This window comes from Mirounga leonina, unplaced genomic scaffold, assembly GCF_011800145.1.
Source record: "Mirounga leonina isolate KUSES-001 unplaced genomic scaffold, KU_Mleo_1.0 Mir_173, whole genome shotgun sequence".
NCBI classification, from domain to species: domain Eukaryota; kingdom Metazoa; phylum Chordata; class Mammalia; order Carnivora; family Phocidae; genus Mirounga; species Mirounga leonina.
In genome coordinates this window covers 75,973,190-76,115,349 of record NW_023270447.1, presented here as the reverse complement: position 1 = coordinate 76,115,349, position 142,160 = coordinate 75,973,190, and the positions used below count along the sequence as shown (strand labels likewise).

The following is a 142,160-nucleotide window of genomic DNA, read 5'->3' as shown; positions in this document are numbered from 1 at the left end:
GAGGCTGGGGGCGTGTGTGGATGAGGCTGTGTGTTGGCACCACACCCGGCTGCGGACATGGAGATAGAGAGTAGCAGCTGATTTTACCTGTTCAAAATTTTAACAGCTATTCTGAACAGCACTTTAAACGAAAGGATCAGCCCCCAACATATTGCAACTCTTGACCATTTTTAAGCAGTAGCAAATTAGGAGATTTGTCTGATTCCTGGCTCCCTCCAGCACTGTTCATTTCCCGGACTCCATGTAGCATGGCCCCCCCAAAACTAAAGCTATAGTCCCTCGAGTGCAGTACCATTTCTATGAACTCAAAAATAGTCTCACAATTTTAATAATCTAATGTGGGTATTTGGTAATGGTATAATAGCTTCCAGCTAATCTATTGATCAAAGGTGGTTATTCCACATAGGTGAAATTTTTGGCACGAGAAGAGATCTGAAATCTAGAATAATTCATAGAGAATCATTTTTCTCCAGTCGTTTTTTTCTTTAGCTTTGGGGAGGAAAAGCCAAATTCACTTTGACCATTGGACTCAAGTGGCACAAATCTGTGTGCATGTTACTCTCTTCCCTGTTACTCTTGCTTGAAAGAGGAAAGTGCCGTTCGGACCACTGTCCCTGATGCGTCGTCCCTCCCAGAGAACTGCTACTTTGGAAGCGGGACATGCCACCCAAGTTTGACTGATTATGACCTCAGGGGGCCATGGCGGTCTGCCGTCTGTGACCGTGTGCTAAGCCCGTGGCATCCCCAACTGTCCTCAGCCACCGGTTGGGTTTTTTAATGTTATACATCCGTGTGTCATTCAGAGACTGCAAATTAGAAAAGGTAATGATAAGATTTTCAGAAGACCATTTTTTTAAATTGTCTCTTTAAACATTTTCCAGTTTGCTCTGAAAGAAAAGGCACGCATATTCTTTTTCTATGAATCAGGGAAAGATGGGGGACATCAAGATCATTCCATTCGTCAGACTTTGTTTTTGGTGCAATATTTTACCCTGGCTGACAGTTGGCATTTTCCCCTAAAACAGAACTGTTTCTTACTGGTGTTTCAGGAGTGGATAGTTGAAGCTCCTAAAGCAGAAACAAGCATCTTTTTACCTTTCTGTGGCCTGCTCAGACTTGGCAGTCCCTTTATAGAAAAGTCTCGTAACGAAGAAAACTTTGCTTTGGTCACCGTCCTGTCTTCTCTGTATGTCACGTGTTTGGAGCTCCGTGGTATGTGTGCAAAGGGGCTGCACACAGGAGTTTGGACTGATAAACCAATGCGGCTGCCACTACCCAGAAGGAAGAATACAGAAATTCATGCCATGGTGTCCGCATATTTTTGGTAGCATGTTTCGTGGTTTAGAGGTTCTTATTATGGTAGGTTTTATTTCTGAGGACTTAAACCATGTTGCCAAAAAAAAGTTTTATATTTTTTCTTGCCCTCAAATACTCTGAGATGATAAGCTGTCCTATTTATATATGTCTACCCGGGCTCATTCTCAATATAAATTCAGTTGAGATTTGTGATTCCATAAGCAGTTTATTAAATTCAGATCATCATTTGGCAGTTTAACTGACAGCCACTTAATAAATTTACTTTGCACTCCAAATTCACCATTTTGCCAGTGTTTGATCTTCTCTGGCTGCAGTAACTTATCATTTGCAGAATGGACCTTGTTAAGTCAGGAAATGTATGTATTTTCAACAGTTGAGAATTTTAAAATTTCCTTTTAGGTAATATTTATTAACTAATTATCTAAGTGATCAAAATCCATAATGTTTTGTTATTTGGCTTGGCTTTCATGGTCTTCTTTCCAATTAAAGAATAGTCTATTCCTAACTTACATAACCTGTTTTTAAAGTCAAGCAGTGCAAATATTTCTTTTCTCTGTATTTATTTTTTTGAGAGTATTGAATAAGTTGAAGAAAAACTTAAACCAAAATAAATATATATTAAATACAAAATATACATTATTTAATATGTACACATATTAAAGTTTTCTGAATGGAGAACATTAATATTTTCATTCTTTCCATAAGGTGAACTCTAAAAGAAAAATGCCCATTAACTTTTAAATATGGTGAAATCAACCAGTATCTCAACAAGTATTAGGGTCTCTGTCCTTTCTTGGCTATTTTATATCCAGCTCATGTAACCATCTTGTAAGAGATGAGTCTCATGTACTTTTTTAAAGTTCCTTTTAATAAGTTCAGCTACATTTTCTTTTTGGAAATTGAGTTATTACTTAGATTTAACTCTGATAGTATAGTAGCCTTGCTCTCTTTAGAAATCGTAGCTTCATCTCAGGAATCAAATTCATTAAAGCATCGTGAGGAAAGAAGATGATGCTTTGTGTTAGGAAAAAAGCATTTGTGAAGGATAAGAAAATCCTAACACTTTATAATAAGGATAGTCAACAGAACCTGCAGTGCAGTGGTGCATTGGCTCCTATGTTCTAGGCTCTTTCGACATACCCGCCTGACGCAACTGGAAATAAACCCATTTAAAAAGTGCGCTCGTGTGAGCATCAACTAGTTGAAGGTGCTAAGAGACAGAATCAGTAAAAACAGTTCCATTGCCTTGGGGCGCTGAACATCAGGAGGAGAGCACACTCATCTTACATTTTGCTTCTTCATACTTTATACACTAAACCTAGCCACAGAATTGAGAGCCCAGGAAGTTTTACATTCACCATAAAGGCTTAAATAGAACATGGTGTGTTCGAATCAGAGCTGCCAGGAGACAGGGCAGGATCAGCACCGTCCTTCTTCTAGAATACGGGCCTTTTGTTTCCCCACTCACAGCCACTCTATCTCTTCAGAACGTTGTGACAGAAAGCGAAGACCTTAGATTTCCTCAGAGTCTCAGTCATAGTGCCGAAGGCGACTTTGGGAATGACGTAGTCTACTCCTCATGTGACACAGATGAGAAAACAGAGATGACACGTCTTATTTCGAAGGCCACGGGGACTAGATTGGCATTCCCAACTCCCGCGCCGGGCGTTTTCTCCTTTATAGACAGACAAAAAAGGGGAAAAGAATTAGAGACATCTGGTGAAGGCAGTGACTCAGTCTTGTGAATGAAACCGATGTTCCACGTTTTGTGTTTTTGTTAGCGTTTTACTGTTGGGATTGGAATCTACTTAAATAATGTTATTTTGGTAGCCAGCGGTTGTGTTGACATTTTATGTGGGCTTTCATAGGTTTTAGTAGTAATGAGATCAAATTACAAACAGTCTCAGATGTGATTCTAATGAAGCAGCATGAGATGTGATTCTAGTGAAGCAGCATGAGATCTCCCTGGATTTGGAAATAGCTTGCAGTGGAACGACACCGTCACTCAGTGCTTGTAAAATGGAGCTCTGGTAAAGACTGAAGACTGACTTATATAGGCTCTTTTACAGACCATAGCTTTATTCTTAAAGGGGAAGATCTCAGACATAATTAAGCAGTGGAAAATGTATGAAATTCTTTGGTGCATCAGAGTTCCCTGTCTGTGGGTAGCTCTCTTTGCTCTGGAGTCCTAGGCTTTGGTCAGCCTTCCTTTGCCCACTCACTGTGCTCCTTTTCTACACACGTGCATTTACATCCTCCTGTACAAAAGCAAATTATTTATAAATGTGACAGAATAATGGAACAAAAGATGAGGGAATTAGTTGCCTCCTAGCTGGGGAGGGAAGTCCATTGTTAAAGAAGCTCACTTTTTAAAAAGTAAACGTAAAGAATAAGGTTTATGAACCCTGTTCAGCAACTTAGTAAATACTCATTTATTTTATAACCTCCCCTTGGGGAATGGGTCCGCCAGATGCCATTGTTGTCTCTACCCAGGAATCAGGGGAAAATGTTAGTAACTTGAAGGGCGTTGTTATTAATACCAAATACACAAGCAACAAAGCAACAGAAGATTGTAATAACTGCTAGGTTTTACTGGCCAAAAAGATTATAAAAATGGTCATTTTCAAAATAGACGTTTCCAGCCAAGGTTAAGAAGAACTGATGTGGGGCTGAGTCGAAGTGTCTCTGTTCATTTAAGTAAAAGCGTAAGGACCTTTTACTAAATTAGGCATGCGTGGTCTATCTTGTGAACTGTGTTTCCTTTTGAAGCAAAACCATGTCCCGCAGACTCCTGGGAGTTCCTGCATAGCTTTGGCTGAATGTTCATTCTCGTCATGTGGAAAATCTCTATCTATGCAGAGAATACATGTTTCTCCGTACTGTTTTCTATGTAGTCCCCAGTCTTCCTAACCCACACTAGGGACTGAGGAGAGTCAAGGTGGCTAATGCTGTTGCTACCATCCTCTTCCCGCTCCTTCTCCCCTGAGGTGGGGGCCCCAGAGGGGAGCCATCTACGTTTCTGCTGTATCGTGCATGTCCTCCAACTTGAAGAAAAGTTTTTCACTCATTTCACTTCTCTCTTCATTGAACTCCAGGAGGTGAATTTATAATTTTATCTGAACATGTTTGTGATCTTGTGTTATATTCTGGGGAACATTACTTTTCTAGTACTATAAATTGTAGTGAATATTCATTGTACTTTGAAAACCTGGTCAGTAATTTATATATATATATGTATTCTGTATTTTAGTGTGCCTGATGTGACAATCCATAGTTTGTAGTAGTTTGTTATTTGTCAACTTTGGCTCTCCTGTATTTTTAGGACATTTAAATGCTCCTTGTCCTCTCAAAGTGACAAAAGCAGAATGTAATGTTTTTTGGAATCCTTGTGATTACTTGTAACAAGTTTTGTTTTTAAAGCTAATAAAAATAAAATTAGGGGTTTTTAAAAAATCAATCCGTTGAATTGAGTTCTTTGTAGTATTTTTGATAAATATCATTTACATTTAGGTAATAGCACAAAAAAGACAGAAAAGTGAACTGCGATGTTTGTTCCTTTAGCTAGAGTCCAGTTGAGCGTTAATACGGACCGGCGTCAGAGCTGGAGGTGGTGACTCACTGCCGACTCTGGAAATAGCCACAATGGTTTGAGTTTTTTATCAAGAAAAGTCTCTACCCTGGTTTATCCTCAGTTAAAAATGATTCATTCCAGGGGCGCCTGGGTGGCTCAGTCGGTTAAGCGGCTGCCTTCGGCTCAGGTCATGATCCCAGGGTCCTGGGATCAAGCCCTGCATCAGGCTTCCTGCTCAGCGGAGAGCCTGCTTCTCCCTCTCCCTCTGCCTGCGGCTCTGCCTACTTGTGCTCTCTCTCTCTGTGTCAAATAAATAAATAAAATCTTAAAAAAAAAAAAAAAAGATTCATTCCAGGTAAAGGCTTATGTTCTCTCTTGGTTTAAAAAAAATCTCCAAATCCAAATATCAAAGCTAAAAATGACTGTAAAGTTTATCTAGTGTAGTGATTTTTTTAAAATATATACCTATTTTCAAGCCATAGAATTCTATTCTTTGTTCAGTGAAATCTTACATAAAGTTTAATGTACTTTACCAACAAGAAGGTAAGCAGCTGTTCCCTTTGAAGGGGGTAAGGGAACAGTGGGGACCCAGAGGGTATCCTCCAACCCCCAGCCCCTGTGAGAGCTCAGCACAGTTCCAAGCACCCTCCACATCCCCACACGCGGCTTTACAAGTAAATGGTCCAGGAGGCATTGTGAAATTCACACATCTGGATGGTAGCTAACCAGGGACTAGAAACATAGTTTCCCGCCTCCATCCCAGGTGGACCCTGCTCCACTACTCTGTTAAACTTTAATTTTTCAGGAGAAAAGTAGTAGGATTCAAAGGTTCTTAGAATCGCCAGTGTTTTGTTTGTTTCAGTAACACTAAAGCAGAGCAACTGGGGACATTTCTCCTTTAACAGATGCTTTTCCAAGATGTGTTCCTTGGCGCTCCCTCCAGGGGGAGCTGGGCTCCCAGTCACTGGGGCCTTGCGCCCCGCGTCAAGCCCAGTTGCATTCCTGGTGCAGAATGGTCTTGGCATGAGATTGCACTTCAGCAGAGGATTCCTGGGCTGAAACAGCAAGTTGTAGAACCACTGCACATAACCTGAGGATAAAGTGATTTTTTAAATGAAGAATAGAAAATACAAGAATAAAGGCTTAAGTAATTTGCCTGATTAAAATAGGCTGACTTAAACGTTAAATTCAACAGTGTATGTGTCAGAGGCCAATTATCACCAAGACACATGTTGAACTGGATAGCAGGACTGAGCAGAAATTCCCTCTGCCTTCTCTGAACACATCACAGTATGGTTCGAATCTAGAAGGAGAAAGGATTAAAATTCTTATACACATGGGCAACATCTCAAATCTTGCCAAACTTCCCCCAGTCTTCGGAGACATAGAAGGTGTAAATATAAGTAATTTGTAGGGTAGGTATTTTGATAGTAATGTTATTTGGGAAAAGCTTGTGGTCGAAATGTTTGGAAAAGTTGAACAGTTTCTGTATTGCAGTGCTCCTAGGACCTTCTTAATTTGTGCATTCTGCGTCTCCAAAAGGATATACTGTGTTTATCAAATCTAATTAGCTATGGAGCCCTTTTGTCCAGAAGCATTTTATTGTACTGCTCCTCGAGGAATTTAGAGAAACATTCTACTAAAATCTTGGGGCCTGATCAAAGGATAGGTCTGTGAATTAAAATTTCTTTATTTCTCTAACCAAGAGAACTGTAAGATTGGGCATCAGAAGGAGCCTTCCTGATTTAATGAATGGGAAAACCAAGTTGATAAAACTATTAGAATCTATAAAAGCTCAGCAACATTGCCAAACACAAGAATAACTTAGAAAAATCAGTAGCATTTCCTTATACCATCAATGACCAAAATACAAGAAGCAATAAGCTAACACTCATAATTGCAACAAAACATCAGCATAAACAAACTTTCAAATTCTAATAAGGACTTGGATAATTTAAGTACACACTTTTAAAGGGGATAACTTCATATTTTAGGAATGTCAAAGTTTTTCCAAATTATAAATGCATTGGAATCTGTCAATATTCCGGCTATATTTTTATAATACACTCATTAAACTTATTCTAAAACTTGGATGGAAGAATAAAGAAATAAGTCGTTAAGAAACCTTAGAAAGAAAAAAGATGGAGGACTTGTCCTGCCAAATACTAAGACAACCTACAAACTTACATGAGTTTAATGCAAGAAAAATCAAATTTTTTAAAAAAAGAGTAGAGACCCCTGTGTCTACACGAGAAAGTTAATGTACAATAAAGAGCCATCATAAATAAATAGAGAAAGCCTACACTGTCTAGCCGATGGTGTTGGGAAAATGGGCTTAGTATATGTAAGTCAAAGAAACTTGGTTCCCCATCAAACACTGCATACAGAGATGGATTCCAAGATGGGTTAAAGACTGGAATATGAAATGTAAAACTATAGAGTTAATAGAATGGTTTGTAGGAGAATACCTTTGTGACCTAGAGGAAGAGAAAGATTTGATAAACCTTTAAAAAGCATAGACTATATGGTAATAATTTGATTACATCAAAATGAACAATTTAGAGTCAATAAAGACTGCCATGGACAATGTTGACAAACAACAGGGAGAAGATATTTTGCAATCTTAATATGGGATAAAAAACTATAATATGGGGCGCCTGGGGGGCTCAGTCATTAAGCATCTGCCTTCGCCTCAGGTCATGATCCCAGCGTCCTGGGATCGAGCCCCCACTGGGCTCCCTGCTCCGCAGGAAGCCTGCTTCTCCCTCTCCCACTCCCCCTGCTTGTGTTCCCTCTCTCTGTCTCTCTCTCTGTCAAATAAATAAAAATTTTTAAATCTTTAAAAAAAATAAATAAATAACCTATAATATATGAGGTAGTTTGGCAAATCCAAAGGAAAAGCAGCCCAATAGGAAAATGGGTTTAAGGATATGAACAGCAATTGACAGAAAAGTAAAGTTAGCCTGCGAGAGACATTCAAGCCCAGTAATCTGATTAGTGTAATTAATGCAACAAGATGCCACTTATACCTATTAGACTCTCAAAAATGGAAAAAGCAAATAATGCCCAGTATAGCCAAAAGGTGGGGATAAAGGACACCTGATGTAACACAGTGGGAATGTAGACTGGTTTAGTTACTATCCGGCAGTACTTAATCATATCAGTAAGAACGAAATCTCTGACTCAGCAGCTCTGCTCCTGGAGTGTGTATATATATATCCCAAGGATATCCCAAAGGTATTCTCAGACAGGTCCATCAGGAGACATGATGAGAATGTTTATTGCACCATTATTTAAGGAAGCAAGCTGGTGTCCCCTCCTGGGAAACTGACAGTATGGAGAACTATGCAACAGAGTAGCCATATACCCAGCTACATGGATGGATCTTAAAAATAGACCCAAGTGACAAAAGTAATCAGTGAGATGTGTGTAACACTTGCATTACATAAAATACATAGCAGTGCATTGTGCAAGAATATACAAATAAAAAGATATGCATTACACACATATATACATACATAAGAGGCATCTTATATGGATGAGTGCTGTGATGATGATGGTGTGCTGTGAACTGAGAAGTCTGATTTACTATTAGACTTTATATAACCTTTCTATAGTCATTAAAAAACTATCAATACCAGCCAAGCTGAGAACCGGGGAGATGGCCGAGACTGACCCCAAGACCGCTCAGGATCTCGCCTCGGTGGTGCAGCCACTCCAACAGATGCAAGAAAAATTTCGGACCATGTCCGACCGGATCATTGGAAGAATTGATGACATGAGCAGTCGCATTGACGACCTGGAGAAAAACATTGCCGACCTCATGACACAGAGCTGGAGGGTGAAAACAAGATCCCTGCCACACCAAAGGGTTGAAGCAGGCGGCTAATTCCCCCCGAAAGTCCAGAACACCATTTTTACAAGCTGAGAGAAGACCGAATGGCTTTCTGAAACAACTGCTGTGTGTAGACGGGTTTTCTACCCTAAAGTGTGGGTTCTTCTCACCACGTACTATACAGTTAGTCTGTAGAGTGATTCTCCCCACCAGTTTCTTGAACATGGTAAATCCACATCTTGGACCTTGGTCAGTCGTGCTGTTAAATATTAAACACTAAAACTTTGGCAATTCCTGCATAAAATTGTCACATTAAAAAAAAAAAAACTATCGGTATCTCATTCTCTTTCCTCCCCTGATTCTACATTAAGTTTAGTTTATTTTTTTTTAAGATTTATTTATTTATTTATTTGACAGAGACAAAGCGAGAGAAGGAACACAAGCAGGGGGAGTGGGAGAGGGAGAAGTAGGCTTCCCGTTGAGCAGGGAGCCCGATCCGATGCAGGGCTCGATCCCAGGACCCCGGGATCATGACCTGAGCCGAAGACAGACGCTTAACCATCTGAGCCACCCAGGCGCCCTTAAATTTAGTTTAAAATTGTGTGTTATTTCTCTCTCTTATTGCTCTAGAAGAAAATATTTTGCTGTGACTTATTTAGGTGAAATCCAGATTTTATTGGAGATGTTTATGCCTTTTCGGATAAATATTTCAGAAAAATACCAGGTGCCACCTGTTCTGTTGCTAGATGTGTATATATAAGTGGTTTCTCCAACTAAGTTATGTAGATTCTTTATTAAATGTACTCCCATGTGGAGGGGAAAAATACACCTATCACTCTTCTCTGAGCTACAAATTAATAAGCATTGCATGTGGTTCGACGCTAGATTCACCATTTCCTTTTGTTTCAAAGAAGTAATCAAGTTCATTCTTGGCCTGGTGCTATCTTTCTTCAATGTGTTTTCAAATAATTGAGATCTTTAATGGGAAATCATACAGTCTTCTGTCCTAGAAGATTTTACCAGGCCGCTTGGCCCCAAATGAGGTAATCAGACCAAAAATGATTTTTTGGAAGTTGCCTGAGTGAATCCTGTGAATAAAAGGCCTTTTAGGGGCAAATTTACTCATTTTCTATCACTTATTTCCTTGATACCTTTGGTCACTTCCTAGACTATTCATTAGAAATTTCTGGTAACTGTTGGAAAGTCTGGAATGGAGATTTCTTCTCCTTTACAAATGAGAAGCAGCCCCTGGGCGTTGATTTAGCTGTTCCACCTTCTCCCAATGTCAAAGACTTGGCTGCTTTTTGTTCTGAGATTTACTTATCAGGCACCCAGAGGATTAGGTGGAAATGACCCGGTCACCCAAGGGTGTTGAGGTCACAGAACTGTAGTTGGAGACTGCTCCCAGGATGGGCAGGTTAGAGGATTGTGTGGGTGAGCATCTTATCCTTCTCTCTATCCCTCTCTACAGGGTGAACTGAATTCATCACAGAGCAGAGGGAACCCTGCCTGTGGCAGCCTGCGTGGTTCAAGTCATATTCTCTGCTTCTGTGGCATTTATACAGCTCCCGGGGCTCACTGACTCCATTATGGTGAAAGCCTGGGACGCGGAGGGTCGAGCCAAGTTTGGGCATCTTTACGCTGACCAGCCACGCTTGCCAAGTGCTTCCTTACTTCTTGTGTCATTTCTTCTTCTTTTTTTTTTTTTTTTGTAATTTTTCCCCCAGTTTTATTGAGAAATAACTGACATGGGTCATTTTTTCTGAACAGTCAACCTGTGAGGCCGGTCCTGTCCTCAGCTGGTGCCAGGAAAGCCACATCTGTAGAGTCAGCCTCCAGTGAAAGTTCTTTTAGTTGATTGGTTTGTATCTTTTACTTCTTGACTCCTTTTTTGTTTTGTTTTGTTTTGTTTTATAGCCAAAATATAATCAGGAAATATGTAATGATGAAATATCTTGCTTTCCCTGAAACAAGACTCAAATTGGGGAGATTATCTTTCATCCTGTTTAGATTCCATAAATCCCTGCATTTTCCTGGTTGCTCCAGGGAGTCCGCCACCTAGGAAATACCCGCTGATGGAGTCAGGCTGATACTAAAGCTGCAAAGAACAACAGGGTGTCGATGTTTGGAGGACATTCTTATCCAGGAAAAAAAGACATTTGTACTTTGGTCCTGGTTATGGGTAACTTAAGATAATTCTGGTTTGCTTATAGCTCAGGCCCTTCTACAGGATGGCAAACCTTTAAAAAAATTTTTTTCTTAAGAGATTAGGATTCCAATAATAAAGAGAAAAACATGAAAAGTACAATAAAGCTAGCTTTAGATGACAAAATAGGTATCAGAGTATTTCACTTATTAAAAAACAAGCCATGTTTGCATACATAGGAAAGATTGGAGGGCTATATGTTGAAATTTTTTTTTTAGATTTATTTATTTATTTTTAGAGGGAGAGAGAGCGAGCGAGCAAGTTGGGGTGGGGAGGGGCAGAGGGAAAGAGAATCTCAAGCAGACTCTGCCCTGAGCATGGAGCCCCACACGGGGCTCGATCTCATGGCCCTGAGATCACCACCTGAGCCAAAACCAAGAGTCGGATGCCTAACTGCACCACCCAGGTGCCCCACATTGAAATATTTTTAATAGTTCTGTCTGAATAAGGGAATTATGGGTAATCTTTATCTTCTTTTGGTTTATATCTGTTTTTTAGAGTGGACAAGTAGGTAATAAGATTTTTAAAAGGCGTTTATAGGGGAAGCAGGAAGTGGTAAGGGGATATATGGAAACGATACTTTCTACTCATTTTTCTGTAAACCTAAAACTACTCCAAAAAACCATAGTCTGTTATTTTTTCGAAGGCTGTTCAGTGCTGAATTTGATGCATTAGTTTTAGTAAAGGAACCTAGGAAAGGGAAAGTAATTGTTTTATTCTGTTTAGGGTGTTGTTGTTTTTTTTTTTAAGATTTTATTTATTTATTTGACACAGAGAGACACAGCGAGAGAGGGAACACAAGCAGGGGGAGTGGGAGAGGGAGAAGCAGGCTTCCCGCCGAGCAGGGAGCCCGATGAGGGGCTCGATCCCAGGACCCCGGGATCATGACCTGAGCCGAAGGAAGACGCTCAACGACTGAGCCACCCAGGTGCCCCTGTTATGTGCATTTTGAAAAGGTACTTTTTTTTTTTAAGATTTTATTTGCGAGAGAGAGAATGAGAGACAGAGAGCATGAGAGGGAGGAGGGTCAGAGGGAGAAGCAGACTCCCCTCTAAGCCGGGAGCCCGATGTGGGGCTCGATCCCAGGACCCTGGGATCAAGACCTGAGCTGAAGGCAGCGGCCCAACCGACTGAGCCACCCAGGCACCCTGTTTAGGGTGTTTTAACAAAATGCTATAGACTGGGTGCTTATCGACAGCAGACATTGATTTCTCATGGTTCTGGAGGCTGGAAATCCAAGATCAAGGTCCTGGCACAACTGGTGTCTGGTGAGGACTAGCTTCCTAGTTCATGACGTTCGGCCATCTTTCTGCTATCGGCTCACAAGTGGAAGGGACTAGATAGCTCCACGGGGCCTCTTCTGTAAAGACACTAATCCAATTCTTGAGGCCGTTACTCTCATGACCTAATCACCCCAAAGACCCCACCTCCTAATACCATCATGTTGGGCAGTAGGATTTCCACAGATGAATTGGGATGGAGGGGATCACAAATAACCTATAGAAGTAACTAATTCTGTGAGTGATGGTAAAATATCCATTTATAGGTCAGGTTTCCCCCACAGAATACATGCTCAAGGGCAGAGTGGATGCTTTTGTCATCTTTTGAGAAGACACACAATAGATGCTTGTTGTATAAATGAATGAACGGATGAGTGCCAAGAACAGAGTAAGGCATTTACTCAAAGACACTCGGCCACATGCATCCTCTCTTCTCCCTTATGTTTCCTTACAAGTTGTGTGACTTTTCCTAACAAATATGTGTTTATAGTCATTGCAAGGAAAAATAAATACATAAAATCATTCCAAGAATAGGAGAACAAGTTGGGGGGGGAGGGGAATAAACATAAAGAAAAATGCACATATGCAGTCCTTTTAAAACCAAAATACAAAAATTTGTTTTTGAAGTTAGTGATATAAATCAGACTCTTGTTAAAAAACATAACTGTAAGGAAGGAATTAAGTCACATGCATTATGCTCTGACTCTAAGTTGAAGTCGTGAATAAAAAGACAAATAATCCAATTTAAAAATGGGCAAAGGAGCTGGTGATAGCTTCCTAGGGTGGATAGAACAAATTACCGCAAAGTAGGTGGCTTAAAACAATAGAAATGTATTCTTTCACACTTCTAGAGGCCAGAAGTCTGAAATCAAGGTGTCAGCAGGGTTTGTTCCTACTAGGGGCTCCGAGGGAGAACCTGTTCCATGCCCCTCTCCCAGCTTCTGGTGGTTGCTGGCAATCCTTGGCACTCCTTGGCTTATAGGACATCATTGCAATCTGTCTGTGTAGCATTCTCTGTGTGTTTGCGTGCAAATTTTCCTCTTCTTAGAAAGACACAGATTGGATTCAGGGTCCCCCCTAATTACATCTGCAAAGACCCTATTTCACATACAGGCCACATACAGAGGTTCCAAGTAGACATGAATTCTGGGGGGACATTATTCAACCCATCAAAGAGCTGAACAGACATTTCTCCAGAAAAAGATAAACAAATAGCCTATCAGTGCATGAAAAGATGCTCACCATCATTAGTCATCAAGGAAAGGTAAATCACAACCACAATGAGATAATATTCCATACCCACTAAAATGGCTAAAATAAAAAAAGATAATGACCGTTTGTGAACTCCTGGTATGAATGTAGAATGGTGTAGCTGCTTTAGAAAACTGTGGGCAGTTCCTCAAAAAGTTACACATAGAGTTTTCACATGCCCTAACAATTCTGCTCCTGGGTATATGTATCCAAGAGAATTGAAAACATATGCCCACACAAACACCTGCACATTATGTTCATGGCAGCATTATAGATAATAACCAAAAAGTGGGAACATCCCCATCCATCAGTTGTGAATGAATAAACAAAATGTGGTATAGTCATACAATGGAGTATTTTCAGCCACAAACAGGAATGAAGAATTCATGGATGAACCCTGAGAACATGTTAAGTAAGAAGCCAGACACAAAAGGCCACATGTTGTATGATTCCATTTGTAAGAAATGTCCAGAATAGGCAAGCCTGTAAGACAGAAAGTAGATTAGTGGTTGTCAAAGTCTGGGGGGTAAGGGTGGGGAGAGTGGGGAGTGACTACTTATGAGTACAGGGTTTTTTTTAGAAGTGACTAAAAAGTTCTGGAATTTGATACTGATGATGGTTTTGCAATCTTGTGAATAAAAATTTACATTAAGAAAAAGGAATGGAAGGATAAAGTACGAGAGTAAAATTTTCTGAAGTCAGAAAATCTAAAGAAAAGTAAGTTGTGATATTATTTCCTTCTCTGGATCTTTAAGTATCTAAATAAATGCAATACCAGGAAACCATAATAGCTTACCTTATCAAAAATTTACGGGAGTGATAAAATAATGTTCTTTATAGATTCTGACTGTATGCCATGTGTCTCTGAGTGTGACAAAGAAGACTCTGATGCTGGTGTTATCTGTCACTCAGCATCAAGATCATAAAGAAGTTCTGTGATAAATGTGGAAGATCTGTGTCAGAAATGTCTATTACCACCAGTGATTTGGGTATATTTGTAAGACACACTTAAAATTTACTCCTCGTATCTCACCTTAAATCAAAGTTGGATGGTGAAAAATGAAGACCAAATTTTTAAAAAATGCTTATTTACTAGTTTGCTAAAATCTGACCAATTCACCAATTAGTAAAATGCTCTCACTTTTTGAGCTTTATAAAGTTCATCAATACCTTGAAGTACCCTGTGTTTTTGTCTGCCCCTCTCCCAATTCTCTTATCTGAGGTAACAAAACTTGCCCACCTGACCATGGGGATGGGCATGTGACCCAAGCTGGCCAATCAGAATCTTCTAGAATGGAACTCTAGAAAGAAGCTGTCTTTCCACCTGAGCTGTTGGCTACCATGTTCTCTACTCTGAGGGGAAGGCCTGTTTGCAGTAAGGGGGGAATGGGGTAGACACTCAAAGAGACATAGAGATAAGGAGAACTAGAGATGGAGAGTTCTAATTCTATATCCCTCTGGCCGCTTCTCCCTGTCCTGCCCACAGCTGGAAAGAAGGGCAGAGGGAACTATAAGGCCAATGAGTTCATCTGGCAAACCAAACATATTTAAAAAATCTATTTAACATGAGTACTCTGGGAAATATAAAGTCCTCGGCCCTGCCAGAGCCTACACAGAACAGGAGGGATGGATCTGCATATAGCCAGCTGTAGGATAAGATGGAATCAAGGCTATGGTTCAGCTGCAGACCCAGGACTAGGGCACCCCAACAAGCGGAACATGACTTTGACTTGGGGGGGGATCAGATGGGGCTTCATGGGAGGATGTGGGATCTTGACAGAAGGCCATTCCTGGAGAGAAGGGGCAGGAGAGCACAGGGTGCATTTCTCTGGGAGGAATAGCCCAACTCTGACACAGACATGGGAGAGTACGGGGCAGCTTTGAGGAGCAGAAGTTGTCCCCAAGGCTGGGGTGGTGGGTGTGGGAAGGAGGAATCCAGATAAGGTTGGGAAGGATGGCAGAGCCAGAGAATGATGTCTGTGGTTTGGGAAACCAAATGGTCAGGTGATGAGTGTTAGTGAAATTGAGAAGATGAATGGCATGTGTCCCCTAAAGTCCAGTGCCATCTGGATCTCCAGACTAGAAAGCCTCTTTCTGGTTCAAACCCTACCATAATGCTAACCCATAGTGGATACTCCTGAAACCCTGGGACCAGACTATCTGGGTGACCTTGGGCAAATGATATGTCCTGTCCAAGCCTCAGTTTCTTTATCTGTAAAATGCAGTAAATACTAGTATCTACCTTATAGAATTGTCTAGACAATAAAGTAACTTATGCATGTAATGCATGCCCCCTAAACGTGACCTAAAATTTCAATTTTTATTATTCGCCCTTCTCTGGTGATCCAGGAAACCATGGCCAAAGGCTGTGTTTCATCAATTCATTCATGACTGTTCCCTGGACATCTATTAGGTTTAGGTAATTATGCTTGGTGCTATGGAGAACACAGAGATGAACAGGTCATGAGAAGCTCACAGTCTGTCAGGAGAAGAAAAATGACATCAGCTGTATCTATAATATAAGGAAGGGTAAGGTAAGTCCTTTGGCAGGTAAGAGTACTCTGGGAATTTGAGCTTAGTCTTGAAACGTGAAGGGTGCATAAGGTTCACTGACTACAAGGGAATCAAATCAAGTTGTCTCCTCCTTCCAGTGCCAAACGGGACTGGAGGTCCTGTGATGTGACAATGACAAGGCTGTATTAGTCTGCCAGGGCTGTCAAAATGAAGTACCACATTGGTTGGCTTAAACAACAGAAATTTATTTCCTCACCCTTCTGAAGTTTAGAAGTCCAAAATCAGGGTTGGTTTCTTCTGAGAGCCTCCCTCCTGGGCTTGTGGATGGCCATCTTCATAGGGTCTTCTCTCTGTGTCTGTGTCCTAATCTCCCCTTCTTATAAGGACATCAATCAGATCAGATTAGGGCCCACCCATCGTGACCTCATTTTACTTTAATTACCTCTTGAAAGGCCCTATCTCCAAAAACAGTTACATGAGGTACTGGGGTTTAGGACTTCAACCTATGAATTTGAGGGGACACAATTCAGCCCATAACAAAGGTTGAATTTGGAATGATCAGCAGCCTGGTCATCACAGAGAACAAGTGTCACATTGTTTTGTAGCCCTCAGGTAAGAGAGACACTCACCCAGTCTGCAGGAAGGTGGGGGAAGGGGCCGGATGCCATGACATCCCTGAGGGGGCTCCCAGCGCTGAGGGGAATGAGGTGCTGAGTAGCAGCAGAGACATTGTGCCTGGAAGAGGAAAGAGTTCCGGCCTAGATGACAGCTTGTGGGCAAGTTGCTCTCTCTCTGTGGCCTCATGGACACACCTAGGCAGCTGGGGGAAAAAAGTGAATATCTAGCCCCGCCCCCAGAACTCTGGTTCAATGGGGTGACCTTGACATCAGCAGTTTTTCAAAGCACCCAGGTGATTCTAAGGGGCAGCCAGGGCTGAGACCCCTGGGCAAGAGGATCTTCACATTCCCTTCCAGCCGCAGACCATGATTCAACCCTAGACTTGGGATCTGGACCCCGGGATCACCACATTCTCTGGCCCTTGGAATCTCTGTAAATGCTTTCATTTAATAAAATGTCCATTTGCAATATTATAATTACTCTTTAAATTTGCATAGCCCATTACCGTTTGATGAAGTAATTGTATGGGCATTAACTCATTCATTTTTTTTAAATTTTTTATTATTATTTTATGTTAATCACCATACCTTACATCATTAGTTTTTGATTGGCATTAATTCACTCAATCTTCATCACAACCCATGGGTGGGCAGTGGGCAGCTATCACCATCCCCCCTCCCCTTTATTTCTCTCCAGAGCACTCACCACCCTCCAGCATGCCAGATCATTGGCTTATTTATTTTCGTCTTCCCCACATAAGAATGTCAGCTTCATTGGGGCAGGGATTACGGTCTTTCATTTGCTGCAGGCACTCAGTAAATACTGGTTGAATGAATTAATGAATTATAGAAGAATAAACTAAAGCCCAGAGAGGTTAGAAGATCTGCCCCAGATCACACAGCAAGTAACTGGAGTAGCTATTGAACTGCCTCTTCTCTCTGTGTTCTTTCTGCTCTGTCTACCCTTGCTCTGGACTTCCTAGGGTAACTCTGGTGTTGGAATGGACCCAGGAGGTACCAGGGGACAAGGAATTCAGAAGTTGAGATAGTTGCAGATAAGCTAGCTGCCACCAGGAAGAGTTCTTAGAACCCTCGAGATAAAGCATAGATTCCTTGCCAAGGTGAGGGAGAGCAGCTTCTGCTGATGGCCAAAAGCTTAACTTAATGTACAGCCTCTCATTTTCATTCCGGGAACAGAAGTTTTCCCTTGTAATTACCTGCAAATGGTTTGTGCTAATGCACTGAATCATGGGGCTTCCTAAAAACAGAGCATCAAAATGAGGAAGCTGCCTGGTAATCACCAGGGCTGGATGTCTAAAGAGACAATCAAGATAATCAAACTTACCACAGAAGAGGCCTCAGAGACCAAACAGTCCAACCTGCCATTTTACAGATGAAAAAGAGGCCCAGAGAGATCAAGTGGCTTACGGGGCTTACAGACGCCTGTAACTCCCTTCTTCCCTTGCTCTCCATCACCCAGATGCTTCCAGAGATGAAATGGGAATTAACCAGAATGCAGGACAACAGCTCATGGGAAGGGATGCCTGCCTCTCCCGGATCTTGTTAACCTTAAAAATAATACTATCAGTTATTTTGCCAGCAAAATAGGCTTATTCAGGAATAGCCGATGAATTGCAACCCAGGACACACAAACTATGACAGAACTATAGGCAAGTCAGGAGAACAGAGGAGAAGAACCTTCTTTTATAGAGGAAGGGAGGAGGGGTGTTGAGAGGGGCGGTTATACACAAGCCCACTGGAGGAAACTGGGAGTTCAAATTATAATGGCTTTTCATTGGCTGGGCTGTTGCCAGGCCAAGAGAAAATCTTCCTTTCTCACTCTGGGGTAGTGAAGTAGACTGTTTCCTGTTGGTTCTGCAACTGAGGACTCTGGTAGGAGGTAAGAGCTACCCCTTCTGGCCTCCCCTCTCCATTTCATATGAGCTTTCCTTTACTCAGTTTCACAGTGACATCCCTGGGTACTACCCAGTCCACTTTTACCTGGGGAACAGCTACGTGAAAAATCACATTGTGTGCCCTGTAGATCATTAAGAACTATGATTTCTGAGTCTTTTGGACTTTGCTACTCTCTCCACCTCTTGATTGAGAGACAAGGAATTGATTTCAAAATCAATTGGCTTAGGTCTGTTTGCTTCCTTTTTTTTTTTTTTTTTTTTACTGGATTAATTGTGTGGGTTTGGATTTCTCTGGATTCACGATTCGCTTCTTGGTCTCCCCCCTGAAATTGCATTCTAATCCTTCATGACATTTGTCTGGTTTCCCCAGCAACCATCTCAAAAGCCATCAACAGCAGATTAAGGCTTGAAGGGAGAAGTGAGAGCTGCACAGTTCTGGACAGGAGGTAAAAATCTTAGCTGCTCAGGAGGATGGTTTGTAGCAATAACAAAGAAAGGATGACTCTGTGCATTTGAGTATTTTCCATGTGGAAAGGGCAGCTTTTTGTTATTTTAAAATCTCCAAGCACCTAAGATACCAACTGAGCCAGCCAGGTACTCCTCTCTTCAAATCTTAATCAGTTTATGGACATACCTTTTATATAGTTGTCAGAGTTGGCTATTTTCATTCTCTACTTATGGATTCTCTCATGGATGAAGACACTCTTGTGTCTCCTCTACTCTCAATAAACTGCTTTACTTCTGACACTTCTGGTTACCAAATGTGTGTGTGGGGGGGTCCCCACATCAAGCAATTCTGTAACACCCGCTAGGTGTCCTATAATTTAACTCAATTCTGACACTATCTACTGGGAGTTAGCATCAGATCCCACAGGTTAAGGACTCAGTCCCCCAAAACTATCTCCCTCTCCCCACAGTTGCCAATCATAAGTCCGGATTGTTACCTCTGCTTCCAACCAACTCGTATAAATCAGAGGTTCCCACGGTCCCTCCCCAGGTTCAATTAATTTGCTAAAGCAGCTCACAGAATTCAGGCAGTTTACTTACTAGGTTACCTATTTATTACAAAGGATATTAAAGGATACAAATGAATAGCTAGGTGAAGAAATACGTAGGGTGAAGTCTAGAAGGGTCCTGAGCACAGAAGCTTCTGTTCCCGTGAAGTTTAGGGTGTGACACCTTCCTTGCACGGGCACATACTTTTGTTCACCAACCTGGCAGTTCCCCAAACTCTATTCTTTTGGATTTTAATGGAGGCTTCATTACACAGGCATGGTTGATTAAATCACTGGCCGTTGGTGACTGATTCAACCTCCAGCCTCTCTTCCCTCCCTGGATGGAGAGGGGCAATAAAGTTCCAACTCTCTAACTTGGCTGGTTTCGGCAACCAGCTTCCAGCCTCAGGTGAACTAGAGACTTTCCAAAAATCATTGCATTAGCATACACTCAGGTGTGGTTGAAAGGGGCTTGTTATTAATAACAGAAGACACCCATTTCACCCCTATTACTCTGAAGCTATTTCAAGAACCGAGGACAAAAGCCAACTATTATAACAAAAGATGCCACTATTGCTCTAATCAGGAAATTATAAGGGTTTGGGGAGCTGCGAGCCAGGAACCACGGACGAAAACCAAAATATATATTTATTATAAATCACAATATCACATCCACACATCTCCATAAGTTGCAAAAGCCTGATTATTTGTACACCTTAGATGCCCTGTTCCTAGTGTTAACCTTACAAATAAAACTGTCAGTTATTTTACCAGCAAAATAGGTTTATTCAGGAATAGCAGAGAATTGCAACTTAGGACACTCAAGCTATGGCAAAACTATAGGCAAGTCCAGAGAACAAAGAAGAACCTTTTATAGAGGCAGGGAGTTGGGAAGGGCGGTTATAAACAAAAATTCCACTGGAGGAAACTGGGAGTTCTAAGTATAGTGGCTTTTCATCGGCTGAGCTGTGACAGTCTCTCGTTGGGTAGGCTGTTGCCAGGCAAGGAGAAAATCTTCCTTCCTCATGCCTCAGCAGTCACCCCATGGCCTTTGAATCTTCCTCCCGCTCAGCAATTCCTTTCTGCCCGTCTTCCAGAATATATCCCAAATCTGACCACTTCTCTCCACTCCCACTGCCACTCCATTATTCCACACCACCCTCCCACCTGGGCTCCCTTGATCTGTTCTTCTCAGCAAGCCAGAGAGGTCTATTAAAAACATAGGTCAGATCAGGTCATTGCCTGTCTTCAAACCCTTCCTTGGCTTTCTATGGTCCATGAAATGAAGTCTGTACTCCTCACAGTGACCTATGAGACCTCACAAGATCTGATCTCTGCCTGCCTCTGACCTCATCCTGTCCACTCTGCCTTCAGCCCCCACTCTGGGGTCAACCACATTGGCCTTATGGGCTTTCCCTCCTCCAGGTATTCTCCAGCTCCAGCGCTCCCTGAACCTCCTTGCTTGTCCTGGTTTTAAAAAATTAAAAATAAAAATTCAATGGAGTAAATTTAAAGCTCTAATTGGCTTTATTAATGATTCATGAGTCAGGCAGCATCCCCTAGCAAGTAGAGGGGAGCTCTGAGTCGTCACATAAAACAGGTTTCTATAGGCAGGAGGGTAGGGACAGGAAGTTATTAGCAAAAGAAAAAAAGTATTGTTTCAGGCACGGTCATTTTCCTTGTGGGGGTGGGGAAGAACAGGGAGTTTTATCATGCACATTATCTCATCCCCCTTTGGGGGATAGAGAGGGCCCATGTGACAGATTTCCTCACTTTCTCTGGTGCTGACCAGAAAATTCCTGACTGACCAGTGAAGACTTCATTTCTGGGGGCGGTTGAAACTGCAATTAGGTTAGGTCTAAGCCTGAGTTCGGTGACATGGCCTAGCATAAGTGACTCCATCTTGGGCCTGTGGTTTTCTTAACATCCTTCAGGCCCAGCTCACCTGTCTTCTCCTAGCAGTTGGTCCTTACCCTCCCTCCCTTTCTGAAGGAACCCCTGTCTCCCACTTACAGTGATCAATGACAGCATGGTATTATTTCCTTCAAAGGACTTTTCACAGATTGTCTTTCTCTTGTGTTGCCATCTTTTGTGCTAGAGTATCAGCTGTTTCCCGGGGCAGGACCTCCACTGACTCTGCCCCACCTTGCAGAGTGCAGAACGCATTCAGTAGGACTTAATGAATGCATACCTGGAAAGATAAAGGTTGCCTTGAGCCTTTCAGACTCCTGCGTCGCTGGGCTTGGCTCAGATGACCAACCGTAGTCAACTCTTTATGGGGGAGGCTAGTGATGCTTCTGTTCCTAAATCCCTCACAGTAGGTGTGGGCAAAGGCAGTCTGACGTGGTGGGTGACCTATGGCCTGGGTTAACAGAGAAAGCAGAAGGTGGGGCGAGCCATGGAGGGCAGAAGGCTGAAGACCATCAAATCCCATGATGCCACCCAGAGATGCCAAGGTCCCCTTTGTGTCAGCACATCCCCTCCCTAGCCCCTATCACTTAGCATGATAATTCTCCCATTTATCCAGTATTTTACAAACATTATCTTTTTTTTAAATTTTTTTTTTTTAAAGATTTTATTTATTTGATAGAGAGAGACACAGTGAGAGAGGGAACACAAGCAGGGGGAGTGAGAGAGGGAGAAGCAGGCTTCCCGCTGAGCAGGGAGCCCGATGCGGGGCTCGATCCCAGGACTCCGGGATCATGACCTGAGCCCAAGGCAGACGCTTAACGACTGAGCCACCCCGGCGCCCCAAACATTACCTTTTTTAATCCTCATCACAACTATACTGAGGTAAGTATATTATCTTCATCTAACCAAAAGAAACGGAGTCTCAGAGAGGTTTAAAAAATGATCCTGTCTTGCAGTGCAGTCAGGATTGGAACCTGAGACCACCGGACTGCTGAGCCCTTGACCCCAGGCACATCCCAGCAAGAGCTTCTAGTCGCATCTGGAAGTGGCCCCAGAGATCTCAGATCTCAGGGCCTGAGCAGTCTCTCCCTGGGCTCCCTTCCCTTCTTCATGGCTCCTGCTTTGTGGACAGGTCTGCCTCTCCACATGGAAAGGTGTTTGAAGCCAAGGATTGTCTCATGTCTCTGGTGAGGAAGTAGAACCTTCTTAATCTTTGTTAATAAATACTACCATGGAGTTTCCTGTGAAAACACAGTGGACTCTTCGTTCTCAGCCAACTGGAGAGGACGTTGTCAAGGCCTGGACAGCATCCCAGAGGGAGCCCATGGCAACACAGTGGCCCAGAACCCTGGTTTTCTGGAAATCATTAAAAAGCAGAACGTACTCCTGGTTCTGTCACTAACCTGCGTGACTCTGGGCAACTCACCTCTGCTTCCCAGGCCTCAGTTTCCCCATTTATAAAAGGAGAGTGTTCGGGATTCTTCTCTCTAAGACCCCTTCCCTCTTTCTGTACATATGGGTTGTGGTGTGGCCGGCTTGCAGGGGCGGGGGGCGGGGGGCGCTGGGGGAATGGAGGGGCTGGGAGGGGGGGCATATATACAGCAATGAACCACACAGACTGATAGAGAAGAGGGGCCTTGATTCTACAGGGCAGAGTTTTTGACCCTTGCCAGCTATCAAACCTGGTGTAACACCAACCTGCCCCCAAACCTTTCAATCAGGTTAACGCAGTCCCACTTTAAAGACACCTACTTGGGGCGCCTGGGTGGCTCAGTTGGTTAAGCGACTGCCTTCGGCTCAGGTCTTGATCCTGGAGTCCCGGGATCGAGTCCCGCATCGGGCTCCCTGCTCGGCAGGGAGTCTGCTTCTCCCTCTGACCCTCCCCCCTCTCATGTGCTCTCTCTCTCTCTCATTCTCTCTGTCTCAAATAAATAAATAAAATCTTTATAAAAAAAAAGACACCTACCTGCATCTGTCCCGGGGTATCTTGAAGGTCCCTTATCCCTTTCGGCCCTTGGAGACGTGTGGCCTGCTGGACTGAGCGTCCCCGAGGTGCCAGACCCGGAATCCCAACGAGGACCCAGGCCCGGGAGAGGCGCGAGGACACCACGGGGAGGCGCCGCCACTCCAGTGTCCCGACCCTGGCGCCCCCGGGGCGGTCCCCGCAGCGCCGGGACCGAGGGGCGAGCGCGGCCTCTCCCCGGGATCACCTGCGCCGGGCGGGGCGGGGCCGGGGGCGGGATCCCGGGCGGGTAGAGCCGGGGCGGCCGCGGTGGCGCCGGCGGGCGGGCGAGCGGGCGGCGGCGCAGGGCTGGCGGCTCGCGGGCGCAGGTAAGAGGCCCCGGGACGCGCGGACGCGGGGGGCTGCGGGGGGCTGCGGGGAGCGCGGGCGGCCCGGCTCAGGCGCGGCGGCTCGCGGTCCACCTGCCCGCCGCGCTCGGCGAAGGAGAGCCCCGGCGTGGGGGCCGAGGGGTTCCCGGTGTCGCCGCACTGTCGCTGGAGGCAGGGCCTGCGGGGTGCGCGCGAGGGCAGCGGTCAGGGCCGGGGGGAGGGAAGTTGATCATCTCGCGTGGGTTTGGAGGTGGCATGGGGCGTGCGTCAAGGTGCCCAGAGTGCCCAACACGCGCGGCGGAGCGCCGAGAAGCGCCCTGGGAACCAACCTGCATTTGGGGGCTGATATTCCGGGTATCCAGTAGGTAGGTCAATCCCTTTCCCGCCCCCCCCCCCCCCCCGCCACCGCTCACCAAGCCTCTTTGTGAGATCCTGAGACTGCCCGGAAGAAAGGGGAGCTGACCTGGCCAGCCAGGAGGTAGAAGGGACTCGGAACCATTCGAGACCTGGGTTTGCTTCATCTGTGAAATGGGCATCTTGATGGGTCTGCCCTATGCGGAGACCTCTCTGGGAGGAAGATCTGTGATTCTAGGAGGAATAGAACAGGGGGAGGAACCCAGGGTTCTGGTTCAGATCAGCAAATTCAGTAGACACGTGGGAGCAGCTGCTGGGTGGCTCACTGGACAAGCTGCTGCAGAGGAAAGACGCAGGGGCAGCTACTATTCTATGGTCTGGGTCCCCTGGTGGGAGGAGGAGCTGGGTGTGTCAAATACTAGGGCTCCTTTAGAGGGTCCAAGGAAGTCCTCTAGTCTGGGAGGGGGATCCAGAAGGCTTCTTGGAGGAGATGGGGTTGAGTGGAGCAGGGAAAGAAAGCACAGTGCTTAAGGGCTAGTGCTTTGGCATTAGTCAACCTGGGCGTTGGAATCCTTGCCCCTTAGCCAGTGGCTAACTTAGCCTGGGGCAAAACCTTCCTTCCTCAATGGTCCCGTTTGATGTACTCCTTAAAAGAAGCAGTTTTTCTGAAACATTAAGTCAGATAATCCATGTAAAGTACTTCGTACAGAGTCTGTATGTAGTAGGCACTCAACAAACATAAACTATTAATTTCCACTAGACTATAGCTCCTTGGGGGCAGGGACAATGTCTATTTGGTTCTATATTCCCGGCACTAGTGTGGTGCCTGGCATATAGTTGGTCTCACTATATATTTGTTGATTGAATGAACGATGAATGGGTATGTAGTCAACAAATAGCGAATTTAGAGATGGCCAGATGCTAACGGATGAGTATGGATAGAGCAGATGGTGGTCCAGGGGGGTGAAACAGTGTAAACAGAAGCCCAAAGTAACAGATCGGGAGTACCTCCCTCGTATGGGGCAGAAGGTAACGTGATGAGCATATCCAGAGCATAGAGGTCGGGAAGGGCCCTCAAACTCCTGGGATCCTGAATCCCAGCAGCCACACAGGGGTAGGGGAAGGAGCTGGTGGTATAGCTAGGTCGGATAGCCTTCTCACATCCTCTAAGTGTCCATCTCAAAGTCATATGGGTAAGGGGAGGAAGGGGTGCTGGGTACCTGATGGGAGCAGAAGATGACAAGGGAAAGGAGTCCCTGGCCCCCTTCATGGGGTGGGGCATTCCTCGCCTTGTCCCTGCTGGTCTCTATGCAGGCTCATGGTGAGATGGTAGAAAGGGGCCGCATGGTGCCAAGGAAGCCAGCCACTGGGTGTGTGTGATGAGCGAGGCACACAATGAACCAGGTTAGAGGAATGTGCTCCATCTTTCGGGGAATCTGCTGTAATAGTTTTATATCAAGAGCAAATCCTGGGGGCCTGAGTGGCTCAGTCGGTTAAGCGTCTGCCTTCGGCTCAGGTCATGATCCTAGGGTCCTGGGATCGAGCCCCGCATCGGGCTCCCTGCTCTGCGGGAAGCCTGCTTCTCCCTCTCTCACTCCCCCTGCTTGTGTTCCCTCTCTCGCTGTGTCTCTCTCTGTCAAAAAAATAAGTAAAATCTTTAAAAACATAAATAAATAAATACAAATAAAAAAATAAAGAGCAAATCCTCGTGGCTGGCTCCCAAGCTCCCTGTCGCACTATGGACTGTGGCCAGCCTCAGGCCAGGAGGGAGCTGTGTCTTTGGGAGTAGAACCATCCTCTAAGCAAAGTGAGGGGACTTTTGCTTTTCTAAAGGCCTGGAAAGGCAGCGTGTTGGGTTTCTCTCTCCCCGGGGTGACCAGGAAGGCGTGAGAAGCGAAGGTCTGAGGTGGAGGCAAGGGGTTGGGGGAACGTATCCACAGGAGACAGGAGGCACTGTACCCGTCAAAAGAGCCAGGTTCAAAGCTTCTCCTCGTAGCACTTTCCATAGTTGCTCATAATCTAATTTGCCATTTGCCCCGATACATCAGTGCCCCAGAGACCCGCGGGGCTCCGAAGAGCTAAGCGACGTGCACGCTGATCCCCATCCTACTGCCCCTGGGACACAGGGTCATAGTGTGCAAGGGCTACAAGGACCCTGGACAGTAAAGGAGGGCACCCTCCGTTTGAAGGTGCGGAAGCAGGAGCTGTGCTCAGCCATGGAGCATGGGGGGGACCCCGAGTCTCCTGATTCCATGTGCTCCGTCACTACAGCGGGCTCCGAAACTCTGGGAATTGAAGATGCTGCCACACTTGCCTTCATTTTCTGATCTTCCAATAAAATGGAATGAAAAGTTAGAAAAAGAAAGGTGGATTTTAAGTGGCCCAATGAAATCTTGTAGTTAAAAAAGACACCCTCACGTCTGATGACAAGAAAAACGGAAAGTGCCATATGTTCACTTTGTCTTTTTTAAAGATGTGTTTGATCTTGAAGAGAAATCATCAAAACAGGGACCTCTCCTCTAGCCTAGGCTGAACTCTTGCTGTCAGAAGTGCCTGTGTGGAGATGCACGCTCTGCAGGCCTCCACAGAAGGGCCTCTGAAGGCCGCCCGGAGGCAGCAGCGTGTTTATTTGTCCTGGACAGCCGCCAGGCCCCGCTCAGCCTGCCCCCATCGCCTTCCGCACCTGCATCCAGCCTGCTCATGGTCGTCGGTCTCTTGGCTTCTGGCAGCCCACTCTTTGCTTTGGGATCTGGCAGGATGGCTGCCTCTTTGTTTTCTCTCAAACAAATGCCTCATCGGAATTCTAGATCCTAGGCAGGCAGGAGGAGGCAGGAAGAAAGGAGGGGGACCGAGCCAAGGTGAGAGAAAAAGAGAGAGAGAGGCTGTGGATTCCTGAGCAGGGCTGGGGCGTAGGTAAAGCTGGGGAGTGTGGCAGCGGGTCTGGAACTTCTCATGTGGTTTGAACCTCCCCGGGCTTGGTGGCTGCAGTTTGGCCTAAGGAAGGAAAAGAGGGTGTGCCAGTCTCTAAGACAGAGAGGCCTGTTCTTCAGCCAGCTTGAAGGCCCGTCTGAGGGGCCTCCTGCCAGGCCTGGCCACTCCTGAGCCGCAGGGGCCCTCGGTGGCGCTGCCAGGTCCCGTGGGAGCTGCTGGGGGCCTCGAGGAGGTGGAGCAGGTGGTGCGAGAGGTCTGGCATCTGGAGGGCCGTGCCAACCCTGGAGGACCAGCGTGCCCTGCTCCAGGGCGGCATCGGGCCGAAGTCAGCAGCAAGCCTAGGCAAGGAGCAAGGACTTGGGCCTCTGCTTTGGAGTTGTGGGATCTTGTTCCAGCCACGGCACCTCTCTGGGCCTCAGTTTCCTAATTTATTGGAGAGGATACTCGCCCCAGCAATCACTTAATGGGTATCAGTTTCCTTTCCCCTTTAGGGAAGCTTGTGTCTTGGGAACTGTTGAGCCAACCTTTCAGGCAAACAGCCTCAGAATTTTTAAAAATTCCGCCACATGGGCGCCTGGGTGGCTCAGTTGGTTAAGCGACTGCCTTCGGCTCAGGTCGTGATCCTGGAGTCCCTGGATCGAGTCCCGCATTGGGCTCCCTGCTCGGCAGGGAGTCTGCTTCTCCCTCTGACCCTCCTCCCTCTCATGCTGTCTCTCATTCTCTCTGTCTCAAATAAATAAATAAAAATTCCTCCACAGTTCACACTCCATTCATTCATTCACTCCTTCCCTCATTCCGCTCGGGGCTAACACCTGCCCCTGGCCTGTGCTGGCGATTCAGACTTCGCTCTGTCTGCTGCTGGGCGCCCGGCTCCATGCAGCCCCCCAGCACTGCGCAGTGGCCTGGCTTTGAAGCTTCCATTGTGGCGGCCCCTGGAGTTCTCCCTTCAGTCTGTTGTGCAATAAAAAGCAATCGTGTAACCTGTTTCCCCAGTGCAGTACCGCATCCCATTATCCTCCCCCCGATTTCCTAGGGTTTCAGGCTGCAGGTCCCGGAGGGAGACAAAGGTTCACTCCCGTTTGCCGAGCGCTTAGCAGGTGCACCCACGGTGCTAAATGCTCCTCTCGCCGCGCGGCTGTAACACCACAGCGCCCCGGGAGGCCGGCAGTGGTGTGCCCCAGTTCCGTACCAGGGTTCAGAGGCAACCAGGGATGCATTCTGACTTCCCCGGGCCCAAGGCAATTTTGCCTTCAAGGGCCCCTTCCTCCATAAAGAATACTAAAAAGTTGTATTTATGACTGCGTGGGTATATTAAAACATTTCCTTTGGGGCGCCTGAGTAGCGAGGTCGCTTGAGCATCTGACTCTTGGTTTCGGTTCAGGTCATGATCTCGGGGTCATGAGACTGAGCGGTTTGCCAGCACAGGGTCTGCTCGGGATTCTCCCTCGCTCTCTGCCCCTCCCCCGCTTGCACTCACACACTCTCTCTCAAATAAATAAATTTAAAAAAAAATTTCTTCAACCTAAAAGTTCCTCTTTTCTTCTGATTTTGAAAGAAATGAAGACATTTTTGTGGTCCCTGAGCACTTTGTCTCCCGCGGCCGATGGCAGCGTGGGCCCCAGACCTGACAGGGCTGGGATTCCAGCAGAAGCTCATCGCTGGGGGGGTGGGGGGGGGTCCTAGCCTCCTCATTGCACTGCTCTTTAGCAGGTAAAAAAAAAAAAAAGACGACCGACCGGTTATCTGAAATCTTAGCACCTGGAGCAGCGTTAATAGTTCTCTCTGGAAAAGGGAACTTGATTTGTTTTTCCTCCCACTCCCTGCCTTGCAGTTTTTTGACCTAAACTTTTTAGGGGTCAAGCCCACTGAATCCTCCTTCTCCAAAGCTCTACATGCCCCACGTGGGCCTTCTCTCCAATCACAGACCCTTAGGAGAACCGGTTTGCCCAGAGGACAAAGAGGATCCATTTATCTTTTAGAAATAGCTCCAGGTTCCTACCTAGTCCCCAGTATCAGTATCGTTGGTCGTAATAATAATAACAATAATTAACACGTTTGCGTCCTCTCCGTGTGCGGGTCACTGTGCTAATCCCTCGGCATGCATTGTCAGTAACCCTATGAATAGACACTGTGATCATCTCCATTTTGCAGATAAAGAAACTGAGGCTTAGGAAGACTACGTGAGTTCCCCAGCTGGCAGTGCCAGGATTGGGACTGGGGTCTGCTAGTTGGTTGTCAGAGCATAACATCCATGAAGGCAGGGACTGTTTCCCACCGTCTCCCCATCACCTGGCACAGTGCCTTGGTATGTACGAGCCTTCAGTGCGGAATGAATGAATGTTTGAGCCCAGAGCCTGACCTCTTAACCTCTGCTCTGGCCTGCTCCCTAGGGAAGCTTACCAGCTTCCGGTCCCGCTCCTGTGCAGTGGTCTGGGATAGCTCAAAGCTGGGGTTAGGAACGGAATAGAACAGGTGAAGGCCCAGGCATTCACTGTCCCACCAACACCCCCCTACCACCCTCACCTCTAGCCTGGGGAATCCCACTCGGAGAGTCCACCTCCGCCCAGGCTGCTGTCCCGCTAGGAAGTCGGAGGTGCAGCCTGAGAGTCACACGGGCAGAATGCCAGCCAGAGTGACCAAGGGTGTCTGTGTGGCTCTCTGCCCTGCGGCTCATCCTTTTTCCTCTCCTGTTGTGCCTTTGGCCCTTCCCCAGGGTGCATTGCCAGAGAGATAGCTGGTATCCCCAAGGGAACTTGAACTCACCTGACAAAGTAATTAGACACCTAAAAAATACAGCTACTGGGGTGCCTGGGTGGCTCAGTCATTAAGCGTCTGCCTTCGGCTCAGGTCGTGAACCCAGGGTCCTCAGATGGAGTCCCCCTTTAGGCTCCCTGCTCGGCGGGAAGCCCGCTTCTCCCTTTCCCACTCCCCCCGCTGTGTTCCCTCTCTCGCTATGTCTCTCTCTGTCAAATAAATAAATAAAAATCTTTTTTTTAAAGGAAACACAGTAATTTTATTTTTTTTTAAAGATTTTATTTATTTATTTGAGAGAGAATGAGAGAGAGAGAGAGCACATGAAAGGGGGGAGGGTCAGAGGGAGAAGCAGCCTCCCTGCCGAGCAGGGAGCCCGATGTGGGACTCAATCCAGGGACTCCAGGATCATGACCTGAGCCGAAGGCAGTCACTTAACCAACTGAGCCACCCAGGCACCCAATAAATAAAAATCTTTAAAAAAAAATCAGTTTATTTGAAACAGAAATTTTCTGTCACTTCTGAAAATAGAAAAAACAGTATCAGTTGCCATGGACAAAAGATAAACAAAACAACTTACCTGAAGGAGATGAGTGTCATTAAATTCTAGCTAGACAGCTACCTCCCCATGCCTGAGCCCAAGGCTGGCCCTCTCTTGGTTGAAGAGATGAGCAAGGGTGTTGCTAACACCAGAGCCAGACTCTGAGTTCTAGGATCTGCACGGGACAGCCGATCAGCTTCCAGATCCTGATCGTACAGTTCTGGCCACTGTGTCCTTAAATTCGACAGTTTGGGGCAGCATTGGGATTCTCCCATTTTCCTGATTATGGTGGGTGCTCTCCACAGCTCCCCAGTCTGGCCAGGTCTGCAGTGTTGTGGAATTCTTCAGCCTTTCCAATACATTTAAAGAATCAGGTGTATAAACCCCTTCCTACCTCAAATGCCGAGTACTCTTTCCGAGGCTTGCCCTGAGCCTTGCCTGAATCGTGCACTTCCCTTAGTTCTTGCAGAGTCTCCTGGGTTTCTTTCTTTTATTATCTAAGTATTTCCTCCAAGAGGAGTTTCAGTGTGGGCCTGTGTCTTCGACCTTCTGCAGCTTTATTTGCCTGAGAATATTTTTATTATGACCTCATGTTTGAATGACACTTCGGCTGGCTTTAAGATGCTGGATTGAAAGGGTTTTCTTTTCAATTCTTAGTAACATTGTGACTTCCTTTTGTTACTGAGGGGTAGAATGGCAGTCTGCTTCTTGTTCCTTTGTAAGGGATGTTACTATGTTATTTCTCTCTCTCCCTGCTCTTCCTCTTTGTCTTTCATTGTCTCAATGTCACCCCATATCAGTGTGGATTTTTCCTTATTTCTACTGTTGGCTGCTCTAGGAGCCTTTTCAATCTGAGTCCATCCAGGTTTATTTAATTCTGGAACATTTAATCTCCATCGTTTCGTTCCTTATTTCCTCTCTCCAGTTTTATTTTCCTTTCCTTTTGGGACCCCTACTTTCCATCTCTCTCAGCTTTTCTTTTTCCTTTGTTACCTCTTTATCTTTTCCTGTCTCTCTGGGACAATTCTCAATCTGATTTTGCTCTTGACTAGTGAATGCTTCAACTGTATGCATCTTGATATTTACACCATCTATTGTGCCCTTTATTTTAAATGTTGTATTTTACATAGCTCACATTTTGACTTGGTTCTCACCTATGACTCCTTGTTCTTGCATTGTTTTACACATGTCTGCTCTTATCTTAGTATAATTACCATGTTTTACTTTAAAATCTTGGTCCCCCTGCTTTAATAATTCCGCTTCAGATGGAATATGTAGCTTGGTTTATTGTCTTTCTTTTATAGTAGCTGCATTTCTTTTTTTTTTTTAAGATTTATTTATTTGAGAGAGAGAGAGAGAAGGAGCAGGGGGAGGGGCAGAGGGAGAGGGAGAAGCAAACTCCCCACTGAGCAGGAAGTCTGATACGGGGCTCAATCCCAGGACCCTAGATCATGACCTGAGCCGAAGGCTGAGCTTAACTGGCTGAGTCACCCAGGTGCCCTAATATTTCATTTTTTTTAAAGATTTATTTATGTATTTGAGAGAGAGTGAGGGGGAGAACGAGAGACAGTCTTGAGCAGGCTCTGCGCTGAGCATGGAGCCCGATGTGGGGCTCAATCTCATGACCCCGAGATCACGACCTGAGCCGAAACCAAGAGTCGGGGCCTAACCAATTGCACAACCCAGGCGCCCCTAAACTGTTAAATATTTTAAAGGAAAAGTAGGTCCAGAAATCTTAATACAAAGTCATCATGATTGGTGCAAACAATTATTAAAAGTGGTCAGAGGTGGCAAAGGTGACCTGGGGAGGAGGGGTGAGTTAGGTCTCAAGATCGAGGCAGGTTTAGCTTGGTCAAGGCGGGAACACAGTCCTGGAGTCATGGGCTGGTTCTGTGTTGCTGGGGAGCCAACCTTTCCAACACTAAGGTGCTTCAAACAACCGTTTATTATTTTTTGTCTCATGGCTCTGTAGGTGGACCAGGTTTAGCTGGGAGGTTCTCACTTGGGGTCTCTCCCCTGGTTTCGATCAGATATTCAGGCATCTCGGCTGGCCTGGGTGTCCGAGGTGGCTCCCTCCCACGGCCGCCCGTTGAGACTGGCTGACAGCTGGGAGCACGACTGGGGCTGTCCACTAGAACATCTACCTGTGGCCTCCCCATGGGCCTAGGGGCTTCTCACGGCCTGACAGCTGGGTTCCCAGAGGGAGGTTTCCAGGAGCAAGCACTCGGGAAGCAGAAGCTGCCACTTAAGGGCTGTCCACCATATTCTGGTGAGCCTAGCGGTCACAGGGCCCGCCTAGATTCAAGCAAGTGGAGAAAAGTAGACCCTGCCTCGTGGGGGGCGGAGTGGCCGGGACACACTGCTGAGGATCACGTGGGATGGAAGATTCTGTGCAGCCCCTTCCCAGGAATGGGAAGCACTGAGTTTGGGAGAAAGGAAGTGGCTCCCTTTGCCTGGGATGCGAGGGAGGGAGAAGACAAATGTTGGTGGAGAAGGCCGAGAAAAGTTCACGAAAGATGCTGGTTGCCAAGACCAAGTCAGAAGTGACTGATGGGATTGGAGTGGCGGAGAGACACCATGCAGAAAACGAAGGGCTTGGCAGCTCTATACTTTGAATTCCTTTTGCAACAAGTGAGTCCCCAGGGAAGAGGCTGGTGGCTTCTGTTCCTTCAGCCCCACGATGGAGTAAAAAACACTCTGTCCCCAATCCACTGGGCAGTAGTTGGACAGTTACTGTATGCTGGGTGCGTGGCCAGGCCAGGTACTATGCAAATAAGTCTACGACTCATAAGCCACTGGACTATCCTAGAAATTCCAGTATTTCTACCTTCTGATGCTGGCAGGCCAAGTCCGGGGACCCAGAGGAGGTCCCACAGGACCAGCCAAGAGGGAGGGCCTTGGCTTCACAAAGGATAGAAATTAAACTCCAGCCAGTAGGAGATGAAAACAGAGTTTCTGGAAGATAGAGAGAGCAGATACAGACAGTCTGGGAGACTCCGAAAAGAAAGGAGGGGATCTCGTCTTTGTTCGGGGCCTGGCGGGTTTTATTGAGGGCAGTGGTCTGGTGTACGTGTCCTCTCAGGCACCCGGACCTGTTGGAACAAAGACAAGGGCCCAGGGATTAACTCCTTGGAGCCAAGGGGTCTTGGCGTCCAGATGTCTTCCAGCGCCAGGGTCTGGAATACCGATGATAGCTTTGTCTGGTCATTCTCACCTGGTCCTTCCTTAGGTGTCATCTCTTCTAGAAGAATCCTTAACTCCTTGTCCCTTACAAGGAGGATGTATGCTATTTGCATCACAAAGCATATTAAAGGGGGGTGGGGGTACAGGTCCTAGCAAGAAAAGAAGCAGATTTTTAGGGAGTCCTTCAGTTTCTCTGTCTCCATGCCATTGCTCCCAGATCCCGTCTTGGACTCTTCATGGCCCCCAAATCCTTTGCGAGGCCAAGTATCCTGGTTTTTTTACTAGAAAAATAGGGTCCAAGTCTAAGCAGTGGAGGAAGTCTGCGTGGAGCTGAGTGGGGAGCTCCGATGGCCATTGCTAGAGCTCAGGGAGCCAGAGTTTGGAGAGCTCAGTGCACGTTCAGAGCTGACCCTTCCTTAGCATTTGCTTAAGCCCATCTCTCCCATGAAGCCTCTCTGTGTGAGTGCATTCATTCATTGATTCACTCAGGCGTCTTCTTAAATGGCAGCACCCCCCTCCCCCAAGTGCTGAGTGCTCACAATATGGCTCTAAGGCAGGCTTTGTCCCCCAGGGAGCTCCTAGAGTAGAAGGGAAGGCACACCTGTTTACTAATTACACTTTCGTGTGCTGAGTGCTCTAACCCAGGTCCCTATGACATGCTGTGAAGATTCTCAGAAGAGACCGACCTACTTGAGATTGATGGGGAGGCTTTGGGCAGGCCTTCGAGGACAAGGAGGCCAACGTTTCTGGTGCCCACCAAGCAGGCGCTCTGCTAGGGTTTGGCCTGCTTTGCTAAATGACTTTTATATGCAAAACGCTTCCACATTCCTGGTTTATACAGCGAGGCTAAGTGATTGGCATTTACTATTAACAATTCTTATCTCATTTGACTGTTGCAACCAGGAATTGGACAGGAAACACCAAGCACAGTTTGCATATGAGGACACAGGCTCAAAAGAGGTCACAAGGCCAAGGTGACTCCATTAAGCTGGAATCCAAGGCCAGGGTAACTCTAAAAGGTGGACGTAGGTTGACTCCAGCACACTGCCAGTTCACAGGGGGCAGAGTACCTTCCAAGAGAGGGGACAAACCCTGAGGGGAGGAAAGCTCAATATTCCTAAAGGGTCACAGTACGGAATGTGTGGATGCCATGCTGGGATGGGAGAGGAGGCAGCAGAAGGTGTGAAGGGCCTCGAATGCCAGGCCAGGGGAGGGGAGGGGGCTTTCTTCCATCTCTGAGGACAACTGACCGATGGTTTTGTGGGGCCCCCCCGCCCCCCGCTGGAATCTTTCCTCCCAGGTCACTCTGCCATGAAAGCTCATCCCCTAACATCCACATCCTCTGAGGCAGAACTGGGCCCGGAACACCAGTCTCCTGACTCCCAGCCCAGAACTCACTCCTTGCCGGGCTTCCTCCCTGTCACGGCCTCCGCGGGTGTGATGCAGGCTGTGGTGTTTGCTCAGAACCCGAACCCGGGGGCAGAGAGCACAGGAATATTTATTTATGTCCCGGCCAGCCCTGCCTCCTGGAGGCCCCTAACGGGAACCTCACAGAGAGCTTCAGTTATATAACCCCTAGTTGACATAGCAGGAAGGAGAAGGAACTACATTATAATTACTCTTTTTTTCTCAGACACATTTTGAAGCTGGATAGCTTGACCTTTTCCTCTCTTCTTCTTCCTCCTTCATCTTATTGACCTGGGATCTCCAGGGATCTGGGTGGTTCTAGATCATTCGTTGATTTTAGCCTTGGTTCTGGTGAGACTGGGGGTTTGGGGAGATCTTCTTGGAGGTGGGGGAGGGGAGAGAAGTGAATATATTCAAGGGCTGCTTCCGGCCAAACACTACGCCAGAGGCTTTATAGTCATGATCTCTCTCTCTCGCTCTCTTTTTTAATTTAAATTTTAGTTACTATACAGTGCAATATTAGTTTCTGGAGTAGAATTCAGTGATTCATCGCTTACATACAACACCCAGTGCTCATCATAACAAGTGCCCCCCTTAATGCCCATCCCCCACCTAGTCCACCCCCTTCCCATCTCTCCATCAACCCTCAAGCCTGTTCTCTGTCATTAAGAGTCTCTTATGGCTTGTTTCCTTCTCTCCTTTTTTTCTTTTCTCCCTTCCCCGTATGTTCATCTGTTTTCTTTCTTAAATTCCACATAGGAGTGAGATCATATAGTATTTGTCTTTCTCTGATTGACTTATTTCACTTGGCATAATACACTCTAGCCTCATCCACGTCATTGCAAATGGCAAGATTTCATTCTTTTTGATGGCCGAGTAATACTCCATCACACACACACACACACACATCTTTATCCATTCATCAGTCGATGGACATTTGGGCTCTTTACCCAAACAGCAACCCTATGGGGGAGATCGCATTTATTACTTTGATTTTACAGAAAGGAATGGAGGTGCAGAGAGGTTAAGTAACTTTCCCAAGGGCACCCAGCAGAGCCAGGTCAGTCTGGCTTGGATGCTTCAAGTTTTCAGACCCCTCACTTGGATCTTTAACAGGGATTCCTGAGAGAGCAGGAGTGTTGGCTTCTCCCTGTGGAGGAGGGTCCTCCAAGCTTAATCCCAGCACTTCCCTCACATCTGATGTCCACTCTGGCCTTCCCTAGGTACTCAGCTCCACTGCACCGGGACCCTCACTGTCCTACCCCCTCACCAAATTATACACTTCCCTTCCTGAATGTGCTCACCCCCACCCCTACCCCCTTGCTGTTCTTCCCAGCTAGAATGTCACTCCTCCCTCTCCACCTTGCAAAATCCCAGGAAAATACAATAACAACAATAATGACAGTGCTCATTCGTTGAGCAGGAACAGTGAAGTGTGGTGGTTGACAGCATGAACTCTGGGGTGTTTTGCCTGGGCTCCACCCAGTTCCACCACTTCTGTTGGCTATGTGATCTCAGGCAAGTTACCTAACCCCTGTGGACCTCAGTTTCTTCACCGGTAAGATAGAGATGATGATATCCACATCAGTAGGGTTGTTATGGGATGAAAGGAGTTACAAAAATAAAAACTATATGGGGCGCCTGGGTGGCTCAGTCCTTAAGCATCTGCCTTCAGCTCAGGTCCTGATCCCAGGGTCCTGGATCAAGCCCCACATCAGGCTCCTTGCTCAGCAGGGGAATCTGCTGCTTCCTCTGCCCCTCCCCCTGCTTGTGCTCTCTCTCTCTCTCTCAAATAAATAAATAAAATCTTAAAAAAAATAATTAAAAACTATACAAATAAACACTTGTAAAGTTTTAAGAAAAATGCTTGGCCCATAGGAATTACTCATTAAATGCTTATTAACATCAAACCCTCAAAATGTGGGGCAGACTCTAAGTCAGATTGCCTGGGTACATCCCATCTCAATTGGTGACCTTGGCCAACCTATTTACCTTCCTTGGGCTTCAGTTTCTATATATAAAAAATTTAAATGCTAATATGCTTTCCATTTCAGGTGGATGAGACATTCAAATAAACATAAAGTACTTAGTAGATAGCCTAGCACTTAGAACCAATATAAGCTATTATTATATTCCTGGGATTCAGATCCAGGTCACTCTGCCCCCCAGCCCAAGAATTCAATGACCACATGGTGCCACTCAAACTCCACCCCCCACCCCCGGCAGCCTGCCCACCCCACCCCCAGCATGCCCCTCAGCACTGGCTCCCTGAGCTACATGGTATTGACTGCCTGTCTTGTGTCTTTTTTTTTTTTAAGATTATTATTTATTTATTTATTTATTTATTTATTTATTTATTTATTTATTTATTTATTTAACAGAGAGAGAGAGCGTAAGTAGGCAGAGCAGCAGACAGAGGGAGAGGGAGAAGCAGGCTCTCCGCCGAGCAGGGAGCCTGATGTGGGACTCGATCCCAGGACCCTGGGAGCATGACCCAAGCCTAAGGCAGTCGTTTAACCGACTGAGCCACCCAGGCGCCCCTTGTGTCTTCGTGTCTTGTCTGCATCACCGTGGCAGCCCCATGTGGTGGGAAAGCATGAGCCAGATGATCTTTCAGCCAGCAATTACTGAACACCCGGGGCTCATTCACTTAGCTGGTTTATTTCATTCAGCAGCTATGTGTTCATACCTACAGTGTGCCAAGCAGTTTTCAAGGCATTCAAAAGGTGAATACAAACAGACACAGCCCCTGAACTCATGGACCTGAGTCTGGTATGGGACACGACCATCCATTGAAGGGAAGATGCTCACTAACCAGTGGGGAGAGAGGGACATGGAGCTGTGAGAGTGCACAGCACAGGGATTTGAAGTGATCTTGGGGTAAAGTATCAGACATGTCAGTAGGTGAAGAGAGCGTGCTCGGCCCATGCAAAGGCCCTGTGGCAGGGATGGGAGACTAATAGGGCTGAGCTCAGACAGAGAGGAGAGTGGAGCAGTCTACAGGATCCGGATACTGTACAGAAGACTTGTTGACCTCTGTAAGTTCTAGTTTGGAGTAGACTTGAAGTTTTTTGCGATTACTGTGACTGCATCATGAAGGATTGCAGGGGCCCAGGGAGGCAAGCTGGGCCTGTTGGGAAGTTACGACAGCATCCAGGGAAGAGAACACAAGCCTGGGCCTGAGCGGGCATGGGGAGGAGGAGGGAGACGAGAAAGAAAATTTGTAAGAAATGAAGCTCAATCTGAAAGGCCTGGGTGATGAAAGTGGTGGATGGGTGACAAGCAGCAACTCTTTAAGTTTCTGGCTTTGGAAGCTTCGGGGGTGCTGGCATCATTTCCTGTGATAGGGAACCCTGGAAGAGACCAGCTTCTGTGACCAAGAGACTGCCTGGGCCCTCACGAGGCCAGTAGCCTCGCTGGGGTTAGCTGCTCGAGCAAGGGCATGGAGCCTGCAGAGCTAATCGAGCACAGGATTTGAACCCTGGTCGTCCAGTGCCAGAGCCTCTGTGGTAGCATCCTGCACCACCGCCCACATGCCATCATCTTCGTCTCTAAGTGCTCCCCAGGTGCCAAGAACGGTGCCAGCCCGGCACGGGGAGTCAGCTCTGCATGAAAGACAGGTGCCCTGTTCTCACAGAGCTTTGGGTCTGGGGAGATGGATGGGTCACAAACAAGACAGTTTGAGCCGGTGAAGAGCATTAACGAGGGTAAGTGAGACAATTCCTGGGGCTGGGGGAAAGGGAAAACCTTAGACAGATCGGTGACATTTAAACTGACACAAGAATGAAGTTGCATAATCACATAGTAGTTTAGAACTCCAGCGGGGCATAGGGGCCGGAGTGGGACAAGCTTCATGAAGTAGCAATGTGGGGGTTTTGGGGGAAACGTTTGACATAAGTTTCTGATGTATTAGAAGGTTTGGTTTTGAAGTATAAGTAGGAGTTCACCAGGCAGACAGGGTCAGGAAGTCAGCCCAGAGAGAAGCACGAGGACGGGATGTGCGTGCGCAGCACAGAGTGCTTGGCATTTCGGGAGTGTAGTCCGTAAGCTCCATGTGGGCTCCGGTGCCGGGCCTATATTGTTTCCTTTTTGTCTCCACTGTCTAACACCATCTCCAGCACACAGCATACGATGAGTGAGTATTTCCCGAATGAACGAAGGCACAAACACACGAATGAGTTAGTGGTGGTAGGAGCGGCCGCGAAGAGAGGACAGAGTGTAAATCAGTGTTGTCCAATGTAATGTTAGGTGAGCCACTCATGTCATTTTGAAAGTTCTAGGAGCCACTTTTTAAAAAGTGCTTGGGTGGCTCAGTCGGTTAAGCATCAGACTCTTGGTTTTGGCTCGGGTCACGATTTCAGGGTCATGAGATTGAGCCCTGCGTCAGGCTCTGCGCTGGGCATGGAGCCTGCTTAAGATTCTCTCTCTCTCAGGGCACCTGGGTGGCTCAGTCGTTAAGCATCTGCCTTCGGCTCGGGTCGTGGTCCCAGGGTCCTGGGCTCGAGCCCTACGTCGGGCTCCCTGCTCCGCGGGAAGCCTGCTTCTCCCTCTCCCACTCCCCCTGCTTGTGTTCCCTCTCTTGCTGTGTGTCTCTCTCTCTGTCAAATAAATAAATCTTTTTAAAAATTTTTTAAAAAGAATTAAAAAAAAAAGATTCTCTCTCTCTCTCTTGCCCTCTCTAAAACAAAATTAAATAAATAAAAGTAAAAAGAAAAAGAAACGGGTTAAATACACTTTGAGAATATATTTTATTGAACCCAATATATCCCCAATATTCTCAAACAGGTAATCAGTGTTAAAACATTACTAACAAGATACTTTCAGTTCCTTTATTTTGTATTCAGTCTTCGAGATCCCATGGGTATTTTACGGGCACAGCACATCTCAGGTCACAGCAGCTCCGTTTCTGGGACTCAGCAGGTACAGTGATCCGTGGCCACCATACTGGAAAGCACATGTCTAAAGGCTGCCGGGCAGTGAACCTGCTAGGGAGTTTGGACTTGATTCCTCTTGGCTGATGAGAGGCTGCTGAAGGGCCAGGCAGAGGAGAGCAGGGTCAGGTTTGTTGCTCCCAAGCTCTCTCAGGTGGCCGTGCAGCTGATGGCCTGTGAGAGTGGAGAGGCCCGTTCCGTCCACTCCTCTGCGAGTGGAGAGTCACACTCAGGGCATGTCTCCCTCCACCTGGCTGTGGGATGACTGGGGTGGAGATGGGGCGCTCTCCCCAACTAGGAGTCACCCTGTTGGTGAACTCCAGAGCCTGAGGCCCCCACCCCCAAATAGCCGCTCCTTCTGTGACTCTGCGCCCCTCCTTCCTGAGGCCGTCAGTGGTCTCTGAACCAGGCAGGCTTTGGCTGAGCGTGACATCTGCTGTAATTCGTGGGTAAACAGGTGGGGCTCTGGGCAGCTGGGCAAGGAAATGAAGCACCTCTTAGCGTGTTTAGCAACAGCCCCACCTGGCCTAGCTCCCTCGGGGCCGCCCGGGGACACACTGGCCCATGGAGGCCCACGCTCACACACTCGCTCTCTGCCCCATGCCGCTCAGCACCCCAGGAGTATGCGGGGGGCCCCTGCACACCCCTTCCACCCTTCCTGCTCATTTTTCTATTTCTTTGGACCCCGGACTCACACTGCCTTGCACATTCTGCACACCCTAAAAGTCTTTTCCTTTTTGTCTCCACGTTCCCTCCAACTCTGGGGCTGGAGTGCTGGATGCTAGGAGGCTCCTGGGGGCTGGGAGGCCGCTGGTTTGGGAAGCAGAACACCAAGTCCCACCCCTGCTTCGGTAGCTCTGTGACTTTGGGTGGGTTACTGGATCTCTCTGAGCCTCAGTTTCCTTGGGCATAAAGAAGAAAGTGTGCAATGAGGATTAGAGGAGGTTGTGAACACAAAGGCCCAAGCACAGTGGTAGGCACAGAGGAGGAACGGGAACATAATGACCGCCTGCTAAGTGTCCACTGTCCCCCACCCCAGCTCCTTGGGAGCCAGGCCCAGCTCACACACCCAGGGCCCTGGATTCTCCCAGGCTGTCAGTCTCAGGACAGGGCTCACCTAGCACTGAAGCCAGGGGGTCTGGCAAAGACAGGGGCGGGGTGGTGTCGGTGTTCTAGGACTCTGAGTTCCATGGGCAATTCTTCAGAGATGACACTGGGGGCCCTCAGGCCTTTGAGGTGGCGCCCGAGACAGGCCAACCGTGAGAGAATCCGGAAGCAGGACCAGGGCTGGCTTCCCCACTGGACACGGCAGACACGGGCTCACGAAACTCTTAAGGGCCCCCAAAATAGTTTAACTTCTTTGAAATTGGGGGGGGAGGGGAGGAAGAAAATCAACTTCTAGAGAGGAAGAAAATGTTTTCCATTTTTTTCTTACATCACATCATATTTCTTCACATTTTTTCTTACAATTTTTTTCACATCAGGAAAAAAATAAAATATTTAGAGCCCATGAAAATTTACTGGGGCGTGGGGCACAAAAGCCACGATGAGGCCCTGACCAATTCTTCATTCACTCAGATGCTTTTGCTGGGCAGGGCACTTTCTGTCAGTTCTTGTTCAAGCGTTACAATCTGATCCGCTGCCCACATACCTTGGCTTCCTCAGATGGGGAAAACAAGACTCAAGGAGGGTAAATAAGTCGCCCACGACTGTGAGTTTAGAGGTGACTGAGATGGGATTTGAGCTGGGGTCCATCTGAGTCCAAATGCTTTCCTTTATTACAACACACAATTTGCAAATTCCTCCTTTTATTTAATTTGGTCCTCACGGCGGCGTTGAAGGTGGGACAATCATTACCTTTTTAAAGCTGAGGGAACTGAGGCCTGGAGCGGAGAAGGAAGTGGTTTGTTCTCCGTGGCTTGTCTAGTCAGTGAGGGAGTCAGGGACTAGCCCTCTCCTCCTAAATGCTCCCTACGGCCCCCTGCGACCACTCACCTCGGCCCCCCTGCCGACGTGTATGGCTCTCCTGCCCTTCTCGCCTCCTTTCTTCTAACCATTTTCCCAGCCTGCAGAGGGGGACGCTTAGGCCCACCTCCTAACAAAGGTAGGGGCTGGTCCTGCCACCTCAGAGGGTGGGGAGCAAAGAGAGGCAGAGGCAGAGGGAAGGTTTAAAAGGAACCATGGGTCCCCCAGACAAATGCCCCTCTGTAGCTCCAGGCCTATTGTGACTGGCCCCGGGCCAGCTCTCACCGCGGGCGGCTTGAACGGCTGGGGTGGTTTCCCCACCTCCTGTCCTCTCTGCAGGCCAGTGCCTGCCAGGCCCAGGGTTGGGCAGGAAAGGGCAGGGGTGTTCCCTCTGGAATGGAGGGTGTGGGAGGCCAGCAAGAGATGGGGAGGACAAGGGGCCATGTCCTGAACCAAACTGGGTGGCTGGGCGAGTCACAAGATGGAAGGCGCGTGAGAAGGAGGTCACTGGATCCCAGTTGTGCATTTTGCAGGAGAACAAGCCAAAGTCCAGACAGAACAAACGACTTGCCCAAGGTCACACAGCAAGTAAGTAGCAGAAGTACTCCTAACTTCCAGCCCAGGGTTCTTACCTGCTACTCAGGCCTCCCTGTCAGAGCCCTGGTCGTGTCTCTGTTAAATAGCCAAGATGGGGAAATCCGCAGACCAGGCAAGAAAGTCACATGTTAAAAGTACAGAGTAAGTATTAGGTTTCTTAGAATTTCCTGTGCAAGTGCAGACACCACATCATAAACTCATTCATTACACTCTTAGGTCAGCCGAGTGCTTGGAGAAGGCAGAGGGAGAGGCAGAGAATCAAAAGCAAGACCACTGAAAGGTTGGTATTAGGGACAGAACCCGATTACAGGACCAAACACTGATTACCGGAGTCTGTAAGAGGATGCTGGCCTTGGTTCTTCCAGACAATGATGAGCCTCCCAAGAGCACTGGGGGGCAGAGCACCTGGTTCCAGGGAGATTGCTGGTGCCCATTTAGGTTTGGTTTTTGCCCTGCACTCCCACCCCCACTTTTTTTCCCCAGAAGTTTACAGTTGCCTTGTCCATGGGGTACAAAACTCAGTTTCATCTACGTGTTCGTGCCCTAATGGACGGCTGTTAGAAGCAGCTCAGGAACCCGGGTCTGTGCAGCACCAGGTGGCTGAGAGCGGAGCTGAGGGCAGTGTGAGGACTGGGTGGGGTCTCCCCCATAGCCCACCAGCCCAGTTCCTCTAGCTTTGGTTTGGCTCTTATTATTGTTGTCGTGGATCTTGTTTCAAATGCACAACAAGGAGTTCTCGAAAATGTACCAAATTAACTACCAATGAACCTTCTTCTCTCCATGCCCCCAGGGGGCCTCGCTGGCCCTCAGTTTCCCCATGTGTAAGGAGAGGGCTGTGGACTCAGTAGTTTTCAGACTGGCTTCCACAGAGTCCTGTGACCACAAGGAGTTGCCTCCCAGGACCACCACAGGGGCTGAGGAGGGGGGAATGAGAAATTGAGGGGGGTGGGTAAAGGGAGGCATTTGGTTCCTTAAGCCCTTTGGGGAAGCTTACTATTCTATCATAAATTCATTCCCAAACTCTTCCAGGGAAGAGTAGATCTCCTTTCAGTTTGGACCAACGCATCAGAAAAGCTGCCAATTTCCCTTTTTCTGGCTGGCAGAATCTCCCTGCACCTCTGTCCTCCCCCGAGTCAGACTGTGACCCCCAGCTGCTGCAGGGCTCCCGCCTCCCCGGGGTTCCCCCCGGGGCCCCAGATCCCCTAGTCCTTCCATGCCTAGTCTGTTTTTCCACCTTAGGCGGGCCTGTCCTCCACGAGCTTCCCAGGGAAAGGTGTCTGGGATGCGGGGGACTTTTGTTTTGAAGCTTCACATGTCAGAAAACGTTCTTCTACCTCTCCACTCAGTATTTAGCTCGGCTTGCTGTACGCTTCTAGGCTGGAAATTATTTTCCCTCAGAACTTTGGAGAGTTGTCTCAGAGCTCCTAGTCCTGCTGCTGTCAGATTCTCATTTCATCTGATTGTGGGTCCTGTTATTTGTATTTGACCTTATTAAAAAAAAAAAAAAATACGGGCGCCTGGGTGGCTCAGATGGTTAAGCGTCTGCCTTCGACTCAGGTCATGATCCCAGGGTCCTGGGATCGAGTCCCGCATCGGGCTCCCTGCTCCTTGGGAGCCTGCTTCTCCCTCCGCTTCTCTCTCTCTCTCTCTGTCTCTGAAAAATAAATAAATAAAATCTTAAAAAAAAAAAAAAATTAAAAAAAAAAAAATCCACGGACATGTATGAGATATTTTCTTTATGCCCTGTGTTCTGAAAAGGCATAACGGTGAGCCCTATTGTGGGTCTTCTTTACTCATTGTTCTGGGGACTCAGAGGGTCCTCTCATTCTGCAAACTCGTGGGAAATTTTCAGGAATTCTTTGATAATTCCCTTCTCTCGATTTTCTCTTTTTAATCATTTCTGGAATTCTTATTAATAGGATGTTGGACCTCCTGGAGCAATCTGTTCTGACCTACTTTATCTTTTTTGTTCCACTTTATGAGAGATTTTCTCATCTTCCAATGCTTCTATTGAAGTTTTTATTTTGTCGGGCTTTTTTTTTTTTTTTTTAATTTCTTGGCACCCTTTCCCGTTTTCAGAATATTCTTTTCTTATAGCACCCTGTTCTTGTTTTATAGATGCAGTGTCTTATCTCTTTGAGAACAAGGATATTTTCTTCTGCCCTTCGTATTGTCCGTTTGTTTTAAACGCCTCCAGCTGTTCATTTGTTTTGTTTGTTGTCTGTTCGTCATGTTTGAGGCCCTTGGAATATTGACCCTGGGCCATCTTTTTGCTTAAGAGTAAGGCGCTAAAAAGCTCATTTACTTTTTTTAAAGATTTTATGTATTTGAGAGAGAGAGCGAGAGCACGTGCGTGAGTCGGTGGGGAGGGACAGAGAGAGAGGGAGAAGCAGGGTCCCCGCTGAGCAAGGAGCTGGATGTGGGGCTCAATCCCAGGACCCCAAGATCATGACCTGAGCTGAAGGCAGAAGCCTAACTGACTGAGCCACCCTGGCACTGCTAAAAAGCTTATTTTAAAATAAAAATTTTCCTGAGGAGCTCTGGGTGTGGGGGTGGGCTTGTCAACTAGTAACCTCACTGGCTGATTGGCAGGAACCTGGTCATTCCATGGAGGATCCTGTAACTTCCATCATTATCTGTAGTCTATTCTCTTTGGCTGGTCAGTCTCCCCAGCCCCTCTCTAATTTCTTGCTTGGAGGTTAAGCCTGCCTATCTGAGTTCTGGCCCAAGGAGCTAAGGGGACTGGGTGAGCCCCACACTTCATGATTTAAACTTTCCCTCAGCCCCCTTCTCAGCCAGGAATTAACGCCCACCAGTGCTAGGTTTCTCTCAGAGCTCTGAGTCCCTAAGTCCGATGTGCACTGAATCACCTAGGGATCTTGTACAAGGCTGATTCATGTGCAGATTCTTGTTTCGTATTCCTGATGTGGCCCGAGATTCTGCATTCCTAACAAGGTCCTCAGAGCTGCCAGCGCTGCTGACCCAAGGGCCACATTTTGGTTGGCCAGGGTCTAGAGCAGTGCTCCCGCATATAACTCTATGCTGGACACATTCTAGACCTGCGCTGACCGATACGGGGCCACGAGGCACAGTGAATAGTCAGCATTTGAAATGTGGCTGGTGGGACTAAGGCACTGAACTGTAATTTTTTTAAATTTAGTTTTCCTTTCAATGTAGGTGGCTGCATGTGGCTATCATGTTGGGCAGTGCAGGTAAACCTCCTGATTCACTCTCTGTAGGGGCGGACTTACCAGATCATGCAGGACAGAGGAGGCCTATTGCAGGGAGGACAAGGTGGGGGGCTGGCGGGGCTGCAGCTGAGCTGCTCCTCTTATGAACTTGCATCTTCCTTTTTTCAGCCCCACGTGGCACCTGACTTTTGGGGGCATCTGTTGCCACCTATTCATGAGCTTTCCTGAGCTTCCTCAGCGAGATCCACTTTTATGGGTTTCCCCCCAGTCTGCAGGTTTGGGCATCAGCCTTTTCCAGGCTGCAAAGTTACACAAAACCATCAGCGTGTCCAGCTTTCAAACCTGGATTGGCCTCTCTCCAGTGTGGTTTCTTCTCTCCTTTCCCTTTGGCCGTGAGGATTTATACACCTTGATTCCTTTACTGTCATCCGCGGGGATTTGGGGAAGATGCAGAAATGAATGCTTGTTGTCCCTCCATCTGCTGTGTGTAACCCAAAGCCCCTCTGAAGTTTTGGTTTTAAAGATTTTATTTTTTTAAGTAATCTCTACACCCAGTGTGGGACTCGAACTCACTACCCCAACATCAAGAGTTGCAGGGCCCACCGAAGGAGTCAGCCAGGTGCCCCCCCAACTGCAGCTTTTAAAACATAAAAATAGTTCTGGGGGTGCCTAGGTGGCTCAGTCAGTTGAGCACCCCACTCTTGATTTCAGCTCAGGTCATGATCTCAGGGTCATGAGATCAAGCCCCACATCGGCTCAGCATGAAATCAACTTGAGATTCTTTCCCTCTCCCTCTGCCCCTCCTCCTGCTCATGCCCACAATCTCTCTCTCTCTAAAATAAATAAATTAATTAAAAAAATAGTTCCCAAACTTTGTTTCTCCCGGGATGATGCAAAGCTGAATTTGTCCTTTTACCTGTTGTTTTCCTATGGGTCAGGAGATTTGTCATGCCCAGGAACCTGGAGAAACCATCCCTAGGTCACTGCTGAGCCTGAGATCTGGTGGAAGAAGTCAAAGGCTCTGCCTGTCTGGGAAGAGAGAGACTTGCTAACGCACTCAGTGTGGTTTCTCTATTCTGTGAAGGGACTGGGGGGCCTAGGAGGGGCCGGACAGCTGAGAGCATCCTCACACAGCAGAGCAGGGCAGGGCCAGCATTCTTTTTTTTTTTTTTTTTTTAAGATTTATTTATTTAGAGAGGGAGAGAGCTAGAGAGAGAGAGAGAGAGCAGAAATGGGGGGAGGGACAAATGGAGAGGGAGAAGCAGACTCCCTGCTGAGCAGGGAACTCGATGTGGGGCTCGATCCCAGGGTCCCAGGATCATGACCTGAGCCAAAGGCGGATGCCCAACTGAGCCACCCAGGCGCCCCGGGAAGAGCATTTATAAGACTGAAGACTTTCTAAGCCCCTGGCAGGGAGGAGATTTGGAAAGGGAAAATTGAGAGTTAACTAATAAATCACACAGATGGGCGGGGGCTGGGCTGGGGTGGCCCTTCGGGACAGATGGACTGCAGACGGATGTATTTGAAGCTTCGGTTGGTGGTAGGTGCTGAGGCTTACAGGAAATCAGCTTGTGCGGCAGTGGGGGGAGTCAGGCCCGCCCCCAAGCCCACACCCACACCTGTGCCCCAGCTAGCTGGCCCAGGGTCTCCGGGACTCTTTCTCTGCTCCTCTCACAGCACTTCTCCCATGCCCCCTCCCGATGCGTGCTGGTGCTCACCGCTCCCTGGGTATGTGATCCACCTCTGCGTCCCCCACGGTGCAGGATGTGTCTCTTCAGGCACGGTGGGGGAGACAGAAGTGGATTGAGTACAAACCTTGGGGTCAGAGAGATGAGGATCTAAATCCTATGTGTGAGGCTGATGGCCCCCAGCGGTATCCACATCCTAATCCCCAAAACCTGGGACCCTGTTCCCTTACATGGCAAAGAGGAGTTTGCAGGTGTGATTAAATTAAGGGTTATGAGATGGGGAGATGATCCTGGATTACCCGGGTACAGCCAGTGTAATCACAAAATCCTTAGAAGAGGGAGGCAAGAGAGCCAGAGAGAAGGAGGCGTCATGATGGAAGCAGAGGTCAGAGACAGAGATACAGGAAGATGCTACACAGTGAGCTTGAAGGTCAAGGTAGAAGATGGGGCCACCGGCCAAGGAATGCCGGTGACCTGCCCGAGCTAGAACGGACAAGGAAACAGATTCTCTTCTAGAGGCTGAAAAAGGAACACGGCCCTGCCAACACCTCCATTTTAGCCCAGTGAGACTGATTTTAGACTTCTGACCTCTGAACTATGAGAAAATTAATTCGTGTTGTTTTAAGGCACTCTGTGTGCTAATTCATTACAGCAGCCCTAGGAAATGAACTCCTCCTAGCTCTGCCATATATGAACACTGAGACCACGGGCCAGTTACCTAACCTCCCTGAGCCTCACTTCCCTCCTCGGGAAAATAGAGTAACATACGTGAGGAAACACACACGAAGGACTCAGCATGGTAGCAGGGTACTCAGCAAGCATGGGATGGGTGGGCCGTGGTCATGTTTGTGGTCACTGTCACCGTCCCTGCTGATCTTCTGTCCACAGAGGTAAGTACAGACTGGACATTTTCTTTGTTGTCCAGACTTTCTGGGATAGAAAGGATAGGGAACTGTCGAGGGACAGGCCTCTAGCTCTCCTCCAGTGGTTCTCAGCCTGGGGCGATTTGCCTCCCAGAGGACACGTGGCAAGTCTAGAGACATTTTTGGTTATCACAGCGTGGGGGTGCGCTGGCAGCTCGTGGGTAGAGGCCAGGGGTCCTGCAAGGCACAGGGTGGCCCCCACAACACAGAATTATCAAATGTGAACGGAGCCATTGCTGAGGAACACTGCCACCCCCTGGAGGCTTGTCGTACCTCTTGGGCTCACAATACCAACAAGGAGAAAGGAGGGTGAGCACAGTCCTGGCCCAGCAGGGCCGCTGACCCTTGAGAGTGTCCCCAGGAATATTCTTTACCCCCTGGGAGGCTTGGCAGCCACGGGCAGTTCCAAGGTAGAAGGTCTGAGTTTGAGACTCAGCTCCTGCACTCCCTTGCTGTGAGACTTTGGGCAAATCACTTGACCTCTCTGAGCCTGTTTCCTGTTGGCAAAGTGGATATAAAAAGACCTGCCTTGTTGTGTTGATTAAATGAGGAAACGTGTAGAAGCCCAGTGCCTGGCGCTTTGTCAGCATCTCCTTAAATAGTCGTTCGCTCCCTGCCCCGACTAGCATGTCAAGGGGGGCATTATTTCCCTCTGGCCTATTCCCTTAGGGGCATCAACTTTTTAACCTTTTAAGCCTTCTCCCCTTTGAGGCCAGTGGGACACGTGGAGGCTTACATGAGGGCTCGGGTAGAGTCTGAGGACTCTTGGGAACTGGCCGTTGGCTTGCACCCCAAGACCCAGGGTGGATGGAAGCCGCGGGTCACATTCCAGCTCGCGGTCGGTCCCTGCCACAACGCCCACAGGTCTCCCTCCTGCTGACCCCTGGCACAGCCTGTGCGGCCCTTTTGGTACTAGGTACAAATCTGCCTTGTGACCACTTTCATATGGGATTTCTATTTATAACTCTTAGTACATGGAACTTATCAGACTTGCAGGTCTTGTTTGGAAGCTCTTTGGGGGCAGCTTTCTTGAGAGTGTGGGCCACAAAAATCAGAAATAAAGGATGTTCAAGCCAGAATTTGACAGGGTGGGTCAATAAGACTTGATGTGGTGGGTCTGAAACCTGGGCTTCCAGATCCAAAGGCCACTGTTTTTTCCGTAGGACTTCAGTATGATAATGATCAGGCCCCTCAGTGATTAGGGCTGGGCTAGGCATGGGGGGCTGTGATCCCCACTCAGTATTGACTGGAGGAAAGATTCTTTTTTTTTTTTTTTTTAAGATTTTATTTATTTATTTGAGAGAGAGAGAATGAGAGAGAGCACATGAGAGGGGGGAGGGTCAGAGGGAGAAGCAGACTCCCCGCCAAGCAGGGAGCCTGATGCGGGACTCGATCCAGGGACTCCAGGATCATGACCTGAGCCGAAGGCAGTCGCTTAACCAACTGAGCCACCCAGGCGCCCTGGAGAAAAGATTCTTAAAGCAAACAATTCCAGGGGTGCCTGGGTGGCTCAGTCGATTCAGCGTCTGCCTTCAGCTCAGGTCATGATCCCAGGGTCCTGGGATTGAGCCCCACATCGGGCTCCCTGCTTTAGCGGGGAGTCTGCTTCTCCCTCTCCCCCTTCCCCCACGCATGTTCGCTCTCACTCTCTCTCCCAAATAAATAAATAAAATCTTGTTAAAAAAGGAAACAATTCCATTCTCATCCTCAGTGTCTGAGCTCTAGGGACGTGGTCCCCATGGTCTCTGAATCCTCTTAGTGCTGTGCACATGGTGGGCTCTGGTTGAGTGACAGGGAAAATGGACAGAAGAACAGAAGGATGGATGTGCGTACAGTAGATGGGTGGGTGGGTACAGGAATGGATGGGAGGATAAAAGAATGGACAAATACATGAAACAAGAAATGTACTTCCTGATTTCCAGGAACCAACCATAAGGAATACGTATTCAGTGTGTAATTGTGTATGGCCCCAAGTTCAGGGGAGCATTAAGCCAATTCAGACTCCACCTTTGGGAGCGTGACACACAGTGGGACAAAGTCATGCAGACGGGGCAGATGGGGTTGGGGAGATCATGTGAAACCCAACAGGAATGGAGAGTATAGGTGGTGGCCATTTAGGATTCAGGCCAACTCGGGTCACTACGTAGCCAACAGAATGTTTGAAGGTTAGTTCCTAAGAGTCCCATATAATGTTGCTGCCAAGTCAAATCCCCTTTGTGGAGTTCTCCCTGGTTTGGTCCAGCCCCAGCTGCCTTTGAGGAAGGATTCCTGCCTTCCAGTCTAAACTGCACATGCTGTCTTCCCTCTCCTAATGTCCCCAGAGTCAGTATCTGCAAGGAAGGATGAGCTTTTGGAAAACACTGATTCTTAAGTTAAGCCATGAATGAGTGCAGTGCAATAGAACTACAGATTTGAAAGCCCCTTAGTGATCAGTCCCAAACTGGACCATTTTATAGACAGGAAAACCAAGGTCCAGAGAAGGGAGAGGACTTTCCAAAGTCACATGGCCAGTCAGTGGCAATGGGAACCCTGGTCTCCTGGATCTCACCCCCAGTCAGGAATCTGTGGCATGCTCTTCCTCTCTCCATCCAGCAACCCCCCCATGCTCTATACCAGTCCTGCCTTCCTGGCAGAGGTTTTACTATTCCTCAGTGGAAATGGAAGAGAAGGTCGAACCCTCCAGAAGTTCTAGGGAATCCCTCTTCAAATCCCCTCCTTGGGACATAGCTTCATGGTCTAATTCTCTGACCTCCCTGTTCATACTTGAGTTTGACCAAATGCAGCAACACTTGACCAGGTGGAAAACTGGGAGCTCAAGGTCAAGGAGAGCAGGGAGAGCACAGACTGAGGACAGAAGAGAAAGGAGAAAAGAGGTCAGGAACTGACCTTTACCGCTCACCCACCATCCACCAGGCACCGTGCCAGGTAATTGTATCTCCCTGTTTGTCACAACCTTACAAGATAGTGGACATTATCTCTGCCTTACAAACAAAAACACTGAAGCCGGAAAAGTGCCTTGGCTCATAGAACTGGTCAGAGAGGAGGCTGAGATCAAAACCCGGGTCTCCCTGACCCCAAAGCCCTCGCTGGGTCATGAACTCATAGACAGTGTGCTCTGTCACAACACCCCCAGGAGTTCTCAGGAGTCACCCAGGAGGAGCTAGACTTTCGGTGCTGAGGGCCCACACCACCAAGGTCAAGGCTAACAGGGGCCAATGCAAAGTCTTGCACTTAAGTTCAAAATGACATTTGCACAAGAGCGTAATGGAGACCTGGTTACTGGGCAGCAGCTGATCCTGATACTGTCCCGTCATAATGTGGTTACATTGCTTTGTATTTCCAAAGCACTTTGCAGTTTAGGAAGCCCTTCCACTTACCGACCTCCGAGCTTTGATTGACCATAAACAAGCATAAGTCTGGAAAAGGTTTGGGAGTATATCAATAGGGTGTGTAGGCTAGACTGCCTGTAAGGGTAATGAGCTGTTTGTTTGCATTAATCCAGTATAATATCAATAGACTTCGCGCTCAGCCACTGGGCTAAATATACATGTTTTATCTCCTAATTCTTTTTTTTTTTTTTTTAAGATTTATTTATTTATTTGAGAGAGCAAGAATGAGAGACAGAGAGCATGAGAGGGGGGAAGGTCAGAGGGAGAAGCAGGCTCCTCGCTGAGCAGGGAACCCGATGCGGGACTCGATCCTGGGGCTCCAGGACCATGACCTAAGCAGAAGGCAGTTGCTTAACCAACTGAGCCACCCAGGCGCCCTCTCCTAATTCTCACAACAACCCTCTGGAGCTCGTAACTCCTGTTTCACAGATCAGAAACCACGAGGTGAAGAAAGTCGACCAAGGTCACAGAGCTAGAATTCAGGCTTAGGTCTGATAAGTATCAAGACAAATGTCATCCTGGACATTTCAGGCCCCCTCTGGAGTTATGCGTCCAGTTTGGGGTGCTGTATTTAAGGGGGACATTGACACACAGAGAAATGAGGAACCCATGAAGGACACTATCATTGTAAAGATCGTTTGAAGGAGCTTGGAATATTTGTCTTGGGAAAAAAATAATCAGAGGACATATCATTGCTGTTCTCAAGGGCATAAAACTCCTTAACAGGTTGGTTCACAGGACTTTTATCAACCGTTTGTTGGTTGGGTTAAACGGGATAAACTGTAGCCAGCTGCTGGCGCCACCTACTGGTGAGAGGTAAAATTGATGTGCTGATGGCTGCCGCCCAGTCCGTGTTCCATCCCTGAAGTTCGGTTTCGCCTTTCTTAACGTAGAAGTGCTTTTAAACCTGGCAGATTGTCATGTATAAGAAGTAGCACATTTACCTTTGTGGCAAGAGAATTAGGACCACTGGATGAAAATTATAAGGAAGGATATTTTGGTTTCAACATGAAGGTTAATTTTCTGAAAAAACATCCCCAAAACTCAAGGGGCTGCTTGGGAGTAGTGAGGTTCATGTCTGTGGAAGAAACCAAGTCATGCTGAATCTCCCATGTTTCGGTGGTGGGCAGAAATCAATCCCAGTGTTTTGGTGGGTCTAGGGCATTCATGGGTTACCTACTCTGAGTTATATTTGGCCAGTTGAGTAGCGGTTACCTACTCTGAGTTACATTTGGCCAGTTGAGTAGTGGTTACCTACTCAGAGTTACATTTGGCCAGAGTAGCGGTCGGCCAGTGTTGGTGGCATCTATTGTCTTATCCAGGGAGGAACTTTTAGGCCAGGCCAGAGGGAAAGAGGCTACCACGGGGGCAGAGAAGGGGGGTAGATATTCGGGACAGGTGGGATCTGGCAATGTTTATCTTCCAGATACGGCTCTAACACTTGACCAAGGGATAGGCAGAGAGGAGTGACTCAGAGAGTAAATGGTCCTGACCTTCCATCACGTCCCAGACTGACCTCCCACACAGGACCATTTGTAAACAACCCGAGGGAACAACAGTTCCTTGTAGATTCTGTAAATGCAATTAAGGCTGTGCTAAAGACAGAGAGGTTCACAGTGTGGCCGAGGGCGGGGAGCAGTCAGATAGGACCGGTCGGGGAGCTGGGGCAGGGGCTGAGCCCCAGCCTGTGTGGGTTTTCTCATCAAAGCCTGTCGTTGATTCAGGGCCTGGGTGCCGGGCCGTGTGTGCCTTGCACATTCTCCGGGAGGCAGTCCAGTGAGGATACGCGGAGAAGGGGCCACAGGATAGGACAGACCCTGGCTCGAATCCTGGTATGGCTCCCTGTTAGCCTTGTGAGTTTAAGTTGATTGCTTCTCTACTGTGAGCCTCAGTTTCTTCATCCGTAGAAGGGGCAGTGATTGTACCTTCCTTATCCTGGGGGGTATGAGGATTGAATGAGACCGCCTTCATAAATAAAGCACTGAGCACCGTATTTTATTTAATTTATTATTATTATTACTTTATTTTATTAATTTATTATTATAATTTATTTTATTATAATTATAGATTTATTTTAATTTATTATTTATCTATTTTTATTACTATATTTTTATTATTAAATTAACCTCTGTTAGTGAAAACCATTCTTCCCCTCCCTGCACCCTCCTTGCTTTCCTATGGCCACAGACCTGGTCCCAGACACATTTGATACTGAAGTGCCCCTGCTGGGCCTCACTTGGTTAACAAGAACCGCTGGGTCCCACACATGAAAACACCCACAGCCTTGGCCGTCAATGTCCCGCCACCCTCCCTCCCACCTTCTCTGATGGGGCAGGAACAGAGATGTGATTGAGAGCCTTGGATCCTGACATAAGGCAAGATACACTCTGAGATGACTCACTGTTCCCTCAGAAGGACTAGCCGGGCCATCCGAAAGGAGGTCTGCACCCAGAACTGGGCACCCACGAGGTCTCCTTGAAGGGTCTGCGGAGGAATCTGTGTCCCGGTGGCCTCGGGCAGCTGCATTACTGGTCAGTGTGTGCGTGTGTGTGCGTATGTGTGTATGTTTGCACGCACACATGCAGGTTTCCGTAGTAACCTGTCAGGAGCCCGCGTGGGGATCCTGCGGGCTTTGAAGTTGGCAGGGCCCGGTACATAGACCGGCTCTGCATCTTCCAGACCGTGTAAGCAGGGAGAGACAGCTTTAGAGCCCCAAGCCTTGGGGTCCTCATCTGATCCAGGGGAGAGGAAAACCTATTTTACATGGCATTTGCTAATTAAATCAAAGCATGGGTTAAAAAAGAAAATGCCTGGCCAAAGGTCTTGGCACTTAGCGGGCCCTTGGGTAGAGGCATCTGTCATTTTTGTGCATGTTGGTCCAACGGAGGATGTGTCCACAGGCAGGGTTTAGCTTATCCAGTAATTATGCCATGCGTCTCTCACTAAGTGATCCTGGATCAATGGCTACCTATTTGTCTCTCTTTTCTGTTTTTAAAATGAATTTTAAGAAAACATAATTGGTGAGTCTTCTCAGCTTGACATCGGTGGGGATAGAAGCAGGTTTAGGCAAATGCATCATAAAACTCTTTATGATGGGGTAGGGAATGGTGGGCGGTGGGGGACAGGTGCCTGTCCTTGGGAGTAGCAGTGAGGGGCAGGGGCTGGGCGGAGACTTCCATTCCGTATTCTCATATGGGTCCAAATTTATTTTTATAGAAAGAATTTTTTCTTGTTTTGAGCTCCAGAGCCACCTGTCTCCGAGTTCAGCAAATATTTGCTAATACCCACGAAAATACTAAGAGCTATCATTTATCGAGCACTGAGAGCACTTTCCATACTTAACCTCAAACCCTCAGCTCCCTTGGGAAAAGCTACCTCATTTTACAAATGAGCAAACCAAGCTGGGAGAAGTTCAGTCATTTGCTTCAGCACTTCCACTGGCAAAGGTGAGAAAAAGCAGACAATTTATATCTGGGAGAAGTAGAAGAGGATATGAAAAAGACCCCAAACAGCCTCTACCCTCAAGGACCCGACAATGGACATGGAAGGTTGACTGCTTCCGAGACACGTGTTCTGGTGATGCTTCTTTGCAGAGTGCAGCCGGGGGAGCAGAGGACCGATGGCTAACTCTGGCTAGGGCAGTGGGGAGCCTTCCCAGGGGCGGCTGGGCCCAATCCTGAAGGATGTGTTCATTTTGGAGGGGCAGCTGGCAGGGGAACATGGCCAGTGGGCCTGTTCAGCGAGGTCAGGAAGGAAGAAAGGTTGACCGGTATGAGGAGGTCAGGCCGAGCCACACACGGCTCCTTGGGAGTCCCGAGGATCTGGGCTTCGGGAGGAAGGGACAGACAAGAACTATGGGTTTTTAGGCAGGGCCCCATGGCTTAAAGGAGAGCAGAGAAAGTGAAGGCAAAGAGGGCCATTCTGAGGCCGAGGCCCCCATGGGGTGGGGCAGGCCGCAGCAACCAGAGCCCCCAGCCTGGGTGCAGATGACCTGCCCCCCGTGGAGGTGCCCTGACCCATTTCCATCAGGAGCTGGGCGGTGGAGGGCTGTGGCCCGAGGTGGGACGTCTCAGGAGACGCCCGCTGTGGGGACCTGGGCAGCCTGGCCACTGGCAGCAAAGACCGGGAATGACGGGGCCGGGTGGGGGGGGAGGGGGCGGAGTGGTCTGTTGTCACAGCAGCTTGGCAGGGGTTCGCGTGAGGAGCAGAGGGGCTGGCAAGAGAGGCTGGAAACAGTGGAGGGTTTTCCCTGCCAGCAGTTCAAATGTGGGCACTGGGAGGTGATTGTTTTTTTGAGCCCGAGAATGCTGTGATCAAACCTACAGTCTCTGTCTCTCTCTCACTAGAATGTGAGCTTCTGGAGGCAAGGAGTCTGTCTTGCATTTCACTAGTATGTTCCCAGCATCTAGCCCAGCGTCAGTCACTTAGTAGGTGCTCAATTAGTATTTGGCTAGTAAATATCTAGAACCATGATCTTCCAGTGTTTATGGGTATATACAGATGTGGTAAACCTTTTAAAACTTCGATGAAAAGAATACACACTAACGGCCAAGGTAGTGGTTACTTCGGGGGATGGAGGAAATGAGGTAGAAGTAGAGTAGAAAAAGGATTTCAACTGACTCTTGCTTTTCTTCCTTAATAAAGAAGAACTGAAGAGAATACGATCATGAACATTTGTTCAGTCTGAGTGCTGAGTATATGGGCTCTTATTACATCATTATTTGTAATTTAAAAATACTTATTTTAAAAAGAAAACAAATTGGGTGCCTGGGTGGCTCAGTCAGTTGAGCACCTGCCTTAGGTTCGGGTTATAATCTCAGGGTCCTGGGATCGAGCCCCACATCGGGCTTCCTGCTCAGTGGGGAGTCTGCTTCTCCCTCTCTCTCTACCCCTCCCCCTGCTTGTGCATGCTCTCTCTCTCTCTCAAATAAATATATAAATTTTTTTTTTTTTAATTGTGTACAAATATTGTGTTAGGTGTATAGGACATCTCTTCTCCGGAAGATGGAGTCACCACCATGAAGCCTATGTCTTCTTAGCATTACAAATAGGCCTGGATAATTCTTTTCCTGGCGGCGATCCTTCACAGGCCTATAAACTGTAATAAAAGTACTGTTCTGAAGTAGAGAAACCTCGTTGGTGTCCCTCCTTTTCTTGATGCCTGTCGTTCAGAGCAAGGGTGGATGCTACCATACGCTCAGAATATACTTCTTGGGGGAGGGTCTTGATACTTGTTCCTGGTGGCGTGACATCGTATTAACCGGGAACCCCCTGGCTCACTCCTCAAGTGTAAGATTGCAGGCTTGTGAATTTGGATTCCTGCCCCCGTCAGGGAAAGAAGCTATACTGGGCACTCAGAGCCTGTGTTTGGGTCCGAGCTCTATGTGTTCCTTGCTGTGTGACTTTTGTCCCTTCACTCAGCCTCTCTGAGCCTCAGTTTGCTCAGCAGTAAAATGTGATGACTGAGAAGATTAACGGGTGAGCTGATACGATGTGTGTAGGTGCCTATGACAGAGCCTGGTGCCTGGCGGATGCTCAGCACGCAGGGTCTGTCGTCCCACTGAGGGCTTTGTGCAGCCTGGCCTTTGTTCTCTGTCCTGCCATCCCAAACCATGTCCAACCCTCAAGGCCCATGCAAATTTAGCTTTTCCTTGAAACCGTTCTTCACAGCCCAGGGATGGCTTATGTCCCTGACTGCTTCATAGCATAAATTTTCCATCTGCTTGCTTATTTATTTATTTACGTTTGCCTCGTTGGATTGTAAAGCTTCTGAAAGCAGAAGCATCATTTCAGGCATCGTTGTGAGATGCTGACAGTCCCACCAGCACGGGAGATGGATGTCCTGGGTTAAATTCAAACTCGGGGCTCCATGAGGCGTTAGGGACTTCAGTTTCATCAGTAAAACGACCATCATAGCCTCCCTCACACAGTTTCTAGGAGATCAGTTTAGACATTCTGGGTGAAACCTAGTTAGGAAAAACTTAATAAATATCGCTGAATTAATTTATACTGCTGTGAACAAGGAAGTTTTGTTTTTTTTAAGATTTTATTTATTTATTTGAGAGAGAGAGAATGAGCGACAGAGAGCATGAGAGGGAGGAGGGTCAGAGGGAGAAGCAGACTCCCTGCCGAGCAGGGAGCCCGATGCGGGACTCGATCCCGGGACTCCAGGATCATGACCTGAGCCGAAGGCAGTCGCTTAACCAACTGAGCCACCCAGGTGCCCAACAAGGAAGTTCTTTACAAACGTCAGACATTATTTTTAATTCTCCACAGTAGATAGCAAAAGGCCCTGTATTTACTTGCCGTGAAGAAAAGCCGCCTGCTTGACTCTTCTCTAGTCATCCAAGTAAAGACCAAAAGAGGCATCATACAGACATTGTAAAGCTCACTCTGGTGTTACATGAAATTTCGTCTTTGTTCTTGCCAGGATCGAGATGACCACAGCCACCCCTTTGCGGGGTACTACCTTCTTCTCCTTGAACGTGACCACCAGAGAAGAAGACTTCCTGTACAAGAGTAAGGCCAACTTGGGTCGGCGGCCAGGGGAGGGATGGCGGAACGAGGACTGTGGTCAGCTCCTGGTGTAGAGGTCAAGAGCGTGGCTTCTAGAGATAAGACTGCCTGGGTCCCAGTTTCACTGCTACCATATGCCCACTGTGACCGTGAGCACATCACCTCACTGCTTCGTGTCTGTTTCCTCATCTGTAAGCTGGGGATATGAATGAAACTATTAACATCACACACTTTAATGGTGTGAGGACTAAACCAGATGATCCATGTAAGGAGCTTAGAATAGCCTCGATGCACACAAACTACCTAATGAGTATTATTATGATCATTACTGGTATGACTACTGTTATCATCAGGGAGTTTTGGGTTCTAGAGGGCAACAGACAGTTGAATCTCCTGTAAGATGTCCCTAAACGAATCACCTTAAAATGTAACTACTTTCATACGATTCGTACGATTTTTGCAAGGCAAAAACATCCCATCAGTTCACAAAGGAGTAAATGAGTGTAGGTGGGAGTAGTCCTGGGGAGACATTTGCCAGGAGCAAGGGGTCCCGGAAGGAAAAACTTAACAACCACTCTTCAGAAAACCAATTAATCGTGTTAGGGGAAGTTGGGCCCATTTCCGTCATTTCTGTTGGTCTGGCACATACCCATGCACGTGGAATAGGCTTCCTGACACGGAGTGTTTCCCCAGTGATAACAGCTCCAGACCGCGGTCCTGGCAGGAAGCCGACTACTGACAAGACGTGTGTCTTCGTGGAGACCCAGAAAGGGTCACTCTTGGGACAGAGACCCGTGTGTCAGCCTGCTCCTTGCCAGGTTGAGAGACCTCCAGAGGCCTGCTGACGTAGCTCGGAACAGTGCTGAAGGGAAATGCAGGGTAGATCGAATCTCCGTCAGCAGGATGGGAATAATTCTACTTTTACTTAACTAAAAGTAGTGGTTCTCAACCAGACGATTCTGCCCCCTAGAGAAGACGGCCAGATTTTGAAAATAAAATATAGAACACCTGGTTAAATTTGAATTTAAGGGAAGTAGTGTTTGTTTAGTATAAGGACATGCCATGCAATAGTTGAGACATCCCAAAAATTATTCATTATTTGTCAGAAATTCTAATTTAAATAGGTAGCCGGTACCTTGTCTGGCCACTTTACTATCAGGGGACATATGACAGCGTTTGGACCCTGTTGCTTGTCACACCTGGTGGGGAGGAAGAAGCAGTATGAATGATATCTAGTGAGTGGAGGCCAGAGACGCTGCTAAACGTTGTACAGGCACAGGAGAGTCCCCACAGCAAAGGGTTATCCAGACAAGGTTACAAAACCATGGATTAAAGCATCATCACAGGACTCCCCAGGAAGGAGACAAAAAACAAGTTATTCCATAATGGATTCCCCACCCCACCCCCTTTTTCTTTCCTTCCAGTCTTTCTTCCTGTGACTATTTGGACATAGTTTTGTTCTTGTTTTTATTTAGTCAACCTTTTTGTGAGAGCATTACATACATTCAAAAAAATGCACAAATCATAGTGCACAGCTGGATGAATTTTCACTAAATGAACATAGTTGGGTAACCAGCCTGCAGATCAAGAAGCAGACCACCTCTAGGATCCCAGGCGTCCCAGCACCCCTTGCCACACTATCCCCACCTGGTCAAGGGAACCCGCTGTTCTGACTTCTCTCAGACATTAGTTCTACCTGGTTTTGAGCTTTATAGAAATGGAAACATACCGTACATGCCCTTTTATATCTGGCTTCTTTTATTCAACATTATGTTTGTATGCACATACTTTAACGGTTGCAACATACTGCGTATATGTGGGTGTGTACATAATATCATATTCTCTTTTCCACAAATCATTCAAACTATAGGGTAATATTTCATGAGGTAGGCATGCCATACCTTATTGAACCATTCCTGTGTTTAGAATATAAATAACATTGTAATTAACATTTTCATTCATACAGCTTTTTCGGTATTTAGGATTATTCCCTAAGATAGACACCCCAGAATCAAATAGATTGGCTTAAAGTATGACCCGCCCCATATGGTTTTTTTCTATTTTCAATTTCAATTCCCACAAGGATGTTGATTTTGAACGTGGAATTAGAGGTGGCCAAGGAGATTGAGTGCTGATACTGAAATTAGAACCTGAGATACTAAGCCACAAAGACATTCATTATAGCCTTGTTTTTCATAGTATAAAATTGAAAACAACATACATATCCTCAATATGGAATTGGTAAACAAGTTATGTCACATCCAAACAATGGGGGACTACATAGCCATCAAAGTCATGAAAAACAATGTAATGACATGGGAAGATGATTGGGATATGGTTGTAAAACTGCATGTTCCATTTTTATCAAGTGCATATTTTCCCACTTTTATGACTGTTTCCTTAAGGTGGATTTTCAGACATAGGATTAATAAATTACTCAAAAAATGTGGAGTAGATAGGTATTTAATACGCATACATGCGTATACATGATGACATTGGTGAAAGTACGTATGTGTAGATGATCAGTGGTTCCTGGGGCAATGAGTTCCTTTTTTTTTTTTTTTTGTATTTTATTTTCAAAATCAACTACAAAATTACATATTACTTTGTATCATCACAAAGAGGCAAGGGCTTTTTGCTTGCCTGTTTCACAAAGGAAGTTGGATGCTGTGTTAGGACTGATAACAACAGGATGGCCTGAGACAGGATTTGGGCAGGTGATGTGCTGAGGACACCGCCCTCCAAGACCCACTGTGGGGAGGGGTGCCCCGCCACTCTGGATATGTCTCTGTCCTGGGGTCAGCAGGCAGGGTGCCAGGACAGCACATCCTCTCCTCGCCCAAGTCAGTGAGGATGGGAGGTGCCAGGTGGAGGTCCCCCTCCCAGTCTCTGGATGCTTCCCTTCATTTCAGTTTATACGTTTGCCATTCCCACCCCTCTCCTCGTAGGTTCTGGAGCCATTGTTGCGGCCATTGTGGTAGTTGTCATCATCATCTTCACCGTGGTTCTGATCCTGCTGAAGATATACAACAGGTACGGGATGCCCTGGGATCTGAGGCTCTTGTCCCTTCGGTGATGTCAGAATGAACGCGAACTAACTCTTTGGGGGTGCCAGCCGCGTGCCCCGCAGGACCCATGAGGCCGTCGTCCAATGCTCGAACCCTTTGTGGGTCCTTTTTTGACATCTGTTCTCCTGTAGGAACTTCATGGTAACCAAATATTTTTGTACCTGCAGAGATAGTTGTTAAATATAACAATCATCATGACAGTGCTAATGACCTTGAGCACTGCGGTAAGGTGACGTACGGTCATAGAGGAATATGTTCCAGTCCTTTAATCTCGGGGAGCCCTCTGCTAGGCTGTGTTGAGCAGACCACGTGAGTATTTGAGGTGACAAATACTGGGATGCCTGTACCCCCAGCTCTGTTTTCTGGAACCAAATAGGAGGAAATAATACCATGTGATTGCATAAAGAATAAATGTTGTGTTACCACCTCTAAGTCACAACTTCTTCCCAGGCAAGAAATCAAAATAGACTATAAATACAACCACATCATAGAAGACTTGGAAGCCATTAAAAAAAAAAAAGATATTGCAGAAGTGTGTTTATTGATGAGGAAAGCTGTTTACAATGTATCGGCAAAGTTTACAAAGAGCATATGTACATTATAGTTATACACGTGGTTACACACACACACAACCAAGGAAGATTCAAATGCTACATGGCAAGGTGTTAACAACCAGTGTGTCTGCATGATGGAATTGCTAGTTGCTTGGTTGGTTTTTACAGGGGGACCCCTGTATGTCTTTATTTTGAGGAGGTGCAAACATGCATTGTTTTTATAATAATGTTAATGTTATTTGTAAAACATGTATGTTTCATATTATATATGTATCTAAAATGTATATATAATGTACACATATATTATATACATATATTGATCTCTTACCATGTGCCAGGCATGATTCTAAGCTCCTTGTATGTATTAACTCATTTAATCCTCACTACAACCCCACCAGTTGGGTAATTCTATATCCCCCAATTTTGTAGGAGTGAAACACGCACTGGGAAATAAGCCAACAAGCCCAAGTTTACTCAGCCTCGGTGGCAGAGTTGGGATTTAAACCCAGTACACATGGTTTCAAAGAAAATACTCCCACCACTATGTGTAATAATAACAACAACACTTAATAAGTTATTTTTACAATTTTGAGGGTATTACAATTTGGATCCGTCCCAGACCAGGAAGTGGCATCCAACCATAGTGTCTGCCCTTCATCCCTGTCCATCATTGCTGGAGCTCTGAGCCCCTTTCCTAGGTTGTAATTTGGATGGAGACTACCCACCCCACCCTGTTTACAATGATGCCTGGGCTGCAACTGAGAGACCAGAGCTCGGTCTTTTGTCTCTCAAAGGCAGGCAAGTCATTTTAACCTCTCTGTGCCTCCATTTTGTCATCTTTAAAATGGAAGGCTCTCCAAGTGGGACAACTGAGTGATGGTTGCATGGAGAATACCCTTGTTTTGAGGAGTATTTAGGGGTGAAGTGGCATGACGTCTGCAACTGACTGAGATAGTTCAGGATTTAAAAAAACACTCTGTGTATATGTATGTGTGTAGATGTACACATGTGTAAATGAAGAGAGAGAGAAAGAGGCAAATGTGGCAGACTGCTGGTAATCAGTGAATTGTTCCATGAGGGGTACTCAGGTACTAATTGTACTATTTGTGCAACTTTTCTGAGCATTTGAAATGAAAAAAAAAAAAAAAAAGCATTATGTTAGGTCAACAAGATGAAATTTCATGTAGATGTTAGAATTAATGATTGGTATAGTCATTGAATTTTCTGGCATATGAAATGAAAGATTGGATATACATTTTAAGTCCATTCTCTTCTCAACTATGCAAAAAGTTCTTAAATATTTCTAACAATCAACTTGGCAAGCATAATGAAACTGCAAAATTTAACTCACACTACAACTTTGAACAGAAAAAAAAAATCATAGTATCTTCATTTCGTCTTTAATATAGTCACCTGACACTTTACTCATTCATTAACAGGAAAAAATAAAATAAAATTAAATATCTAACCTAAGTTACACAAAAAAATGGAAGGGTCAGGCTAGCTGATGTCTAAGGTTCCTTCCAGTTGTAAAATTCTGTGGGTGGCAATCAAGCAACGTGATTTAATGATGATCTACGTTAATCTCCTTGCCAGAGCCAAAATCATAGGGTATAGAAGGTGGAAGACTCAAGCATGCATGCGTATCTCATTCCAGGAAAATGAGGACCAGGCGGGAGCTGGAGCCCAAGGGGCCCAAGCCAGCCTCCCCTTCTGCCTTGGGCCCGAACAACAACAGCAGTCAACACCCTGCAACCGTGACCTTCAGCCCCGTTGACGTCCACGTGGAGACTCGGTGACCCCCCCCCACCTTGGTGCTATCTTGGCCACCATCCAAAGAGCCTTCTCCAGTCAAGACCCAGAAGCACATATCTCCTCTGGCAGCTTCACTATGAGTTCCTTCCGGTTGGGTCGACAAGGGGCATCTCATGCAAGTCTGGATGCTTCAGGCAACCCCCAACCCTGCCCTGCCCCGCCCCACCCTAGCTGTGTCCATGTCCCTGCTGCCACCCTTCCAAAAAGCTGTGGGACATTGTTTGTGCTCTGATGAGGTAGAGCTATGCCGGCAATCCACTGAAGTGGGTGTGGCTCTCTTGCCCAAACACAATTGCTAGACAGACAGCCCAGGAATCTTCTGGGCAGGAGTCAGGGGTCAGAGCATGCTCCCAAGAGTATCACCGCAGAGTCTGCCACTGCGGTCCTATAGGAATCAGTGCTGTAGCCACAGCTTTGCAGAGCAAAATACTCAATGCTGTTCATCGGGCACAGGGGAACTAACTTGAGCTAACTAAGCAAAAAACCAACCTGTTAATTTATAACTTGTTCCTGTACTAGATGACTGCTAGCTAGCTCATGACAACCAGTCAGCAGATTTCTCCGTCTTTAAGAAAGGTAATGGGGGGCGCCTGGGTGGCTCAGTCGTTAAGCGTCTGCCTTCGGCTCAGGTCATGATCCCAGGGTCCTGGGATCGAGTCCCACATCGGGCTCCCTGCTCAACAGGAAGCCTGCTTCTCCCTCTCCCACTCCCCCTGCTTGTGTTCCTGCTCTCGCTATCTCTCTCTCTGTCAAAAAAAAAAAAAAATTTTAATAAAAAAAAAAAGAAAGGTAATGGGAAAGACAATTCTTCTCGAAAGGTTTCTACTTCATTAGCAAAGAGTCAGAGGACAAGGAATAGGGTGACCTTGAGGATTGATGGCCTCTAGGGCAAAAGCTTATTGCGGTGTCCTCGGGCCTTGAATGAGCCAGGAGCGGGTCAGAGCCCGTCCTCTCCCTTTGGGGCTGGATTAAGCCTAACTCAGTCTCATTTCTTGGCTTCCCTCTGTTTGGATTCTGAGCAGTCCCCTCTCTCCAGGACACATCTTACCTCCAAGGACGAGTATTAGAGACGGATAAGATTACAACCCTGTTTATGTTACCTGTGTCCTTCCCGGTGACCTTGCAGAGATCCAGGGCACATGTAAAGCACCACGTTTGCAAACCATTTCTCTGTACGGAGCTGATCTCTTTGACTCCTTAGCCCAGAGAACAATCTATTGAGAGGGAAAGGATTTTGAAATTAAGAAGGCTTGCCTTCCAAGCCCTATCTCCTGGTCGTGTGGCCTTGGAAGAGTCACGTGAGCGCTCCATATTGGGTTTGCTAACCATAAGACTCACAGACTTGACTTTAATTAGTCAAGGACTTGGTAGGTAGAGCCGCTCGGGTGGTACCTGGCACTCAGCAAATGCTTAATTCATGAGAGCCAGCATTATTGTTACAGAATTTCTTCAATTGCAGGACTTATTTGTTCACATGTTAAATGATTCTGAAATCAGAATTTGTCTTAAAATTGATGGGTCCATTAATGTAGTATTTTTTTCCTCTCTCCAAAAGCTGTCATGTACCTTACAGTTGAAGGCATCTTGGAAACAAGGCAATAAATCTTTACTCTGTTACAGAAAGTGACACACTCTGACCTTTAACCTCAAATTCTAGGGGTCTCTTCCTCTTGGAGGCAGAAATCTCTTCTGAGGGGAAACTGAGGGTCAGGAAGGTAAGAAGGCTGACCCAGGGTCACAGAGCCATGTCATCCCACTATAAAAATGCTCGCTTGGATATGTCTGGAAAAATACTGGTAAATTCTTCCTGCCCAAACATCTTTTCTCCCTACTGTGTTTAAATATCCACCATGTACCAGGTACTTGGCAAGATGCTTTCACATAAATAAGCTCATCAGATATTTTTCCCAATAACCTTGGGAGGAATTATTTGTTCTGTTTGCAGGTGAGAATTGCAAATTCCAAGAGAAAGGTACTTGTCCACAGTCACACAGCTAGTTAAGTTGCAAAGATAAGACGCAAACCCACATTTTTGACTCCAAAGTCCCACTCTCCGTTGTACCACATTCTTCCCTAACATCCTGGCTCAAAGAACATGGATTCTTTCATGGGCCGAACAGGAGGAAGACCGGCTTGTCCATGTGTCTGAGCAGAGGTCAGGAGTCTGGCTTCCAAACTGACAGTAGGGGCAAAGCCACTTTGGTAGCCTCCTTTGGGCTCCCATGATCGAAGCCGAAGGACCCCTCTCTGAGCCCATCAAAGCTCTAAGGATTCCTGTTTCATTTCCCATAACCCTTATGCCCAAGGAGCAAGGGATAGAGTGCCATCCAACCAGGGAAAGCTATTTCCTGACGGACTCAAACCCCAAATAGATATGTTTCCCAAAAGTGTTCTGCTTTAAAAAATATATATGTATATATATATTTTTTGTTTGTTTGTTTGGAATGTTCCAGCCCAAAAACCAAACTCTTCTGCCCATACTGGAATCTTCCTGGAATTACTAGAGGAATTATCCCTTGTTATGTGTTCTTTTGCTCAATGAAAGCTTGGAAGTGGAGGAGGGGGGAGAGGCAGAGAGGTAAGGGGAGCCCAAGAAAGGGGTTTTAGTGTTTCGTTTTTTAGCTAAAGAAGATAACTCAATAAGCATCCTTTAAGGGCTCCTGTGTGCAAGTTGAAGTGCTACTAAACATATTGTCACGGTCCCCACTCTCAAGGAATCTGCCACCGGTCTCCTGGGACAGGGATCTTGCAACACAGTGGAGTACTTCATTTCTGACAGGTGCCTTTCCTAACTGAGCAGATGCCACCTTATTTGGCCACTGATTCGACAAAAGACATTAAACATCTAAAGAAAAATGTCCAGGGGCGCCTGGGTGGCTCAGTCGTTAAGCGTCTGCCTTAGGCTCAGGTCGTGATCCCAGGGTCCTGGGATCGAGTCCCACATCGGGCTCCCTGCTCCTTGGGAGCCTGCTTCTCCCTCTGCCTCTCTCTCTCTCTCATGAATAAATAAAATCTTAAAAAAAAAAAAAAAAAGAATAAATCCCTCAGGGAGAGACAGAATGAAATTAATAAAATAAAATGTGTGTCAGGGCGCCTGGGTGGCTCAGTCGTTAAGCGTCTGCCTTCGGCTCAGGTCGTGATCCCAGGGTCCTGGGATCGAGCCCCGCATCGGGCTCCCTGCTTGGCGGGAAGCCTGCTTCTCCCTCTCCCATTCTCCCTGCTTGTGTTCCCTCTCTCGCTGTCTCTCTCTCTGTCAAATAAATAAATAAAATCTTTAAAAAAAAAAAGTACAATCCAGGGTACCTGGGTGGCTCAGTCGTTAAGCGTCTGCCTTCCGCTCAGGTCGTGATCCCAGGGTCCTGGGATCGAGCCCCACATCGGGCTCCCTGCTCTGCGGGGAGCCTGCTTCTCCCTCTCCCACTCCCCCCTGCTTGTGTTCCCTCTCTCGCTGTGTCTCTCTCTGTCAAATAAATAAATACAATCTTAAAAAAAAAGAAAAATGTCTAAAAATAAAGAGACTTAAACATTCATTGAGTTGACTTCAGTTTAAGTTAGAGTTAACGAATACCTTTTCTAAGAATTTCCTTTCCCTAACAATGTAAATAGGGTCCTCCGGAGAAGCCTGAGGTGTTGCAAACACTGTATTCTCACTGCTAACGGGTGATGGGAAAGGTGGGCTGCCGGCAATGGGCCTTTCCATGAGTGAGAAAACCTGTCACCTTGATGAACTATCACAAAAGGAATCCCATTTCAGAGCCGGTCGTTAAACACCAGACGCGCTGATATGTCGAGGTTTGGGGACCTCTGGGAGTGAAGGAGACATTAGAATGCAACCCAAGTCACCAATAATGAAGTTTACCGTAACTGAGCTCCTCGTATGTTCTAGGTGTATGATGGGTCTTTGCTACCCACCAGCTCCTCAAACCGTTACAACCCCCACGTGTAGGAGCCATCGCTATTTCTACTTTGGGAATGAGGAAACAGGCACGGGGAGGTAACACGTCATTGGGTAATGCAGTGGACAGGTGGCATTCTTGGGGTGGCCATTCTTGTGTTTGGGGAGTCTGCTACTTAAGAAGCAAGACCACCTCTTGCTATCAAAGCTGAAAAGGACAGACACTCATCTTCCTGGAGTCCCTTGCTGCTAGGGCGAGGGCAGAGGACCGAGGCCCTGCCGATCAGGCACCCCTACTGGGGACTCTGAAGCCAGAAGTTGGTAACATCAGGGGATAGGAACGGTGCAGAATACGCTCGGGTGGCAGAAAGGTGGCTCACTGCCTTTCGAGAGGCAGCCACAGCAGGGTCTCCAGCAGCACGGCAGGCCCATTCCTGAGTCCAGCCCTGGATCCGCGGAGTTGGCTATGCGAGCTCAGTTTGACGGCAACAGCCGTGGGGTCTGGACCCAACTGGCTCTTTAGTGTGGTTTTAGGCACCATATATGACAGCAAAACACTGAGCCTTCTGGAAATTCCAGCAACTACCTCGTTCCATTTTCTGCTTCAATCAGCAGTCACTTCCTGCTGCCAGTACCTAGGGGCTATGTGCCTGTGGGGGCCTTGCTCATGGCCGCCCACCTCGGAAGTGGCTGGCACGGGAACCCGGGTCTCCAAAGCTCTCGCTCCGTCCTCACACATGCTGCTGGCTGACGCTAAGTGATCAAGGGATCCACAAAGTGCTATGGAATCAGACAGAAGCTGGAGTGGCCTCCAATGACGTGTATCTCAGAGACTTTGTGAATGTTAATGAGGAAGTATTTTAAAAGGACCTGGAAGAATGGGGAGGATTTTTTTTAAGTAAAGTCTTCTTTTTTTTTTTTTAAAGATTTTATTTATTTATTTGACAGAGAGAGTATGAGAGACAGAGAGCACGAGAGGGGGGAGGGTCAGAGGGAGAAGCAGACTCCCTGCCGAGCAGGGAGCCCGATGCGGGACTCGATCCTGGGACTCCAGGATCATGACCTGAGCCGAAGGCAGTCGCTTAACCGACTGAGCCACCCAGGCGCCCCTAAGTAAAGTCTTCTATTGGAGTACAACACACACACAAATATGTGTGCAGTTTGCAAAATGTTCACAAACCGAGCTCACTTGTGTAACCAGTATGAAGGTGAAGAAAGGGCATTACCAGCATCCTAAAAGCTCCTTTCCTCCCCCTTCCCTCCTCATGTCCCACAAAAGGTAACCAGCGTCCTGACTTCTACCTCCCTAGAACACTTTTATCTGGAAGTAGAATCGTGTGTGAACTCTTTTGCTTCTGGTTTCTGTCGCACAACATGGCATTTGTAATATTTGTTCATATTGTCACATGTAGTAGAAGATCATTCACGCTCATTGTGGTCATCTTCGTCACGTGATGCATTTTGTTTATCCACTCTACTGTTTGATGCACATAAAAGTTGTTCCCAGTTTGGGTCTGTAACAGGTAGGACTGCTAAGTACAGTTCGGTGGCTCAGTTGGTTGGACGACTGCCTTCGGCTCGGGTCATGATCCTGGAGTCCCGGGATCGAGTCCTGCGTCGGGCTCCCCGCTCAGTGGGGAGTCTGCTTCTCCCTCTGACCTTCCCCCATCTCATGCTCTCTCTCTTTCAAATAAATAGATAAAAATCTTTAAAAAAAAAAAAAAAAAGAACAGTTTGGTGGTCATGTACGTATTTCTGTGGGGAACATTACCAGTTGAGGAATATACAGAGTATATGGATATAGGCCTTCGTCAGCAGGGCCAAATGGAGTGGCACCAACTTGCATCCGCCGCCCCCCCAGTAGCATAAGGGAGTTCATCTTGCTCTACATTCTTCACTGACACTAGGGTATTTTCAGAATCTTGAATTTCAGTCATTCTGATGTGCCCACAGTGGTCTCTCACGATGGTTTTAATTGAATTCCCTGATGATTAGTGGAACTGGTCCCTTTCTCGTATGTTTTTTTCTTTTGTTTTTAAAGATTTTATTTATTTATTTGAGAGAGGGAACATGAGCGGGAGGGGGAGGGGCAGAGGGAAAGGGAGAAGCAGACTCCCCGCTGAGCAGGGAGCCCTACACGGGGCTCGATTCCAGGACCCTGAGATCATGAGCTGAGCCAAAGGCAGACACTTAACCGACTGAGCCACCCAGGTGCCCCTCCCTTTTTGTATGTTTATTGGCCCTTTAATCTTATCTTTTGTAAAGTTACTTTTCCATTTGTCCCTTTTTTTGGTTTTGGTTGTCTTCCTTTTTCATTTTTGACTTGTAGGAGTTTTATATACATTCTGGATATGTCTTTTGTCTTTGTTATCCTGTGGCTTATCTTTATTTTAATAACAGCTTTATTGAGATATAATTTACATGACATCAGGTTTACCCTTTAAAAATATACAAGTCAGTGGTTGTTAGTACACGCATGGAGCTGTGCATCCATCACCACTAATCAAATTCCAGAATATTTTCATCACCCCCAAAAGAAACTCCATACCCATTAGCAGATACTTCCCATAGCCATCCCCCTCCCCAGACCCTGACAACCACTAATTTACGTTTTGCCTATGGATTTTCCTATTCTGGACATTTCATATTAATGGAGTCAGACAATATGTGGCCTTTTATGACTGGTCCCTTTCACTTAGCGTAATGTTTTCAAGGTTCATCTATGTTGTAGCCTGAAATAATACTCCCTTCCTTCTTGTGGATGAATATCCTGCCATTATATGGCTATACCACAGTTTATCTAGCTGATGGACATTTGGATTGTTTCTACTTTTTTGCTATTATGAATAATGCTGTGGTGAACATTCATGTACAAGTTTGGTGTAGACATAAGTTTCAGTTCTCTTGGGCATGTACCTTAGTAATGGAATCACTGCATTATATGAGAACTCTGTGTAATCTGTTTTTTTTTTTTTTTAATTTAATTTGTCAGAGAGAGAGAGCACAAGCAGGGGAAGCTGCAGGCAGAGGGAGAAGTAGGCTCCCCAGGACCCCAGGATCATGACCTGAGCCAAAGGCAGACACTTAACCCACTGAGCCACCCAGGCATCCCTAACTCTGTGTAATCTTTTGAGAAAATGCCAAACGGTTTTCTGAAGTGGGGGGACCATTTTACATTTCCACTAGCAATATATGAGGGTTCCAACAGCTCCACATCCTTGCTAACATTTTATTGTCCATCTTTTTTATCACAGCCATATTTGTGGTTATATAATGGTATCTCATTATGATTTCTATTTGAATTTGCCTAGTGACTAATGATGTTGACTATCTTTGTATATGCAGATTGGCCATTTTATATCGCTTTTGAGGAAATGCCAATTCAAATCCTTTGCCCATTTTTAAAAAATTGGGTTATTTAGGTTCTTTTAAATTGTTATTATTGTTGACTTGTAAGAATTCTTTATATATTCTGGTTACAAGTCCCTTATCAGATATATGATCTGCAAATGTTTTCTCCCACTCTGTGGTTTGCCTTTTTACTTTCATTCACTTTCACATTTGCAGCACAAAGTTTTTCATTTTGTTGAAATTCAGTGTATCTATTTTTTTTCTTTTGTCACTTGTGCTTTTGGTATCATATTTAAGAAACCATTGCCTAATCCAAGATCATGAATGTTTACTCATATGTTTTCTTGTAAGAGTTTTATAGTTTTAGCTCTTACATTTACATATATGACCCAATTTGAAGTAATTTTTGTATATGGTGTGCGATAGGGATCCAATTTCATCTTTTGCATGTGGATATCCTATTGTCCCAGCATCATTTGTTGAAAAGACTATTTTAAATTGTCTTGGTACCCTTATCAAAAATTAATTGATCATAAATACAAGGATTTATTTCCAGACTCTGAATTCTAGTTCATTGATCTATATTTCTATTCTTATGCCACACTGTCTTGATATGTAGCAAGTTTCGGAATCTGGACATGTGAGTCCTCCAACTTTGTCCAGTCTTCTTTTTTTTTTTTTCTTGCTCAAAATATTTTGGCTATTCTGGGTCCCTTACATCTCTACATGAATTTTAGTACAAGCTTGTCACTTTTTCAAAAATGGCAGCTGAGATTTTGATAGGTACTACATTGTACTTACAGATCATTTTGGGGAATATTGCTATCTTAATAATAAGTTTTCTGATCCATGAACATGGAATGCCCTTCCATTTATTTTGGTCTTCTTTAATTTTTTTCAGTGAAATTTTGTAGTTTTCATTGTTTAAGTCTTACACTCTTTTTTAAAAATTTATTCCCAAGTGTTTTATTCTTTTTGATGCTATTATAAATAAAATTGTTTTCTTAATTTCCTTTTTAGGTTATAAATTCCTAGTGTGATTTTTGTGTGTTGACTGCATATCCCGCAACTTTGCTGAATTTGTTTATTAGCTCTGATAGTTTTTGTGTAAGATCTTTAGGGTTTCTACATATAAAATCATGTCATGTGACTAAGAGACCATTTCACCTCTTCCTTTACAATTTGGATGCTTTTTATCTCTTGTTCTTGCCTAACCGCTCTGGTTAGAACTTCCAGTACTATTTTGAATATAAATGTTAGGAGCAGACATCTTTGTCTTCTTCCTGATCTCAGGGGGAAAATAACCAGCCTTTCACCATTAAGTATGATGTTAGCCGTGTTGATAGCTGGCCTTTGTTACGTTGAGGAAATTTAGCTGTATTCCTAGTTTAAGTGTTCTTATCAAGAAAGGGCGTTGAATTTTGTCAAATGATTTTCTGCATCTATAAGATGATCATATTGTTTTTGTACTTTATTAATATGGTGTATATATATAGTATATACCATGTAGTATATATACTACATTGATAGATTTTCATTTGTTAAACCAACCTCCCCTCCATTGCTGGAATGAATTTCAGTCCTAGTATAAGATCCTTTTTATATGTTGCTAGATTTGTTTTGCAGTATTTTATTGAGGATTTTTGCACCTATCCTCTAAAAGATATTGGTCTATAATTTTCTTGTGATGTCTTTGTCTGTTTTGGTATCAGAGTAATACTGACCTCATAGAATGAGTTGGCAAGTTTCCTCTTTTTTTTTGAAAGGGTTGGTGTTAATTCTTTAAACATTTGGTAGAGGCTGACTCCCTTAGAGGAAGGCCCTGTGGCTGGGGCAGCCTTGATTGCCCGGCCAGGGATCCGAGCCGAACTGTCATCGTCAGAATGTCGGGCAAAGACCGAATTGAAATCTTTCCCTCGAGCATGGCACAGACCATCATGAAGCCTCGATTAAAAGCACAGACAGGTCAAAACCTCCTGAAGAAAAAATCTGATGCTATAACTCTTCGATTTCGACAGATCCTAAAGAAGATAATAGAGACTAAAATGTTGATGGGTGAAGTGATGAGAAGAGCTGCCTTTTCACTTGTTGAGGCCACGTTCACAGCAGGGGATTTCAGGACCACAGTTATCCAAAATGTAAATAAAGCCCAAGTGAAGATCCGAGCTAAGAAAGATAAACGTAGCAGGTGTTACTTTGCCAGTGTTTGAACATTATCATGAAGGAACTGACAGTCATGAACTGACTGGTTCAGCCCGAGGTGGGGAGCAGTTGGCGAAATTAAAGAGGAACTACGCCAAAGCAGTGGAGTTACTGGTGGAACTAGCTTCGCTTCAGACTTCCTTTGTTACTTTGGATGAAGCCATTGAGATAACCAACAGGGGTGGTTATCCCTTGCTCGTATCTTCACAGAGCTGGATGAGAGAGAGCAAGAAGAGTTCTATAGAATAAAGAAAATACAGGAGAAGAAAAAGATTCTCAAGGAAAAATCTGAGAAGGACTTGGAACAACGGGGGCAGCTGGTGAGGTGATGGAGCCTGCTAATCTTTTGGCTGAAGAGAAGGACGAGGATCTTCTGTTTGAATAATCTTTCCTGCTCTGGTTCTTTCATAAGCCCTAACATGGCACCATTTTAATTCACGGTGTGTAGGTTTGGTACGTGTGGCTATTTATTTTTTGGCCTAAGATTTCACTGGTGGTAAAATTTCCCTGGATGTGGGCGCCTGGGTGGCTCAGTTGGTTAAGCGACTGCCTTCGGCTCAGGTCATGATCCTGGAGTCCCGGGATCGAGTCCCACATCAGGCTCCCTGCTCAGCAGGGAGTCTGCTTCTCCCTCTGACCCTCCTCCCTCTCATGCTCTCTGTCTCATTCTCTCTCTCGCAAATAAATAAAAAAAAATTAAAAAAAAAATTTTCCCTGGATGTTGGTTATGGGACTACCTTTGCAAAATCCTAATTCAGCAACCATTTAGTGCCTGAGATTTGTAGCCCCTGCCCAGGAACCTGTAGAATTTATTCAGCAGAAGCAGTACCCTGCTCCATGTACATCTGTTCAAGTGATCTGCTTACCAAGCATATTAGGAAATCCCCCTTAGGAAACAGCAGTGGCCTCAGGTCAGCTATGGCCGTGGCCGCCTGTGTTCCCACCTGCTCCGACATCGTGGCCCTGTTGTCTGGGATCTCTGCGGCCATCCTGTGGAACCCTGGTACTTCTCCCCAGCTTTATGAAACCTTCACTATTTGCCTTGCATGACAGGTCTCTGTCCTGTCTGTCATGGGAGTTCTGCCAATTTGAATGTGATTATGGTATAAACAGTAAAATGATTTAAAAATGAAAAAAAATAAAAATAAAAATAAAAAAATAAACATTTGGTAGAATTTACCAGTGAAACCATCTGATTATTTGGGTCTGGGCTTTTCTATGTTGAAAGATTTTTTTTTTTTTTAAGATTTTATTTATTTATTTGAGAGAGAGAGAATGAGAAACAGAGAGCATGAGAGGGAGGAAGGTCAGAGGGAGAAGCAGACTCCCCGCCAAGCAGGGAGCCCGATGCGGGACTCGATCCCGGGACTCCAGGATGATGACCTGAGCCGAAGGCAGTTGCTTAACCAACTGAGCCACCCAGGCGCCCTGTTGAAAGATTTTTTTTTAATTGCTATTACTAATTCAGTCACCTTACTTGTTGTAGATCTATTCAGATTTTATATTTCTTCTTCAGTCAGTTTTGGTAATTTGTGGCTTTTTAGGAATTTGTCCATTCCATGTAGGTTAGCTAGTTTGTTGGCATACAATTTTTTGTAGTATTTTAATTCTTTTTATTTCTGAAAGATCAATAATGATGTTTCCTCTTTCATTTCTGATTTAGTAATTTGAGTATTTCTCTCTTTTTTTCTTGATCAGTTCAGTTAAAGGTTTGTTATTTTTATTAATTGTTACAAAGAACCAACTTTTGGTTTCATTGATTTTCTCTATTATTTCTCTATTGTGTCTGCCTTTCTAAATCTCTTAATGGTGTGTTTTAATGAAAATAACTTTTTAACCTGAATGGTAATTTACCAGTGTTCTCCTTTATAATTAGTGCTTTTTGTATCCTGTTTAAGAAATCTTTGCCTACCTAAAGGTTTTGAAGATTTTTCTCATATGTTTTCTTCCAAAAGTCTCATTATTTTACTTTTCATATTTAAATATACAATCCATCTGAAATTGATTTTGGTGTGTGTGCAAGGTGGGGTCAAGATTCCTTTCTTCCATATAGCCATCCTATTGATCCGGAACCATTTTTTGAAAAGATCATTCTTTCCTGCAGTGTCAACTTTCTTATGAATCCAGTGACTGAATATGGGTGGTTTGGGTAGAAATTTTATAGACCAAGAATGGTGGCAAAAACAGGTCAGGTCGGGGAAAGAAAAGCAAGAATAAAACTTGGGAGTCAAGGCAGACTGTTCAGTTCACTTGCTCTTTCTTGCTTGCTTACATTCATGAGTGCATCCCAGGCCCTGGAGACACAGTACTGAGAGAGATGGATATGATCCCTGACCTCACAGAACTTATTGTGTAGCAGGGAAGACAAACAAGTCAATGACTACAATTTACATTATTATTTTTTACGTTATTATTTGCCAATGACTACAATTTAGAGCAATTATATTTGTGATAGGAGGAACTTCAGGGTTTTATATAAGCCTCTTACTGGAGGGCCTAGTTCAGTCCAGAGGTTGGTAGGTAGGAAAAAAAGCTCCCCAGAAGAAATAACAAGTAAACTAAGAGTGAAAGATTGAATTGGAGTAAATCAGGGGAAGAGTAAGAGGATAGGAAAAGAGATAGGAAGAGAATCATCCAAGGCAGCCGTGGGAGATAGGGGGCAGGGGGAGGGAAGAGAAGAGAGGCTCTAGTATGAAGGATCTTTAAATGCTTGGTTATTTTAAAGGCAGCGGGGAGCCTTTGAGGGTGCTTGAGCATCGAAGTGACAAGATCAGATCTGTGCTTTCAGGAGACTAATCCTGCTACAGTGTGCAGAATGGATTGGCGTGGGAGAGACTGGAGGCTGGGAGAACAATTTAGAGTCCATTGCAAGAAGTTAACAGGAGCATCTGTTATCTGTTAGTTTTTAAATGCCTTTTCTAAATAGCCCTCTAATTGTAAAGTTTTGTTCTTTTCCCTTTTTAAAGTAGCTATTTGTGGGTGTGCAGTAACCCAACAAAAATGTCTCCAGGAATTGCCCCAGGCCCACTGGGTGGGAGCGCACAGCAGGCGCATTGTGTCAGCTCTGTAGCCTTTTGTCCTATGACACCCATTCCCTGCACAGAACATTTCCTGGCAAAGAAGCAAACGGCTGCAGTTCATCAGATACTACAGTCCCGGACTCTGACCGTCAGCCCTCCATTTGGGAGAAGCAGGTAGAAACAAGACTGACCTTCAGGTCTCTAGTGAAGTGAAACCCTCTGTCTGCTGACAGCCCAAGGTCCCTTCCCTGCTCAAAACCTCCTCTTGAATGAATTTTGCCGGGGCCCCTGGTGCTCTTAGAAAAGTGCTGTGATGCCTTAATTGATCTCAAAGAAATGTAACAGCCCATTTATTCATTCTCTCCAGCTTTCCAGTTCTTGCCTTGGGAGGCACATGGGAGTAAAAGAGATGAAAAAAATATTAATGTATGGGTATTCACAACTTTGTGTGGGTTTGGTTTTGTTTTGGTTTTTTAAAGATTTTATTTTTAAGGAATCTCTATACCCAGCACGAGGCTCGAACTCACAACCCGGAGATCAAGAGCCGCATGCTCCACCGACTGAGCCAGCCAGATGCCCCAAGTATTCTTGACTTTGAATCAAGCAGTTTGCTCTTCATAGTAAAGATCAGAGGGGAGAAGAGGGTGATGTTTGTTTTGTTCTGTTTGTCTACTTCTCCCCTCTGGCTGGCCCCCAGCAGAAATCATCCTACCAGTCTCTTTAATTCATAGCACGCTCTCATCTTTGACCACATAGAGCCCACTCTTATTTCATCTTTTCCACTTCACCCTGAATCCCCACTGCCACTCTTCTTCTCTGCCATAGACACTTAATTTATTTAATTTGTCTCATATTAAAGTCAAACAAAGGTAAGCTTTCCGTGGACCACATAGGCCCCTTCAGGCACTGTGCCACCTCTCTGTTTTCCTCAACAGCAAAGCTCTTCCAAAGTGCTGTCTCGGGAACAGCCTTGGGAACACTGTGGCTGGGGACAGAATGGAATGGAGGAGCAGCCCATAGAAGTGGACAGGGGGCATGAGTGGAGAGAAGCAGATCCCACAGAGGTATAGAGCCAAGTGTCAGATGGAGTCACTGTTTCTGTCCCTCTGGTCAGCTGGATGGCCAGAGGTCTGGGGGCCCCGACTGGGTGGCTGTGGGACTGCTGACTTGGGTGGTCTCGGGGCTGCTGGTGACCAGACACAGGGGTCATGGTGACCTGCACGAACACTTCCATGGCCACCGTCATGGGCACTCTTGATGGATTTCCACCAAGAACACAGCCATGCCCATGGCCATGGCCACACTCATGACATACCCATAGCTGCAACCATGGACCTTCACATGAGGATTTGCACCGCAGCCATAGCCATGACCACTCCTATCATAGCCCTACCACAGAAGATGTGAACATGACCCTGAGCACAGCCATAGAACCCATGGGGAGTCTACCACTCCAGGCATCAAGCAGGATCTGGACACTGTGGCTCTCTGGACCTGTGCCCTGGGGTCACAGTGCCCATGTCCACAACTCCTCTTCCTTCTCCCTGAAGAGTCCACATCCCTGGGTCCACACTCCCCTCCAGATCTAGTTCAGTTTTGCCTAGGGTGGATTCCTGGAAGATGCCTTCTTGCACCTTGTCCCTCCTGCCCTGGAACTTGGTTTTCACCTTATTCTCTCTGGAGCACCATGGGAGGGCCCCGCTCTGTTGTGGAACTGTGGTCGCTCGGAGGAACTGTCACCTCTCTTGTGGTAGAGAAATTCGTGAGATAGGTAGCAGGAGGATATGCACACATTCGGGGTTACACATGGAAGTCGCAGGTTGGAAGACAGGAGCATCCTTCGAAGGAGAAGCAAAGTGCAGAGGAAAAAGAAAAAAGGAAGTGGGATGGGGGGAGGAGGAGAGAGGGAGAGGGGGTATCACCATTGCGTTCACTTCTGGAAGTGCTGGGACTGCTGGATCAAGTTGTCATGATGGTGCCCCAAACCTCCAGCCTCTGACTCCTCCAGGTAAGGAGCGTGTCCAGGTTGTGGAGGGACATCTGCCCAAAGAAGGAGTTGTATACTAGGGAAGGGGGTACTTCGGCATGAGGACCATCCATGTTGGGCAGTCTTACAGGTGCTGTACCAGTGAGAATGAGGGGTCAGAGGGACTGTGTTGTTGTGTTTGGGGGGCAAGGGACCATGAAGAGGTTTGGAGAGAGAAGGGTGATGGAAGCGTACCCCATGTCCCCACCCCGCCATCGCCCCCCCCGCCCCCCGTTCTCAGAGGACCAAGCTGCCACTCACAGGCTTCTCCGAGGTCTGCCCCCTGTCCCACTGGTTGGTGGCAGCTTCTGGGGAGACCGGAGCCCTGGATAGAGGGGGGAGCAGGAGGAGGGAGGATAAACATCAATTAAACATCAACCACGCGTCCTGATTTGGGAGTGACAGGGAGGAGGGGAGTTAGTTGCTAATCTCACGGCCTGATTTTGTTGTTGTTGTTTCTGTTTTAGATCTCTCCTTGAATCAAGGGAGTGGCTAGTAGAAATCAGATCCACAGATCTTCTGTCCACAAAACATTTAAACAAAACAAAAAAGTCCTGTCTCTACTTGTTCTCCCACTTCTCTTACCTGGTCTCTCTAGAGCCTTCTCCAGGGAGGCCTTCAACACATCACTGCACGAAATTATCCTTTCCAGATCAGCTCCATCCTCCTTGCACATCTCTTCCACATGCAGCAGAACTGGGCATGGCCTACCACTCCTTCCTGCTGGCCCCCAGGACACCGCCCCCCCCCGCCCCGGTTCTCTTCTGACTTCAGTGACCATTCCTTCTCGGTCTCTTTTGCTGGCTCCTCATCACCTTCCCTACTTTTAAATAACAAGCACCTCAGGGCTTGGTCTCAGACTTCTTTGCCATCAGTGCTCACTCTCTTGGTGACTTCATCTAATCCCATGATTTAAGTACTACCGTATGCTGCAATTCCCAAATGAGTATCATCCGACCTCTCCCCAAATTGTAGACCTAAATGGCCAACAGACCATGTGACAGCTCCACTTGGGTGTCTAACGGGCATCTCAAACAGCCCACAGCACACTCTTGCTTTTTCCACCTAAAGCTACTCCTCCCCAGTCTTTCCACCCAGTGACAAGCAACTCCGTTCTCCCAGTTGTTCAGGCCCAAATCCTCAGCCATCTTTGATTCTTCTATTTCCCTCATACCCACCCATTAGTAAATTGTCTGCTCTATTTTTTTTTAAAGATTTTATTTATTTATTAGAGAGAGCACAAGTGGGGGGAGTGGCAGGCAGAGGGTGAGGAAGAAGCAGGCCCCCCGGCTGAGCAGGGAGCCCCATGCAGGGCTCGTTTCCAGGACCCTGGGATCATGACCTGAGCCAAAAGCAGATGATTAACCGACCCAGGCGCCCCAGTCTGCTCTATTTTTAAATTGTGTATCTTTTCCCACTTTGCAGCTTGTCTTTTTCCTCCCTTTGTGGTATCTTTTGATGAACAAACTGTAGTCAAATTTATCTTGAGTTAGCACTTTAAAAAATATCTTGTTTAAAGAAGTATTCCCTATCCCTAGTCCTTAAAGATAATCTCCTAAAGCTTTTGTTTCGTTTTGTTTTGTTTTCCTCTTTTAGCCTTTGATATCTTTTCCACAACATTATTCTACACCACCATCACCTCTGTCCTGGATACCTCTAACAGCCTTCTCCCTGCTCTCCCAGCTTCTAGTCTTGCCTCTGCACAGTAACCAGGGCGATCCTTTAAAAATAAGCTGGATCATTTCACTCCCCTGCTAAAAAGCCTCTAATGGATTCTCATTTCATTCCAAGCAGAATCTCGGCCATCATCGCCTCTCTCACTTCCTGCAACTCTCTCTCTCACTCCACTCTAGCCACATATTGATCTCCTTAATGTTTCTAAGACATGCCAAACACACGCCCACCTCAGGACCTTTGCACCTACTGTTCTCTTTGCCTGGAATTCTCTTCCTCCACATAGCCACAGTCTTGCTCCTCCTCCTAAAGTAGGCTCAAAGGTCACCTTATCAGAGAGGACATCCATGGCCACCCTTTGTAAAACAGCACATCTTGCTCATCAACAATCTCCATCTCGCATTCTTCATTTACATTTAATTATCTATCTTCTTCTAAGAGAATATAAGTTCCACAAAGACCAGAATTCTGTTTTGTTTGCTGCTGTATTCCCAATGTCGAGTGGTGACTTGCATAATAAATAATGAAAGAATACTTAATGGATACATGATTGAATGAATGAATGTGTCTTGAAAAATACACAATCATCTTTTAAGGATAAATGTTTTGAATTTACATAAGTTTTACATAAATGTGATATATTCTGTTTCTTACTTTTATCACTAATTGTATTTTTTTAAAGATCTAGCCATATTGGGGCACCTGAGTGGCTCAGCTGTTAAGCGTCTGCCTTGGGCTCAGGTCATGATCCCAGGGTCCTGGGATCGAGCCCCGCATCGGGCTCCCTGCTCCGCAGGAAGCCTGCTTCTCCCTCTCCCACTCCCCTGCTTGTGTTCCCTCTCTTGCTGTGTCTCTCTCTGTCAAATAAATAAAATCTTTTAAATAAATAAATAAATAAATAAATAAATAAATAAATAAATAAAGATCTAGCCATATTACTGAATATAAATCCAGTTTATTATTTCTGACCACTGCATAGTGTTCATCATGTGCCATATTTTTCTCACCCATGTCCTTAATGGCAGATAGAGTTTGCCTCCAGCTCCAACTACATATATAAAATGAAAGAGACTCTCAAGGGATGTTTGGGTGGCTCAGTGGGTTTAACGGCTGCCTTTGGCTTAGGTCATGATCCTAGGGTCCTGGGATCAAGTCCTGCATCAGGCTCCTTGCTCAGCGGGGAGCCTGCTTCTCCCTCTGCCTGCAGCTCCCCCTGCTTAGGCTCACTCCCTCTCTGATTAAAAAAGAAAGAAAGAAACTCTTAAATATATACCCTTGCTGATCTGTATGTGAGGGCTTTTTGGTATTTGGGTGGGGGTGAGGAGGAAGTTTTATACGCCCTGGAGTAGAATTGCTGAGTCATAGGACATAGATACAGCTAATTTGACTAAGTATAGCCTAGAGGACTTCCTGGGGAAAAAGCACACATAATTCATACCTCTATCAGCAATTAGTGGAAAATCCTGTTTCCTCCATACCCTTACTGACCCTGTGAATTACCTTGAGTTTCTAATTTTTGGCAATATTATGGATATAAAATATTTTCTAACTGTTGCTTGAGTTTGGATTTCTCTGATTGCCATGAAGGAACACTTAGAGTTTTAGTATTAGAATCTGTAACATTTCAGGGTTTTTTTTGGGGGGGTAAGATCACAATTTTTTAGACACCAATAAAATTTATTAAGTCGTTTATTCACCTTTACCCTCCATATTTCATTGCTTTCTTTTTTTTTTTTTTAATTTATTATTTATTTGACAGAGAGAGAGACAGCGAGAGAGGGAACACAAGCAGGGGGATTGGGAGAGGGAGAAGCAGGCTTCCCGCGGAGCAGGGAGCCCGATGCGGGGCTCGATCCCAGGACTCCGGGATCATGACCTGAGCCGAAGGCAGACGCTTAATGACTAAGCCACCCAGGCGCCCCTCATTGCTTTCTTCTGGATTCAATTCTCTTCCTTAGGAGTGATTTCAAAGAAGGCCTTTATGTGGCAATATTTCTGAGGCTTTGAATAAACATTTACTTCACTCTAGTATTTAAATGACAGTATAACTAGAGATAAAATTCTGGTTTCAAAGTTCTTTTCCTCCAACACTTTGGATTGTCTTTTTGCATACCTGCCGCTAAGAAGTTCTTTTGTCTACAATTTAACCATATTGCCAGGAGTTTTTCTTTCCCCCCATTCTTTGTTATATTTGTAAAATACCAAATAAGGTATGTCACATTTTTAAAAAATGGCTCTACACACACTCTACAACTCAAGAGTTGGAGCATTACCAATCCTGTTTAATAATTTACCTCTGTGCTCTCTCCGTATCTCAACCTCCATTCTGATCCCCAGGGGGAACCACTTTCCTGAATGTTCCTCCCTCAAAAATAATTTGGTCATTAGTGCATGCTTCCCTAAAATAATACATTGTTGAATTTTACTAGTTTTTTTTTTCCAGTTTTTTATAAATGAGCTCATACTGTGCATAGTCTCCTGCAACTTGTTTTTCCCCTCGATTTTAAAGTTTTATCTGTTTTATGGCATGCAGCTATACTCGATTCTTTTTCCTTTAAAATTCCATTTTTAAAATTATTTATTTCTTAAGATTTTACTTATTTATTTATTTGAGAGAGAGAGCGAGCAAGGGAGGAGCAGAGGGAGAGAGACAAGCAGACTCCACATTGAACATGGAGCCCCACTAGGGGCCGATCCCATGCCCCCAAGATCATGACCCAAGCTGAAATCAAGAGTCAGATGCTCAACCGACTGAGCCACTTAGGTGCCCCTAAAATTCCATTTTAGAAACATTTTGCAATCTATTTATCCATGATTCAGGTGACAGACATTTAGATTATGTCCAGTTTTTCTTAGGAAGAAGAATACTGCTATGAACATTTTATACATGGCTCTTGGCACACATATGCATTGTTTGGAGTGGAAATGCTGGGTCATAAGGTTTTCACATCTTTCATTTTATTTGATAATGACAAATTGTTTTTCCAAGGTGTTGGCACCAATTTACTCTCTTGCCAGTAGACTATGAGAGTTCTGGTTAACCTACATCTTCAGTAACACTTTGAATTACCAGACTTCCTACTTTGGAATAGTCTAGTAGATACAAATTGGTATCTTGTGACCTTAATTTGAATTTCCCAGATCGCTGAAGAGGTTGATAGGTTCTTGTGTGGAATGCTGGCTCAAGACTTTGCCCATCTGTCCATTGGGTTGTCTGTTTTATTACTTATATGTGATAGTTTTGAAAGAGTATGTTCTATATACTAATCTTTTCTCAGTTATAGCAACATTGTCGCAAATATCTTCTCCCAGTTTGCAAGTTGTCTTTTTTACTCTCTCTGTGGTATTTTTTGATGAGCAAACGCTTTGTTTAACGAAGTCAAATTAACAATTTTTTTCTTTGATGGTTAGCACTTTATATCTTGTCTAAGGAAGTCTTCCTATCCCTAGGCCTTAAAGATACTCTCTTGAAGCTTTCTTTCTTTCTTTCTCTTTTGAAGTTTTGCCTTTCACTTTAAGTGTTTCATCATTGGAAATTGACTTTTGTGTGTAGAGTGAGGTATGGCTTCATTTTTTCCCACATGCGTAACCAGTTGTCTCAGTGCCACTCCCCAGGATCCACAATGTCGCTTCTGTCTTATACCAAGTTTTTGTATACATGTGGGTCTTTTTCTATGGTGCTGTACTTCTTTGGTGAGTTTGTCAATCCCTGCACAGATACTACATTTTCTTAATTCATACAGTGGGGCGAGGCTTCCGATCTTAAATTTCTCCTCAGCAGTGTCTTGGCTATTCTTGGACATTTGTCTTTATAAAAATTACGGCATCAGCCTGCAAGTTCCTCAAAAATTCCATCTGAATTTTTATTGGAATCTAATGGAAGATAAAAATAAATCTTAAATAGATAAAAATAAATCTTGCCATTTGCAACAACCTGCAACCTTCCCGTTTTTGCTGTTGTTTTTACCACACAAGAAAACTGTTATTAACATTTTGAACAGCTGTTGAGAACTGCGATTCAGTTATTACTGAAACTGATAATTTCTAAACTTAAATTGGGGCAAATGGCTAAAGTGCAGAGAAATGCCATCGTTGGGCACTAGAGAGTATAATGGTAAGTGAAAAAAGTCAGAGAAAGACAAACACCATATGATTTCACTTATATGTGGAATATAAGAAACATAACAAATGAACAAAGAAAAAGAGAAAATCTGAAAAAGACTCTTTTTTAAAGATTTTATTTATTTATTTATTTATTTATTTATTTGGGAGAGAAAGAGAGAGCGCAGGGGGAGAGGCAGAGGGAGAGAGAATGTCAAGCAGACTCCCTGCTGAGCAGGGAGCCAATGCAGGGCTCGATCCCAGGACCCCAAGATCATGACCCACGCCAAAATCCAGAGTCAGACGCTCAACCGACTGAGCTACCCAGGTGCCCCTGAAAAACAGACTCTTAACTATAGAAAGCACACTGGTGGTTACCAGAGGGGAGGCGGGTGGGTGATGGGAGAAATAGGTGAAGGGGGTCCAGAATGCTTACCATGATGAGCACTGAGTAATGTACAGAATTGTCGAATGACTATATTGTACACGCGCAGCTAATGTAACACTGTATGTTAACTCTACTGGAATTTTTTTTTTTTTTAAGATTTTATTTTTTTATTTGAGAGAGAGAGCAAGAGAGAGCATGAGCAGGGCAGTGGGGGAAGAGGGAGAAGCAGACACCCTGCCGAACAGGGAGCCAGATGTGGGGCTCGATCCTGGAACCCCGGGATCATGACCTGAGCTGAAGGCAGATGCCTCACTGACTGAGCCACCCAGGCACCCCAACTCTACTGGAATTTAAAACAACTTCCGTTGGGAGAAGATTGACACGTCCACAGGGGCACAATTCCGTGTACACTCCAACTGTCCTTTGTGCCATAGTTAGCACATATATTACATTTACATATGTTAAAAAGACCCCAAATTACATTATTATTTTTGCTTAAAGTCAGTTGACATTGGGGCACCTGGGTGGCTCACTCCGTTGAGCATCTGACTCTTGATTGACTTCAGCTTGCATCATGACCTTGGGGTCATGAGATGAGCCCCATGTCAGGCTCCGTGCTCAGTGGGTGAGTCTGCTTGAGATTCCCTCTCTCCTTCTGCCTCTGCACCCTCCCCCTGATGTCTCTCTCTCCCTCCCTCTAGAATAAATAAGTAAATCTTTAAAAAAAAAAGTAAAGTCGATCGACATTTAAGGAATTTAAGAATCAAAAGTTGGCTTTTTGAATATTTATTACTTATTTACCATCCCCAGTGTTCTTCCTTTTGTCCTATAGATCCAAATTTTTTTTTTAAAGACTTTTTTTATTTATTTACTTGAGAGAGAGAATGAGACAGAGAGAGAGAGCACGAAATGGGGGAGGGTCAGAGGGAGAAGCAGGCTCCCCGCCGAGCAGGGAGCCCGATGTGGGACTCGATCCCGGGACTCCAGGATCATGACCTGAGCCGAAGGCAGTCGCTTAACCAACTGACCCACCCAGGCGCCCTAGATCCAAATTTCTAAATGCTATCATTTCTTTCGGCCTACAGAACTCCCTTCAGAATTCCTTGGGGTGAGGGTCTGCTGGTGACAAATCACAATTCATATACTCACACACTGTACAATTGGCCTAAGGATCTTTGTCTATTGCTCACAGGCTATTGGGCTATTGGGCAACAACGTTCAGTAATTCCATGGGAGCCAAAAAGGGAAGGTGTGTGATCCAAATTTATATTTGCTGACTGGTTCCCATCTGGTCTCTAGCCAGCTAGACAATGTCTCTAGCTTTACAAGACAATGTCATAAGGACCCTGCCCAGCTAGGGAATTTGGGTGTGGAAGATAAAGACAAAAAAGATCATTTAGAGTAAGAAGACTTGTTGCTCATTTTAAATGAAGTCAAGAATGATTTGAATCACTAATCGCTTCTGGCCACTCTTGCCAGAATAGTCCTGGGCCCAAAGTAAAGAAAACTCCCCCAAGCTCCTCTGGCTTTCCCTTTCTTTCACTGGGGTTTGGGCACAGACTGGGAGGCCTTTGCTGACCAGATTAAGGAACGCTGATTTGCTCATTCACCAATAGGTTAAGATCTGTCTACATTCCCTCCTCTGGCTATTTGCTTGACACTTACATAAATGTCAAGCCATTTCTAATGTTGTGGTCTCAACCCTCAGCAGACAGACCAAACCCTAAAAGTGAGTTCTGTTGCAGCTGGCTGGGTGATTTTAAGAAACTAACTTCTCCTTCCTGGGCCTCATTTTGCTCATTTTAAAAATTGGGATAAAAATTATGTATTAATTTTCAAGAACTGCTGTAACAGGCCTACCACAGACCGGATGATTTAAACTACAGGCATTTATTTCCCCACAATCCTGGAGGCTGGAAGTACAAGACCAGGGTGTTAGCAGGGTGGGTTTATCCTGAAGCTTCTTCTCCTTGGCTTCTAGAGGGTCATTTTCTCCCTGCAACCTGCCATGGTCTTCCTTCTGTGTGTGTGTCTGGGTCCTCATGTCCTCTTATGAGGACACAGTCATATTGGGTTAAGGTCCACCTAATGACCTCGCTTTAACTTAATTACCTCTCTAAAGGCTCCATCTGCAAATACAGTCACATTATGATGTACTGGGGGTTAGGACTTAAACATGTGAATGGGAGCTGGGGGAGGGGGCACAATTCAGTCCATAACAACCTACTAGTGATGAAGGACAGTTGGAAGGCAGGCAGGTAGGGACAAGGGGCCCCCACCCTAAGAGGAAACCACCCTTAAAAGGATTTTATGTCACCCTGGAAGGAGCCCTCCACCCTTTCCTATATGATAGATAGCTGACAAAAACCTGATTGGATGACAGGGAGGGTTAATCAGATTAAAACATCCTGTCAACAAGCCCATAAAACCCCCTAGACTTAGAAACTCCAGTGCCAACCCTCTCAGGTCCCCTCGCTCCTCAGGAGCTTTGTACTTATCACTTTACTAACGTTCAGTAAACCTTGTTTTGCTGCCCACCACTCTGTCTGGTCTATCTCTTCATTCTTTCTTCCAAGTGGCATGACCAAGAACCGCGGGCACCAATGGAGAAAAATATCCTGTAACACTAGGTATTATTGTGAGAACTGAATCATCTAATGTGTTTAAAGCACTAATGTAGATTGACATAGTATAATCCCTGATACAGTAAATACTATTATTATGGGGTCCTACATAAAAAGAAAGATACTGTCACTTAAACACAAGGGAATATAGATAGGAATAGGAAAAGATAATTCTGCCAATTATGGTTCCTTGTTCCCCATCTGATGGGTATCTCTGTTGTTCTTCCAGCTCTTCTTTTAAAAATATGCCAACACGATGCCTGAATGTAACATCTGTGGGGGAAATTTCTAGAGGATGAAAAGTAAAGCAGGAAGCTACATGTTCTGTTGTTACATTTGCCTGTTGCTATTATCTTTCTGGCCATATTATAAGCTCCCTGAGGACTGTCTTAAACATCCCTTGTATCCCTTACTGTATCTACGAACCCCATAGTGAGCAGAGTCAGGGCTCAGGAAAAACCAACCAATCAAACCACAGTACAGCGTCTTTGTCGTTGTTTACTTCCTCCTGAGAGGATAGATCGCCATCTAGTGAATCTTGCTGTTAGACCGGGAAAGGGAGATTCAGAAAATTCCCGACTGCGGCTCCATGTCTTACCTATTTGATATTTATATATGCAAAAACAACTGGAAATCTTCTTATAGTTTGACAGCTTTTTATATTAGTGATCAATTCAACTAAGCTTTTATTTTCCTTTATTGCCAAGAGATTTCTGGCCTTGTTGTTGACCTCATAGTGAATCTGATGGTTTATAGAATGGAGAAGCAGTAAATAGAAGTGTCATGCAACTATGAATGACCGTAAAATAAATATGGAGAAGGCCATGAGAAATTCAGGCATCATAAAATGTCTATTTAGTATTAAAAATGTGCAGTATAGGGGCGCCTGGGTGGCTCAGTTGTGAAGTGTCTGCCTTCGGCTCAGGTCATGATCCCAGGGTCCTGGGATGGAACCCCACATCAGGCTCCCTGCTCGGCAGGTAGCCCTCTTCTCCCTCTCCCACTCCCCCTGCTTGTGTTCCCTCTCTCGTTGTCTTTCTCTGTCAAATAAATAAAAAATAAAAATCTTAAAAAAAAAAGTGCAGTATAGTGAATGCGGGAACACAGAAGCGCCAAGAAGCTATTATCCCTGTAGTATAATGCCAGACTTAATTTACTCAAAATTTGACTACTGAATTTTTTTAAAGATTTTATTTATTTATTTGAGAGAGAGCGAGAGAGAGAGAGCACGAGCAGTGGGGAGAGGCAGAGGGAGAGGAAGAAGCAGACTCCCCACTGAGCAGGGAGCCCGACTCAGGGCTCGATCCAGGACCCTGAGATCATGACCTGAGTGGAAGGCAGATGCTCAACCGACTGAGCCACCCAGGTGTCCCCAAATTTCATACTTTCTTGATAAAAGTTTATTCTTGTATCCAAAAGTTTATTCTCTGATGGAAATCATCAGCTTTGGCAGAATATTGGTTTTTTTTTTAAAGATTTATTTATTTGACAGAGACAGAGATAGCGAGAGCAGGAACACAAGCAGGGGGAGTGCGAGAGGGAGAAACAGGCTTCCTGCCGGGCAGGGAGCCTGCTGTGGGGCTCGATCCCAGGACCCTGGGATCATGACCTGAGCCGAAGGCAGACGCTTAACGACTGAGCCACCCAGGCACCCAGAATATTGTTTTTAACACTCAACTATCGTGCACTTGGCCAAAGTGTGTGTTTGTTGCACAGATACTTGGAACTTATTATTTGCCAAACTCTGGTTTGGGTGCTGATGATAAAGAGAAGAGACTTAGTTCCTGCCTTGAAAGAGTTTTGTGTGTGTTGGGGTGGGTGGAGGGGCACAGGAGTGGAGATGAGCATGTACATGATTAGAATATAGTGGAAAATATGCTAATAAGTAGAATATGAGGAACCTGTTTGCAAAGATCTGGGCCTAGGGGTTTGGGGGGCTCTGCAGTCCCCTGAGATACTCAGATGGTAAGTACTAAGTCCCACTAACCAGAAATACTTCCTGGAAGAGGCAACTAAACTGAACCCTTGAGGAAAAATCAGAGCTGGCCAGTTAAAAGGTAGAGAGACAAGGTGGGGAGGGCAAAGCAAAGGTTGGAAGGGAGGGAACAGAGGTTCTAGATAAGCGGACAGAATATGTGCAGAGGTTCTGAGGGGAGAGAAAGAATACAGTCCCTTCTAAATCAGGAAGTATACAAACTCTTGTACTTACATCTTTTCTTTTCTTTTTAATTTTATGTATTTATTTTAAGTACTCTCTATACCCAATATGGGGCTCGAACTCACAACCCCCAAGATCAAGAGTCACATGTTCTTCTGACTGAGCCAGCCAGACATCCTTAAATTTTTCAACTTACAAATACTTAACGCTGGTAGCCAGCCTCCAAGATGGCCCCAATGGTCCTCAACTGCTAGTATGCACACCCTTGTGCAGTCCCCTCCAACACTGAATACGGGTAACCTGTGTAACCAATAGGATAGTGTGGAGACTATGGGTGTATGACTTCTGAAGTTAGGTCCTAAAAGACACCATGACTTCTGTCTTGCCCTCTTTTGGATCATTTGCTCTGCGGGAAGCCAGCTGTCATGCCATGAAGACACCCAAGCAGCCTATGGAGGGGTCAATGTGGCAAGGATCTGAGGCCTCATGCCAACAGCCATGCGAGGGGACCTTCTTGGAAACACATCTTCCAGGCCTAGTGGACTGTAATCTAGGCCAATATCTTGACTACATTCTCTTGAAAGACCTTGAGTCAGAACCATCCGAAGAAGCCATTCCAGACTGCTGATGCACAGAAACAGTGGGCGATAGATAACTAAAGTTTATTGTTTCAAGTTGCTCAATTTGGGGGGTTATTTGGCAATAGATAAAGAGTACGCTAACTGATGTGCTCAAAGACACCTTCCAGAGCAAAATGCATCAGCTTTTATCCATCAGGCATTTTCATTTCAGTTATGGGATTATTATAGTCCATATCTTGCTTGGTAAATTTGTGTTGGGTTTTTGAGATATTTTATGAAGGTTGTCATTCCATTTTATCTAGGAAACACAAAAGCAGAGCTGAAAGGAAGAAGCAAAAGACAGACAGAAGTGGGGATCAGAACAAAAGCTGAAAGTGATGAGAGAATTACAAAAAGTGCACGTGCCTAAGGGATGGTTAGGTTCAGTCACCGTGACTCTAAAGGACAGAGGGCAGGGGCAACAGGTGGAACACGTCCACCATCAACAGCAATCAACAAGCAATGAGGAAAAGCAGTTGATGACATGGAGAAATCTTAGAATCTGGTGCCTAAAGGATCAGCACCAACCAAAGATTGGCTGCCCGTTAGCTTTTTGAGACTCAGGGCTTATTTGAGGACTTAAAGACGAGACCTAGCAAACACCCACCAGAGGCTCACTGGGGATGGCTCCTTGGCTTGAAGACCCGTACTGATCTGCACAGTGTCAAAATGAGCAGGAGATGCAAATATCTTCACTGCCAAGGATTCTCCACTGCACCTGTAGGGAGAAGGCTTATCTGCCTCAGCAGATTTTTCAATGTGGACACTTCCTGATAGAATAAATAGTTATACTATTTCAAAGAACAGACTCACTCATTAGTAGAAATGCCTTTGGTGACTGATCCTGACTTTTTTTTTTTTTAAGATTTTGTTTATGTATTTGACACAGAGAGTGAGAGAGCACAAGCAAGGGGAACAGTAGAGGGAGAGGGAGAAGCAGGCTCCCTGCCAAGCAGGGAGCCTGATGAGGGGCTCAATCCCAGGACCCCGGGATCATGACCTGAGCCGAAGGCAGACGCTTAACCATCTGAGCCACCCAGGCACCCCGACTGATCCTGACTCTTACTCATACATTCATCCAACAAATATTTATTGAGCTCCAAGAATGTGCTAGATACTATTCTAGACACTAAGGCTTTGATGGTGAACAGGAAATTCATAAAGTTTCATTTTTGTTTTTAATGGGGGCAAAAACAATAAGCACGTAAACAAAATAGGTAACAATGTCAACTGCTATTAAGTGCTATGAAGAAAAAATAAAGCAAGGTATGATAGAATGAGTGGGGAGAGTCTTCTGCTATTTTCAGAAGACTGGTTGGGAAAGGCTCGTTAGGGGAAGTGTTATTTGAGTCACCTCTTAGTAACTGTAGGTTTACCAATGTGTAGGCAAGAAACTGACTTTGAAACCTAACCTGTTCATAACAAGACCACATCTGTAGTTTAATGTGGCTGCAGCTTAGAAGTGAAGGATGTGTGCAGGGAGAGGCTTCGTCCATGAGATGAGTCTGAAGAAGGGAGCAGTAAACAAATCATAAGGGGTTTTATAAGCCACAGTAACTAGCTTAGGCTTTATCTAGAGGACAATGGGGAGCCACAGAAAGGTTTTAAGTTGGGGAGTGAAAGGATCAAGATTATTATCTTAGATAATCACTCTTGAGGGCTGCCTGGGTGGCTCAGTCAGTTAAGCATCTGACTTTGGTTCAGGTCATGATCTCGGGGTCCTGGAATGCAGCTCGAGTCTGAGTCAAGCTCCACTCTCAGCATGGAGTCTGCTGTCTCTCTCCCTCTGCCCCTCCCCCCCCGCTCATGCTCGCGCACACTCTCTCAAATAAATAAAACCTTTTTTTAAAAAAGAAAATTACTCTCGATATAGGGTAGAGACATCAACCTTGAAGGGAGGGGAAATGGTTAATAGGTTGTTTCTGCAATGACCCAGACAGTAATCCAAATTAAATTAAAGAGGCAATGGGGCTAGAAGGAAGGCAACAGAAATGAAAGGCAAGATCTGGTGGTTGTAGAATACGAAGAAGACAGAAGAATGATAACAGGGAGAAAGGTAGGCTCATTTATTGAGAATGGGAAAGCAGAGGGTTGAGGCAAGTGAAAGAAGATGAATTCAGTTTGGGACGTGTTGAGTGTGAGGTATCTACAGGACATCCCAAGTGACTGTAATAAGTTGCACATAAAGGTCTGGGGCAGAACTGTGTCTGAGATAAATAGGTTTGGGAGATGAAGTGGTCATTGAAACCAGGAGAGGACAGATAGGTCATCTTTATTGAGTGAAAAGTAAAAAGGGTCAATGGCAGAACTGCAAGGAAAGCCAAAATTTATGGGATTGGCAGCAAAAGGGCAGAGACAGTAAAGAAAAGACACAAAACACAAAGACTGATCAGAACCAGTGAGAATCATCAGTGAGATGTGGGGCATTGTGATTTCACGGTTCCATCTGGTCAACTGGCTTGTTCTGTGGAAGCCAGTCACTTCCCCATCTTTGACCCCCTGACAAAGCTGTTGTTCATTTAGCAAATTTTATTGAGCCTCTACTATGTGCCAGACACTGTTCTTGGTGCTAGGGACACATCTGTGAGCAAAAAAGAAAATGCCCTGACTTTAAGGAGTTTACATTCTAGTGTGGGGAACATATAAGAAACAAACATTAAAAATAGGTAAATATTACAGGGTGGTAAATGCCAAGGAGAAAAAACAACAACAACAGTAGATTAAGGGGCATCAGGAGTATAGAGAGAGTTTGTAAGCAATTTCCAGTGGGACAGAGTAGACCTCATTGACTCGGTGATACTTAAGCAAAACCTTGAAATTTGCCAAGTAGGTATCTGGGGGTAGAGCATTCCAAGCAGAAGTTACAACCAGTGCAAAGGTCTTGAGGCAAGAGCAAGCTTAGGAAGTCCCCAGGCAGTGAGGAGTGTTAGGGTGCTAGGGAGGAGATCAAAGAAGAAATAGGGGAGCATCAGGCAGGATTTTAGCCTTTGTTCTGAGAAAAATGAGGGACTCTGGAGAAGGTTTCGAGCTTAAGAGTGACATGTCTAAGGTTTTCTAATAGGGTCAGTCCGCTGCATTTATAGATACTGAGTGGCAAGGGCAGAAGCAGGGAGGCCTGTTAGGAAGCCAGTGCAGAAATTGAGGCAAAAGTTGACGGCGCCTTGAGCCAGGATTACAGCCGTGTGGGTTTCCGGATAGTCTGGAAGTGGGATGAAAGGGAAAGAAAAGACGAGAGTAATACCAAGGCTTGTGTCCTAAACAAAGGAAAAGATGTAGCCATCAACTGAGACCCAAGACTCTGGGAGGAGCAGGTGGGTTTTCTGGGGTGTGTGGGGAGTGAAGGAGAGAAGAGTAGGGATCAGTTCAAGGTCTGGACTGGTTAAATTTCTGATGTCAATCCAAGTGGAAATTCCAGCAGGAAGCTGCCTGTACGAGTTTAAAGATCGGGAGAGAAGTCTGAGCTACAGGTCCACGAAGTTGCCAGCATATAACTGGTATTTAAAGCCGCAGGGATGAACAAATACACAGTATGGAGTGGGATGCGTGCTGCCAAGGCAGGAAAGGGAGGAGGCAGTGGGAGAGCCTGCGCGCGCGCGCGTTTGTGGGGGGTAACTTTATGAAATATGGCCAGAGGGACACCCGCCTTCCGGCGCTGGGCGGCAATGGGGCGCCCTGCACGCGATGCAGGAGGCCCCCCGGGCCAGGGCAGGGCGCCGAGGCGGCAGGGCGGCCCACCAGGCCCACGCCCAGGCTCAGGGCCACGGTTCTCTCGCCCGCTTCCTGCCGGTCGGCTGAAGCCGAAACTCCTCTGCCGGGTATTTTCAGCTTCCTCCCCAAACGAGTGAGCTGTGAAGATGGGGGGGCAACCCGAGGAAACGGCCACAGCGCAGACTTCATTCATACTATACAGCTCGACTGCTTTAGAGTCATCTTAATAACTGGCAAACTCGTAAAAGCAACACAATCACAACTTTTACGATGACACGAAAGCCCGGGAGGCCTCCCTTCCGCGCGCGAGCCGCCTCGCCGGCGTCATTCTGAGGTAACAGCCTTTTTCTTCAATCGCTCCATGGAACCCCCAGGGCGGGAGGCCTCCTCCGCTACGGGTCGAAGGATGGGTCAAGTCACGCTGCGCGAACAAGGCTGATCGAGCGCCACAAAAGGATTCGCAGGGCGGGGCGACCCGACGACTCTCTCTCTTGTTTTCATTGGCTGCGATCGCGAGACGCTCCTCCCGGACTGGCTACTTGGGAGCCTCGGAGACGGCAGCAGCCCGCCCCTTGGGCGCGCGTGCGCACGCGTGGCGGGTGCTCACTGCACTGAGCAGGCGCGGCCTCGTGTCGGCTGAAGGGGCGGGTGGAGCGGCGCGCGCTGCGTCCCGGCGCTCTGCTTTCCCTGCCGGTCCCGCCCTCCGTCGCGGCGGCGCGGTGTATTTTGGGATAGGGAGCGATCTCCGAGCGAGGCAGCAAGATGGACGCGGGATTCTTCCGCGTAAGTAGAAGCGCGGGGATCTGGGGTGAGGTGAGGGGCTTATCAGTAAGGCCCGGGGGGGGGGCCCCCTAAACTCGGGACGGTTGTGGCCAGCGAGGGGAGGCTTCGAAGATCCTGATGATCTTCCGTGCCAGCGGACGCTCCCCCCCCCTGCCCTGCGGCGGAGACCGGTGCGCCCCTGCGCAGTCTCCTCCTCCGGGATCGTCCCCCCTACGCGGCAGCGACGGTCGCCGGAAAATGGCGGCGGGAATGGGCCGGAGTGGTACCCCGCCGCCCGCCTGCCTGGTGGGGCCTGCAGGCCGAGCCGCGCGCGCCGCCCCGTCCTGGGGCCTAGTTGGGCCGCGAGGAGGAAGTCCCTGTGGGGAGGCCGGAGGGAAGCCCTGAGGTGACTGGCGGAGGAAGGATTCTGGAGAGTACGGTTTGGGGGGTACCGCCCCAGGAGAGCGTGTTAGGGAGGACAGGAAACGGCGTTCAGCGGCTTTTCTTGAGAGAACAGCGCCGAATCCACCCCCCCCACCCCGTCCTAAGTCTTCGCGGAGGCGCGGGGTCAGAGTTCGCGGGAACTCCCGCCCAATTTGATATTCCTTTAGGGAGGGGAACTCCGATAATAGGTAGTTGGAACGTTTGAATCTGAGACTAAGGGCAACCGGTGCAACAAAAAGCGTGCACGTGTATGGAGGCAGGGGCCGGGGGTGGATCAACTCTCCTTCCCGCACACCGCCCCCCACCCGCGTTTGTTCTACTGTTTTGAAGTCCGCTGGAGAAAAGGGGCCTCTTACCTAGGTTCTCCCGGGGCCGCGCGTCCAACACCTGCAGGCGGGGAAGCTATCTCGTCGAAGTTGGTGCTCAGGGCCCAGACTTTACCAGGCTGGTACTGCTGGAACCTGTTTGTCCCATATTCCACTGCTGTAGGAAATGATTACCGAGTAGATACCTAGATGGGTGGGAAGTGACACTAACAGGACTAAAGTTTGCGAATGCTTTTGATGCAGAACGGACCATATGGAGACCAGTGGTTTTGGTCAAAATCTATACTTTATGTGACGTAGGTTGGCTCTTTCCACTCCCTGGAGCGTATAATTCGCAGTTTGCGTGTTTTTAAAGGGAAAGTTGGAAGAGGGGGAAGACCAAGACTTTAAAGAACGTAACTCTTGACATTCTGAAGTCGACATTGAAATTCCTTAATTGGCTTTAATTGTGCCAACTAGTTTTTCATCAAAAATCCCAGGATTATTCCAAGCACCTACTTAAAATAGGCAGTTGTTTGTTCGTAGGCTGTGCAAGCGATACTGTAGTTATTTCTGTAATGATAATCTCAATTGAGAGAGCTTATCAAATTTCCATTCTGTTGATGAACTCGTTTTCTAATTTCCATCAAAGTATTTTGTAGTAAGTACTCAATATTCCCATGATCCAAGTGTAATATTTTGACACAAAAGCCTATTCTTGGGATTTTTGTTGGCTGTTATTTCCAATGGAAGGGAGTTCCAATAGAAAAAGAACAAGGCAGTTGATAAATTTTAAAACAACGTTTGCTTTTGGTGTTAGTAAAAATCTGGAAGAAGAAGGTGTGGGTTTTTATATACTACCTATTATTCCTTAGAGGAGTTGACTGGATTTAAACTCCAGTTAAAAGAATTTAGGGAGTTACCTTGTTAGTACAGGCAACCAGATAGTAAACTGAATTTTTCAGTTCAGATAGTAATGATAGCTTTCATTTGCTGAATTTCTGCCACATGCCAGTTACTTTACATACATTATTTTTGAGATACACAGCCCTTGCAAAGTAGATTTTAGCAAGTAAGGAAACATTCTCAGAGGTTAAGGAACTTTGAGTCATATGGCTGAAGATCTTGGCAGAATTGGGGTTCTAATCCAGGTTCTTTACCTTCCTAAACAGAATTTTTTCTTGATCACTTTCTAAGGGACAGTGGCCAACTTAGTGTAATCAGTAGATTTCACATCACATAGCCAGTTATTTTGGTTATTTGGTCCAGTTGGAATGACAAAATGCAGACTAATTAGTGATCACTTAATGGTCTCAATTAGTATTTGTAAGCTCTCATTTTTCCAAAATCATTGCTGCAATTAAGTGAGTTAAGATAAACTTGTATTTTTCATGCATTCCAAGTTCTTAAAGTTGTGAAAACTGACTGAGTCCTAGGGTGTTTTCTTTTTCCTTTTCGCCCTGTTTATATGCATTGCCACAATAATTTCGTAAGCATGCTACTGGTTGTCACAAGAGGATGAAATTTAATGGTCTTGTTTGGATGTATATGTTAAGTATAGTAAATATTTCAATTTGTTCGCATTTATACAAAACCTTAAAAGTCTTTTAACATAGAAAAAGGTGTAAAAAGATACACATCAAACTTGGTTGTGGGGGAGGTGCTAGCTTTGTGTTGTATACTGCTATACTGTTTGATTTGTTACAATGAGCTTATATTTTGTTTGTAATTTTTAAATACAGTCAAGTTTTTTCAATGTCAGCTTCATTGGGAAAAAAGTATACATTCTACACCTATGAATGTTAGCTGTGGTGTTTTCTATTTATTTGATCACCCTGTTTTCTGCTGTAAAAGTCATAGCCATCATTAGCTGATAAAAAGTAGGCATTTAACTTTGAACTCTTAATTAAAATGTGTTTCTTTTCCTGCAGGGAACAAGTGCAGAACAGGATAATCGGTTCAGCAACAAACAGAAGAAGCTACTGAAGCAGCTGAAATTTGCAGAATGCCTAGAAAAAAAGGTATTCTTCCCAAAACTGTTTTTGCACCTTTTATAGCACAGTTGACTCAAACATTTTGGGACTGTTTTAATTAAACATTTTCCACCTTTTAGCAACACCGCACACAGAATAGCACAACCACACAAGAATGAGTCAGATTGTACCATGCTACACCAAAAAATTTCATAAGCTAAAAAGGAACTTGGTTGGACAAAACTCTGAAGTGAGCTTTCTTTTAGGATTATGAACCTTGTACTCAAGAATTTCTTGCATGTTTTATCAGGTGGACATGAGCAAAGTAAATTTGGAGGTTATAAAGCCTTGGATAACAAAACGAGTAACGGAAATCCTTGGGTTTGAAGATGATGTTGTGATTGAGTTTATATTCAACCAGCTGGAAGTGAAGGTAATAATACACAAATGGCTCTTATTTCTGAATATGTGACATAATTTTGTGAATCTATGGAAACTGAATTTTTCTATGGAGTACAAATATAGGAGGGTTATTTTACAATGTTTGTTGTGAAAAGAATTCACTTTGTAAACAACTATTAAGCCTGGAAGTTTAGTGAAGGTACATAGTTTTGAAAGCTACACAGGTGAAAAATCAAACTTATTGTTTGTAATTTTGCTGTTACATGTTAAGTTACTTTGACAGCAATTTTCTAATGATAATGTGATTTATGATTTAAAAGGCCTGAACCAAAATGGAAGTTATTCCTTGCGTCTGAAGTATAGCACCATCACCTTATTAGGTCACAGCAGAGTGAGTGTCCCAATGTCGCTCTGACCCAACTCCCTTGATGATGCAGTGTGTGTTTGGAGGTGAGTTGTGTAAAGTGGCCGAACATCAACAACAACAACAACAACAAAAAAACACAAACAGGAAAGAGCAATTGGGTAAATCTATACACTGCTCTTTAAAAAATACTATTATGAGATGGACGTTTATGTGAAGCATGAGGGGCAATTCTGATTTGATTGGATATTGTTTTTAAAATAATCAAGTAACTGAAGTCTTTAGTTGTAGCTGCATGTCAGCTAGTCATCAATTAACATTTTAGGCACAGACTTTTGTTTACATTATGCTTAAACTTCAGACTGAAATAAATTGGCAGCATTATTAGAACCAGTTAATATAGTTATTTCTTTTTTTCATTCGTGAGATAATATGAGATGATGATAGAATTGATGTTTTGAAACCGTTTTATTATAAGATAGTTTGTTATTTTGCCACAACAACCCAAGGGATAGTAAGATGTACCATATGACCTTTTGGCAAATATACCAATGTGAATTTACCTTTACGTTAATCCTTTTCCCAAAGAGTTCGCCCTTGTGTTTTGACAGAACAGTTGGCATTTCAACTGATAAGGTATTTCTATTTTTAAAATAATTTGGTAATTACATTTTGTTCTGAATATTTTTAAAGATTAATTTTAAGAAAGCACTTCCTTTGAAATGTATACATTTTACTTAGAAAACAGGAACATGGGAAACCGTTTTTAAAATGATGATTAAAGATAGATTTTATTGGAGAAATGCTTTACTGATTTGTATTTTAGTGCTTTTTTAAAACCTAAGTATCTGGTAGTATTCCCCTTGTAGTGAGCATGAGATTAAAGTTTAGAACTTTTTTAAACAATCTTCTCTTTTTTTGTGGTTGTGTACTCATTATTGCTTGTTCGTCTTTTGCAATTTAGATAAATGATATAACATTAAACTCAAGGTGGTTGAGTTGCAGTAGGGAGTCGGAAGCAAGCCAAGGGAACATCTTTCTCTACAGGGGACTTGGCGATTCCAAACCCCCAAGGTTCCAAGAAGAAACTGAAGACACCTGGAATCTGTACTTGCTTTGTGCTATTGAGCTGTGCTTGTTATATGGACCTTGTTGCTTGACCAACAGATTTAGCATTTAAAAACCCAGTTACTTTTGAGAAAACTTGACCTCTTAGCCCTTTGTGGACAGTTGAGAATTTGAGGCATTGTTATAATAGATTTTCCTTATATAGAATTCAGCCTTTCAGCTTAGTCTTCAAAAGTTACAGAGTGCATGCATAACTTGTTAGTTTTCATAACTGGACGGTAGATATTTCATAGAAAGCTATCTTACAGTGTTAGAGAAGTGAACAGTTTATGTACTTTTTCAGTTTCTCTTTGGGGGAAAATTCCCAGGCAAGCAAACATTTTCTTTATTAGTAAATGCAGGAATTTGTGGATGTTCATGATGGTTTTTAAAGTTAATAAATGTAAGTAAGGCCCACTAACAGCCACATAGTCTAAAAATACTTACGAAATCCACAAAGGATTAACAGGCTGCTCTGATGCTTTTGGTAGAGTGAGAGAGAATTTGGTAATCTGTGCTAGAGATTATATTGCTGAGGAACTATTAGGGAAAACTATTTTTTAAGTAGTAAAGAATATATATGTATTTAAGCCCCTATGGTAGACTTAAAAAATACTAATTTAATGAGTTTTAGGTTGGTTTGGTTGGCTTGTTTTGAAGTAACCTGTTTCTCTTCCTGTCATGTCTTTTTGCAGAATCCAGACTCCAAAATGATGCAAATCAACCTGACTGGGTTTTTGAATGGAAAAAATGCTAGAGAATTTATGGGAGAACTGTGGCCCCTGCTCTTAAGTGCACAAGAAAACATCGCTGGAATCCCTTCCGCTTTTCTAGAACTGAAGAAAGAAGAAATAAAACAGAGACAAGTAATAGCCTTTTCTCTTTTGTGTAATGTTGATTTGAGAGAGTATCCAGACTGCTAAGACACTTTAAATTTTACGTGACCTAGAGCTAGGATCAGCATGTTGTTTTGCTTTGCTGTAATATATTCAAACATTCAGTTTTGATTCTCCACTCCTTTCCCCCAACCTCGACATTGAGTTTAAAATGTCATTTTCCAGGGCACCTGGGAGGCTCAGTTGGTTGAGCATCCCAACTCTTGGTTTCGGGCTCAGGTCATGATCTCAGGGTCGTGGGATCCAGCCCCTAGGGGCTCCATGTTCAGCAGGGTGTCTGCTTCTCTCCCTCACCATCTCCCCCTGCCCTTTCCCCTCCCCGTGCACACATGCTCGTGCACATGCGCATGCTCTCTCCAAAATAAATAAATAAAATGTCATTTTTCCAGAGTCCGGTAATTTGGTAGATAAATTTTTTTTTAAGATTTTATTTATTTGTCAGTGCGCGCAAGCAGGGGAAGCGGCAGGCGGAGGGAGAAGCAGGCTCCCGGCTGAGCAAGGAACCTGATGTGGGACTCCACATCATGACCCCCCATGATGATAGAATTGATGTGAGCTGATCATGGTGAGCTGAAGGCAGACACTTAACTGAGCCACCTAGGCGCCCGATAAATTTTTTTTTTAATATGTGCATACTTAGAAGAAAATCTGAACTTTAATAACCACGTAAAAGGTAAGCACAGATTCTTCACATCGGCAGTGTATGTTAAATCACAAAAGAATAAGATGAATGAAAGTGATTTTTTTTTTTAAGTAAACTTGAGAATAGTCTTCTGGAAAGCAGAAGCCAATGAAATGGTTTATAGCATTGGTATTTATCAGAGGTGCAAAGTCTTCAATTTGTTTGTTGATCTCAAGTGTTCAGCTGTGTTTACTTTGAAAACTTGATCTTTGCAGATTGAACAAGAAAAGTTGGCATCTATGAAAAAGCAAGATGAAGACAAGGATAAGAGGGATAAGGAAGAAAAAGAAAGCAGCAGAGAAAAAAGGGAAAGGTCTCGAAGCCCAAGAAGGTATAATACAACACATGCATACCTGTTTCGCAAGCACTTTAGTTAGTAAAGTATTCTGTGTGTAGAAAGTTGCATAGTTAAAAAGGAAGCTAACAGCACTATTCAGAGAATTTCTTCCATTGTACAATTTTCACGGTGGACTAAGGTTTGTCTCTGGCCTAAAACACTTGTTTTGTTTGAGACAGATCATTTGACTATAATAATTGTCTCCTAAAATCTTGGTGAATTATACAACTCTTAATTCTTAAATCAAAATCTAGACTTGCCTTCCATATTGCATTTGTTTAAATATGGCATTTAATTATTTTAATCTACTCCAACTCCTTTCTTTCCTTTTTATTAGAAATCTGTGCCCCATTAGCCATTCGTATTATACTTATCTAATTCCCTGTTCTGCTTTTCTTAGATGGTTGTATTGTACCAAAAACAGATCATTTATTTGTTTTCTTCTTCCTTCCAATGAGGCTATGGTTAGGTTCCCATTTTTAAACCTACGACTCAGCTTCTACTGTATTTGTGGTGAAAGGTGAGAATTCTACTAGGCTTTCATTTTTAGAGTTCTAATTTTTTCATAAATCTGTTGGAATTAGTAAAGGGAGGAGGAAATTTCTTTGTTCATTTTAATTTGTATATTTGCTATTAAAACCTCCTTATCAGGGAAGCAGTACTATTTCTAGAGTTAAGCACATCACTGTGATAATTATTTCACTATTGATGAACCAGACCTGCTGTTTTACTTCAAGTTAGGGAAACTATTATTGTAAAGGAAAGGGAAGGGGTCTTCTCCTTTTCAGAAAGGCTATGTAGGTTTGACGTATTTCTCTTCTCTTCCAAAGAGGATATTACTTTAATTGCACTAGTCCTTTTTCTGGAATACCTAGACTACCTGACAAACTCTGTGGTGGGATCTGTCTGCATCTAAACTGGTTGGGTTTGAGTTGTTATTATGGAATTTCTCTTTACTTTCAAGCATCCTCTTCCTCTGAAAAGTTGGTCTTTGGTCTCCTCATCTCTGGGAATGATTAAGACTCTAAATCTAGTGTCTTAGGTCAATGCTTTCCTCTTAAAACTGGTGTATCTGAGAATGTTGTTACCCTTTGTTTGCTTGCCTTTCTGGGGGTTTTTTGGCCCATCCCCCGTTAAGTAAATACGACAGGATACTTTATTTTCACAAGGAATTTCTCAGGTATAAGGAGCAGTGGTATTTAAAAAGATTAATTCTCACTTTGCCCTTTGACTCTCTCTCCCAATCCACATGATTCAAAAACCTGAAAAAAATTACTTTCATCCTAGACGCAAATCCAGATCTCCTTCCCCTAGAAGACGATCTTCCCCTGTCAGGAGAGAGAGAAAGCGCAGTCATTCTCGATCTCCCCGTCACAGAACCAAGAGCCGGAGTCCTTCCCCTGCTCCGGAAAAGAAGGAAAAAACTCCAGAGCTCCCAGAACCATCAGTGAAAGTAAAAGAACCTTCAGTACAAGAGGCCACTTCTACTAGGCAAGTATATAAAAATTCATTTATACATAATCACAGTTTCAGGCTATTATTGACTGCCAGTAGAATAACTCTTGAGTTACAGGGGTGCCTGGGTGGCTCAGTAGGTTAAGCGACTGCCTTCGGCTCAGATCATGATCCTGGACTCCCTGGATCGAGTCCCGTATCGGGCTCCCTGCTCGGCGAGGAGCCTGCTTTTCCCTCTCACCCTCCCCCCTCTCGTGTACTCTCTCTCTCTCTCTCATTCTCACTCTCTCAAATAAATAAATAAATCTTTAAAAAAAAAAAAAAAGAATAACTGAGTTACAAATATAAAATTACTTATTTCCCTTTTTATATTTTTTAAATCATAAAATCAGCTTGTTGAAAAGATTCCGGTTCTACAGGAGAGTTGTAAAAGACCCTAAAGGTGACCACTGCTATCGGTTGGTTGTATTGTTTCAGATATTTTATATATTGTAAATTGCTTTTTTCCCAATACTGTGGATGACTTTGTACTCTTAAAAATGTATATGGTTAGAATTGTTAGTTGCTCTTTAACTTTCACTTTAATTGCACTAGTCATTTTTCTGGAATACCTAGACTACCTGACAGACTCTGTGGTGGGATCTGTCTGCATCTAAACTGGTTGGGTTTGAGTTAAGTTGATCTTAGATCCCAAGATCTCCTAGGAATAAGGGAATTTGCCACCTTCCCTCTTCCTTTGGTTTTTCATTATCACTGGCTTCCAAAAAGCAGATGACCACAGAGCCAGTGAGCGACTTTTACCAATATTAAAATAACCTATTTGCAGTTCACTGTTCTTTAACTTTCATGTGTATGTATCTTTTTGGAGCTAAGAAGTCTTCATGGATTTTGAAAACATTTTAGAGAAAAATAACCTTATTACATCATTGTATTATGACTTAGGAGTCTGAGCTACAGAAGGGAAAAATAAGCTGTTTGTTTCTACAGTGACATCCTGAAGGTTCCCAAACCTGAACCTGTACCAGAGCCTAAAGAACCTTCTCCAGAGAAAAATTCCAAAAAAGAAAAGGAGAAGGAGAAGACCCGACCAAGATCACGGTCTCGTTCCAAATCAAGGTCCCGGACACGGTCTCGCTCTCCTTCTCATACTCGACCTAGACGGCGGCATAGATCCCGATCAAGGTGAGCTGTGGCTTCAAGATCCGTGTAGTTCTTGAGTTTTTTACCTGTTACTCTCTGGGTGGGATTAGGTAATTTCAGGGCAGTAGAGAGCATTTAGTATAAATGTTACTCTTTGGACTTGCAGAGAGAATTTTGGACCCTTTCTGTGCACCATAAAAATCTCTACATAAATGGAAAATCGTATGCCTTGAAGTCCATTTTTAAAATATAGCTGTTGAGAAAACTGTGGCAAGGAATTCATTCCTTGCTCTTGTTTATTCAGGCCCTAATTCTGTTTGTTATGGCAGATCATACTCACCTAGAAGGAGGCCAAGTCCGAGAAGGCGGCCATCTCCTCGAAGAAGAACCCCACCAAGACGAATGCCACCTCCACCCAGGCATAGAAGGAGTAGATCTCCAGTGAGACGGTGAGGGCTTTCTTTTTTCTTGTTTTTTTTCCCTTTCCTTTTTTTTTTTTTTTCTTTTTTAATTTGGAAGTGTCAGTACTTGAAAGTGCACCACATTTGCTTTAGGCTAATGTTTGAATTAGTGTCCCCCTGGAATAAAGACCTCTGAGTGATTAAGTAGGTGATGGCCTTCTAAGGAGCCTCTTGTTTGAGGTTTAATTGCAATGGAAAGCAGTGCTTGTGCAGTGTTGGGGGGAAGACAAATTGACCATTTTACTGATACTTCGTGTTAGCTTACCCTTTTAGATCCCAAGATCTCCTAGGGATAAGGGAATTTGCCACCTTCCCTCTTCCTTTGGCTTTTCATTATCACTGGCTTCTGAAAAGCAGATGACCACAGAGCCAGTAAGCTACTTTTACCAATATTAAAATAACCTATTTGCAGTTACATTTTTGTTTTAAATGTTTTTTTCCTCATTATAGAAACGAATGTTTATAAAATTTCAAACAAATAACAAAGGGAAAGTTACCCATAATCCCATTCCATGGATATAGCCATTTTTAGCAGTTTGATGTCTAGGTACTTTTGAAAAGATTAGGCATAAAAGTAACCCTGTCAGTACCAATGTTCTTTTCTTAAAAATCATTTTAAAATTGGCATGAGGTTAAAATGTTTGGACCTAATATTTTAACAAAAAGATTGGTGCTAAATCTGCCCAAAGTAGAGGCCTGGTGCACTGGTAGCAGAGTTTAGGGCCTTCTTTACCTCCTGGGAAGGAGCTGTGATTATTGTGCTTCAGATTATACCTAGCACAGAATTTTTTGTGTTTGAGTCTTTGAGATTTTTGCAGGGATATGAATCTACTTGGAAATAGGGGAAATACCAAACTCCATGATTTTTTGTTTCTGCAGTCAGGGTTTTCAAAGTCCCGTATTTTTTCAAAAGAAAATATTTGGGGAGGGGGTTATGATAAAATGAACCATTTTTATGACTACTGCTAAAAATGATAGACTTGATGTTACAATTGACAAATGAGACTAATGGCATAAATGATCAGTCGATTTAGGCATCACACTTCTAAAATTGGTTATTCTTTTTTAGGAGAAAAGTAATGCTGGTGCTTTCTAGTACAAGATTAGTGGAAACAGCTATTTCTTATATTGGAGTTTTGCAAACTGTGTTTTGATTGTGCTTACTGAGCCATTTAGCAGTCAAAATATTTTGCAGATTGTGTAAGATTCCCTTTCAGCCAGTTTCTATCTCACACTTAAGGTAGGGTTTCTTTTTTTCAGGTTCTCAGGAATTCTTCCGCCAAAGGTGAATTCTGCAGGTACACATAATTGCAACAAAACTTACCACAAATTTTGCCGCAGAATTCGAGAGGCCCCTGCTTCTAAGTTTATGTAGCTAAATGAATTCCAAACCCAGTTGCACATCTTTTTTTAAAAAGTTGCAACCTAAAGGTTGTTGGACATTTTGCTATCAAGTAGAAAATACTTTGCCACCCAAATTTTGTATGCAAACTCCAAACAGTGATGATTTCCCTAAGGAAGAAAGAGACTGGTTAGTTACCATATTATAGCACTCAACGTGACATATTTTATAGCTGGAAAGACAACTCAAACAGAAGCACTTATCAGAATAAGTTATTCATATTTAGTCTCAGAACTAGCTGTTTCCTGTCCTAGGTTGTGGTTTTGTTTCCCATTTTTTTTTTTTAAACTTACTATGTGCTTAGCTACATAAACTCAAAAGTTGGATAAAAATAGCTATATTTTTTTGTAAACTGTACATACCTATAAGGTCCCTCTTGACAAATACGCAGTTAATGAATGCAAATACTTTATTCCACAGAAGAAGGCGTTCATCAGCATCCTTGTCTGGAAGTAGCTCATCATCCTCTTCGTCCCGTTCCCGGTCACCGCCAAAGAAGCCTCCTAAGAGGACATCCAGCCCCCCTCGAAAAACTCGTAGGTTATCTCCTTCAGCAAGTCCTCCCAGGCGAAGGCATAGGCCATCACCTCCAGCAACTCCACCGCCAAAAACTCGTCATTCCCCAACACCCCAGCAGTCAAACCGTACGAGAAAAAGTCGTGTTTCTGTCTCTCCAGGGAGAACTTCAGGTAAAGGTAAAAATCAGACGCATAAAAATAATGTTTGTTCTTCATTTGACTCCAAAGTCCCCAGTCATTTGTTGCTGCCCCTGCTGTCCCTCCCCCTTCAGGGTGTGAAGTAGCTGGGTAAAATTTTGTATGTGATATTCTTTGTAAATTTGCTTATCACCTTTTCTTTTCTGCTCTAAGTTCTTAGGGTTTGTTGCAGTAGAGTTTGCATGTAAATGTGTTTTGGTTTTAGCATTTGCCCTCTGGCATCAAGTAGGTGGAGAAATACATTACCAGCCCATGGGCTGGGTTGGGGTAACTTACCAAAGTTTGTGTTGTCATGATAAGGGATCATTTTATTACTATGAAGACTGGTTAACTTTTTTTCCCTGAAGATTTTTTTGTTTGATATCTTATTTGAGGACTTCATATTGTTTTAATTCTTTCTTGGCCACATTGTGCTCCTTAGGGAAGAACATGGTGTCCTCTTAAAAGCTGATTTGTTTATTAATTTAGGCTCTAGGCAGGGTTCTTCTGAGTGTTGTCCTTGGTTTGTTCTGCAGATTGATTTCTGAGGAATTTATGATCTGTGATCCTGCCAGGCAAGGAGAATGCTCTGTTAGTCTGAGTGAAGGTTGTGGTGTATTGGGGTCTGTTCTTTTAGCATAAATACACAAGGAGAAAAGCAGTAGGATCTGTTTGCTTTGGGCCTCTGGTGTTTAGGGCTGAGATGATAGCCTGAAAGGTGAGTAGTGGGGGAGGGGAAATCCTAAAAGCTGCTCTAGTAATTGGTTTTTGAGAAGCAGTCCGTAAGTTGATTTATACTGGGCTTGCTCTGATCACATCTAAATTTTTAGGTTAGAAAAAGAAGATGGGGATGGGCAAAATTTTGAGTGTTTATTGAGGTATAGACAAGCCATCAGAGTGACGGGGGACTGGCAGATAATGCTGATCTGTAAAGAGTAATGTGTAGATTATTTTCTGAATTTTAACATTAATTTGGTGATTATATAATTTTATATGTGGTCATTTTTGTTACATTGGCTCTTTATACCTAGGCAGACAGCTGGATGAGAATAGACACATTTGGGTCTACCAAGTTCAGACTTAATTTAAGTATGGGAGGGGGCCTTAGGGTCACTTACTTTCATAACCTCATGTCCCATATTACCTTTTGTTCAAAATTAGGACAATTTCAGTACTTTCCAGCCACCTTGTCCAAATCTGATGCCCATTGTCCTAACCAGTTTTTTTCTTTTTCTGTGAAGTGTTTGTATTTTTGAATATTTTTTTTCCCTTCATCTGGAACCTTTAGAAAGCTCTCTAGTGAAAAAATACTACCCACCTTTTATTTTACAAAAACATATCAAGTTAGGATCTCTCTATTTACATTATAGCCAAAGAGTAATAAAAGCATCTGAACGGGAGGACTGAATCTTTGTTAAAATAGGTTGCTAGGTATTAACTTTTTTCAGAGTCTACCCAGGAACCAACCTCTTGTGTTCTGATACACTGTCAAGGGGAGTGGGCTACTGCTTTCTTTTTTTTTTTTAAGATTTTATTTATTTATTTGACAGAGACACAGAGGGAACACAAGCAGGGGGAGTGGGAGAGGGAGAAGCAGGCTCCCCACTGAGCAGGGAGCCAGATGCGGGGCTCGATCCCAGGACCCTGGGATCATGACCTGAGCCAAAGGCAGATGCTTAACCATCTGAGCCACCCAGGCGCCCTGAGCTACTGCTTTCAAAAAAAAAAAAAAAAAAAAGCAGATATGCACATAGAGAAATAAGTCATGGTGGAAGACAAAGAACTAGTTATATTCCTTTGGATTCTGGGACAGGTTTTCCATGTCCAAACAAAACACAGCCAAAGAGGACGCACTGTAGGCAACATCGTCAGAGAGCCTGGTGTCTACTGAAGCTGAATTTGGCTCTAAATACTTGGAAATAACATTTTATAGTAAAATGATCCTAGTCTGTGTGATGAAATTTCAGAGGTAGAACAGACTTTAGAGATTGTTATCAAGAAACCGGTTCTCAGGTTAAGTGATTTGGTCAAGGTCAACCAGCCAGGACTAAAATTTGGGTTCTCATTTCCCAGTAGAAAAATGTATACTTTGCCCAACTTTCCTATCCCAGAATGTTGTTTTGATGGCTAGAGGTGGAAGATGGAGGGCAGGGTGAAGTTCTTTAGTTTCTATACCTGGTGATGTGATTTCTGAAATTCCTTTTTATGATACTCCATGGCTAATAAGATCAGTGATAACCATTGAAGTGTAATAGATTTTACTTACGTATTTCATGTAGTAGTTACCAGTCAGGACTTTTTAATATTGGGCAAATGGAGTAGGAAGGATTCAGGGAAAGTATTTGAGGGAATTTAGAGGTAAATTGGAGTATACTGTACAGTCTTATCTGAAAGGATCTTCAGGAAGCATTTTGTAATCAGTGGCGTGTCAGTTAAATTGGCATTATCTTAGTACATAAAGCAGTGCTTTGAAATCAGTGGGATATTTAATGAAATATGTTTACAGAGGATCTATACCTATTGTAATTTTAGGATGAGATCAGTTTAACCCTATAAATTGTATTCTGTAGACAATGATTATTTCACCAATTCTGGTAACAGTGACTTATCTTTACACGGGATCGTTTGGACAAGTCTGGGAGATTAATAATTAATAGGACTACTGAAGTAGATTTAAAATTTTGGTTTTTCATTTGACTTAGAAGATTTCTGACTTTATGCTAGAATGATTTTGCCCCTTGAATACTAAAAATAAAACATTAACATAATAAACTATAAAATCTCATCTAGATAAACACATCCGGATGAAACATTAACTCTGTTAATACTACGATTCAATCATATTTAAACCAGCATAGGGGTATATAATAGATACTTGTTCTAATGGTATGAGTATTTTTACAGTAGACTTTAGCTAAGCCATTCATGAGAGATTGGATCAGGATAAAATTGCAATTATGTATTTCTGTGGGGGAAAAATGTGTATATTCTAGTTCAGTTGTGTTTGTTTAGTTGGCATTTGTCAACTGTCTTGCAGACATAGCCAAATTTTTAATGTGTCTTTGAGGAAAATTCATTCTGACATTCAGTTTGCTTCCAAATACAAATTTTGGAACCCACTTCTCTTAGGTGGTAACTTGAACATGTGGGGTTTATAGATAACTGGATGCCTCTACTAACATCTCAAGAATTGAAGATTAACTGACACTTTAAAGTGGAGAATACTGACCCAGAAAAATAGCCTCAAATCCTTAAAAGTTTAAAAGCATTTGTATTTTATTTCTTTGAATTTGTTAAAATACAAGTTTTAAATGCACTTTTGCTGCCATGTTTCACAATAACTAATTAGGTTTTAACCGTTTTTTTTACCGAATCCAGTGTTTTGTTGAAAATGCTTACTTATTAGGTAGAATCATTAATAAAATGCAGGTCATTTAAAAAGTATCGTGGTTTAAAAAAGGGGAGGGGTGCACCTGGGTGGCTCAGTCAGTTAATCACCCGACTCGATTTTGGCTCAGGTCATGATCTCAGGGTTGTGAGATCAAGCCCTACGTTGGGCTCTGTGCTCAGCAGGGAGTCTGCTTGTGATTCTCCCTCTGCTCCATCCCTCCTTGCTTGCTCTCATTTACTCTCTCAAATAAATCTTAAAAAAAAAAAAAAGTATTGTAAATTCTTCAGTTTGACTACTTTAGCAAAGATGAGATTTCTGTTTCAGATCACTAGCTCTCTTAGTTACTGCCCCTTAGAATAAGGCTTTACAGAATTCTGAGTATGAGTGTGTTAAAAGAAATGTATCTACATTCTGGGTCAACATCCCATAGTAATTGCTTTAATCAAACAGAAAAGATAAATAAGGATCCTCAGGGGATCATATTGTCCTCAAATTGAGTTCTTAGCAGCATGGTCTCAAATGATGTTTCAGGTTAATCTGTGGCAAGATCGGTGGTTATATCTGTATATACTTTTGATTTTAGTTGAAATAGTGGATGGATATTATCAATTGAGCTGGTTAATTGGAAATCAAAGCTGTGCTCTAGAAATAGTCTTGGGTTCAGATCCTAGTCACTTTAATGATCTATGTGACTTCAGTTGAAGTTACTTCTTTTTAAGCCTCAGATTTCTCCTCCTGTAAAATGGGGGTTAATACTAGCGACAGTGCTTAGCACTGCTTAATAATACAGCAAGCATACAAAAGACAGTTGCCATAATTTTCCATGCAACTTGGAAAAGAGAAGTTGGATAATTCAGAAGGCACTCACAGCTCTCCTACTACCTGGAGGTATATTTCAGAGCTTCTGCCCCTTCCTCCCCCTCCTTTTAAGCTTTGGAAAGAATCCTTCAGCCTTAGTATTTATTTTTCGTATTACGAGGATTTACTTTTTTATGGGTAGTTTAAATCTCTCATGTTATTATGAAGGTTGTATTGGTACATAAAGAATCTTTAGTCTCTTGGTGGCTCATTCCTCTTCTCCAAAACAAATCTCTTTCTCTGAAGATTTCATCAGATCTATTTTTTTTTAAGATTTTATTTATTTATTCATGAGAGACCGAGAGAGAGAGAGAGAGAGAGAGAGGCAGAGGCAGAGGGAGAAGCAGGCTCCCCGCAGAGCAGAGAGCCTGATGCGGGACTTGATCCCAGGACCCTGGAATCATGATCTGAGCTGAAGGCAGACGCTTTACCGACTGAGCCACCCAGGCGTCCCTCATCAGATCTATTTCTTAACCATTTATCAGTTTTATAACTTTTCTGAACCCAGGTATAGTTGGGTGCTTGGAAATTATTGTGCTGATGATGCCTCCGTAGTTGAGTGTATGTGTTTTTAGGTTGTGGGATTAAGCACCCAGAGCTTTACTGAGCTGAATGTTACAAATATCTTCTACACGGAGCTTCTGCTGCAAAACAGCAACTCCCAGTTTCTCTCTCTTTTTTTTTAAAGATTTTATTTATTTATTTGAGATAGAGAATGAGAGAGAGAGAGCACATGAGAGGGGGGAGGGTCAGAGGGAGAAGCAGACTCCCTGCCGAGCAGGGAGCCCGATGCGGGACTCGATCCCGGGACTCCAGGATCATGACCTGAGCCGAAGACAGTCGCCCAAACAACTGAGCCACCCAGGCGCCCCTCCCAGTTTCTCTTAACTGGCATTTCTCTTGGGAGAATCTTCAGATTCAAAAATCATTATAGCGCTTTTCAAGGCTTTCACCAAACATTTAATTTATTATTAAATTATTGATTTATTATTTAATTATCAAATTCTTTATAAGGATAGTGACACCTGTTGTACCATTAAGACAGTGTCTTGTGTGGCTTTGTTGTTTTGTTTTGCTTTCCCACGTACGTATTTTTTTTCCTTCTTTTTAGTAACAAAACATAAAGGTACTGAGAAAAGAGAGTCCCCTTCACCAGCACCTAAGCCTAGAAAAGTAGAGTTATCTGAATCGGGTAAGTTTTCGTGTGTTTTTTTGTTAAGCTGGATTAGATTTTTTGGCACATTTCATCATCCCCTCTGGTTAAAGATAATTATAGGATATGACTTAGTGGTTAAGAGCTATGGCTCTGAAGTTGAGACCAATCTGGTTTGAATCCCCAGTTTCACTACTTAACTGCTTTTTGTTTAATTACTTCATTTATCTGACCCTCACTTCTTTTATCTCAAATACAGATAACAGTACTGTCCTTCAGGTTTTTTATGATTAACTGAAATAATGCCTATAAAGTCCTTAGCGCTTAGCGTGACCTATAGTAAATAAATTTGGATTACATGTGGTGAACATAGTCTAAAATCAGCATTTAAATTGGCATTTTAAAGCTTTTTGTAAGAAAAAAATATATATATATATAGTTGTATTGCTTGACCCAATGAGATAGAGGTTTAAGAGACCATTTTCCAACTCAAGTATGTTACATTTTCTGTATGCATAACTAAAGAAACACTTTCTAAATGCATCCATCTTTCAGAAGAAGATAAAGGTGGCAAAATGGCCGCGGCAGATTCTGTGCAGCAGAGACGTCAGTACAGACGACAGAACCAGCAGTCTTCATCTGGTACGGATATGGAGTCAACTGTTTTCTGTCTATATCCTCATGAAAAATACTCCACAAATATAAATCTCCATCCTTGTAGTGAGCGTACATGGGAGAAATATGTGCCTGCATAGAAATCTGTTCAAGGGGAGGAAGTATTACTTTTGGTTTTTGGTGTTAAGTCTTTTCTTAAAACTTAATTTTCTTTTAAATAGTTATAAACAATAGATCTTTGCAGTACAATAGTAAAACAGACGGGTATAAAATTTGGAAAAGTATAATTCTTCTCCCAACCCCTAGTCTTACTCCTGGAAGCTTTTCTTCAGAATTTTTTTGTGCCGTCTATAAGGATCTATGGTTTAAAAGGGCAAAAAACCCCAAAAAACCTGCATAAGCTCAAACTGTATGTTGCCTCCCTTTTTAACTTATTATATCTAGATATCTTTCCCTGTTCTTAGATCTAATTTAATAGCCAGAACCTTTCATTGTAATAATTAATACACTGTAATTTATTGAGCCAGTCACCTGCTTGGACATTTAGGTTGTTTCTGGGTTTTGTGTACTTTATATCTGTAAAAGAATAAATATTTATTTAATTACTAATAATTAATTTTATTAGCTCTGGGTATTTGTGACCGAGTTTAGGTGTGCTACCTTTTCTTTTCATTTACGAAATAGAGATCAAAGCACCCCACAGCGGCATTAAGTCCATTAAAAGCCCATCGAGGTTTTGCAGCTCTTTAAACATGAAGTTAGGGCGCCTGGGTGGCCCAGTCGTTAAGCATCTGCCTTCGGCTCTGGTCATGATCCCAGAGTTCTGGGATCGAGTCCCACATCGGGCTCCCTGCTCAGCAGGAAGCCTGCTTCTCCCTCTCCCACTTCCGCTGCTTGTGTTCCTGCTCTGGCTGTCTCTGTTTCTGTCAAATAAATAAATAAAATCTTTGGGGAAAAAAAAGTTAAATCATAGGAAGGCTTAAAAATGCATATACGTCTTGGGTGTTTTTGGTACTTGGGACTTTGTTTTATTCTTTTTTTTAAGAGAGGTGGAGAGAGAGAAAGCATGGGGGAGGGGAGAGGGAGAGACTCTTAAGTAGGCTCCATTCCAAGGGCAGAGCCCGACACAGGGCTTGATCTCAAGACCCTGAGATGATGACCTGAGTCGAAATTAAGAGTCGGATACTTAACCAACCAAGCCACACAGGTGCCCTGGGACTTTGTTTTGATATTTGGGAACAGTTATTATTTTAAGTTAAGGAAACCATGTGCAAACAATTGAAGTTTTTCTTTTTGCAGTCCCAGACATTTGCTACCAGGCCTGTAGGAAAGGCTTGTCACGTACATTCTTTTTGTTTGTGTGATAAATGCTAGGGACGTGGAAAGAAGTTTTTCAGACCCTAATAGGACTTCCAGTAGTTTTAAAAGTGCTTAGAGTAACAAGCCTCAGGTACTTGCTTGAGATGCTTTTTGTGCTTAATTTGGAAAATCACTAGATTCTTAAGGGACACTTGTATCCTATTGGAGTGTGCCTTGAGAATGATTTATATAACTTCATTATATAATAATGATGTATATTTATGCTTGGTTTTTAAGTCACTGACTATATATTGATAATAACCTTTGTTCAGGACTGATGGCTTGTATACATGCTTGCTTGCATAAGTGGGCTTAACTTGCTAATTTGGACACTCCCATCTGCTTAGATTCAGAAAATATGGGTAGACTCTTTTAAGCACAGATGTAACATAATTTTTGTTTATTGTGTAATTATAGATTCTGGCTCCTCTTCTTCCTCAGAAGATGAGCGACCCAAGAGGTCCCATGTGAAGAATGGTGAGGTAGGCAGGCGGCGGAGACATTCCCCTTCCCGGAGTGCCTCTCCATCACCTCGAAAGCGCCAGAAAGAGACTTCCCCTCGGTAATGTCTTTTCTTTCAGTAGTCTTCACTGGTGTTCTGTAGTTGTGATGAAACTTCTAACTTAAGGGATGGGCTACAGGCTTATTTTAGAAATTGGTTAATTCCTTCATTTCAGGGATTCACACACAGAAGGAGATGGTCAGATTTGGGGGGTTTGGGGACATTTTCTTTGCTTTATTTGGTGGTTATCACTATTAGTGAGATCTTGGTAAGTTTTGTTTGTACCACCATGTCTTATGTCTGCATGACTAGATCAGTGAAACCATAGCATTAACTTCTGAACATCTTGGAACATCAAAAAGAAAAAAAAAAGACATCGCCATTAGTGATACTTAACTCCATTGAAGTAAATAATTTGGTGAATGGAATTCCTGACCTTTGTTTTTCTCCACTGCTCTCAGGATGCAAATGGGAAAGCGATGGCAATCGCCAGGGACTAAAAGGTTGGTTAGCCACTACTTTGTACCTGAGGCTACATGTCAGGGTGTAGTGACGGGATTGCTACTTAGGGGACCTGCTCCCATCCCTGTGTAGACAGCGGGGATGGCTGTGAGAAGTTCCGAGTTCTAGTGGATTATATTTCTTTGCACGTCAAATTAATGACAGAACTTGTACACAGTGTTCATTTTAGAGTACCATTTGAGCTTAGATTTTTGTTCAGTTATAGTACGTGGATATTTTCCAAGCAGTAGGGTAATAATAGCTCCTTAGATTTAGTGGGGAGGGCCTGTGTGGTGGCCTTCAGGAAAGCAAGAAAAACTTGGGAAAGACTTCAAAAAAGATTAAAGATGAACATGAGGCTCTGGCCATGTTCAGTGTCCTCTGCAGTAGGAAGGTAGGTTGCATATCTTCACTGAACCTTTTTGATCACGTGTCTGTGACTATAAAAACTAACATTTTAGAGTTTAATCATAAATAGAAATCTGTAATTCAGGCCTATGTCATACGTGAGAAAAAAGGCTCAGAAGTAGTAAAATGAGTCTCTTAGGGTATAAAGGGACAAAGCCTGATCTTAGCCCTGTGCTGCTGACATTATACCATTATATTGTCTTCATTAGTCTTCTCCCTTTTTGGGGGGCGGGGTCTTAGCTGCTGCTAAATTTCTGAGTGTTTATCCTTCATGAAACTATCACATTGTCCTCTTTATAGCTCACTTTTTGAAGTTGTGTTGTTTTAGGTAGTCTCACTGATTAATAAGAGTTCTGTTGGAAAGATTCTTTGGAACTAGTCAGCAGTGTTTGTGATGGAGCAAAGTTGTGTATTTGTGTTGTGGAACACTTGACAATAAAAACCTTTTAAAAGAAGGATAAATTTAGGTGCCAGATCATTCCGTTTCCAACTATAATATCCCTGACTTCTGGAAAATTGCTAGTACAACAGCAAAAAAGTTGCTTTACAAAATCAGGTTAGTGGTGAGATTCCTTCCCCCTCCTACACCCTCCCCTTATGGAACTGCTTTCTTTTTGGAAATGATTTATCAACACTGATGTCCACTGCCCTGCTCCAGGGTATTTTTGTTTATCCTCTTTAAAAAGGCCTGCAGTTTTAATGATGTTAGAAATTGCTATCAGGTGTCTAGGATTTAGAGATGGAGAAAGAATTATTTGGAACGATGTTTCAGTATTATATTTTTAAAAGGGGACGGACAGCCTGGTTTGGATTACTTCATATGTAAACTTTAAACTTTGAACAGGTAATATTTTCCATGCTTTGAAACACTTGTCTTTGGGTATCGAACACTCTTTAACTTCAAAGGATAAAAGGCATATTGATGATAGTGAAAGGAAGTTATCACAAAAAAATTAAAAAGGGAGTTGTCCCATCTATAGCTTCTGCTAGTGAAGTGGTTGTTCGGAGAGGTCGCTGCAGAGAGAGCAAGCTGGCTCCTTCTGATAAAACTTGGCGTTTCTACCTACTTGAGGGCTACATCACATATTGAGGCTTCCTGAAATCGGTTCTCACACAACTTGAAGGGGATCTTCACTACTCAACAATTTCTACACAGTGGAAAGCTTAGCTTGGCATTATTCAGAGTAACTAGAAAACACTTAGTTGTTAGATTAAGCAGATGAAATACATTAAGCATTCAGAATTTTGAATAATACAGTGAACAAACTTGATCTCTTAGAAATATATTGAACCTGGGCTTTATGTCACATTTTTTTAAACACATATGGAAAAATTGAAATAGATTCATCTCAGATTAGTTTTTTGTTTTAACCCTTGAAATGTGTGCCCTCTCAGCTCAGGTAGAAATTCTGTAGCCTTCAGATCATGGAGCCATGTGGTGTCAGTACTCCAGTTTTAAGTGATTATCAGATTTTTCTAGCAGTTCCTTAAGTTAATGCAAGTTTGGTTATGGTTTTACTTACTCTTTTTGGTTATTTTCTCACATAGAAGCAGGACATTGAGGGTCATCACTGCAAGGGACCTTTTGGCTACACTCAGCCTTTTTGTTTTACCATTGAAGATGAGGCACAAAATAAATATCTCAGGTCATTAGTCTGTCATAACAGGTTCTAATCTGAGTCCAGTTTTTTAGTTACTGATTAGATTTTACAAACTGAAATTGGGAGAATATTTTTAAAAAGAAGCCACATAATCAACAGTAATAGTCTCTTATGTGATTGTATTTACTGATAAGAGAGAGAGTTCTGCTTTGTATCACTTCATCCTCTTAGTTTGCACCTCTAAACTCTTTTTGCTTCTTTTTAAGTCAAAACCCCAGTGTCTTTTCCTATTTGAAATCTTGAGTCAATACTGTGGTTATCCTCTCTGGGTCCTGTAATTCTCAGATTATACCCTGCTAATAAAATGGCTTCTCCTTTACTGTATTTTCTTACAGTTAGTAGTTCCTGTCTACATTTCATTTTGTCCAAAGCTTATCTGTCTTCGTAGATTGCCTCTTGTAGTTTATTGTTTTAAATCTGTTCTAGTGAAGTCTTAGTCCCCACCAGGCATAAACAAATTGGAATTGAAAATTAAATAATGAAAATAATTATTAAATTTACTAATGAATTTCAGGATTTTCTCTGCTCTGTTAGTAACAGAGCTCTCCTTAGTTTTAAAGGGGGAATCAAGACTAGTAAACTTTAGAAAATATTTCCAGGTTCATAGGAAGCCTCAGTCCTATGCTAGTCGAACTGAAAACTATATAGTATGTGATTACTTTGTATATATGCAAACTTAGCCAAAAGGTGGCAAACTGGCTTGGTGTATATTTTAATATATCTCTTGGGAAACTGCTGTGAGTTAGTCCAGTTGATATAATTGTATTTTTCATGTGTGCATTTGTGTTGGTTAAGTGTAACAGCTCAGAATTAGGGTTTTGTATAATTGTCTATATTTCACCCATGTTGCTCCCAGTCATAGCTTTAGTGCTCAACTTTTAATTCTTTGTTTTTGGGTTAGTGTTTTTAGTTAGTAGTAAGCAACTCTTGAATAGTGAAAATACATTTTTAAAAATTGAGAACTTGGAACAGTGACACCCACATTTGGGGCCTTAAGCCTATGGTGACTATTAAAATTTTAAACTTATGAATTAGAACATGGAAATTTTTCTGAGTATTAAAACAGTTGTTCCTAATAAGGAATCAGAATCACCTGGAGAGCCTTTTCAGCATATACCAGCTAGACCATAGTCCAGACCTGGTAAACAAACTCAGATTAGCTTCCTAGGTAATTGTGATGTGCATTCAGATTAAAAAACAATGTCATAAGGCAGTGTTTTCAAACTTTTTTCACCCTGTGTCATGTTAAGAATTTCTGTATCATGACCCAGACTCTGCATATTTATATACTGAAACAAAAATTTTACAAAATAAAATTTACCATTCCCACAACCACAAGTAAATATATTTTGATTTTCTAAATGCTGGTTCTCAGAGTCTTGACTAATGGTCTTGGCAGGTGGTTTGAAAAACATTGCACTGAGGGATAGAGGGAACAGTTGGCTGCACTTTGGGTTAACGATTGAAACTATGTCATCTGGATCACTTAATTATAAATGCTAACTCCAAATCACCTGTAATTTTTTTTTTTTCTTTTTGGTGATTTAGTGGTAGACGGAGGAGGAGTCCCTCCCCACCACCTACCAGAAGGCGACGTTCTCCTTCTCCTGCCCCTCCTCCTCGTAGGCGCAGGTCCCCCACTCCGCCACCACGACGAAGGTATTTTATTAGATATGTTAGTGGGAGCTAATTGACGCAACTTTATGATCAGAATATCTTAATAGAGTGGCATTGCTCAGCCATTTACAGAACACCGCATATTATGTGATTCTGTTGATATGAAAAGTCCAGAACACCCAGATCTATAGAGATAAAAGTAGATTTGTGGTGCCTAGGGTAGGGTGGGAATGGGTAGTGTTGTAATGGTTACACGACTGAATATACTTAAAACATTGAAATGTACCCTTTAAAATTTATGGTATGTGAATCACATGTCAATAAAGATGTTAAATTAAAAGGGGAAGTCTAGTGATTACAAAGGGAAAAATACTAACTTTACAGTGGAGAATTTCAGCACATACCTCCATAACTAAGGAATCAAGCTAACAGGCAGTAGTACATACTGGCATTCTATAATTCCCGGATACCTTATCCTGGTATCCTTATCAATTATACAGAACCTCAGTCTGATTTATTAGGAAATACCAGACAAACCCAAATTGAAGGTTATTCTACAAGGTAACTAATACTCTTTAAAAATGGCAGTCCTGGGCGGCTGAGTCAGTTGGGCATCTGTCTTTGGCTCAGGTCATGATCCCATGCTCCTGGGATCGAGCCTCACATTGGGATCCCTGCTTGGCGGGGAGTCTGCTTCTCCCTCTACTGTCCCCCTTCCCTCTGCTGTGCTTCTTTCTCTGAAATAAATAAAATTTTCAAGATAAATAAATAAAAATGGCAGTCATGAAAGACAAAGGAATTAGTCACACATTGGCAGGAACTAAGGACACATGATAACTAAATATAATGTAGAATTGTGATTTGGGGGGAAAAAGACATTAGTGGGAAACCGGGTTTGTAATTTAGTTAATACTAAGTGCTGTGGCTAATTTCATAGTTTTGATCATTTTTGTTATGCTGTCGGGAGCTGTTAAGTGGCAAATCTCTACTATTTTTATAGCTCTTCTGTAAATCGAAAGTGATTTCAGAATAAAAGCGGAGAAAATTTGTAAGGACATTGCTCAAATACATTACCAAACAGTATTGAATGCCTATTACATGCTTATTTATATACTTAATCTGTAGTCCTTGAGATGATCTTGCTCAGTAGGTGGTATTGTTCCCATTTTTCAGGTGAGGAAATGGAGGTGCACACTACCTTGTCCAAAAAGTAGCCTATTGTAAAGCTGATTCTAGGCAGGAAAATATTTTGAGCTTAAGGTCTGAACATTTCAGAAGCAAATTAAGCAGTTGGAACTGAATGTCATATTCAAGTCGAATTTCTAAGAGGCAGTTAAGATTATATAGGACTTAAGTATTAAGTGGAAGGCCAACTTGGACTTCTACAGGGATGCATTCTGCCTAGTAGGTAGACTTCCACTGAAAAGTGGTTTTTTGAGATGCAAAATCCAAGTCTCTCCTTGGAACAGTTGAGTAGGTGTAGAGATACCTTTTAAAACGTGTGCAAGTGAACTCTTGCCAAGTCCAAATGTCAGTCAAGAAAGCACCACATAGGAGAGCTCTTTTTTTTTTTTTTTTTGAAGATTTTATTTATTTGAGAGAACATGAATGGGGGCGGGGTGGGGGCAAGAAGCAGACTCCCTGCTGAGCAGGGAGCCCCACATGGGGCTTGATCCCAGGACCCTGAGATCATGACCTGAGCCGAAGGCAGAACACTTAACTGACTGAGCTACCCAGCTGCCCCCAGGAGAGCTTTTTAAAGCACAGACTTCTAAGCTGCCCATAGTGGAGTCCTGCTAATGTAGCTGCCTAGCTTGTACATAATGATAGTGGGTGTTCACAATTTATGCAAGATTCTCTTCTCAGAAAAACCCATTAAATTGGTTCCATGTGGATTATGTTAAATGACTTTTGACAAACTTGAATTCATTCTGGAAACTTCAAATTTCTCCATTAAGCAGAATGTCCTGTTTTCTAATCATCTAGGGTAAACAGAGCCACTAAGTGATTTTTTTCCCTTTAAATGAGGATAAAGGCCTAGCATTTCCAGTTAAAAATGTACTGTCTTTGCCTGGTGCTTAACTACAGTATTGCCATAACTTCTGGTTAGTTTTCTGTGCATTCTGTTGCCTTACTCTTTCGGACCTTTCAGCTTAATGGTTTATTTTTCCTAGGACTCCTTCTCCTCCCCCCCGCCGGCGCTCACCTTCCCCAAGAAGATACTCTCCTCCGATACAGAGGAGATACTCTCCTTCTCCACCTCCAAAGAGAAGAACGGCTTCTCCCCCTCCCCCTCCTAAACGAAGGGCATCACCATCTCCACCACCAAAGCGTCGGGTCTCCCATTCTCCACCTCCCAAACAAAGAAGCTCCCCAGTCACCAAGAGACGTTCGCCTTCATTATCATCAAAGCATAGGAAAGGGTCTTCCCCGAGCCGGTCTACCCGGGAGCCCCGGTCACCACAACCAAACAAAAGGCATTCGCCCTCACCACGGCCTCGAGCTCCTCAAACCTCCTCAAGTCCTCCACCTGTTCGAAGAGGAGCATCATCATCACCCCAAAGAAGGCAGTCCCCTTCTCCAAGTACTAGGCCCATTAGGAGAGTCTCCAGGACTCCGGAACCCAAAAAGACAAAAAAGTAAAAATATTTTATGCTTTCTTGGCTAGGAACACTAACTTGCATAGTTCTTTATTTTTGGAAGCTCCCCCCCCCCCCCCCCTTTACTGAGAAATTACAGAAAAGAATAAGCTGGGAATATAGGCTTTTAAGGCAGCTTAAAGGTACTATTCACAGATCCATTTTCTGTTTTCGGAATAGTTCCTTATGCCATAGGACTTTATACTTGGTTCTTAGGGGTATCAGGTTTATTGGGGGATGTGCTTCCAAAACTGAACTCTGAAGTAATGCAGAGAACATTTCCTGCATGTCTATGTAAGACTGATAAAAGCCATTTTAAATACAAGGAACTGGCATTATTAATTTCCTACAGGAAAAGTGTTAACGGATAGAGGATTATGGGGCTTAAACTCTCCAGGAGACTTAGACGATACAAATTTGATGTGTGTGTGTGTTTGTAGAATCGACTAAGTGGTAAAATATTTAAAGTTTGTGACCTGGTTATATAATGGTGGTTGGTTATTTTCTCTTATGAAAGACCTTTGCTCTTGGATACTGAATTGTTTTTTTCTTTCCCTCTGTTTCTAGGGCTGCCTCACCAAGTCCTCAGTCTATAAGGAGGGTCTCGTCCTCCCGATCTGTCTCAGGATCTCCTGAGCCAGCAGCTAAAAAACCCCCAGCACCTCAGTCTCCTGTCCAGTCCCAGTCCCCCTCTACCAACTGGTCACCAGCGGTACCGGTGAAAAAGGCTAAAAGCCCCACACCAAGCCCATCTCCGGTGAGGGTATGTGTTTGCCCTGTTCTGGACACCCTTTATAATTGTATGTGGTCACTTGGAAGCAAAGACAAGTTTTTGTTTTTCTTTGTGGCTCAGAGCAGCATTATGTTCTGTAGTTCAGCTGGCCTTCAAGGAAGCATGAAATTAAGGGGGGTGGTGGTTGCACCACAGTCCATGCTTCATATCCTAGTCACCCGCTAATTGACATCACGTCTAATATTGTTAAAATCTGTAATCTTGGTGGTTAAAATTGGCCTATATAGAAAATCTAGAATAACAGAAAAGAAAAAGTTACCCATGGTTCTATTATCTAGGGGAAAAATAGCTTAGTATTTTCTGCTGTCTCTATAGCATTTGACATATTTGGGGACACTTGGGGATCACAAAATAAAACTTTCAAAATTAGATATGTGTGTGAGTACGATTCCATTTTTATAAAGGAAAAAAATACCACAAAGCAGGTACCAAATGGTAACAATGGTTATATGTTAGAAGGGGAAAGGATGAGTAATCTAAAATTTTCCTTACGTGTAGTGCCCTTTTTCCCCACAGTAGAAATACATTATTTCTATAATAAATGAACCTTGCAGCCTGTGAAATACTAGCTGAAGTGGAAAGTACGGTATTGTCCCATATAGTCTTATCTCTGGCAAGCCACATAAATAAGAATAACGCTTGTTTTTTACCTTGTCAAGTTTAAATGTCATTAGGATATTAAAGTATTGGGAGTTTAAACTGTATTTTCCCCTCTGTGAGTCATTAATCTGATCTTGAACAGGTTTATTGTATAAAGTTAATGGTTAGGGTCCATCTCATAGTAGGTTTGCCTAAATTTTACAAACTAACTGAATGGATTGAGGAATTTTAAGTAACTGCTTAGAAATCTGAAATGTGAAATTTCAGGATTACTGATGGGATTCACTTGCAGCAGAACTTGCTCTTTGCATAATTTTGGTATAAACAATCGGACCCTTGAACAGCATGGAGCAGGGCCACATAGATGTGGAGGTCTTTTGATGAATACGGCACAGCACCGTAAATGTGTTTTCTCCTCCTTATACTTTGCTTAGTAACATATTTTTTATAACCTCCAAAATCTGTGTTCATTGAGTGTTACGTTACCCATAAGGCTTCTTGTCTGTGTAGGCTGTTAGTAGTTAATTTGGGGGAGAGTCAAAAGTTATATGCAGATTTTCAACTGCATGGGGAGTTGGTGCCTCTAAGCCCCACGTTGTTCAAAGTCAATCGTATTATGCATTAAGGAGCAAACTCCCTCCATTCTAGAGCTAGAAGTCCTACAGTGGCTGGAGATGTGGCATTCACACAAGCATGTGTTTAGAATAATAGCTGTACTTACTGAAAGCCTACTTCCTATTAGGCTAGTATTGTGGGTGGTTTACAGATAAATTACAGTTTAATTCTCACAACAGCTCTGTCGGGGATTGCTGTATCCATTTTATTTAGGTTGACAGAAGGGGCTCAGAAGAAGTCCACCGATTCGTCTGAGGTCACATGGTGAACGGGTTCAGGAGCCAGAATTCACCTCAGGCCTAGCTGAGTTCAAAGATTTTTTCTTTCTTTTGCACGTGCTGCTTTCCTTGCGTTTGGAGGTGGCTCTGGATCCTGGACACCCACCTGACTGGCAGCTTGTGGTTGGGAAACATGGCTTATATGTGCCGTTAGTTGGGGAAAATCCATTCTGACTCTTAGAATCTGTGAAGAGCATCTTCGCTTGCAGTGTGGTTTTCGGCTCAACATACTTTTCTTGGCAGGGATTGCCCTTGGGCCTTTTTCTCCCCAGAAGCCTTAGGAAGTCCTGAGATTTGTCCATTTAGTTATTCCCTTGAGAAAATAAAATGTTTAGTTGGACAGCATTTTAGTCTGATTGATTTTACTGTGACTTTTCTGGATTTCTAGAACTCAGACCCAGAAGGAGGTGGAAAGAAAAAGAAGAAAAAGAAGGACAAGAAACACAAAAAGGATAAGAAGCACAAGAAGCACAAAAAACACAAGAAGGAAAAGGCCGTGGCGGCAGCGGCCGCAGCAGCAGTGACCCCTGTGGCCCCCGCTGCCCCCACGGCCACGTCGGCACAGGAGGAACCGGAGGCAGAGCCCGAGCCTAAGAAGGTACGTGTGCCTTGCACTTCCTACAGTTGGCTAAGTCATTGGATGATGAGGAGGAGCTTAAGATTTTTTTATAGTAATGGCTACTTGGCTGTTAGCTCTCTCCTGATCTATCATCATTCTTGATGATCTGCCAAGAACGGGAATTTGCCAAGAGTAAGGAGAAGAATGTGAATGGCTGCCAAAAGCTTAATGTAGGTTTTTAAGAATAACTTCTTTGAGATATAATTAACGTGCCATTCACCTGTTGAAAGTATGTGATTCAGGGGCACCTGTCTGGCTCAGTAGGGCATGCACCTCTTGATCTCAAGGTTGTGAGTTTGAGCCCTGCATTGGGTGTAGAGATTACTTAAAGATAAAATTTTTTAAAAAAGGAAAGAAAGTATGTGATTGAGGGGTTTTTAGTGTATTCATAGAGTTGTGCGGCTGCCGCCATGATGTGGTTCTGTCCTGCGCCCTACACCTCTTCGCCAGTGTCTCAGGACTCACCAGTGTGACCCCTCTGGTTTTAGGAGACCGAAAGCGAGCCCGAAGACAACCTCGACGACTTAGAAAAGCACCTGCGCGAAAAGGCGCTGAGGTCGATGCGGAAGGCTCAAGTGTCCCCACAGTCTTAGGCGGGAATGTGTGTCACGATGTACATTTTATTTGGTTTGTACGCAATTCAATTTCAAAATTGCTAAAATGTGTTTGAGCTTTAGACTATAACATTTGTTGTAATAATTGCTAGGTTGAAGTTCACCATGTAAAAAAAAAAAAAGGGCATGGATTTACATTGCAAAAGGTGTCCACAGTGTATTAGTGACATTCTTTCATTGACAGCTGACATAAATTCATTTAGAGTGAAATATTTTAAGCCAAAAAAAAAAATCCCCTTTTTAAAAAAGGGGGTTTCAATATTGTTGGCATTCTTATGGTTTCTTTAAAGGCCTTGGCTATTCCCAGAGGTTTTCTTTCTTTTCATTTTTTTTTTTTTTTTTATTTTTCATTTGAGTCTTAGCACCCATTTAAGTTATGATGCTTCCAACCTTGTTGGTTTGCAAGCTTGCCCAGAAATAAGACCACTGTTGAACTACCACAAAAGTATAAATGAATATTTTAATGCCACAATCTTTCCTGTTGCCTGTGGAGTCTCTGCTGAAATGAATCAGGATTTGAGCTCTAGGACGAGACGGAAAATGAAAGCATGTTGTTTGCCAGGACACTGTGGGTTTATATTGATGTGTAACAAGTTGATTTGGAACACTGGAATTTCATTCTATTCTGTTGTGTTTTTTTTGTAAAGGCAATTAACTAGTCCCAGGAAGGATCCTTCAGTTATATAAAAGTTTGTTTTATGAAATGTCATGGCTCCATTCATAATTTTGTCTTGTTCTTCCAATTGGTATATACAACCTTCAGAGCTCTCGTATTTGGAAGGCTGGAAGGGCCCAGACTTTGAAATAGTGTCTTTGTTTTCACTGTTTTTGTTTTTTGTTTTTTGTTTTTTTTTTTAAACTAAAGCTATATAAAGCTTGTGGATTAAACAGAATAAATTTCTAAATTTAAAAACGTTGGCCACTCACTTTTACTTAACCGTCTCAATACTGCGGGAACCCACCTTCCCACCCCCCACCCCGAAATCTTACATTTAAACCTAATGTTTTTACCCCCGTGGCACCTTTGACACAGGTTTGGGCAAGGAAAATAAATGATGGTGAAATTACTCTACCGTCTTTATTTTAATAACGAATGTGATAAGTGCTATGAAGGGAGAGTGTATGGTGCGATTGGAACATATATGATAGACAAGGCAAAGTCAACCAGGCACTTCAAGCAGAGCAGTATCTGTGTATGGCCTGAGAGGCAGAAGGAGCCTGGCATATTCTAGGAAGTGAAGGAAGGCAGGCTAAGGAATGACTGGAGCAACCTCCCTCTTAGGTTGTGCGTGTTTAATGACAAGCAAGTCATTTTTGCACTTGAGATTTAGCAAAGCAAAGTGACTTGAGGAAACTTGGAGTTGGTTTGTAGAAGGTAAAGTAGCAACATAAGTTAAGTGTAGGGATGCCTGGGTGGCTCAGTCGGTGAAGCGTCTGCCTTCGGCTCAGGTCACGATCCCAGGGTCCTGGGATCAAGTCCCACTTCAGGCTCCCTGCTCAGCGGGGAGCCTGCTTCTCCCTCTGCCTGCCACTCCCCCTGCTTGTGCTCACTCACTCTCTCTGATTTAAAAAAAAAAGTTAAAAGGGAATATTTGACACCATGAATCTAAGCTGAGCAGGGTGACACATGGGCAGTTGATGGGATTATAATTTCTGGCATTTAAAACCAAAAGAAAATGTCTACACATTTTAAGACGTAATGGGACTGTTTTTATCTGAGGGACATAGACACAAAGGGGCTGTTTTTTTTATAGGTAGGTTTTTAGAGTGATTTGTAAGGAGGCAAAACTTAAATGCAGCTGCTTCTATAAGTGAATTAAAGTAGTCTGATCGATAACTGCATCTTACCTGTGTGCCGTGACGAAAGTCTTCAGATTTTCCACATGACTTCCTTGTGATTTTAGAATACTGTGATTTAGGAAAAGCACAGAATATCCAGTTTCTAAAATGGTTGTTGATGACTTATCCCTTCCAGTGTGAGCAAACCAGTGAACATCACTGGGGTCCTTGTACCTATCTAGCCTGCCATTCGTTCATTCACTGCACTTGTTCACTCATCCTATTCCTTCAATATGCTTTCATTCCTCTGCTTGACGAACTGCCCATTAAGGTTAGCAATAGTCCCTGTTTTGCCAATCTGAATGATCAATTGTTGATCCTTTACCGGTCCTTGGCTGGTTTTGGCTGTCATTCACCCCTTTGTTCAAACACTTTCTTCACTTGGGTTCTAGGAGACAACGCTGGAAGCTTCCAGATGCAACACTGATTTTCCTCCTATCTCACCAGCTGGTCCTTTTATATCTACTGGCTCCTTTCAAACACAAAGTGATGGAGTTTGTCCTTGGTGGCTTTCTCTGCATTTAATCCCTACTTCCTTGACTTTAAATGTCATCATTTTGTTGACTTGTCAAGTTTCTCTGTAGTCTAAACTTAACCCTGACCTATCCAGCTCTCTACCCAGCTACTTGATAACTCAGTTTGGATATCTACAAAGAGATCCCAAATTGAACATACCCAAAATAGAATTTTTAAATGCCGTCTTCTGACCTTACCCCATCTTATTTCAGTCCCTGTCATCCTCGTTGGCTCCACATTGGGTTACTGTCCTCAGTATTGTCTGCTCTCCAGCACTGAGGCGCAAAGGCCATTCCATTCCCAGTGGCCTGAGCCAGAGCATGGCACTGCCCAAAGCCCTCCAATAGTCTTCAGTAAAATCCAGATTTTTTACTATGGCCTGCAAGACCTGACAGCACTGGGTTGAATCTGCTTTGGCAACCTCATCACCACCCTTCAACCGGCTCACGCCATACCTGCTGCCTTGTTCCTCCTTTGACCCACCAAAGCTGATTTCTCTTTCAGGACCTTCGTTCCCACTGTTCCCTCATCCCAGAAGACACCGCCCCTGATCTTGTGACTTGTTTCCTTACTTGATTTCCTCAGGCGGTCTTCCTGAACTCCCTCTTCTCTGTTTTCACGTAGAGCAGTTATTAGTACCTGAAATGGTACATTTTTGGTCCCTAGGAACTTGGTCTTGTTCATGGCTTTGCCGCCAGCGCCTGATACGTAAAGTGCAAATATTTGATGAATGAATTTAATTGACTTGTCTCTATACTTGCCAAGTGCTACTAGATTGGGTTTGAGGTAAAGAAAATGAATAAAGGGCCGCCTGGGTGGTTCATTCAGTTGAGCATCCGACCCTTGGTTTCGGCTCAGGTCATGATCTCAGGGTCATGGGATCAAGCCCTGCATCGGGTGCTGGGCGAGGAGCCCAGTTGGGATTCTCTCCCTCCCTTTCCCTCTGCTCTCCCCCTCTCTTAAAAAAAAAAAGAAAAGACAATGATTGCTGCCCTTGAGTATTTGCCTACTAGGAATATATGCAAACAACAATTTGCAGTGGACAGAACACTGGGTGGACTGGGGTTTCTACCATAGCTTTCTGTGTAACCTTGATCAAGTTAACACTTGAGCTAAGTGCTGCCATTTCCTCTTCTGAATGAGGGAAATGGTGGAATCCACTTCAGAGTGCTTTCAAGATTTTTTTTAATGTATTAATTGATATCATTAAATGATAGCATGAAGAGAGGTTCCCATTTTCTCAGCTCTATGACATGCATCCATTCTAGTGATGACAAATTTTAGTTTGTGCCTATGAACGGTTTTAACTGGTCAGTCCTATTCAATGCAATTTTCTTCCCTTTTGCTCTTTAGATACAACTCAGCATAAAATTTCCTATTTTAAAGTGTGCGACTCAATGGTATTTAATACATTCGCGAGGTTGTGCAACCACTATCACTATTCGAGAACATTTTCATTGCCCTAAAAAGAAACTCTGTGCCCATTAGCAGTCACTTGCCGTTCTCCTGGCAATCCCTCAGCCCCAGCCCCCTGGCAACTATATCCATCTATTCTGAACATGTCCTTGGCATCATATAAGATGTGGCCTTTTGTATCTGATGTCTTTCATTTAGCATAATGTTTCAAGGTTCAACCATGGTACCTCATTTTTTTAACTGCCAAATAATACTCCCTTGTATGGATATAGCACATCTTGTTTATCCATTCAACAGCTGAGCATTTGGGCTGCTTCCACTTTGAGGCTCTTATGGATAAAGCTGCTGAGAACATTTGCACGTAAGGTTTTGTGGACATGTTTTCTCTTGGGTATATATACCTACTAGTGGAATTGCTGGGTCATGTGGTGACTTAACTTTTTTAGAAACTGGTAGACCATGCCAAAGCAGCTGCACCATCCTACATTCCCACCAGCAGTGTATGACGGTTCCCATTTTTCCACATCCTTACCAGCACTGGTTATCTTGTCATTTGATTATAACCATCTTAGTGGGTGTGAAGTAGTATCTTGTTTGAGCCCCAAACCCAGTATTTTTCTGAATATATCTGTCTAGTATGTCGTAAGGGATTTTTGCCAAGATGTCCTTTTATTTCAGGTGTATCAGAGGGGAGGAGGAACTGACACGCTCCCAAGATTCCCAAGAGTGGTAGCATGTGTGCAGAGGGCTGTGACTTCCTCCGACCCAGAAGTGTTGTGGGAGGATGCAGGTTGAAAGCCAGTAGGGATTGTAAAATGTACTGAGTCACAACCAGCATTAAAAGAAAAAAAATGAAATAGTAATTTGAGGGTGAATTGCAGTAGGTTAAGTGTTGTTTGATGACGTGTTTCTCTATGCCCATGCGTGCATGTGTGTTTGTGGCCTGGGCTGCGATGTAAAATGTAGTCTGATTCATAGTCAACAAAACGGAAAGCCACTACCTCGCAGATCATCTGGTCCACCAGTTTTTAAACTGCCCCGCGTGTCCTAAGTGGGGCTTACAGTCCCGATTTTCTCTGAAAGGTACATTGGGCGAACCCACCTTTGTGGAAGGACATAGACGAGAAACATAAGCCTGGCAAGTGCTTGACTTTGATATGTAGATCTAGAGATACATACAGATGCATCTTTTTTTCTTTTTAACTTTGGGCTTTTCCCGTTGCATTCTGTTTGAATAAAGGGATCCACAGCCCCAAACCGTGTGAAAACCACTGATCTAGCCTAGCCCTTGTCTACAGAAAAAGTCCAAAGGGGAACAGACTGCCCCGTGGTCCCACCCACCATAGTAAATGCTCCCCCAGGTGCTTTCCCACTTCATCTCACTGCCTCGGCCGGGGGCGTTAATGTCTCCCAATTTTTAATTGTGCTGTGATGAGACGAAGCAGACCCAGTGCAGTTAGGTGCCTCAGAAGCAAGGCGGGGAGGGTGGCTTCCACCAGGTCTTGGTAACGGGGAGGAAAAACTCCCATCTGAGCACATACGCAAGAATGGCCTTTGTCCAAGAGTCCGACATCTGTTCTTTCAAGAACCTCCCTCGTACACAACCAGACAGGGACCCTTCTGGCATTTTAAGCATGGTGGCTTTGGCCTACATAACCCACAGGACCCATGGGAGGGGAGTCTGACTGCTCTCAGCCCCAGCTGGAGGGAGAAGCCCACCAGACCAGCGGGACTTCCCCAGGCAGCCAGGATGTGCTGAGCACCTGCCAGGTGCAGGTGCTCGAGGCTGGGTCAGGGCTCAGCCTGTGATCCGCCACTTCCATTCTATTGTTTTTCTCTTGCTATTCTCTGCCTGGAATGTCCTTTCTTGCCTCCTAATGTCCAAATCCTTTTTGGACTTGATGTATTTAAGATGATGTTTTCCAATTACAAAGAAAATACATGCTGACTTTTACAGAATTGGGGAAACAAAAATAGAAAAAAGTTGTTGGCCATCCCACCATCCAAATATAACCAAGGCCACCTGTCTCGGGTCAAGTTCTCCACCTGACTGCACCCAACTCACACCGAGCTCCCCTCTTACATATGGAACAAACCAGGTTTATTTCTTACCCGTTTGTAAGTATATATCAGGGTCTTACCATATACAAATAATGTTTAATTTTTTTTTTCCATTGGGCATATCGTGAACTAAAATCGCAGAATACAATTTAAATGTTTAACCAGGACATTTGGAAATTAGGTAAATCACTCCATACCAACCAAAACACAGCTTCAGTTCTCCCTGGTGTATTCTTTTTACCTAGTCATTTTACAAGATTTTTAGATGCCTCTCTTTAAACTCTTAGCTCTTCAGGTAAATTGGTAACAATGGTACGCCTCTCCCAGGGCTTGGGGGAGGATTGACAGATGAACAAAACCCAGTCCCTGCCCCAGGAGCTCACGGCATTTGGCGGGGAAGTGGGGGTGGGAACAGAGGGGCCATCAGTGGCCATAAAACCAGATGACTGGGGACAGAAGATCAAGGCAGCAGGGCACTGCATCCACGGACAAGAATAATGTTCTGCAGCCAGCTTCTCACCCATAGACCTGTGAGCCCAGGCAAGTAACCACCTCCCTCAGCCTCTGTTTCCTCATCTCTAAGTTGGGCAAGGATTCGATAAGACCATCACATGAGGGGCTGGGCTCGTGCGCGACCCATCAGGAAGGCTCCACCAGCGGGAGTCAGGACCATGCTTCATCAAATCTGTGATGCTGGCAATCGGAAGATGCATTGCTGTCTATTAAACTGCATCCCATTTTAGGGAATTTACAATGTGGTGGGGAAAAAAGGCGTCTTACATTCCATCTTCCAATGTGGATGTCTCACCTTTCGTGCAGTATTATGCACAGAAGGGCCTGCAACGCGGAGGAACACTCATCTGTCACTGTAGACCTCTCCACCTGCTCCTCCCTCCTCTGGGCGCTAAACGCTCCTCTGCTTCAGCGGTGTTCCCACATTCTTCCGCTAGGTGGCGCCCCGGCCCTGGCTGCCGGCAGCAGGAGCTGCCGCCCTGAAAGCGAATCCTCCTGCTCCCACTTTTTTTTCCCTCTCCCTCCATCCCTTTCTCCCTGGCCACAAGAGGCCCCAGTGCTCCAAGGCTCTCTGCAGGGTTCCAGAGCCTGACAGTCACAGGGCTCTTGCAGTCCCCTGGCTCCAGTACCTCCCAAACCGGAATTCCTTCGCAGCCAGCCCCCAGCTCTCTCCAGTTCCTTGCACACCTTCCGTGACTGGAGACTCACTACTTCATGAAGCTCCTCTTCTGGAAGGAATCCAGGCCATACTGGTCATGCACTTGAGCCCTGACCACTCTCCAGCTGGGTTCTAACGTCTCCGCTCTGCTCCTTGTTCAGCAGGTGTGTCTGCTTCGCTAATGGCTGGATCCCCGGGGCCTGGCGCAGGCGAGGCACTCATTTGTGCACGAGTTCGTGAACGAGCTCAGTTCTGTGCATCAGTTTCCTCACCTGAGAAATGGGGTAATGATGGTATTTACCTCAACGTTGTGAGGATTAAACGACACGGGACTGGCAGACAGGCCTAGTCCCATGCTTGGCCCATAGTAAGTCTTCAACAACAAATATTAATTATATTTTTTCCCACTTATACCTATGGGTAGCTCTACTTGAGCTTTATTACTTGAAAGTTCTCCTTTGGAGCAAATTGCATCCTGATTCTTAAGACGTCCACACACTGGCCTTGGGCTTAGTATTGTCCCTCGGAGCAACAAAGAACATTTACTCCCTTTTCCAAAGGACTCCGCTCGGCTCAGCATACATGCATGGTCTGTGTGCCAAGAGCTGGGGTTGCCAAGACAAAGACATGACCGTAGTTTCTTCCTTTGAGTGCCTCTTGGCCTAGCCAGGGCAGGAGACAACTGAGCGGCTGTGGGTGCCCAGTGAATATTTTGGATGAACAGTAGGACTTACTCATCGAGCCTTTACTGCCCATTTCATTCTTCCACCTGTGTTCCTGGGCATCCTAACCCCATTTTCTAGGTGAAGGAACTGAGGCACGGAAAGGTCGTATCAGCTGGTGAGCAGTAGAACCAGGATTTGGATCCTGTCTGACTGCAGAGCCCACACCTTAACTTCTAAGCCATGTTATCACTACACCCTGGAGGATGCTCTGGGGCCTGGGGGGAATTTCCTGTTCCTGAGCATTCCACCACCATTACCCTGACGTCATGGCTATTATGCAGCTTCCCAGCATCAGTTCCCCATCTCTCCCACCATCAGAGCCGTATTTGGCTCGATTGCAATCCCATGGGATTGGGTGGGGGGGAGGGGGCAGCTCCGGCTCCAGGGTGGGCTCGGGTGGCTTAGGCCAGGCCACACGTCATCCCACTCCCCAGTCACGACAACGGACACGTCTTCAGTGAGAGCCAGCAGTTGGTTAAGAGAAGTAGCAGAGCTTGTAGGGGAGAGAAGCTGCTGCTTGCTTCTGCAGGCGTACTGGGGGAGAGTTTCCCTGCACGGTGTGCAGAGGGGATGTGAGAGCCAGAAGCGCAGCAGTTCTTCATGCCCACAGAGGATTCCCTTTGAGGATGAGACCAACATACAGAGGAGGGCAGAGCCCAGAGACTTCACAGAGAAAGAGAAGCGGGTCCCTGGTTTTATCAGTTACCACTGTTGTGTAACAAATCACTCCAAACAGACCAGCTTAAAACAACAAATGTTATTTCCCATGGTTGAGGGTCAGGACTTGGAAGAGGCCTAGATGGGTGGTTCTGGCTCAGGGTCTCATGAGCTGGTAGAGAGATGTTGCTGAGGGCTGCACTCATCTGAAGTCTTGACTGGGGCCGGAGGATCCACCTCCAAAATGGCCCGCTCACATGGCTACAGGCATGAGGCCTCTGTTCCTCACCAAGGGGACCTCTCCATGGCAGATGGCTTCCACCAGAGTGAGTGATGAGGAAGACAGAGGGAAGGAACCAGCAGTGCCTTCTGTGGTCTCTCAAGTTGTGTACTGTCATTCCCACTTTTCTTCTAAGCTCTAGTGACTAAGTCCAACCCACAATTCAAGAGGAGGATAATCTGGCTTCCTTTTTTTTATTTTTTTAAGATTTATTTATTGGGCGCCTGGGTGGCTCAGATGGTTAAGCGTCTGCCTTCGGCTCAGGTCATGATCTCAGGGTCCTGGGATCGAGTCCCGCATCGGGCTCCCTGCTAGGCGGGGAGCCTGCTTCTCCCTCTGCCTCTGCCTCTCTCTCTCTCTCTCTCTGACTCTCATGAATAAATAAATAAAACATTTAAAAAAAAAAGATTTATTTATTTATTTGGGGTTGCGGAGGAAGGGCCGGGGGAGAGAGAATCTCAAGCAGACTCCCTGCTGAGCATGGAGCCCAATGTGGGACTCGATCTCACGACCCTGAGATCACGACCTGAGACGAAACCAAGAGTCACAGGCTCACCCGACTGAGCCACCCAGGCGCCCCTAATTAGTCTTCCTTTGAAGGAGGTGTCAAAGAATCTGTGGGCTAGTTTTATATCATCATTGCCGTGAGATCACTTGAGCTGCCGGATCAGCTCATACCTGAGGATCCTTTGATACATTATCAGTTATTTAATTAGTTATTAGTGTTAGTTAATTCCCCTTATTGTTTAAGCTAGTTTGAGCTGGGTTTTCTGATCCATGCAAATCAAAGTGCCCTAATTAATACCCCCTGTGCCTCATGGGAAGGGCCTTTCTCTTCCTCATCTCAGCCTCCAGATCCGCCTTGTCTGCCTGTGTCCCTCCGAAGTGTGGTGGTGAGAGCCGGGCCCAGGCTCCGGGAGAGGAGGGGCAGGCCCTCCGGGCCTCTGGCCCTTCATCCTACAACAGAGTATAGGCCGTGGCTCTCTCACCAGTGAAGATGGCTGTGGGGAAGCCGCACTGTTCTCTTGACTCAGGACCCATCATACTCGTCTCTCTACCTGCCGCTCCTGACTTTGACGTCCTGGGCTTGCCCTGAAGCATCTGGCAACGATTTCCAGGATTCTCCTGGTCAGTCCGCTTTAGGGGAGGGGGACCAAAGAATCCCAAGGCCGAGTGGGAAGAATTCTAGGTCAGTCTCCACCCTGCCTTGCTGTGTGACCTTGAGCGAGTCCCTGCTCCTCTCTGGGCCTCGGTGTCTTCCCTGAGGAAAGCAGAAGTTTGGCCCAGCGTGTCTGAGATGTTTTAGGATGTTCTTAGTTCCCTGCGGCCCAGAGGAGCCAGGAAATTTCAGGAGAAGCCTCCCTTCAGACAACTGGGCCGTGGGCGGCCCTTCATGTCACAGCACAGAGAAATGCACACACGGCCCGCCCTTTGCCACCTGCCATCTCACCTGATCCTCTGGGCAGCCAGAGCGGGGCCAGGACAAGGCAGAGCTGCAGGGCAGACACGGTTTCCCCTCCAGGGCCCGGGACAAAACAGCCGCTCTCATTTACCGAGTGCTTGCTGCCCACCCCGTGCCAAGCCCCTCATGTGTGACCGTCGTGGTCCTTCGAGCAGGGCGGTTACTATTATTACCCCCTTTTACAGGGAAGGAAACCGAAACCCAGAGGGTAAAGTAAGTACAGCAAATGCAGCAAAAGGAAGCTCAAATGCAGCTGGAATGTCTCCGGGCCTGTCTGTGCTTTTCATCACACGACACCCCCCTCTTGGTATTTACGGGAGCGCAGGGGTAGGTGGGAAGAGGCTGGTGCAAAGCGGGGAGGCCAGAGCCTTCGGTTCTTGAACAAACTCTGAGCACTTATTCTCTAGGCCTCTGTTTCTGTGTCTGTAAAATGGGGATGATGATTCTCACCAGAATTGTGAGGCTTGGGGAGAAACATTTTAGTGAAGCCCTATGTGAGCATTTCTTGCACACTGCAGATCGCTGTCTAAATGTAACAGATCGTTAAAAAAAATAAATAAAAAAAAAATAAATGTAACAGATCGTTGTTTTCCTTAATCCCAGCTGCACAGGAGCTGGGGCAGGAAGCCAGCAGGCTCACGAGGGCAGGCCAAGTGTCCCAGAGTGGCTGTTTCCACCCCTGCACACAAGAAGTCCCCGGGAGAGGAGGCAGGGCAGGATGAGAGGCCAAAGCCCTGGGTGCTTATCTAGAACTTTCCCTCCATTCCAGGGCCCTCCAGGGGAAGGGAAACTTCTGGACTGTCCCCATTGAGTTCCAAGCATTCCAGAGGCCTCACTGGCGAGGAAGCCTGTCATCGCCTGACCCAGCACCGGCCATAGAAAGGCCTGGATGGGTTGGCTCTCCTTCCCTCTCAGTCTCTGGTCTCACTGACCAGTCCCCACAGCCTGTCCTACCAAAAGGACACCAGCCTCTAGCAGGGAAGACCTACTTCCCAGCTTGACCAAGACTGTCAACAGTACTCCAGCCCGGGGATGTCACACCAAGCCATCTTTTTAATTTTGTGTGTCTGATTCCTCCTGAACCCCAGGTCTTTCTTGCTCCCAGCAAGCCCGAGCGCTCCTTAAGGACAAGAGCCCGGGGCCTGCTTGCTTCTGGGCTCCCCTCAGAGCCCTGTCTAGGGCTCGAACCCCAGACCAGGTACTGCTCGTGCTGTGGGCTTCTCCTCGGGGTCTTTGATGAACGCCCCCCAGGTCCCCAATCCCCAGCACCTACTGGAAAGAGTTCTGCCTACACAGGAAGGAAACCCGGCTTCTGGCCCTGGCTGCATTCGGCTCAGGCTGAATGACTCTAGGCAAGGCCCTTTGCCTTGCTCAGAAGCATCTGTGGTTTTTCAAACTGTGCTCGGTCAAGGTCAGGGGGGCCGTGGATGTGCCTGAGTGAGGGGCGGGGGCCCCAAGGGCGTGCGCTGGGATTCCAGGCCCCACCCCCACCACCCAGAGCCATTCTGTTCTTGTAACTTTTACACATTTGGCTTTCACATGAGATTTTTGGGTTTTGTTTTGACAGCTTTACCGAGGGAAAATGGATATACAATAAACTGACATGTTTAAAGTATACAATTGGATAAATTTTGTCCATCATCACAATCAAGAGAATGAACATATCCATCCCCCTCAAGAGTTTCCCCCTGCCCTTTTTAAATTCCCCCGTGACCCAGGAACCACCGATCTGCCTTCTCTCGTTGCCTTTTCTAGAATTTTATGTAAATGGGAGCCTACAGTAGGTACTCTCTTTTGCCTGGCTTCTCTTACTCAGCATAATTATGATTGTTATCTTTAAAGATTTTCTTATTTATTTGACAGAGAGAGACACAGCGAGAGAGGGAACACAAGCAGGGGGAGTGGAAGAGGGAGAAGCAGGCTTCCCACTGAGCAGGGAGCCCGATGCGGGGCTCGATCCCAGGACCCTGGGATCATGACCTGAGCCGAAGGCAGACGCTTAACGACTGAGCCACCCAGGCGCCCCTCAGCGTAATTATTTTGAGATTCCTCTATGTTGGCTCATGGATCAGTGGGTCGTTCCTTTGCAATGCTGAGCAGTATTCCGCGGTATGGAAACACCACAGTTTGTTCACCCATTGACTTGTTGGGGGCAGTTTGGATTGTTTTGGTTTCTCGCTATTGGAAATGAAGCCGCTATGAATGTTCCTTCAATGTTCCCTCACACAAGATTTTATCTGAAGAAGTTGGACTACTAAAAAACAAACAACAGGGGCGCCTGGGTGGCTCAGTCGTTAAGCGGCTGCCTTTGGCTCAGGTCGTGATCCCAGGGTCCTGGGATCGAGTCCCACATCAGGCTCTTGGCTCGGCGGAGAGCCTGCTTCTCCCTCTCCCTCTGCCTGCTGCTCTGCCTACTTGTGCTCTCTCTCTCTCTGTTAAACCAATAAATAAAAATCTTTAAAAGAAAAAAAAACTAAAAAAACAAACAAACAAAAAAGAAGCTGGACAAGACGATCTCTGAAGCGACAGGCTCTGAAGGACCCAGAAGCTGTAGTGGGCCGAGCTGGGGACTCAAGGATGAAGGGAACTGCCCCTTTCAGGCCGCTTATGGGTGCCAAGCACCTGACCACATTTGCCCATTTAATCACAGCCCGTCCGTGCGGCAGATGCCACTGTGATTCCCAGTTTACAGACAAAACAGCTGAGACGTAAGGCAGTGAGTAACTGATGACCCACGCCTAGGCGGTGGCACCGTTGTGACTCAGACCCAAGGTCCGGCTACCGCGGAGCCCAGGCTCCTAGGCCACCACATGTCTGTACAGAGAGCCAGCCCTGGCTCCTGGCTGGCTTTGATTCGCTGTGCGGGGGTGGGTCCTGCCATTGGCGCTCACCGAGCCGGCCCGCTGGGAACACGCAGGCAGCCTGGGAGGCACACTGGGGAGCTGGGGCCACGCCAGCAGGAAGAAGTGAATCAGCCACGTGGCCCAGGGGCGCCTGGTCCTGGGCCTGGCAGAAGAAACGAGAGGGAGCCCCTGGTTATGCGGAGGCCCCTGGACTTTTCACCCATGTGCCCTCCTATAATGTTCACAGTAACCAGGAGGTGGGGATTATCATCTCCATTTCATAGATAAGAAAACTGAGGCTCAGGAGAGTCTACCTGTTAGGATTGTCAGCTTCAGGTAACAGAAAAGCCAACCCAAAGTGTTGCTTAAACGATAAAGACATTTATCTGACAAAACCCCCAAAGTTCGAGATTTGGCGAGTTCCAGCTCTGTAATCCAGGGACGCCACAGGCCATCAGGATGCGGGCTTTTTCCCCCTTTGTGGGCTCCTTCCTTGGCGCCTTGGCACATCCCTTCCTCACAGTCCCCAAATGGCTGCAAAGATGTCAGGGACCCACAATGGCACCCGGAGGCAAGCAGGGAAATCTCGCCTCCCTGTCACGCATTTTAAGAGGGATGAGACCCTCCCAGCATCCCTGCAGACTTCCCCTTGCTTCCCATTGGTGAGGATTGCCTAAACCAATCAGTGGGTAAGGGAACAACACCCCTTCTGGGGCAAGGGTAGAGGTCAAGGATAGGATGGTGGGGGGGCTCTCCTGAGGTGGGGTTCCCCTTGGGTGGGCTCTCCTGGGACAGGGCCCTCCTGGGGCAGCGTTCTCCTGGAGGCCCCAGGTGCTGAGAGAAGGGCAAACAACATCCAGGTTTTGCTCGTGAGGATGGAGGGGTCTGCCTCAGAGGAAAACAGATTTGCTCAAGGTTGTCCATCTGTTTAGAGGCAGAGCTGAATTCTAACACGCAGAGACATTTTGCCTTGCCCGTTATCCTTCCAACATCTTTACTGTCCTCACCCCATAGAGAAGAAAATTGAGGCTCCCGTTGCGGAACCCAGGCCAGCCCCATTGCTCCATGAGGAACCTGTGTGTAATAAGATACTAACATTTTATGTGCCAGCCATTTTTCTTACATCATCTATGAGGTAAGATACTATTATTATCCCCATTTCACAGAGGGAAACACAGAGGCACAGAGAGAAGAAGAAGCTTGCCTGAGGTCATGCAGCCAGAAAGTGGTGGCACTGGTATTTGACCTCTGCCTGGTTTTCCGGGATCCACCACACCAACAGGTGAAGGGTGGACTGTGAGGGAAGCCCAGGAGGGTGAGTCAGAGGGCTGGTGGGGCAGCCCCCGGGCGAAATCGGGAAAGCTGAGCAGCAACAGGTGAAGGGTGGCCAGGAATGGGGCTGCGGCCAGGCCAGCTGGCAGGCCCAGCCGAGTCTGCAACATGAGCCCAGGAACCATCACGGCCCACCCACCTTGCTCTCAGGTTCCAGCTCCCCTGGGCGGCCCCCTCTAGGAGCCTCAAGTACAGATTCAGGTTTTCTGGGCTAAGGGCAAGCAAGTTTTATGGACAGGTCAGTGAACCACAGACACTTCAGCCTAGGGCAACTTCAAGGAGTTTTTGGTTCAGTGCCCCATTTTCCAGATAGGGAAATTGAGGCCACTCTGTATAAAGGGTTCTGTTTGTTTTTGTCCGTGTTATTCACTGCTTCATCCCTGTTGCCTAGAACAATGCTTGGCGTATAGTAAGTATTCAGTAAACCTTTGCAGAATGAATGACTGACTCGTTGAGTGCGTGTGGTTTTTCTGAGGCCCTTAGAATTGCAGCAGAAAGCTGGCCATCAGAAGCGCCTCTTCTCCTGCAGGGCCTCCTCACACAGTGGGAAGACTGGGGGTCAGAGGAAAGTGGCTTGTCCGCGGTCAAGGACAAAGCCCACGGGCTCTCCCAGGCACAACATTTAATACATGACTCCCCCACCGCCCAAACCACCGGCCTCACTTCAGTTACAAGGACAGAACCCCCTCAGCCCAGTCGCTTAGGCATAAATAGGGCTGGGGGTGTGGTGGGGGTGAGGATACCGGCGCGATCCTTGTGCAACAAAAGGGGAGGAAACTGCAGCCAGAGCTCCCAAGGGGCCAGAAACAAAACCAGAAAATAAAAAATGCCATTACCTGCCACCCCCACCCCCGCCCCAGTGCACTCGCTTTGGAAGGGCTCCTGGTTGCCTCCAGTCCTGCTTCTCGGGTCCTCTCGGTTCAAACAGTCAACAGGGACCGGTGCCTAGGTCCCAATCGCAACTTCTAGGGGAGTGAACCTGATTGAGCAGCTGGGGTTGGCAGCCACCCCAGGGCCAGGGGCCACCACCCACCGCCCACGACCAGGGGGCTGTGGGAGCAGGCCGAGAATGGGGGTGTGGGTGGCTTCTCTAAGACCAATGTGGAGGGTGGAGGAAGTGATGCCTCCCCAGTCCAGTCAGCTGGGCTAAGACCCATCCCAGCCCCCATGTTCCCAGACAAGAAGTCTTGCATATCTCCAGGATGGAGCTCCTACTACCCACACGGCACAATATCTTCCATTGTTCCTAATTACTCATTACTGGCGGAGGGCTCTTAAGTCATCCTTTCTTTCGAACCAGCCATTGCTCATTTGCTCAAGTCTGTGACTGCAGTGTTTACGCAAGCTCGGGTCAACATAACCCAACTGTCCCCTCCTCCTGCCGCTGTAAACAACTTTTACACCTTGTAATCCAAACCCCATATAAGAGAGGATCTGATTGGTTCTCCGACTCGCCAACTTGTCACGGCTGTCCCTGTTGGTCAGAGCATTCACACCAGCTGCCCACCCCGCCCTCCCCATTGGATACCAGCCAACCTATAGAATGGCCGCCCAAGACCAAAGGCCCACCCATCCCTGGACCCATCCCTGGAGTTGGTTGGGGTCATTTTTAGCTTTGGTTTACACGAACGTTTTCTCTGCTTATCCTGATTTTCCTCTGGGCCTAGGCCAGTTCCCTGTGCTCCTGCTCCCACCCCAATTCTTTGTTCATTGTTTACGGAGCCTTATTCTTCTCCTTCCTGGCGCTTCCCCACCTTTTTCCTGCTGATTGCACGTTTTGGACATAGCTCTGCTCATTTCAAGTATGGCCACACATATGGCTTTGGGCAAGTCGCTTCCTCTGTTTGAGCCTCAGTTTCCCCATGTGTATATTGGGGTGACTAATTCCCACCTCACAGGATTATTGAGAGGATGAAAGGAGTCCATGTATGTGTGAGGTCCTGCCACAGAGTTGAAAATTAGGCAAACTCAATGTCTGGCCCTCCTTTCAGCTTCAGCCCTGAAAGCTATCCAAAGACCAGAGGGGCAAAGCTGGACTAGGAGAGAGAAGAGGTCTGAGTTCAAATCTCAGCTGGGCATCTGACTTGCTGTGTGACCTTGGGAAAGCCCCTTCGCCTTCCGGGGATCAATTCCTTCAGCTGTCCAATAAGGACTGGACCAGAGGAGCATTTTCCAAACTGCAAAAAAAAGGGTAAATAGCATACCACAAAAAGAGAGAGACTGAGTCTTAGGCCAAATATGTTGGGAAAAACCATTTAATACCTATTAGAATATTAAAAACTCTGACTGAGGTTGGGCTGTCCAATATGGTAGCCACTAGTCACATGTGATGACTTAAATTAAAATTAATTAAAATCAGTTAGGGGCGCCTGGGTGGCTCAGTCGTTAAGCGTCTGCCTTCAGCTCAGGTCATGATCTCAGGGTCCTGGGATCGAGCCCTGCATCCGGCTCCCTGCTCGGCGGGAAGCCTGCTTCTCCCTCTCCCACTCCCCCTGCTTGTGTTCCCGCTCTCGCTCTCTCTTTCTCTGTCAAATAAACAAATAAAATCTTTAAAAAAAATCAATTAAAATTTAGAATTCATTACCTCCATCTCACCAGCCATATTGCAAGGGCTTGATAGACATGTGCGACTGGTGGTTGCCATGCAGCACAGAAGCAACTGGAGAATTTCCTTGCTAACAGAAAGTGCTGGTTGATGGTGCTGCAGTCAGAGGAGGCCTGTTCCAGCTTAACCAGAATCTCCCACACGCATTTGACCACACTACCCCTACGGCACATCCACGACCAACGTGAGAAGTAATATTGCTCCCAGGAACATGGTCAGATGTTGAGCGAGAGGAATTTCTTGGGGCCCTTCCAACTCTGAAAGTGAAGAAGGGGGAACATTCTGGTAACTGAATTCCTCCTAGGGGAGGGAACCACCTGTGTGTAGCAGCTCTCTTGGCTAAAAAGACATTGTAATTGTGGATGCAGCTGGGATGCACTGGGAAGGAGGGGGCAGGGAACGCAGTTGCTCATATGAAAGGGTGTGGAATTGGGAGAGGGAGAGGAGGTGAGTGGGTGAGTGGGTTGAGGGTCATGGAGGGTCTAGCAGTCTGGTTGGAAGATGGGGCCCAGGCAGGAGGGAGGACGGGGGGTGGGATGGCTGAAGGACCCTGGAGAGCAGAGAGGTCTGATGTGCAGGTGGAAGGCATCTGCTCCCGGCTGCACTGCAATGGAGCGCCCCTCACACATCACCCACGAGTCAGCACGTGTCTCCCACATCTGGACACGTGACATTGGAGAAAATTAAGAAACGGGAGCTTTGACCTTTGGGCTGCCCAGAAAGGGACTTCAAGAGAGTCGAGAGCTGAAGGATAGCGAATCCAGCAGAAGAAGGTCACATGGAAAAGAAGACTTGCAGAGGCAAACTAGGGGAAACGGATCCCCACCATGAGAGTCTCCAGAGAGATCGGAAGGTGTGGTGGCTCTAAAACATGCCCCCCCACCAGGGGGGCACCTGAGTGGCTCAGTTGGTTAAGCATCTGCCTTCAGCTCAGGTCATGATCTCAGAGTCCTGGGATCGAGCCCCTGAAGGGCTCCCTGGGAAGGAGTCTGCTTCTCCCTCTCCCTTACCCCTCTCCCCTGCTCGTGCTTGCTCTCTCTCTCTCTCTCTCAAATAAATACATAAAATCTTTAAAAAAATAATTAAAAAATAAAACATGCCCCCCAAATGCTCTGACACTCTTTTTTTTTTTTAAGATTTTATCCATTCATTTGAGAATGAGAGACCACAAGCAGGGGGAGCAGCAGAGGGAGAGAAAGAAGGAGACTCCTCGCTGCGTTGGGAGCCCGATGTGGGGCTCGATCCCAGGACCCTGGGATCATGACCTGAGCTGAAGGCAGACGCTTAACT

The 142,160-nt window shown here is 45.1% G+C and overlaps 2 protein-coding genes and 2 pseudogenes across 17 annotated transcripts; all 4 read left to right on the top strand.

Annotated features, from left to right (window-relative positions):
- Positions 1–8,351: 8,351 nt before the first annotated feature.
- LOC118019629 lies at positions 8,352–8,764 on the top strand (annotated as a pseudogene).
- Positions 8,765–23,715: 14,951 nt separating this feature from the next.
- Positions 23,716–64,183, top strand: NCMAP (non-compact myelin associated protein). 2 transcript variants are annotated; one of them, XM_035019478.1, is made up of 4 exons: positions 23,716–23,744; positions 58,026–58,114; positions 61,060–61,144; positions 63,391–64,183. In XM_035019478.1, the coding sequence occupies exons 2-4, from the start codon at positions 58,033–58,035 to the stop codon at positions 63,530–63,532; spliced, it is 309 nt and encodes a 102-aa protein (XP_034875369.1). In that variant the 5' UTR covers positions 23,716–23,744; positions 58,026–58,032; the 3' UTR covers positions 63,533–64,183. The 2 variants fall into 2 exon arrangements, with proteins under 2 accessions (XP_034875369.1, XP_034875368.1); XM_035019477.1 differs by lacking the exon at positions 23,716–23,744 and adding an exon at positions 53,833–54,126.
- Positions 64,184–72,587: 8,404 nt separating this feature from the next.
- LOC118020300 lies at positions 72,588–73,381 on the top strand (annotated as a pseudogene).
- Positions 73,382–92,823: 19,442 nt separating this feature from the next.
- SRRM1 (serine and arginine repetitive matrix 1) lies at positions 92,824–125,030 on the top strand. Of its 15 annotated transcripts, XM_035019475.1 has the most exons (19): positions 96,758–96,847; positions 97,110–97,232; positions 97,522–97,651; positions 98,154–98,672; positions 99,368–99,538; positions 100,466–100,581; positions 101,875–102,078; positions 103,030–103,224; positions 103,512–103,631; positions 105,466–105,740; positions 111,101–111,181; positions 111,698–111,784; positions 113,534–113,678; positions 114,080–114,121; positions 117,737–117,847; positions 119,980–120,444; positions 121,012–121,207; positions 123,119–123,328; positions 123,838–125,030. In XM_035019475.1, exons 5-19 carry the CDS (start codon positions 99,383–99,385, stop codon positions 123,940–123,942), a joined length of 2,508 nt encoding a protein of 835 aa, XP_034875366.1. In that variant the 5' UTR covers positions 96,758–96,847; positions 97,110–97,232; positions 97,522–97,651; positions 98,154–98,672; positions 99,368–99,382; the 3' UTR covers positions 123,943–125,030. The 15 variants fall into 15 exon arrangements, with proteins under 15 accessions (XP_034875362.1, XP_034875353.1, XP_034875355.1 ...); XM_035019471.1 differs by lacking the exons at positions 97,522–97,651; positions 98,154–98,672 and adding an exon at positions 92,824–92,918; XM_035019462.1 differs by lacking the exons at positions 97,522–97,651; positions 98,154–98,672 and adding an exon at positions 93,955–94,098 and having other exon boundaries at positions 111,701–111,784.
- The last annotated feature ends 17,130 nt before the right edge of the window (positions 125,031–142,160 follow it).

Coding starts and splice junctions, on each gene's coding strand:
- SRRM1 (XM_035019461.1), top strand. CDS start 94,078: ATGGACGCGGGATTCTTCCGC. Junction 100,582..101,874: donor AGGTCTCGAAGCCCAAGAAG/GTATAATACAAC, acceptor CTTTCATCCTAG/ACGCAAATCCAGATCTCCTT. Junction 117,848..119,979: donor ACTCCGCCACCACGACGAAG/GTATTTTATTAG, acceptor TATTTTTCCTAG/GACTCCTTCTCCTCCCCCCC.
- NCMAP (XM_035019478.1), top strand. CDS start 58,033: ATGACCACAGCCACCCCTTTGCGGGGTACTACCTTCTTCTCCTTGAAC. Junction 58,115..61,059: donor AGAAGACTTCCTGTACAAGA/GTAAGGCCAACT, acceptor CTCTCCTCGTAG/GTTCTGGAGCCATTGTTGCG. Junction 61,145..63,390: donor CTGCTGAAGATATACAACAG/GTACGGGATGCC, acceptor ATCTCATTCCAG/GAAAATGAGGACCAGGCGGG.